Consider the following 144,179-nt stretch of genomic DNA (forward strand, 5'->3'; position numbering starts at 1 on the left):
ATTCTGTGCATCATTTCCTTAGAAGTTGTTACCAGCAGCTCTTCCAGTCTTTAAAGTCCTCGACATTGTCTTCCTCAAATGAAGGAAGTATGCAGATCTATAAGACCTCTCAGTATTCTGCACACCTGCAAATATTTCTCTAAAGTGGTGATTTCCCGCCATCGGGATAGTTCTTTCTTGGAGAGATATTCCAATTGTTCGAATAATATTTTCATTGATTTCGTGCTGCTATCAAATTGTGAATTCTATTGTTGCTGAATCCCTGAAAAACATTGTTCTGCCTCTTGTTCACATGATTTGAATTGTTTCTCCATGTTTTTGGAATGGTTTTGTATTTAGTGATTTTATTTAATTGTTTTTAATATTTACTTCTCTTTGCTTTTTGGAACTCTGCCTCAGTTGTGTTAAAAACGAATATGCAAAGTTTTGTGCAGCCTATTACGACTCTTGGCGAGTATTTATCATCATTATTTTTGTTTAAATAGGACTGGAGCTGCACCGATTATGACTTTTTACATTGAGACTGCCCAATGCTTTAAACATAATGAATTTAAACACCAGTCAATTAGATCATGCGCTCCAATTCAATGTTTTGATTTTTTAATTTTTAATTTCGTTTTTCTTCAATTTTCAACAATTGTTCATCAGTTTTCAATAATCGTTTGTCATCTTCATTGTTTACATACACTTTCTTTCTCATTTACAATCCCCTCCCATTTGTACACGGTTCCTCAGGAGGGTTTCAAATAGTTTTTGTTTGTTTTTCTAGTAAATCAAAACAAGAGACATTTTCATCAGTATTATGCAAAATATGTGGATAGTGTTACTTATTTGCCTTTTATGCATTCCGCATAATTTCAGATATTAAGTGACTGATGTAGTTATCATAACTATTTGTAAATTTGATGTCACCAATTTACTTGTGAAATTTTACTTTCTCAACACATATGGTGCATTTTCTTTAATGCGCTGCCTTTCTCAATTATTTCGAATTTGTCATACTGTTGTTCCAGGTAAATGATATCTGTTTATGGATAAATCAAAATTTGTTTCACTTGACTGACCTGGTCTGATTAATGTATTCCTTTGTATGCATTCGACTTCATAATACGACAATACGACCTGTTCTCACCTTAAAGTTAAATGTGCTCGACTTCAGCAGTTCCTTTCAGTGACATGCTGTGTTTGCCTCGGCGCGATGACTGAAGACAAATCCAATATGCCCGTATTTGTTGGAAAGTCCCGACGTCCGCACGTAGTCATTGTGCGTGTTATGTCATTACGTTCCTCTCTCCATTTTGGATTGGGATTTGTCAACTCGTGGAGATTTTTCGTTATTTCCGTTGTACATTATTTGAATTTCATTTCTAATATTTACAACATAATGTTTCAAATTGGTTCCTGGGATATAAATTGGTTAAATTAAATCATATTGGCTTGAGATAATAAAAATAACCTACTTACTGCGATGTATAATACGCATTTACACATGATAGTATTATGGATACATTACGTCTATAGGCAGTACATTTATAGCAATGTGCATGATTGAGTCCTTTGTGTGTCGAAGCATAGCTGTTCATCAGTTGATTTTTACTGCTCCTTCCAACCTTATGATTGATATAAAATAAAATTGGTAAGATTTGTGTTACATGGGTTATAGGTTCTATTGCAATGATTTCATTTTTATTTATGATTATAAGAAATGACTCATTCCTGTGTCTGAGTTCAATCCCGTGCTGCAACAGTCCATAATCCATATCCAATTTGCCTCTCTTTGGTGCAAATATATTTCTTTATTGCTACCTCTGGCTGGAGTCTCTGTGATCCAATCCAAAGAACTTTATTTTACTGATTTGTGCTTCTGTATGTTCTGCAAGGAAATGTTGTCCCAAAGGGTATCGGTAATCATTGTTTCTTATTGTTCGTATATGTTCTGCAATTCTGACTTTGAACAGACGTATTATTCTGCCAATGTATAATTTTTAACATTGACACTCAATGGTATACACGACTGATTTTGTTTTGCAATTGTTGAAGTCTTTGAACTTATGTTCATGGCCTTTTGGCATCATTATCTTGGTTTTGCCATTGTTGGAATATTGGCACATTGCACAGTTCCTGCATTTGTAATTGCCTGTTAGTTTTGTGGTTTCCCGCAGTCCCATGTTTACTTTTGTTCTTTTGTTTTTCTCAAAATGTGACGGGCACAAGAGTTGTTGAAATGTTTGGCTCTATTTTATGTGATGCATGGAGAGTCTTCCAAATAAGGTGTGAGGTCTGCATCTAGTGTTAAAAGATGCCAATGTCTTTGGAGTATTTGTTTTAATTGGTATGCTTCTGAACTGTATGTTCTGATGAACCTTAATTGTTGATGTCCTTTATTTGTTTCTGGTTTAGGTTTGTTTTGTAACAATTCAGTCCTTCTTCTTTGTCTTTTCTTGCACTTTTTGGAGAAGGTTGTTTGCGTAGCCTCTTTGTTTGAATTTTATTGTAGCTGCTGGCAAATGTTTCTCCAATTCTTCTTCTTGCGTGCAGTTACGTTTGATCCTCAGGAACTCTCTGTATGGTATATTAGTCATTGGGCCTCATTCCGACCCAGGCGGTAACGGGTTTACGGCAGCGTAAACAGCGCCGACCCTTACCGCCTGATTCCGAGGTCCCTTAGCGCCATGGAGGATTTAACACCTGCTTTTAGCAGGTGTTAAAATCCATGGCGCTAAGGGACCTTGTTGTTAATTACGCCACCGTAATTTACGGTGGCGTAATTAACGCCTTGCCCACTCCCATTATGCCCTATGGGGCAAAAATGGGAATGGGGAAGGGTAAATGGGGATTGGGGTCTTACCGCCCCGCCAACCTCGGAATGGGGCGGTAAGTCCGCCAACCACCATGGCGTAAACGTAGTTTACGCCATGGTGGTAAAGGTACGACCCAGGCGGTAATTTACCGCCTGGGTCGGAATGAGGCCCATTATGTGTTGAGGATGGCTACTTTTGGCATGTAGGATGCTATTTCCAGATGTTGTTTTGATGTAGAGAGTGGAATGAATCTGATTGTTTTGTATGTATACCTCCAAATCCAAAAAATGAATTATTGCTTCACTTTCTTCCATAGTTAGTTTTAGATTGAATGTATTGTTTAAATACTCATGATATTCCTTAAGTGATTTCTTGCTGCCCTGCCATATTACTAGAATATCATCAATAAATCCCCCCCAGTAAATCACCTGGTTTGCTTGTGTGGAGGCTATATGTTGCCATGCATGTTGAAGTTCATATGCATTATAAATGAGAAAGAACGTGTATGTAAACAATGAAGATGACAAATGTTTGTTGAAAATTGAAGAACAATTTAAAAATCAAAACATTGAATTGGAGTGCATGATCTAAATAACTGGTGTTTAAATTCATTGGGCCTCATTCCGAGTACGGCGCTAACCAATGGCGCTATTAACGCCTTGGTTGACGCCGTACCCGGACCGGCAGCGCCTTGGTGGATGGCGGAATTACCGCCCCATTCCAAGGTCGGCGGGGCGGTAATTCCCCATTCACCAAGGCTCTTCCCCATTCCCAAATGAGCCCCCATAGGGCTCAATGGGAATGGGGAAGATGCAAATAACGGTGACCGTTCATTACGGTCACCGTTATTGGCTTGGAGGCCCCTTTGCGCCCTCGACTTTAACACCTGCTCAAAGCAGGCGTTAAGGGCGAGGGAGCAAAGGGAACTCGGAGTATGGCGGTAAGGGATTACCGCCACCGGTCTCGTTACCGGTGGCCGCTATCCCTTACCGCCATACTCAGAATGAGGCCCATTATGTTTAAAGCATTGGGCAGGCTCAATGTAAAAAGTCATATTCGGTGCAGCTCCAGTCCTATTTAAACAAAAATAATGATGAAAAATACTCGCCAACATTTTTTATAACCTGCATAAAACTTTGCAGAGAGGTATAAAAGGCCCTCTATGGGGCAGGCAGTGAGACTAAGATGGAGGAAGGAGAAGCAGCTGAAGCAGCAGCAGCAGGATGGCAGTAGTAGCAGTGGATGGAGGAGTTTTTAACTCTCCACAAAGCAGCAGTGGAAGAAATTGTGGAAGAGCCAGGATGTAGGGACCACAGCGGCAAGTTGATGCCGGTTCTGAAAGGGTCGAAGGTGCGCAAGATTTCGGCATAGGTCAAGCAGCAGAAAGCCCACCATTTTTCACTTTTCCCATTGTGAACCATTCATAGGTGGCAGGCAGCACCGGATTGCTGGGAGAGCTTTGAGAGTTCTGAAAGTGAGAGCTGCGGGAAGCTGCACAGGAGTGGTTGCTGTGCCATGAAGTAGAAAAGTTAGAGGCAGCGAGGCAACCAGACATGCATGCAAGACCTGGTGAGTTCACTGTTATCCTGTGACTCCGGAGCGCACCATGACTGCCCCCTGGCCATGCCCAGAGCCCTTTTTGAATACCAAACATCCATAAAAGAAGTTAACAATACCAGACCATAGAACGTTATGCCAATTGGGTCTGTTTTGGCAGGAGAGTATACCCAAACAGTGAACTGCATTTGTGTGCCTTTGCTGGCAGGAGAGGATAGCCGGTCCAAGAACTTTTGTAACAAATAGTTTTGTTCAGGCAAGCAAGTACACCTGAACAGACAATCGTAGTAGTTGTAAACCTGTCATGAGAGTAAACCAGGTGGATGTTGTTGAAAGTACTGTGGTGGGGTAAAGCTTATGAAGAAGTACTTGAAGAATCACTAAAGTGTTTTGATGTAGTAGTACTGAAAATAATAGTGGTGCCATAATATCCAGACAAAGACACTTGAGAAATTAATGAAGCTCAGAAATATTCATTATTGATGAGAAACTGTTTCAAGATCTTAATTTGAAATAGACATTGTTGATGACAAGTAGCTGTCTCAAGACTTTGACTACAAAATAAAAGAAGAAAGCTTTGTTAAACAAGTGTGAATCATCTTTGGAATCCATATTGGAACTTTTTGTTATGAGACAAGATTTCCTCATACTTTTTGAACACTTAAGCAAAATTCTGCTTGAATCTGGGGAAGGGGAGTTCACCCAGGCAATAAGAAGAAGCAGCTACTGTGAAGGGAATTATATTGCTATATCTGTTGTTGACTTGCCATATATTTCCTTATTGATTTGGTGTGCATATAAGTGTGAGGAACAACACATTGTTTCTTTTAGTTTATTTTCGGCAGGGAAATCCATGTCAGGTAGGGATAGTGAGGCATTTATCCAACCTTTTGAGTTAATAAAATGGCATCTTTTGAAAAACCTACACAAAGTTGTCTGCCTCACATTTCTGGCCCCTCACATGAAGCAACTTTTATATTTACACCCTAGAAAAAGAGCCCAAGCTAACTGTTGATTGCAGCCATGAAAGGGCTTGAAGCCATATTAGTCCAGTTATCGGGATGATCCGGGGAGCCAAAAACCATAGTGGCATATGCCAGCATAGCACTGTCCTGAACCGTTACCTGCTACTCCAACCCACAGGGTGGGTTTGTGAGCACTTCCGTTATTATATGATATGCATATGGTTCACAATAGCCACAGACCACCAAGCTCTACTTTCCATCTTCAGCAATCCATTTTCCTGAGGATAGAGAGGTGGGGGATCTGGTCCCAGGAGTAATATTAAAGCCTAGACCACAAATCAGGCTGTGAAGAGAACTCAGTTGTTTCCATGTGATGGCACCCACAAGGAGTGGACGATGACTACCTTGAGGAAATGGCTGAGGAATATGGTAACTACGCTGCCTGATGGGCGATGCTACCGAATAGATCAACCAGAGAAATGCCAAGAGGCATCCAGCATCCAAGATCCTGCTAAGCTTCGGGAAGTAAAAAACCTGAGAGTGCTAGCGACAAGCTCGCCAGGAGTCGTCCAGACAGACCAAGAAGCCCTCAGAGCAGTAAGTAATGAACTTGCTGTGATGCCTCATGGCCTCCTACTTTGAGGAACACGAAGGACGGAGAAAACCCTCTGCAGCCACTTCCTCCATTGTAAACAAGGTGAAAACCCACCCTTAAAATATACTGCGGAAGTGTGACGAAGTGGGTAATTGCGTCTGCAGTTATAACATTGCAAACAAGGAAGTACTTCTCTTTGTGTACGGGAGAAATACAGTCCTTTTTTAGTGTTTATACAGGGAGAGCTGTGTAGTAGGGGCTTTCCTCTAATCTGGACATGTCTCTGTTGTTTTGTTGCTAGGAGACAGGGGTCGAGGCGGGGGAGGTCGAAAATAACGGTTTCAGCTGGGCTTACTGAGAGCCAGAGAGAAGCCCTGACCAGCTGTTGGAATCGCCCGAAGTTGAGTAAAAGTGAACCCTGTTTGTGGGTACCAGTATCCTGTTAGATTAATTGTGAGGTGCTGTTGCGCTCGCAGAAGAGTTGAAGTTGTGATCAGCTGATCGATCACAGAGTAAAGGCGAGACGCTGTTGCGCTCGCAGAAGAGCTGAAGTTGTGATCAGCCGATCGATCACCGAATAAAGGCGAGGCGCCGTTGCGCTCGCAGAAGAGTTGAAGCTGTGATCAGCCGACCGATCGAGGAGCAAAGATGAGGCGCCGTAGCGTTCGTCAAAGGAACAGCTGACGAGGTACGATGTTGCTGTTGCTGATCGGAAGACGGGAAGAAGCCGGACTATGCTATCGGCGAGCCGAACAACGTGAGAGCAGGTATTAGTTGTCGAAGGGGAGAAACTGTCAGTGCCATCGGTGGTGGGTGAAATCCATCCTCTTGCAACAATTGTACAGTCTGCTTTTAAGGCGCAGCAAAACGAACGCAAGAGTGAGGCTAAAGCTGGGAAGGTTCTGATTACAGAAGGTGCTGTATGCCAAGTGATAAAAGAGGAGGAGTAATCCACAACTTGAGCTGCATTATAAACATACTACCTGAGCATACTAGGGGAGAATGGGAGAACTAAAAAGTCTCTCTCGTGAATTGTTGAACTGGTTGTCTGAGAAAGGAAATCAAGGCAACACAAGCTTAGAGTTAGAAGAAGAACAGTGTGAGTAAAGACTGAGAAGGAACTTTTAAGTGCCTGAGACGAGGCTACTGTCACACAAGAGAAAAGAGACATGGTACTAAGCTCTAGTCTAGAACTTAAAACAGAGAAAGGAAAAACACAGCAGGTGCCTAAGAACTGTTGAAGGTGAAAAGATAGAAAGGCTCAAAAGACAAAGAAATATTCTGAAGAAACAAGGTGTTAGAGCCAAATAATTTTTTGAAAGAGGAATAGAACTTACCTGAACATATTGAACTGAATGCTCCTAAGCCGAAGAGGCAAAGAACTCCCTGAAGACGTATCCTTTTTGCAACAAAAACCTATAAAAGAAAATAATTATATGTTAATAAAAGGATTGGATTCTCTTCGTAATCCATGCACCTACTCACTGGCTCTCTCTACTTATTATGCATATGTTAGCTGAACAGTAACAGGAAGAAACTGTTTTCAACCACCGTAAACCTAAAAAGGACTACACACACATGCCAATCTGTGGACCACACAGAGCAGCCACATTGAATCCTAGCTGCAGGGGGACTCTCCAGTGTGAGTCATAGAGGAGCAACTGTAGCCTTACTAGGATCAACCAAACACTGAAAGGAAATCCAAAATGGCAGCTGTCCTTTTTGAAGACTAGCACCAGGGGGGGGCAGAGACCTGCAAAGTCGCCTTGCATGTGACCATGCTCAGACAGATCATATGACTCCTTCAGCTAGTCAGAGTGAGCTATTCAGAAACAATCCTATGCAAGGTCTAGCTCCAAAGACCACAGGGTGGTTGTTTAGAGACAGAGCAGGAGCACATTCAGTGAAGCCTGGAGAGGAGAGCCGAACGAGTTGGAGCAGGATGATGGTGGCTGGAAAGGCAACCACAGGGCAGGTGAGACGGTTAGAGGTGGTGGATAGTAAGGAGGGAGGGTAAAGAACATCAGGAGGAGTGAAGTGGCAGGAGGGAGAGCTACAAGGGAAGAGGAAGGCAGAAATAACACACTCCCTTATCCCCACTGTGCAAATCGCAATCTCATCTGTATTTGTCATGGTCATGAAGTCAGAGGTACAGGCATGCAGGGGTCGCATGCACAGTAGACCTGGGTGGAAACTGTCGTGGCGTGTTTGGCGCCAGGCTCATGAACAAAAGTAAACAAGAACATCCATTTAACACCAAAAAGCTTTTATTATGGACATAGCACTTCAGATGCATTAACCTTCAACATTCCATCCATTAAGCAGGATGCATTAACCTTGAACATTCCATCCATTAAGAAGCCCCAAGTGTATTCTTGGGTGTGGCTGCTAATGGATTGCCTTTGCACGTGCTCACTCTCTAGGAGTGGCAGGGTGTGACTGGTAAGCCGGCCTTAATGGGTGTGCCCACGATCTCAGCTATATAAGGTGCCCCGATCCTCCAGACAGACACTTCGCGTTATTCTGCACTTGCAAGCAGCGTAATGCTCACCATCGCCTGAGGTTGGATTTACCTTTGAAGATCTTGCTTCCTGGACATCCTGCTTCCTGCCAGTATACTTACCAACTGGGGGAAGCTGTTCTTACTTGTATATCTCTTCGGCGAACCAATTATTCATCTTAACACTTTCCCGGAACGCTGAAATCTTCATCTTGGCACCACAGCACGATACGCTCCATCGTCGACAGCAACGCCTGCAAGGAAAAATAGAAGACAAGGTTAGACATCGAAAAAAAACAGTCAGTTTAAGGTTGCGCTTCGCCATACTTTGCGCTTTTCCTTAAACCATCATTTACCTGCTGTCGAACATTCCGGTAGCATCCATCTTCCGGCCGTGTCTTGCGTCTCACAGCTGCATTGAGGCCGCATTTCCATCTAAGGGAAGAAAACAGAAGAGAGACATTATTGCAGGCATAAATAGGAGCAACATATAAAGACATTAAACAGAACGAACAGCATCACAAGAGCTCAAGAAAGACTTACCAATCATAAGGAGAAGCATAGTCGCAGCTGTACTGGACTAATCCTTATCAGGGATCAGTGATGGAACTAGATCCCATTCGATGCGCCCCTGCCAGAAGTAGCAGGACAGGTGAGCTTTATGGGCCGGCGTATGCTCACAGAAACCATACTTTGGAGTGAAGGGTTCGAGAGGTGCAACAATCTCAGATTGGCACACTCACACACTCTTATCTCCACACAGGAGCAGTATGACCACGTACCACCGCTCACAGCTTTTCTACTGAGGGAAAGACCTGAAGGGGGTAAATCAAGCTCAGGGAGGGCTGCAACCGTGCCCCAACGCCTCTGCAGAGACCAGGTGAGCGTAACAGAACGCAAAGCCTCTAATACTCTCTGCCTGGGCGTTATGGAAACTTCAGAAACAGATCAGTTAGCCCCCTTACTAGGGTAATTACGGGCTGAAGTACATGCTTCAAGACAGGAAACCAATGCATTACGGAGGGATCTTATTGTAACTCGAGAAAGAACTGATGACTTGGCAAGATAAATGCTACAAGCACAAGCAGGACAGGTTCCACTGCCTGGAGTGACCCATTCTTCTAATTCTTCCACACCACAACAGTCAACACCGGTTCAGGTGTTTCTTCCAGGAGCAGTGCCTCTAGCCCTTCCCGATCGCTTCATCAGCGACCCAAACAAGTTTGCTGTATTTATGAACCAATGTCGCCTTCATTTCTTGTGCAGGCCAGGAGCCTTTCCTAATGACCAAGCCAAAGTGGCGTTTGTACTCTCGTATTTAGGAGGTAGTGCGGCGGACTGGTCAATACCTTTGGTAAATCAAGATAACCCTTTACTCCGGAACTTTGGGAATTTCCAACATGAGATGGAGAAATTGTTTGCCCGTCATACTCAAGGACAAGCTCTGGACAACGAGTTGTTGTCAATCAGACAAGGGAGTTAAGATCTATTAACCTATATTGCAACCTTCAATCGTCTCATAGCCCAGACCAACTGGCCAGAATAGAAGAGAACTACACTCTTTTACTGATGGTTACGTGAAGAACTTAAGGATTTGTTGGCACAATTGGTGAATCCCCCTGAGAGGTGTGCGGACTACATAGACCTGACGGTGCAACTCGATCATAGGTTGCAGAATCTTAAAAAAGAGAATGGATCGAGCTAGATCAGAGGGACGGTCAGTTTACATACGACCTCGTGAAAATCAGACTAAACCACATGAACAGTCTGAGCAAATGCTGTTGGAGAGGCCTGAAGGGAGTGATTCAAGTTCAGGGCTGCAACTGTGCCCCAACGCCTCCGCAGAGACCAGGTGAGAGTAACGGTATTAGGCAGGAGGGTGGGATATGACTTCAAGGGAGAGGTGGAGTAGTGTGTTAAGGAAGAAGTTGGAGGTGACAGAGGAGGAGAAGATAAAAATGGTGAGCTATATCACTGAGAAGGGGTTGAGAAGGAATCACCAAAGAAAGGGGAATAGATGTGTCCAAGGGTGTGAAGAAGAGAAGAGGAGCATTGGCATTTAAGGAGAGAGATGCCCAGTGGTCGGATGAAGATGAGAGAAATATCAGCGAGCAAAAAGGGAAAAGAGGTGGAGCACACTGAGGAGGAGGTTGGAGTAGTCCTCATACAAATTAAGGATAAGGAGTTACGATGGAGGACGAATGTTGAAGAAGAGGGTGCATTCAGACCTGAGCAGATCGCTGCTATATAGGTGAGCATGAGGAGGGGGGGTACAATAAAGAACATGGTGAATCATCGAAAGTTGAACGTGAAGAGACAGAAAGGGCCCACTTGGGAATGAGTGCATGATGAGATGTTGAGGGGGACAGTGAAGGGAGGCTGCTGGTCACTAGATCCAGGACCATGAGATGAAGAGGTGTTGGGATGCATTGGGGACAGCTTTTGGAATAGTTGGACATAGCTCCAGGGGTATCCTTACAAAATATCCCCACCAATTTTATCGCCGTACATATGGCTGTTTGTCTCGCCATAGGTGATATTTTCGGGGGGGATAATTTGTGGGAGCAGGGGTTGCGGGGGTGTCCCCCGCAAATTTTAAAATAATGCAGGGGTTGCGGGGGTGTCTCCTGCAGGGTCCATGGGTCCATATTGGCGCAAATATTTGGCAATATTTTTGTATCACAATATTTTTGTGGGGATATTAACACATGGAACAGCTCCAGGATGGTTCAAGCTTGTGATCTCAGAGAAACTCTAACTCTACCATGGCCTCCTGTGCCATCCCATCCCTACTTGAGACTGTGACTCCCCATATCAGACAGAGAGCGAGGTAGAAAGACAGAGATCCTTGCAACCAAGCCAACAGCTGAGAAAGGAGAATTTATCCTTTGAAGGGATATCATGGGCATGAGAAATCCAAAATTCAGAGTCTTTTATTGGAGCCATGAGCATGTTTTTGGAACACCAAGCCTTTTATTGGACGTTATTATTTGAACACAATGAGAAACCATACTGTACAATGTTGGGGCGGACACTTAAAAATCCTATCTCTGACAACAAAAAAGGCCACTTAGTGTGTCTGTCACTTTTGCCGTTGTTGCTGTCACCCAATTAAACTTCCCGAATGCTTCCTATATGCCATGCAGCAAAACCTGTTTCCATTCATTTGTGCTAAAATATAAGTGTCTCCTGGAAGTACCCCTCTTTAAAGCTACTTCTTACTGATACTATATGGAAACCGAGAAATTTCATCACTTATTAATGCAACGTCTTAATGCAAGGTCAGTAGTAGCCCATGCCACTGAAATTGGTGACCTGATACAAACTTCTTAGCCATCACCGAATCTTGGCTACATCTGGCAGCATGCCCTGCCTTGATGCTTGCTGTGCCAGCTAATTACACTATCCTTAGAGAAGATAGAGATGACACCCCGGGAGAAGGTTTAGCTATCATAGCCAAATCCAGTGTAGCAATGAGAATAGTAGCACCACTGCACGTCAACTCTTGAAAATCCCTCATACTCAAGCTACCCATCTCAGACTCCCAAACCGTCACTATAGAGCACCAGGCCCCATTAGTACTTCGAGGGGGACCTCTCTATGATCCTCTCGGATAACCTAAAAAATGCATCACAGGCACTCCTTCTAGGAGACATGAACCTGGGCTTCAATGATCCTACAGATACACAAGCAACATCCATTGCCAATGGCCTGTTGGAGCTTGGCTTCTCCCAAAATGTAACACAGCCAATCCATGAGAAGGGTAGAACGCTTGAATGGGTGGCTGACTATAACTGTAATATTACCATTACCGCTGTTAGCCCACAGGTATGGACAGACCAATCACTCATAGCTTTCACCTTTGATGCCAAAATTAACTCGACTCAAAACAACCTCATAGCGCCGCCCATGTTAACTAGGAATAAAAATAATATAACCACTTATAGACTCTTACCGCTGATACTCCCCACCTTAAACTCACTACCAGACACACTAGAGCCATCTACATTAGTCAACAAATTTAATAAAGCTATGACAGAAGCTCTTGACACCATTGCCCCCTTGATAATGAGGAATAGTAAACAGAGAGCACACTTAAATACCTGGTTTACTCCATATCTAAAAACACTAAAAAAAGAAAAACGCAAAAGTGAAACTATCTGGAGGCTAGCACCATCTGAGGTAAACAAAGCTAACCTCATCAACATCTCCACAAAATACAAAACTTAAATACAGCGATCTAAAAAAGAGATGTTTGATAACAGGATACTGCAAGCCAAATCAGGCACCAAGGAACTCTTTGCAATACTGAAAGAACTGGAAAACCCAATCCCTGTACCCGATAACTGTGTTAAAGATAAGACATGCTGCTATGACGTACAGAAGGCACTCACTGACAAAATTGCTGCTCTCCAAGTCAAAATCGCCATGATTAAACATACCGACATCAACCCCACAAACTGACAATCTACCTACTACACCTAAACCAGCACACCGCTTTAAATTCGCTAAAGTCTCTATACTGGAGGTTGAATAAATAATATTCTTGCTTAAACCATCCAACTGCCGAGAAGATACATTTGGGACTTATCACCTTTCATCTCTAAGCTTATCAACGCGTCATTCACCTCAGGCACCATCCCAAGTAACCTTAAGGAATCTTGGGTCCTCCCTCTCCTGAAGAAACAAACTTTGGACCCTGCTATACCTATGATTTATAGGCCAATCACAAGAGTGCCATTCCTCCTAAAGATACTAAATAGGGTGACTTACCCACAGATTCAGCAATTCTTGGAGCAGAAGCAACTCTTCGGCACCCGGCAATCAGGTTTCAGACCTCAGCATGGGACTGAAACTGCGCTCATTGACCTTAAGGCCCAGGTTGACGTGCTCAGAGACCAAGGAAAATGTGCCTTACTACTTCTTCTGGATATGTCAGCAGCGTTTGACCTGGTGGATTATAAGGTACTCTGCAACCAGCTAGAGTCAGCAGCGCATTTCTCGCAACAAGCTATAGCTTGGGTTAAATCTTTTTTAAGTGAAAGAACCATGAGAGTTTTCTCTACCTCAGCAGCAGCTGATCCAATTCCCATCACTTGTGGTGTCCCTTAGGGGTCCTGCGTCTCTCCTACCATGTATAATATATTCACCAAGCACCTCTTTGATGATCTGGACTGTCTCAGTGTCACCTACACTAACTATGGAGATGGCACCCAGATTCTCATCCCACTTACAGGGGATTACAATTAGGATTTGGCCTTGGTGAATAGAATATACCTCATCATCCAGGCATGGATGGCACTCCATGGTCTATGCCTGAATGATGACAAAACGGAACTCATCATTCTGGGGACCTCACCCAACATTAACAAACTTGGCCATAATTATACCTCCTCTGATATTGATGGCAACACGATTAAGGTTGCCAAGGAGGTAAAAACCTTAGGTTTCTACCTCAACTCTATCCTTACCTTGGCGAAACAGGTGAATGCAATGGCATCATCTACAGCTTACACATGTAAGCTGATCAGATCGGCCAAACCCTTCCTCTCAACAAGCAGTTGCACCACACAGGCAAGAGCACTTGTGCTGTCCAGGTTGGACTACTGCAATGCACTATACCTTGGGTCCAATAAACACATCACCAGTAAAATTCAAATACTTCAAAATAACGCCCTGAGAGCAGCATTAGGAATGACCAAAAGAAAACATATCACGACAGCAAGGAGACAGTCGAACTGGATCTCCACTATAGACAAAATTAGACTAAAAACGGCATCACTTACATTCAAGTGCCTTAATAACAAAGCACCTCGCTACTTGACAGAGAGGTTCAATAAAAAGACTTACACTCCGAACTACCAGAGCGGCCTACACCAACTGTCTGACAGTCCCCTCCTTCAAACGGTCAACAATCGGTGGCAATAGCTTCCCTGTCAAAGGGACCCAACTTTGGAATTCCCTCCCATCCATCATTCGGGCAGAACAAACCTACCCTCATTTTAGACTAAATATCATCAACTGGTTTCAAGCTAATGATCTTTAACACTAGACCTGCTAATTCCTTACACTTCTCTCTCCACAGAAACTACCTAGCTCTAATGCACTGTTTAAAGCTATACCTGAGATAACTTGTATTCCACCTGCTGAATCTCCCCCAACCGTGCACTTAGTATCTCACATTCTGTTTCTCATGCTTATGATGACCACTAATGTAACCTACTTTGTACTTCTGTATGGTATCTATGTAACCCTGTAAATCACGCTATATTTTGTATCTTACCTGTAACTATGTAAGCTGAAAATGACCTTGTCCTTCGCACCCTGATACCCTTGGGTCTGGTGCACGTTACAAATAAATAAATAAACAAACAAACATTGAGAGAATGCTTGACAGCTATAACTATACAACTATAAGTGTTGGTTGGATGCAAACCCGCTGCAGATGAAGCCCAATTAAACAGAAGTGTTGAGTATTAACACTATTACCGACCCATGGGGTTCCTTTTTTGGTCTGCCCTATTTTTCGCATATCCAGCTCCATCACATGCTGTGAGAAATCTCTGAATCCATATAGACTCATATCGTAAACTTGAGCCTTAGTTTTCCCAGATGATAACGTCTTGCTTGTTTGCAGTTGGGAATAAAAGCTAAAACATGTACTCCCTTTCTTATCTTGTCCTCATAGGATCATGGCAGTGAACGCCTTTGTTTCATCACATATATACTATGGACTGATGCTCTCCCCCCACTTTATGACCCCTCTACACTCCCTAGGTGGAATTCAATACTACCAGGATAGGAAAACATGGAATTGTCAATCACAACTCTTTTATGGAACATCAAGCTTTTAGCCCAAAAGGTGAATGACCTTGATGGGCTGTGTAGCTGCCTGTCTCTTTAGGGTGTTCAGGACCCAATTGGTCACTTGGAAATACTAAATTCTCTCTTCCTCACATCCCCCAAATTCCTTTTTGAAGTCTTTGAATTATTTTGTTTGCCTCCTTTAAATAGGTCGCTAATACACCAGCCTCTGTTGTGCCTCCACTTTGAAATGTGCTGACTCCCCCTGCGGGGCGAGCTCAGCATTGTTATGTATAGACATGAACTGTGAAGGGAAGGGTTTTTAGATCTAGCTTCAAAGTGACCCCGTCCCATCCTCAAGAACTGACTTAGTTTAATGCGCACCCAGGGCGGCCACGCAACCCGTCAGTCCTTTTGTCCTGTCACTGCCATGCCAGGGCCCTCCAATGTTTCTCTGATTCAACTGTAAACCATTCACAGAGTAATCTTAACTGTGCCACTTGAAAGTATTTTAGAAGGCCGCGGTGACCCAGTACCCCTGGTTAGTCAGGCCATCATCAGCCCAAGGGAAGGGAGTAAATTCCTTCAGCAGCATTCTCTCCTCAGTCGACAAGGACAGTGAAAGGAGCTTGGATTTCACAGGATTGACCTTGAATCCTCCACTCTTTCATATGTTTGCAGTTCTGCAAATAATGGACTAATTGTGGTAAAGGGTTAACTGTATCCCATGTATGGAACTGGCTGCTCTGCGCCGACGGGTTCCATTGTAATAGTGAAAAGAATGGGAGCTAATGGGCAACCCTATATGGTGTCCTGTTTCTCCAACAACTCATTCGTCAGCAACGATTTACCCTTATTCTCGAGGAGGGGTGAGCATACAGGGCTGCTATCCATTGCCTGAAGGTTTCGCCTATTCCTATGGCCTTTAAAGTCTAATCTAGGAAACCCCAGTCCATCATGTCAAACGCTTTATCTGCATCTAAAGCTAATGGATTCACTTGGTACACCCGAACCTACGCCCCTTGTCGCAAAGGTGTATACCCTTCTTACATTGTCAAAGGACTGCTTGTGTTTTATAAAACTGGCCTGGACTGGGGGTATTAAAGTGGGCAAAATATTGTCCAACGTAGCTTCTAGTATCTTTGCAAATACCTTGTAGTCCAGGTTGAGGAAAGCAATGGGTCTATAAGAGCTGCACTTTGCCAGCTCTTTCCCTGGTTTAAGGTTTACAGTAACCATCGCCTGGGATATAGTTTTAGTAATTTCCCCTGATTCTTGAAATAAATTCAACAGTTTCTTTAGGGATTCTAGCAAAATGTCTGAACGTTTTGTAGAACTGGGCAGTGCATCCATCTGACCACAGGTACACATGAGGTTTAAGAGAGGTTGTTGCCTGCAGGATCTCCTATTTTGGGATTGGGCTTTCCAAGAAATCCCTCTCTTCCTCTGTGATAGTTTCCATGTTAGCATCCTCCACATATTTCATTTGGGCATCTCAAAAGTGCTATCCTGCTCTATAAATCTTACTCTAAAACGGCTGGAAAGTCTTTAGTTTCTCATTAATACTATGCACAAGACTCCCTGCATCACCCATAATCTCATGGATATAAGACTTGTTGTTTTTCGTCCTCCGGTAGTGGGCCACCGTTCTATCTTTTTTGTTACTCTTCTCGTAGTACTTCTGCTGCAGGATCAGAAGAATACTTTATTACCAGGAATGGTGTTCAGTTGCCTCCTAACCATCATATAAATGCTCCAAGTTATCCACAATCCCTTTGTTTATGCTGTTCTTCCAACTGAAATAACTCAGAAGGTAATGTTCCCATGTATTAATCCTGTTCAGGACCACTCCTGCTTAGACAAGATTACCTCTCATTACTGCTTTAAACGCGTCCCAATTTGTGCTGATCTTGGTATCTGCCACAGGATTGATACTAAAATACCCTTTTATCTGAGCACTTATTTTGGTGGCCAATGCTTGGTCTACAAGTAGGTATCCTGGCAATGTCCAAATGTTTTAGTCTATTTTCTTGCACATAAACGTGAGGTCAAGCATCACCGGGCTATGGTGTCAGTCTTCATCACCCGTTCAAGGTTAAGAAATAGTCTATTGTGGTGTTTGTCGCATGTACATGCGAATAAAACAAGAAATCTGTCTCCATCTCATACAATGGTCGCCAAGTCCCTGATTGGACCTCAGCTAGCTGTTTGCATGGTGCAGATCCTTACCATTGGTGGGTTTGGACTTACTTCCAAGCAGAATCTTGGATAAGAAGAGGACTCCTGCAGCCATTTCTGCAGATCAGTGTTGGTATCTTGTTTATAAGAACAGCTGAATGAAGATCTGAGAAAGACTCCCGAAGAGGCCAAGCATCCCTTCTTGAGTCTAGCCAAGTGAAGCCTTTATCTAATAAGGTTTGTGGGGATGACAAATCCGTGGATCAGTTGGGCACTGGTTGGATATGTTAGCCCATAGGGTCGCAGTTGTGCGAATTGATTATATTTATGGTTGAGTCAAGTGTTTGTCATTACATGAGTTATTTATTTCTTGGTTAGTTAGCACCAAAGAAAACATCATTGTAGCAATGAATGACAATTTTTGACATGGTAAATCGCAACACAGCAGACGCGCGTTTCAACCTAAGTCTTTTTCAAGGCCAATTGAGTTATGGGGTGGGCTCCGGAGAGCTGTGTACTGGTCCTCCCAGGTATGGGCGCCAGAGGGGCTGGGTAGCCGATCGTCAGGGTTCTCAGGAAGCGTGCAATTGGCCTTGCCCTGGGTGATGCTTCAACCCCATTGCTAGTGGGACCACCCAGTGTTGATGTGTTCTCAAGATTCCAGCTGGCCTGAACCCTTGCAGAAGTGTCCCAAGACCACCAAGTGGGCTACCTCACTAGAATCTTTGCCGTCGGATCTTCGATAGTCACCAGCTTGACATGTAAGTCGCCTTCCTGATGAATTTCAACGTCCCATCTTCAAGGGATCCTGCTCTGTAGGGTCTTCTTCAACCATGACTGGAAGGACACCTGTCGTCGCCTGTGTGCAGTGGCCATCACTGGAACTAGCCTTTCCCCGTCTTGTGAAGTGTCATGACGAGGTGTTTATCATTGTTTTCTGCATTTCTCCATCGCCAATGGTTGCACTCTGCTTCTCGAACTGACCAGAAGAATCCTTGCACCGGCAGATCCTGAGCGCCTCCCACTTTAACTAATGGTGGGAAACCCTACCTCCAGCTGTAAGATGAAATACATTGTGCATAGTGGGGAGCGCGATGGGGGATATAGGCTGCAAACCAGCAGTCATCTGAATATGACCAACACCTGTGGGTGTTTCTGAAATTTCTGTAACAGGGGAGGAACAGAGGTTGGATGTTGATGCCTGAGCCCATCGGATAGTCGCGGCAGAGCGGTCAGCTATGAGCTGTACCCACGCTGCCAGCCACGGAACATAACAGCGGACCGATGCAGACAGAGTTAGGAACAGATCTGGATCTGTAATAAGTCATACCTTATTTTACCCCTGTGAGAATGGGTTCAGGGCTTGTCTAGACAAGTGCCACTTCCTCCTAAAGGAAGTCCAGCAGACTTCATGCTTACTCAATATTCGCCCAATGCATGTAAGTACCTGGATAAATGGCATGAATATACACAGAGTGAATCACCTAGACACTTTCCTCAGGAAGGCACATTTGACTTAGACAGAATAATGAATTTTCGCAAGGTGTAAGAAAAGAAAGTGTCAAGATCCGGAATCCATGGACCATTTGGTCTCCCTGGCGCCTCTCTCCCCGATTGTGGAATTCAATGACTACTTCTAACATGGCAGTGGGATGTGCCATGCAGCGGTCCAGTGGAACCGAAGTCGATGTCACTTCCAATCCTGTTTCCGTTTGCCTAATACTCACTGTGTGGAAGCTGCCATTGTGTCTCAATGCTAGGATTGTCTAGCTCAGCGCTCCGGTAATATTTTCCTGGTTTTCGTTATTCATCTTGTCTCCCTGTTTTTCCCTTGCCTTCCCACCTCCACCCTGTTGTCCTTGCTTACGTTGATCCGGTTCATTAGTGTAGCCCCAGATCTTATCCAGACCTAGCAACACCCCTGCATGCAATTAGGAAACCTTTGTGGGCCTCTGACTAAAGAGGAAAGGAATAGAAGTGTAGAGAAAGGCCTGTGTCTCTATTGTGCCTCTCCAAACTATCTGGTACGCCATTACCCAGTTGCACCTCCCCGAAGGTAGGAAAATATGAGCTCCTGTTCCTTAATGGAGCCAGGGACAGGGAGGAAAGCAGTAGCTCCAGTATTCAGACGACACACGCTCCAAGTAGGACCTCGCTTGTGTTACTCAAGATTTGTATCTTGTTACCCGAGTCAGAACCCATTCAGGTATTGGCACTGGTTGCTTGCGGTGCCATGGGTCTCTTTATGGATGACGAATGGGCTAAGACTCACAACATACCTCAGCAAACAAAATCCTTGGTTCAATCAGTTGAAGGAATTGATGACCGATAACCGAAGAAACTAAACACATCGGGATGCTGATAGACCATCATTCAGAAAATCTGTGGCTCATGTTCAACACATTCCTAGAGAGTATGCAGAATACCAGGATGTGTTTTCTTCATCACTAGAGAAAATCTTGCCTCCACATTGTTCCTAATGTCATCATTCCATATGGAACAATATTCATATTATCTGCTCCCGAGAAAACGGCCCTACATAAATATCTGGACCTCAACTTAAAGAATGGCCTGGTAAGGTTACCAGTACAACAATGTATCCATTTCAAAATGGGATCGCTAAACCGTTCTCTTTATGGAAAAGCCCCAAAGTACCTAAAAAAAATGATCGTACCTTACAGTCCGGTTAGAAATCTACGATCCTCAGATCTGAACCTGCTACAAGGAATCAGAACCAAAAGAACCAGAGGTCTAGGTAGATCACTTCGGGATCAATCATTTTGGTAGTTCATTTTCCCGCCAAATAATACAATAGGGCTTGGATGCCTTGTCCTAGCATTTTGTTTGTCCATTCGAGTCAATCGGAGCGCCCTGATGTCTGCAGGTTTTCGGTGCTATAGAAGTAAAGAAATAAATAAAATAAAAGACCGTCCAAGTCACCTGCTGGGGCATCACTATAAAACCTTACAGTTTTTCACTTTACTACCCCTTACAATTGATTACTGATATTCTAGAAGTTCTTCAAGAAGCTGTTATCTTCACCAAGCTACACCTTCGGGGGACTTACTACTTAATCCGCATCCGGACTTGTGACAAGAGGAAAACGGCATTCCGAACTCCTTTCGGACACTATGAATACATTGTCATGCCCTCTGGATTTATGAACGTCTCAGCGGTGTTCCAAAGATTTATGGACAATGCTTTATTTTATTCATATATTTTATTTCTTGTAATGCGCTGTACGCCCGTGGGACTTAGAGCGCTCCAAGTGAAGATGGATGAGGAATAGGGAAAAAAAGAGCAGAAAGGGTAGCTGGGAACAGATTTCTATTCAGGAGGTTAAAATGTAATGTATTTACATTTCTCTTAAACATTGTCACCGATTGATATGTTTTGATATTCAGGGGCAAAGTGCTCCATTCCCGTGGAGCATTGACTTCGAAGCTGGATTCGCCAAAATTGTTTAGACGCAATCGCAGCTGGTTAAGATGAAGTATGTCAGAGGAGCGTAGCACTCTACTGGATGATTTCCTCGCTAACCTTTTAGTGAGCTAGTAGGGCGCATTTGAGTTCCGGCATTTATAGGTGAGAGATAGAACTTTATGTCTTATTCTTTGCTTCACCAGTAGCCAGTGCAATTCGCTCCTGAAGGCAGTGATATGGTCACATCTGGCTATACCAAATACAGCCCTGAAGACTCCATCCTTGAGTAGTTGGAAGATGATGTAAATTGCCTGGAGATGTGCCGATCAATAGACTGTTACAGTAATCTAATCTTGAGTTTATTAGTGAGGATGCCAAAAGGGATCTGTGTTTTATTGAGAGGTATGGCCTGATCTGGTGGATACATTTAATTACATGTCCACATGATGAGCGAATCTGAGATCCCTGTTATTTCATGGAGAGATTAGCATCCAACATGACTCCCAAAGGTTTCACTGATTTGCTTACCGTGATTGTATTACCTGCAACTTCAAAAGAGCCACATTGAGAGTTAAGTTTCTTTAATCGAGGGTTGGAGGCCATGATAAGCAGCTCGGTTTTCGAGTCATTGAGCGCTAATGAGCTGTGTGCCATCCAGGCCTGGATTTCAAGATAAACATGATTCACAGTTGCAGCATCCTCCTGATAGTTGGCAGATACTCGAATAGGATCCGGGTGTCGTCTGCATAATTTTCAAATTGGACAATCAGATCGTCAAGAAGATTGAGAAATGGTCTGATGTAAATATTAAAAAGCAAGGGAGACAAGAAAGATCCCTGCGGAACACAGCTTGTGATGGATATGGGTTCGGCTTGTTCCCTCTGAGCGGCCACTCTGCAAGTTCTAGGGCCAAGAAAGGACGCAATCCATTTAGCTGCACTTTCTGAGCAGTTGGAAATAATGAACAGTCTATTGTATAATAGACTGTGATCGATGATGTCAAACGCAAGCCGAGAGATCTAACAATAAAAGCAGTGCAGGATGCCTTCTTTCTATATTTCCCACAATGTTTGACTTAAGGTCCAAAAGAGCCGTCTCAGTCCTGTGCTGGGATCTAAAACCAGACTGGTGTGGATTGAGAAGTTTGTTTTCCTCAATTAATTTCTGGAACTGTAAGTAGGCCACTCTGTCCAAGATTTTCAAAAGATATGGGTTGTTGGCAATCGGCCTATAATTCATGAGAGCAGGTGGACAAAGAGTGTCCTTTTTCAAAAGGGGTGTAACCCAAACCTCCTTCAAATCGCCAGGCACTTTGCCCGTCGAGAAGGAGAAATTAATAATTTTAGTAATCCGTGGCATCAACACATCTATGGATCCTTTTAATATGTCAGGGGGAACGAGTCCCCAAGGCAGGATGTGGATTTCATGTCAGTGACAATCACATTGACCTCTTTTTCAGAGCAGATATGAAATAAACATTTCGGGAGAGTAGCCGAAAAGGTCCTATGTTTACACTCACTGTTGTAGTCCTTTTTGGTGTTGAGACTGGCCAGTTGGTTAAGAATAGCTAGACTATGACCTGCAATTTTATTCTTAAATTTGTCCTGAATTAATTGACACCAGACAGAAACTTTGGAAATGGAAGAGAAAGTGGATGTATGATTTTCAAAATCTTTAAGAACTTTAAAATAATTGCTTTGAGTTAGATTTGGTGTTATCATTGCTAGCATTGAATGTTTTCTTTTTAGAATCAATTATGGCGTGAACCGATTTTTTTATATTTTTCAAAAGGTGATCGGGCATGGGTCCTTCCTCCATTCTTGCTCACAACTTCTTTTTTATTTTTCTTGGCTCCATGATCTCATCACTAAGCCAGGTTTTATTAGTGGTCTTGGCGTTCACCATCTTGGTTTTTTCTGGAGCAGAGAATTAATGGTATTGTTGATGGCAGAGGATAGATGACTTACTAGATCGGAGGTGTCTCCAAATGAATCAGTCTGTCATAGTTTGGAGGCTAGCAAAGAGAAAGCAATGTGTGTAACATTTTTAATGTTTCTACGTGTGGTCATGGAACATTGGTATCAAGTCTTAGTGGGGTGGGTCGGAGATGATATGACTAGGACATCCTAGTGCACTAATGGAAGAACTCTGAACATTATGAGTTAGTATCCAGTCCAAGGTATGGCCACCTTTACCAGTTGGGTGTAACCTTTCACTTCCGGGGAAGAAAGCAGAGAGGTGGCAGAAGTGTCTAGGATCTTCTGCGAAAATGTTGAAATCACCCATAAAAATAACTGCCAAATTTGCTTTAGCAATGTCGTTCAATAATCCTACAAGCTGTTCTTCAAAAGATTGGACAGACTGAGGATGTTTATAGAGAATAATTATAGCAAGGGAGACGTTTGGATTAATTTTCATTTTTATCATGAGGTATTCACAGTCATCCAGATGGTAAATATTGGAGTCATGACAGTTAAATTGGACTTTCACAACAAGGGCTACATCCCCACCCCGCCGATCTTTACGATCAGCCCTGAATATTTTATGACCACGGGGCACAGAGTTATTAACAGCCATCTGAGCTGAGTCAGATAGTCATGTTTCTGAAAGGGCTAGGACATCATGTTTTTGTGTACTGATCTAATCAGCAACATCGAAGGCGTGTTAACCAAGGAACGTGTATTTAATAAGGATATAGTCAGCTGATTAGTGGCAGGTGTATTGTAGTCATTAGTAGGTAGGGTACTGGATGCGCAAATGTCCTTGCAAAGAGGCTGCCTCTGGTTTGTAACAGAATGCTGGATGTTTGTCACAGAGTCTATGTCAGTTATAAGAGGAGCCGCATGATAATAAGATACGACCACAATTATTTCCCCTTGCAGCTGGTAGCAAGTTCTTAAAGCCATAGTGCGGTGGTGCAAACAACTGCTGCCTTACCTTAAAATGCAGAAGTTCTCTGAATAAAAGGAATGACATACTCCTAAAGGCTCACCTCACAATCACCTTGCACGAAACATCACTAACCGGCTTAGTCGCGCCCGACGCAGTCGCTCCTGCAAGCAAGATAAAACTATCAGAGAACTACAGAAACTCTGGGAGTTGTAGTTCTTGGTTGGAGTTTTAAGTCGCTCAGCAAAGATAATCAGAAGCTAAAGGTAAACAGAGCACTGAAGCAGACTAAAATAAATGATTTTAGGTTAGATTTAAAATTAATATTTCAATAATTCAAGCAAAAAAAAAAACAATCTTAAAAGCACAAGGACAAACACAACTACAATCAGTAAGGAAATCTTATTCTCTGACATTCTTTTTCAAGTCGTCATTGTCTACCTTGATGACATCTTAGTTTATTCCACTTGCTAAGAAAGGCATTGAGCATATGTCCAAACAGTTCTTTCCAGGCTCTGTCAACATTATCTATTGGCCAAGCCATAGAAGTGCGAATTCAATCCTTCAGAAGTCCAATACTTAGGCTACATAGTAAGTAGATCAGGACTTACCATGGATCCCCGAAAGATAACTGCAATTACTGAGTGGCCACAACCTACTTCCTACAAGCGAATCCAAACCATTCTCGGTATGGCAAATTTCTATGAAAATTCATCCCTGGTTTTTCTCAGTTAATGTTACCCATTACGTACCTCCTTAAAAAGGGGTTTCATTTGTCTGGACAGCAAAGCAGGAGAATGCCTTTCTGTAATTGAAACGCTTGTTCACCGAATCCCCCATCCTGCTGCAGCCTGACTAGTCAAAGCCGTTCATCGTCAAAACCAAAGCCTCTGACGCTGCCTTGGGAGCGGTCTTAATGCAACAGCAGAAAGATGGACAAGAACATCCTTTGGCTTGCCTATCAAAGACTCTCAGCACAGGTGAACATAACTATTCCGTATTAGGGGGGTATGGCTTGGACGGTCATGTAAAGGGACGTGCTCTCGTGGAGCTCCACAGATCCTACAATGATCCTGGAGGAGAAGTGCGTGCACGGGAACCGGCCAGCACTGTAAAATAATGCCCATGCGTGTGAAGATGATGGCTACATTCGCTGAAACTTTGATGCGAGTGGAGGGTGAGGACACTGAGTTATACTCGTCTGCGAGCCGCGGGCCCCGGATCGGCGAGTGGAACAAGATGGCGGCAGAGACAAAGAGGACAACAGGGGTCACGAGATGTAGGTCCTGTAAAGCCCCTGCATCGATCTCCAAGACCAGCGATTAGAAGCAGACCGCGGCACTTGACCGAAATGCGCTGTTGCTTCACATTGGTAACCAACGCTGGGCCCGCGGCGTAACCGGATCGAACACCGGCGGAACCCAGGAGCATTCATTGTACCAATTAGGTGGCCGCGGATCCTGGAGCCGACGCGAACGAGCGGGCGGTGGTGGCTGCGGTTTTCCACAGCGAAACATCGGCGCAGGCCAGTAGTTGAGGCCGACGCGAGACAATTGCTGATCCCCGGCACCTAAAGCGGCCCCTCTGGGCCTGGGCATTGTGGGCCGGATGGCCTTGTGATGGCGGAAGAGGGGGAACAAAGGGAGTGCAGCGAATAGGTGAGCGCCCTCGAGCACTGCCCACAGTAAGAACACGGCAGAGACCGGGTCACGACACCAAGAGGGTACGAGCACAGAGGAGGAGATGGCCCACTCCGGGCGCGAGAGAAGAGACAAGTACATACAAGTACATGCTTGGCCTGCTGAGAGTGGTCCGTGACCACGTGGACCTTTGTGCGGAGGGAGGCACGACAGGCCCTTGCCCTGGTAACATAGCAGCATAGCAGGATGTCCTCTAAAGTGGTTAGACCCAGGATCCGACAGTCCACGATGGAGACCTACGCCAGGTCGCACCCAGAAGCGGAGGGGGGCAAGAGCAAGGGACCCCCACGGCAATGGCGGAAACACCGGGCACGATCCAGGAGGTGCTGGCAGCGATCGCAGACTTAAAGGTGGCCTGGGAGACTAAGCTGGGCCAGGCAATGAAAGAGCTGCAGGAGGGCCTGGACCTCAAGATCGGAGCGGTCCAGGAAGAGGTGAACCTGCTGAGACAGGACGTGCGAACGATTGCGGAGCGCACTGGGGCCTTGGAGAAGGAGATGGCCCCAAACACAGAGGCGTGCGCCGCACATGGAAAGGAGCTCCATGCCCTCGTGCAACGGGTGGGCAATCTGGAGGACAGAGCTGAGCAAGCAGAAGGGTGGGCCAGACGCAATAACATCCGTACAGTTGGCCTGCCGGAAGGTATGGAAGGGTCAAACCCCACAGAATACGTGGAATCCATGCTTTTACAGGAGATAACAGGCGGGGTGCTGACCCAGGGGTTCGCGTTGAAAGGGCGCACAGGGCCTTGACAAGGAGACCGCCCCTTTGAGCCCCCCCGCGGCCGCTGATCGCAAAGATCCTGAACTATTGGGATCGGGAGACGATCCTCAAATTTTTCCAGAGGGGAGGAACGATCGAAAAGGGTTCCGCAAAAATCACGGCCTACCCGGACTATACGCTGCTTGTACAGCGTAGTAGGATGAACTTTGGATCGGTGAAAAGGAGGCTGAGGGAAGCAGGCCATCGCTACATGTTGCTCTACCCAGCCAAGCTGAAAGTGTTTTATAAGAACAGATCCCTTTTTTTCGAGACGCCGACCGAGGCAATGGACTGGCTGGACATGCAGGGCCGACCTCAGGAACCGGATGTCCACATGGGAGCTGCAGGAGATAAGTAGCAGACGGCTGTGGCACCTAGGGTGACATGGCCAAGACATTGGGACTTGATTATAGAGTTGTACTAAGCTGGTAGGGAGTGTGTTGTAGTACCAACTGGCTGGACCCGCTGGACGCACCTATCCTAAAATAGACGACTGGGAGCTCCTGGGAGGCATCCCTTGTACCCAATAGTAACATACTTAGTTAGGTCATTGTTAGATCGGTGACGCCCCGCGGGGTCCTAGTCCTCGGCGACGGGACAGGACCAGACGCGGGTGGGCCTGAGATCCAGGGATGGAGCTGGGCATTTGTTGGGGTAGGGCAGGGTGGGGGGAGGGGCTGGGTTGTGTGCAGTGGATGGGAGTTGGGGAACAGGGAGGGGGGAAACTGTTGAGGGGGGAGGGGGGAGATCCACAAAACAAACCATCAAGGGAAGCATTGAAGGGAGCGGTGGGTTGGGAACAAACCGAGTAGATGGCATCGGGTAACCTCAGAATTGTGACCTGGAATGTACGGGGCCTTCACAGCTATCTGAAACGTAACAAAGTGATGCTGTATCTAAAAAGTATGCACATTGATGTGGCCCTGTTGCAGGAGACTCACCTCACAAGGGAGAAGTTGGAGGTTGTCAGGCGAAAATGGAGGGGACAGGTTGTGGGGGCCACGTATTCTGCGTACGCTAGAGGGGTTATCACTTGGGTGGTGCCGCACGTGCCGCTCCAGGTGCTTAGCTCAATGGTAGACCCAGAGGGCAGAATGGTGGCGGTGACAGGACTGCTGGAGAACAGGGAAGTGCATATCATAAATTTGTACGCCCCCAACCATGATACAGCGGCTTATTTCAGGTCCCTTTACAGCAAAATTAGCCCCGTGCTAGGGGATGCGGTGGTGTGGGGAGGGGACTTTAATTGCACCCTGAATCCCAAAATGGATAGGTCAGTCGACAAAGCGGGGAAGCCGACGCCGGCGGCCAAAGCACTGGGGACATTGTTAAAAGATCTAGACCTAGCAGACGTGTGGAAAAGGTTGCATCCAACGGATAGGCAATACTCGCACTATGCAGCACCACATGACCTGCACACGAGGCTAGATTATGTGTTTGTAACGGCTGAGATAGCGGGAGAAATGGTGGGAGCGGAATACAAGGCTCGGGTACTATCTGACCACTCGCCTTTGGTGGTAGAGTGGCGACACCAACCCCCCAGAGCGCGGATCCCTACATGGAGACTTAGGACTGAGGCATTACAAGATGAGGGGTTCCGGGAGGACTTGAGGGAGGCCATTGAGGAATATTTTGATATAAACATGGGCAGTGTGCGCTCGGTTGGGAGGCGTTCAAGGTGGTGGTGCGTGGAGTAGCCATTTCGAAATTTAAAGGGCTCCAGGGGGGCATTGAAAGGGAACTTCAGGAAACGGAAAGGAGCTGGAGGGCCTCACGAGACATGAGGATACCGCCCGGAAGAATAGCGATAAGATAAAAGACCTACAGTTAACCTGCAGTGGACTCTGGGATAGGTTATGTAGATTAAATTACAAGAAATATACGGCGAGGCTACATGCAGGGGGCGATAAACCGGGCAGATTGCTGGCCTGGCTGTATAAGAGCGAGACCCCCCGCACAGTGATCAGCGAGATAAGGGATGAGGAAGGTTGCATCTGTAATACCCAGGAGGGGGTGAACGAGGAGTTCCTCAAATTTTACAGACACTTATATGAGGACGCAGGGGAGGATAGGAGCCAAGACATACTGGACACGTTAGAGGACATAGAGCTGCCCACCCTGGATGACCTAGAGCGCGCGGATCTGGACGCCCCTATCACCTCGGAAGAACTGGAGGTGGTGATCCAACATTTGCCCACGTGTAATGCACCCGGGACGGACGGGTTGCCTAGCGAGTTTTACAAGACATACAAACAGGAGATGCTTCAGCCACTGCTTGCTATGCTCGACGAGGCCTATGAACAGGGGGAACTGCCATTGTCCCTTCGTGAGGCGATGATCATCCCACTCCTAAAACCAGGCAAGCCGGCCGCGGAGTGTGGGTCTTACAGACCCTTGTCCATGCTGAAGCAGGACAGCAAAATACTTACGGCAGTGCTGGCCAATAGGCGGAAGAGGATGATCGGGAAGCTGGTACCCAACATATTTCCAAATTCTGGACTCCGTTATGTAAAATGTTGGCAATACAAAGAGCAATGTCATCTGGATACCATCCACAAACCAACGGCATAACCGAAAGAACAGATCAAATCCTAGAACAGTACCTTCAATGCCTTCCTGCACAAGTACACAAGTACACATTCTTCTGCCTATAGCAGAATTTGTCTATAACTATAGCCCGGTCCCTTGTATTCCAGTGGGGACAAGGTTTGGCTCTCCTCCAAATACTTACCCAAATATTTATCTGTTACAAAATGGTCACCTCAAGTTTTTGGACTGTTTACCATTCAACTGATAGTCAACCCTGTGGCTTATCGATTATCTCTACCTTCGACTTGGAAGAGGTTTCATCCTCTCTTTCATACCTCCTTGCTAAAACCTTACAGGGTTTCACCTTCTGCTGCTGTATCTGTTCCGCCCCCGGTTGTTTCCCTTGATCAGCACCTGGAATACGAGGTGTCCCGGATTTGTGTCTCCAGATATCGATGGGGTCGACTGCATTACTTGGTTGAATGGAAAGGAGATCCCCCACAATGAAAGAACACGGAAACCCTTAGGGAACATGAATGCCCCAGTACTACTTCATCGATTCCACTGCATTCACCCAGGTAAATCGGGTTAAGCCGCCTATCGGAGGGGACATACTGTCAAGATCTGGAATCCATGGACCATTTGGTCTTCCTGGCGTCTTTCTCCATTCAATGACTACTTCTAACATGGCAGTGGGAAGTGCCATGCCATGCAATGGTCTAGTCTTACCAAAGTCAGTGTTACTTCCAATCTTGATTTCTGTTTCTGTTTGCCTAATACTTGCCATTGGAAGCAGCCGTTGCGTCTCAACACTAGGATTGTCTAGCTCAGCGTTCTGGTAATTTTCCTGGTTTTCGTTGTTTGACTTGTCTGCCTGTTTTTTACCTTGCCTTCCTGCCTCCTCAATGGTCTCCTTGCCTACCTTGCTCCAGTTCTAATCTCTGCCTACTTACCTCTTCTCTGCTGAACGATGACTTATTCGTCTGTTCCTGTGTTGCTGTTCTGCCTTCCTTGATCCATTATTCTTTTTGGATCCTGGATACTACACAGCTCTCCTCAACCAAAGAAAACTCACCAACAACATTTGAACTGCAGGTTTTTTTCTTCTCCTTGGGGGATTCTTCCTGCATTCCCTGACGGTGTCTCCGGGGGGTATTCTGCCGGTATCCTTTTTTGGAAATTGGCAGGGTGGCTTCACTAGAGGCTCATCCATATCTCCAGAACTCTGGGACTCGATGCAATACGCGAAGGACTCCATCTCCAACCAGGGCCGCAGGCCAGACACAACAGGTGAGCCCTTCAACCCAGGAGTCTGACAGAAAGGCACACGTGTACACCAACAACAATGGAACAGTTAACTAGATGGGTATACCAATGCTACTAAGGGCCTCATCAGAAGTTGGGCAGTATCTGTAAGGAACTCATGGTGACAACAGTAAAGCAGACACAAGTGATCACAGTTCAAGGGTGTTTATTACACTGTAAGTGCAAGGTGGAAAAACGCCTAACCTAAACATAAATCTAAGATGGGAGCAAGTGTCGACCATCAAATGAAAAATAAGTCAGTCCTTGTGGCGTCTTGTCAAAGTAAAAAGCCCATACTAAGGAAAACCTATTGCCAATTCCTTACAACAAATTACATAAAGAGTGTGGGATAGGTTATTCAAAATAAAGACGAAGGTTTTCACAAATAATAAGTTAGAATGTGATTGCCTCGCGGTCTCCCTTCCCCACGTTTTTAGCATGGGACAAGGTGGGACTTTGGAGCACAGCACACGCTCGAGCCTTCTCAGCACGAGCTAATAGTTTTGGATCAGCTATCAGGTTTTTTCGATGGTTAAGTCTCTTTGTGATGAAAAGACTCAAGGCCTGATGCTCTCAACAACCAAACACAAAGTTCTGCTCTATGAACACTTTGGGTGATGGCTTCACCCGTGGGACCCCATTGTCTGAGCGCAGACTCCTCAGAAGTCGTATTCAACCAATTAACAGGACAGTTCCTTTCTTAGTGAACTTTGGGGTGATAACTTTCCACCGCTGGCCGTGCTCGGGCCCCAGATGACCCTTGTCTTGCAATGCTTCTAGCTGTCACAAATCATAATGTCTTTTTAAACAGGTTTTCAGCCTTTTGCTCTGGTTGTCGGCTTCCCTCTGCCGGGTTCACTCTCGCCGACTTTTGGTAGTCAGCTTCCCTCTGCCGGGTTCATTCTCGTTGACTTTTGTAACACACTGTTCAAGTACACACCCCTTGGTCGGGTTCACTGCGTTCCACACACTATTTTGGTTTGTCAGCTTCCCTCTGCTGGGTTCCCTCTTGCCAGCCTTTACCAACCATTCCTCATGGGACTTTTTATACTCTGCCCCTTTCATTAGCATTCCTTGGCCGGGTTCACTCTTGCTAATCTTCACGTTCTCAGTTCATGTGATCATTTTTTACCATGCATGATACACTTCCCTTAGCTTTCACAGTTCTCTGTCGGTCAAAGACTTTTGACGGTACAGAGGATTTTATAAGACCCCTGTATGACCAATTTAACCATTCTTTGCCTCTTCTCAAGGCCTTCTGGTTACGGTAGTCTTTACCGTTGGGTAATCGGCCAAAGTTTCCTGTCTGAGCACCCACGTGGTGCCGAACTCCTAAGTATCTGGTTTTCCCCCTCTTTTGTTAATAGTATTCTTTTGATTTTCAAAGTTCAACTTAGCCTTTGGCTAGTTTTCATTCAACACAGTTCGGTTTCTTATCGACACTTCCCTCTACTCACTGGCTGTGATGAACTGCTTGACTTTCTTTCCCCTCAGAGTCAAGGTTGGTACCACAGAGACAAGCGTCTCTCCCCCCGGCTTGGCAAACAGCAGAGGAGGGTCTAGGTTACCGTTGACATCTGGTGCAATACATGCTGGCTATTGGTCAAGGTAGATTTGGAGTTCGGGAATGATATATCAGAGGGACGTGAAGAAGAATGATTGGGAATATCCGGGTAGCAGACAGGATAGAAGGGATCCTGGTAGTTGTGGTTTTTGATGGGTTTACCAGATGCAGAGGGGTTGTTGGATTCTAGTAAGGGAGATTCATTGGGTGGAAGGGAGGTAGATGTAGAACAGCCTATAAAAGCCACAGGGACTTCATCCTCCTCACCTTCTTCCCTGGGATATATTACTGCGTCTCACCTTGGATATTCCCCCAAACATAACCCTCGGATCCGCTACCCAGGTGATCCTCCCTCGCTCGCCTACCCCCAGGGTTAGGATCTGAGAGCGCCAGCACAACCATGGCCACTTGAATAAGGGATTCCTGAGGTCTACTTGGGAGAATACCCTCAGGGTTCTCATATATCCCGGTGGTAAATCTGCTGGAATACCGCCCAATGCAATTACTGTTACCGCAACTTGGCCCAGCGCTGTTAGTGCTGGATCCAAAGTTGCGGTTGTGGTGTAAGTTCCCATTTTATTTTAGTCTATAGGACTCAATGCGGTATATTTGATGCAATTACCATGGCAGTAATTGCTCCACGATAATTGCACTGAAAATAGGTGGAAAGTTGGCGGCACATTCACCTCCAGCTCAATGCTGGAGGTGAATCCTCTGAGTTTACCCCCTAACTTGGGATTTGCTACAGCATTAATGTGGCAGTAAGAGCGTTACCGCTGCATTTTCTCAGGAGGATAGCTGAGGGGCAATGTGCTCGCCTTGGTAGCAAGACGACGCGGCGCAACACAGGTTTGATCTCGGTTCCGCGCTTAGAAACCTCCGGGTATTAAGCGCGTTATAAATAACAAATCATAATCAGTCATAATCACCATCCAACCCCTGATGAGGCCCAAGAGACAGAATGAATCCAAGTCCCCTGTAAAATTAGAGGGGGGAGCTTCAACTCCAATGGGAACTGGAGAGGCAATGTAACCCAAGAGGAATTGTTATAATAGATAAATCAAAGGATAATTGCCATATTAAAATGCAAGGTGGAAATAAATCCAATCATTTAAGTATTCAGGTACATGGCATAATGCAAGAAATGCCCGCTTTGACAAACAATGAATGGTTGTAATACAAGGAACTTGTATATATGTTTTATTCTGCACAGTCAATACTGGACCAAATAGAAACCAAATCATAGACAAAACATGGAAAATAAGATCCAGAACCTAAACCAGTCACTATGAAAAAGGTGCATTTTAAATACATTCAATTATTAAATGTCAGCTCATATTAAATGCAAATTCAATTGTTGAGCAAAAAATGCATATGTAAAGGAAATCACATGATCCATAAAGAAACCTCGGTTATATTCATAAATGTCATGGATCTGAGCAAAAAATGCATATGTCAAGGAAATCACATGATCCATAAAGAAACATCAGTTATATTCATAAAAGTTAAGGGTCAACGCCAAGAAAACAAAATCACAGAGGCGTTTCGGCGGTATGACGAGATGGAGACCACTTTCTTCAGGACCATAGACAATTGTGCACCCTGTGGATAAGACCGTAAACATAAAAACTCAAGTGACAAAATTATGGGTATCCAAATCTTGCTAAGTGGAAATAAACACAAAAAAAGTGAAAAATCCAATCACCAATAGGGAGAGATTCCCACACTGCAAGCACCACTCTACGAGGCCCATGCACCACCAACCACTGGGGACTGCAAATAAATATACTCAGCCCACCTTGGACAAAATGCAACTGTATGCCCAAGGATGTGTGAACGGTAACCGGCCATTATAGACAGGCTTGAAAGCGCAGAGGACATTGTAGCTAAACTGGTGAGAAGAAAGTGGAAGAAAAACATCATGGACAGATCATTGATGAGAATCTCGGAGTAGAGGGGTATGGTGGGTGTGCATGCTTACCCAAAATACACCTTCCTGCTATCCACGTCTGTCAGAAAACTATGCAGGGGTGGAAACAAGGTATATGGCAGACATCAGGAGGGAAGATCAAAAGCGAAACCGTTAGGCACAACTGCTAGTATGGCCGTATGTTTGAATGTGCAGGCAAAGCCGCGTTTTAACCTAAGTGTAAGCTGGTTGGTAGCGTGAATAAATAAGTGAGAAGAAAATTAGAGGCACTAGATGAGAGCCTGAGTAGTCTTACCAAGACGGAATAGTATCGTTGAGACCATGTTCTATTGTGTTGAGCCTAAAGATCCATCTAGCGTCTTTGATGGACAGCAATGCATGCTGATTAGAGGCATTTTTCACCATATCTAGAACCCACCATAAGTTCTCTGGGTCCAAACGGCCATATTCCATATAGTGAACAACCATAGGGTCTGTACCATTGCGGCACCTAATGCGTGACTGATGTTCAGTGATTCTAGTATGGACAGGTCTTGAAGTTTGTCTGACATAGCGTAGGCCGCAGGGGCATTGTATGCAGTATACTGCCCATGCTGTCTTGCAGTTGGTATGCTCACAAAGTTCCCACCTTCAGCCAGCGATGTCAAAAGACTTTGTTTTGTTGCAGAATTTGCAGACCGAGTATGTGCCGCTCAGAAAATGTCCTGTAAGTGGCCTCAGATCCCAACTGGTGATCGTAGACCTATTGCCCTTGGAGTTATAGTGCACTAAATGGCCCCTAAAGTTCTTCTGTCGCTTGAGAGCGAACAATGGGGACGGTTCGTTGGGCAGATTGAGTTGCACCAGAAGCCAAAACGTACAAATATGGTTTTTGACTGAAAAAGTGTCAGTGCTTTAGGTGAGGGCACATACCAGTTTGTCTTGATGGGCATTAGTTCTAGGTTGAAAAAGAGTCTCTCTCGGAGTATATCTTCCTGTTTTCAGTGAGTGGGCGACAAGGTATTTTGGATATGCTCTCGCTCGTGGCCTTGTTGCCAACTGCTCAGCACATAATCTGACAGAAGAGTACAATTGCGGCGAAGCCTCAAAAATTGTCCATAAGGTAAATTCTCCTTTTGACATTGTGGATGGAAACTTTTAAAATGTAATAAGGTGTTCCTGTCTGTCATTTTTTTGTACAGGGAACAGATAAGTTTGTTCTGGTAGAGTTTGATTGTCAAGTCAAGAAAATGTATTTCTTGGTTGCTCGAATCCAAGGCCTGGGCATTGAAAGACACTCAAGAAAAACTCCAGGAGCAAGTTAAATCTCTGAAAACTGACCTAACATGCAGGTATCGGCCCATAAATTGGGTACAAACAATTATATAATCCAAGGGGACCCCCCGTTGAAGGAAAGTCCCAAAGATATTTGTGATGTGTACAATCCTGCCATTTTGAATGTTTCACCCGATCAACACCCAGCTAGCCTATACTCTACCCAACTGCCAACCTATCATCAGTCCACCCCGATAAATCGGTATCAGTAATATTACCCCCACACAAATGGTCACTATACATGTAGTCGCCGGGAAAAGGCAGTGACGCCATTATGTATGGCGACCATTTGTAAGGGGAGGGGAGCTGTCCCACGATTCCCATCGGGGGAAATAAAATTTAAAAACAGGTGTTGTGGGGATGTCCCCCGGGTTCACAGTGATAATGTCGCTGCAAACCACAGCCTTTTTGCAGTGGCTTTTTTTAACACACAGCCTTTTTGCTGGGACATTATCACGTGAACCAATAAATCCGATGGTCAGTCCGTTCACCCTTGAACTACGAGCTCAAACCTCCAACATGGTTTCACCTTCCTCAGCCAAGTTTAAAGGGTTCCTGAATCTGACAGTTAGTACCAGTTCTTGTGCATTTCTGCTTAGGCAACACCGGGATGAAGCGATACTTTAGTTATTGTACATGCTCCCTGGAACGCTACTGATTTGTTTAATATTGTTCCGAGATTTCCAAAAAAATGAGAAAATCCTGTTAAGTTCCATGAAGAGCCTCAGGTCATAATAGATTGCTATCCCCCACCTGCTTAGAGGCTCTTTCCTCGCCAGCATATGCCTGCTGGCGAGGCACTTTTTATGTGTCACACCTAATGGAGGCGGAGCCGATCAGAGCAGCGGAGCCCCCAAAGTTTAGATCGACTGTGAATGTGAGTGTGAGAAACCAAAGAGTGTCTCACCGACTAGTCCCTTGGGATCTGTCATCCAGGTGTCATCCAGGTGCCTGAGGCACGGCCATCGCTATTGGACCAGACCCTGGAGGTGGACCAGTGCAGACGGATCACCTGGATGGGGGCGGGGTCCCTGGGGAGTGGGGCACCCAGAGGAGAGACGTGACATCCGTATGCCCATTTCCCTGTAGAACACCCTCATTCTATATACTATTTAGGAACCTTATACTTGCTCCCCTTTTCTACACACACCCTGATGCACGTCCAAAGCGCTTCAGAGAAAGACATATTCACACACAACCAGTCCGTTTGACATGTCCCAATATCAGGATCAGGCAGAGTCAGGCACTTAACCTTGATGACTCGCACCGGAATCCTGTTCCATTTCCCCACTGGGAAAAAGGGCAGAGCATCAGAGCACCCGGAGAGCAAAGCGAGCGAGGTGAGAGGTGAACAAGGCAATCTGAACCAGCAGAGCAGAAGGGGCTAAGAGGCGAGAGAAGGGCTGTGGTCCGGCCAGCTGCAGAGTAAAGGTTGCACAGACTTTTCAAAGGAATCCTCCCCGCTAATTCACAAGGTGAAGGCGGGTCCTCCTTTGGGTGAACGATGAGTTGGGAGGAGGACGAGCCATGTTGTGCTGATAGCCTTGGCTTCAAGGAAACGCTGGATGAATGGTATTGATCGCTACCGGTGAGTGAACTCTGAGACCAGCTGGCGTTGTCGAGTGAAAGATATCAAAGCATTGGCGGAGTTCGGATCTCCTGCGTGGACTGCTGCCCCTGCCTGCCCTCAAAAGCCACGTTTGAGCGCGAAGCGCGGCGACGAGTTCAGTCTACTGCAGATACTCGGCTTGTTTGCACCCTGAGAGGAGCTGCTGCGACGGATCTCCTGCGTGGACTGCTGCCCCTGCCTGCCTTCAAAAGCCACGTTCAAGCGTGGAGAGCGGCGCGGAATTCGGTGACGAGTTCAGTCTACCGCAGTCCACCGCGCATCCGCTGCCCGCTGCTCACTCGCTGCTCGTCACCCTTTAACAAGATCAGCTGAATTCGAGCTGCTGAAGAAGAGTGCAGCATGGCGACCGCAAGCCCGAAAGTGGGCCCGCAGACTCGGCATAAATCTCTGCTATCTCGTAGGAAGCTACCGCAGAGATTGCTAAAGGAGGTAAGCCAAGTAGACTTGATTGATATTAATGAAACAGAGGCTGATATAGAGGATGTTACATGCACAGAGAAAGGTACAGTGCCTTCGCTTGCCTCCTTATCACTAACATTACTGGGAGCCTCCTCCATGGCTGCGAAAACCAATTTATTCCATGGAATTGATGGTGCAAAAATCCCATCAGGTGCGTGCCTTGACATTTGTGAAGTTGAGCCAGCTGCATTACTTTCCCCGTCTGTGTATGTTGACGCCAGTGATGTCGCACAAGTATCCCCTTTGGAACTAACTGATTCCGACTTGCTGGCAATTAACCTTCCAAGCGTTCTAGGCCAGGAAGAGGCGCTGGTGCGGTCCTCGTCATCAGCAAAGCAAAGCTGCTCACGAAGCATCGGTGAGCAGTGTGCATTGCTTGTCCCAAACACTCCTGCTGCCAAAAAAAACATGTCGGCGTTGGTTCCGCCGACATTGTATGGGACAAAGAAGGTTGGCAACAGTGCAATAACTCAAGAAATAACCAAAGAAAAAACTTTTGGGGAGTAGAGATTAACCGAATCCACTCTTATTCCCATCACACACAGAAATGTTATAGTTCAGGAGATGGCTCTAAACCAAAAGGTTTTCATTGAGGCTGCCTCAGGAAATGACTTGAACACAAAGCAGCTGCATATGTCGACCGACAACACAATGGAAACTCCAAAAAGTAAGCCCCCTCCTGATGTTGCTTCTACTAAATTTTCAGCAAGGGAAGCACGGCTAATAGCAAGATTAAAAGCAGACTTTCTGGCCACATATGAACGCCTAAATGACAGTTTCTTACATAATCAACACTCACCAACAAACAGGTTAGAGAGCGAGGAAAACAGCTCATCAGCCAAATTACCACATAAAAAATCAGAAGCTTTGACCACGGCTTTGCTTAATAACTCACCTTCATCAAGACCTTGCGGAAGTTTGGAGCCTTCAGTCACTAAGGAAGTTGAGAAGAGAGCCGTGATGAGTGACTCAAACTTGTCGGGATTGTTAAACGAGAATACTGCTAGTGACGCTCAGAAAAATGCGGTTTCAGAGGAAGTAAGAAATGAACAACTTTCCAAAAGCTCCTTATCTATGGCAGCAGGCATTCAAATTCACAACAATGTGCTTGCTGCAACATCGATCGCTTTACTGCCCTTTATGAAACTTTACGAATCGCTACAAGACGCTGTTTGTGACCAAATGTCCCTGCTAGCATCGGTTAATTCCAAGATTTCAACTTTGTAATCTTTCTCGCAAATAGTTGCTCAAAGATTCGACAATGAAGCAGAAACATCTTCAAAATGGCAAAGCAGACTATGTGATCATGCGCAACAGGCAAACGGGGACAAAGCGTCTTTTTTTTTTTTTAAATCAAATTTTTATTAAGTTTTATCCATGTAGTACGACAGTACATAGCATGTGTAAGCATGAAATAACAAGAAAAAACAAGCGTAACACCCCACCCCACCCTCCCCTCCATCCCTTCCCCCACCCCCCCTACAGTTCAAGATCTCATTAGTTGCTTGTTGCTTGTTTGACGGACTTTCCTGAGACAGATGTATCGTTACACAATGCACTTGGCGCGCCGAAGTCCTGGGTCCGACTGGGAGAAGTTCACGATCAGGTCAGTGTACAATGGTCCAGTGCCCCTGGGGGAGGACCCCCGGCTCAGGCGCGGAGCGTTAAATTGATCGGCCATATTTGTCAAAAAAGGGGATCCAGATTTCCTCGATGTTGGACTTGGACTCATCGAGTAAGTGTGTGAGAAACTCCATGTCATATATGGCCCGCACCTTGGTCACCCACGTTTTTTCCCCCGGCATTTCCGGGCGTTTCCATTTTTGTGCGAGGCAGCATCTGGCCGCCACCAACATGATTTGGAGCATATGGTCCTGAGTGCCCTCTTGACCCTCCCCAATGTCGATTCCAAACAGGAGGAGCCAAGGGCAGGAAGAGCGCTCAACCCCGTCCACCCCTTTGATCCAGGCAAGTACCTTTTCCCAATAGTTTTGGACCACTGGGCATCCCCACCACATGTGGATGTAGTCCCCCCTCTCGGTCTTACATTTCCAGCAGTGTGGGTCGTACCCTGGTTTTATCCAGGCAATCCTCTGCAGGGGTAATGCCATCGGTGTAGTATTTTGAGGGCTTGATGGCGATACTGGAGGGAGGCCGTGGATCAGTTGGCCCGCCTGCACATCTCCGCCCACCTCTCGCCATCAATCTCCTCTCCTAGGTCCCTAACCCATCGTGTACGCGCCGGTGGAGGATCCCTGGGGACAGAGAACAGGAAGAGTTTGTAAAGGCGAGATATTATCCCCTTAGAGCCCCTTGCAGATAGGAGAAGCTTTTCGAACTCCGTGAGATCCCTCCTGAGGGTGTCGCCCCAGGATGGCTCGGTAAGGACAAAGCTTCTTTAACTGATGCTGTAATTGAATGTACAAAGTGGATGCGTCATAATATATCAACAAAAAAGCGGACGGAAAGTGGAGGTTTTGACGCCTTTCCTATACCAACACCTCCTTTAGAAGCAAAAACAGTAGAGTCTTGCAAGGCCATCAAAAACCCCGAAGGGATCATCGGTGAGTCTGGCAGCAGTGCGGCCCATGGGCATCCTGAATGTACAATAATGGAACCTCAAAAGTCATCTACCGATTCGCATAAAAAAGGCCTGACGACAAGCAAAGTCAGCGAGACTTACAAGCCCCTGGAACACACCAAACTCCCGCCACAGCAGGCAGCCATTGACCTAACCAGAATCGGTGCTGCCTTGCCTGCCACGCCGGAATTGGGGCTGACAAACGGTGATCGGCAGCCCGTACAAGTGGTGGTCGTCGCAGATTTGGGCAATTTAACACAGAAGCTGTCTTTTGGAATTTTTAACAAAACAACAATCCCAGAGCACGTGAGTGAACACCAAAACCAGCAAAAAAATGGTGGCGCAAAAATACACCAGAAACGCTCAAACCAGAAACAAGTGGCTAAATGCGCACGCACCACTGGTGCAAAATAATGCTTAAGGAATCTTTCAACTCCTCCACGTTCATCCATATTTATTCGTACCAAGAAAACAAAGGAGCACATACATAATTCCAAAAACGAACCAGGAAAACAAATCACCACTCAAAAATGCTCCAAAAGAGCCAGAGAAGGTTCTGATTGTGAAGATGATGCAATCTCTGAAGCATCTATTGAGTTATGTGAGTTCTCAACGTACTCGATCGATGACGAGGACGCGGATGGTGGTGTCGCCTCTGTGGTGGAAAGCTCACCCTCTGTTGTTGGTAAAGGCAAGGTAAACACGCCTCAGTTGGGGGACTCAAGTGTGACTGTACCTCAAGTTGACGGCCCGGCAAAAAAGCAAAAAGTGATGATGATCACAATGCTGCTGACGAACAAGGACAATAAAGTCAAGAGTCAACATGTGTGAACAATTGAATGCCCTGTGAGGAAAACTAAATCCGAAGTTAACAAGAGCTCAAACCGAAAAACTCGAGAGAAGTTCAACCGAGTGGTGTAAAAAACAAAACTCAAGTACAGATCATGGATTATGGAAAGTTCAAATCAAAAACATTCTGTCCGAACAAAAATAGGTAAATCTGAACCAACAGAAAATATGAAAACTCGTACATTGTATTCCAACGCTTCGAGCAACAAAATCAGAAGATATAGCGGTGGTCGAATACATGTCCGAGGACCACCTGGATTGGGTCAGATTACATCTTAAATCTAGAACGCTAAGGACAGCTGTAAAGGAAGCCGCTGAGGACTTATTGTTTTTCGGCTTCGAAGTTTATTGTGCGGATGATCAAGATGACGAATGTAAATACTCCCCGTTAGTGGAGCAAACAGAAAATGAAAAAAGAAGGAAAGAACTGTGGGCTCAGATGAGCATCAAGCGCACACCGTGTCTGAAGGCTGCAAATCACAATAACCAATAGCTTAGAGTGGAATCTACTGATTCTAGTCACCAGATAGTGGTGTGGAACACTCGCGGCTTTGCACATTTTTTCAGGAACAATGGCAATTTTCTGATCAAAATTCCATTATATGTATGCAAGAAACTTGGCTACGCGAATGTCCGGTGTGCGATGGTTACACAGTTCTCCTTAATCCTGCTGGAAAGAACCTATTTGGTCGTCCCTTCTCTGGCCTAGTTTCAATGGTAAAAAACAGTAACGACTGCAAGATTTTATCTTCTAAAAACCTCAACATGTTTGTGCAAGTTACAACAATCCAAAATACCCGGTCTTTAAATCTACGAGATCAAGTGACCCTGATAGTTAATCTATACTGGAACTCTGCAATGATTTCACAAATCATTTTCATTGCAGCAGTAATGTCCGCAGTTGATGAGTGCTTATTGTCATTCAATGATCCCATAATTCTAATATGTGTGGACTTCAATTACACATGGCTAAATAGTCCAGTGACAAAGTTTAAAACATCTGGAACAAAGACCGATGCTTCAACATTGGATCGTGGAGATCGATGGTCCAACGAGATTGCTCAGAGAGACTGTTCAATGCTGAATGGATGCACACAAGGCGACATCCCCCCAGGTTTCACCTGGAAGCGAGGTGAGTGTAAGAAGACACTCGATTACATCTGGGTGTCCAGGAACTTCCTAGATCAAGTCATATCTCTCAAAGTCATAAAGACAGAAAAGAGTGATCATGATGCACTGATGTTGTCCTGGCTAAAGGCTCCAAAAATGGCGAACAACAAATACAGAGATAACATCACAATAAATAATAGAGCAAACAGACTACGCCTGAATGCACCCCAGCTGGCCCTTATGACAACGAACTTTACAAATGTCAATTCAATTACTTCGAGGATAAATTACCCCATGTTGTTACACTAATTCAAAGTGAGGAGTAATTTCCATAAGGGCAATGAATTTGCAGTAAAACATCCCTTCAGCTCTTCAATAAGTAGAGCAAAGAAAAAACTACGGGAAGACATAAGACTTCTGAAAAAAAAGCATCCCGGCAGCTATATTGATCAAATAAAAATCCGACGACAGCAATATCGGAACTGGATTATATCTTTTAATATGATACGGGATCAAGATCAAGCCGAACAGATGCTTAAATTAATTTTACAAAGAGACAGCAGACACATTTGGGAGATCATCAACACGGGCAGCGTGAAACATACATATTCAATGTCAAACGGGGTAAATGGGGCAAATTGGGTTGAGCTTTTCTCGAATGTATTTGATGACCATAACTGCATTGATGTCCCATTATTATCCTTAACTACTGCAAGGTGGAATGTGGCCGACTCAGAAGAAGTCATTGAATGGGCAATTCAGAAGCTACAGTCGTCTAGGGCAGCTGGTCCAGATGGCATTTCAAACGTAATGCTGAAAACTCATAGTACCTTGTGGGCCAAGTTGATGACCACCCTTTGTGAAAGAATTGCCTCTGAAAAAGTGCTGCCTGAGTCTTGGTTAAAAGCGGTGGTTGTGCCGATATTCAAAAAGGCCAATCGGGACAATCCTAACAACTACCGCCCGATTGCCCTTTTGGACACAATTGGCAAGGTCTTTGCATCCTTCCTTCAGAAACGACTTGCGCTCTGGGCCGAGGAGGCTGCAGTGGTTGACTCACATCAAACAGGTTTCACGAAGGGAGTGGGCGTAGAGCTTACTGGTTATTTTGAATAGTTTGAAGCTTGACACTCTGAAGCGGAAGAGAAAGTTGTTCATCGCCTTCATAGATTTGAGCCAGGCATTCGACAGCATTAATCGAAATCTTTTATGGAAAAAACGAAATGCTTGCAATTGTCCAAGAGAGCTGCTGTCCCCGTTGATTGCCTTACACTCAAACACGTCCATCAGAGTATGGCTGAACGAGCAAGGCGACTTGTCTGACGAAATTCAAACAAAAAGAGGCATGAAGCAAGGCTATCCCCTTGCTGCACAACTATTCAAACTTTTCATATCACATCTGCCACTGGCCTTAATCGGCCAAAGGGCCTTTCCCCTGTCAGTAAATGGGCAGGAAATAAGTTGGGCCATCTATGCAGATGATATCGTGCTTATGGATTCCACTCCAATTGGACTACAGCGATTGCTCACTGCACTACAAGGCTACTGCTTGCAAAATGATTTACAAATCAACACAAAAAAGTCTAAGATCATTGTGGTTGGCCAAGGCATTTTAAAGAGATCTAACAACTTTGCATGGAGGATAAAAGATAAACTCCTTGAGGTGACAAACAGAATACAGTATTTAGTTGTATTATTTAACACCTCAATACGTGAGTGGGAATGGACGCAAGACCTGTTGGTCCGCATGCAAATGTTTGCGTTACAGGGGGCGAAATTGCACGCAGCCTATGGAAAATTCACTCTCAAACCAATATTAGCATTTTATCTCCAAAAAGTGGTTCCGGCGATAACTTTTGGGAGTGAAACAAGTTAGAATATTCCACAAGATCTGTGGGACAAGCTTGAGGGGAAATTCTGGCACAAGGTGCTAAGATTACCGAATAATTCCTCAATCATTGCAATACGGTACGAGTTATGTATCAATTCTCTTTATGGATCAGTTTTGTGGAAATCAATCTCTACTTACCGGAAAACGCGCTTGGAGTCAGTTGTAAAACCCTATGAAATATTACACTCTGTTTCAGAGCATCCCTCCGACTCACTGCTGAATGAGTGGGGGGAAAAAACTGCTTCATGTATTAGACAATGCCGATGTTTCCTTAGATACTGTGTTGCTACACCCGCAAGAAGCAAAAAAGAAACTGCGGTTAAGAAACTGGATAATAAATGAAGAAAATCGAAAGAAAATTGCAACATCGTTAGATCTTTGTAGCGTTTTGAACAAACTTGATGTGATCCCTAAATATTTGGAGATTTTCCATCACGCTACCACCGGAACATGTTCCTACGTCTACGTCTCAACCTTTACAAAACAAAGGAGATACAAATAATGAGGCTAACCTGTGCTATAATAAATTTCATGGATGCTTTCATAATAATTAACAAGGAGGGGCAATCTCAGAACTAAAGCACGTGGAGCATGCTAGAATGTGATTTGAACGCAGCTCCTTTTCTTCTTTTTCTTTGTGAAGAACTGTAACTTAAAGTTTTGCTTTCTTTTGTATTAAACTAATGTTACAATAAAAATAAATAAATTAAAATAAAAAGCGAGGCTCGCAGGGTTTCGTGAAACCGCAAGCGGGAATACTTTGTAACCAGAAGGATGAATGCAGAAGTTGCATGCGTCATAGACAACCATGAGGGAAGCCTGCAACATTGCATTCCGTGTTTAAGATTGAAATACGTGAAGGGTAACGGAGTGGTCGCGTAATAGAATATTACCTTCTCGAAAATGCTCTGCACCCAAAGTGAAACTGTTAGATTGAAAGTAAGATAATTGGAAAAGACTGCAAATGCCAGAAGGCCTTAAGAGAGGCCAACCAACATAACAGAAAGTCAAAGTGGTCATACGAAGGTGCAGGGAAAGTCCTCGTACAATCGAAAGTCTTTGATAAGTCGAAAACAAAGTGAACAATTGTAAAGTAAAGCTAAGCGAACTGTGTTGAAATGCAAGTGTGAACCCGATGGAGGGATGCCAAGAGAGAGCTAAGGGGAGCGAATCCCATTTTGTGATAAAAGCTGAAAGGCAAGTGGGAACCCGACAGAGGGATGCCAAGAGAAAGCTAAGGGGAGCGAATCCCGTATTGTGATAAAGTTGAAAGGCAAGTGGGAACACGACAGATAGATGACAAGAGAAAGCTAACTGGAGCAAATCCTGTATTGTAATATCGATTATAGGCAAATGTGAACCAGATGGAGGGATGCCACACCAAATATCTGTTTACAAGACATTCAGAGGGCCTGAGTGTTATAAGCTAGTAGAACTGATAAGGATTAACTGAAATGTGGTTTGAAGGCTACAATGAACCCGACGGAGGGATCCAAGTAAAAGCAAGGGAAAGTGAATCCCGCATCTTGTTAAAGTGACTGAACAGTTGTGTAAATACGAAGGTGAACCCAAAAAAGGGGTATCACGAGGAAGCCAGGGAAGAGGGGAATCTTGCATGGTGAGAGCTTGGGGAAAGGTCTTGTTGTGATGCCAAGCAAAAGACGTTGGGCATCATTACAGGTCTGGCGGTAACTCTGCCAGTGATACCGGTGGGTTACCGCCAGATCTGAAAGAAATTACCACCACCCGAAATCCCGGTAACACCAGGGTAGTACAACCCCGGAGCCCGGGAAGTCAGGTTCCGGTAATTCTGTTAATCCCCATTCCCATAGAGTCCCATAGAGTCCCATGGGACTCTATGGGAGTGGGGACCATGGAAGCATGGTGCTTCATTACGGTCTGCCTACCGTGGTTGCGTGCCCTGCAGGGTCAGACCTGCCGGGCACAGCAACTCCGACAGGCAGACTCGTAGCGTGCTGGTCCGGTAACAACGGTGCCGGTAGGTTTACCAGCACCATTGTTACCGGACCGGCACACTTGTAATGACACCCAATAATTTGAGGAATCCTGCGTTTTTGGAATAATCTGCTTCATGATGTCTATACACTCAAGGGGTGCTCACAGTCATGACACTGTTCTGCCTTGTCCCGTGATGTAACGTGAAGAAAGGAGCACACTAGTTCAGCAGTCCTGAAATATCGAAACTCTATTGGACATTTCTGTTTGCACTACACTCTTTTGTTATACATATCATTGTCCCACACTCTTTTGTTATATAAAATAAGGATTTGGCAATAGGTTTATTAGTATAGGCCATTTTGTTTTGACACGACTAGGACAGCGTTTTCTTTACTTTTTTGGTTGTAGCTTGCTGCAATCTTAGATTTAGGTTTAGATTAGACGTTGTAAACACCTTTGGATTATACTCCTTGTGTCTGTCGTGCTTCTGATAACCATGCCTTCCTTACAGAGAGACAGTCACTGGAAAACCAGCATGTACAGGCAGAGAGAGGCTGAGAAAAGGGGAACTCGGGTACTATGGTGGCGTGAAGACAGAGAATTTGTAATGGGCAGGCTGCCCAATCGATGACACAGACACCACCCGGTTAAGAGTGCAGCAACCCATCCAGGTAGGAGAAGGAACACCAGGACATCGAGGGGAACAAGAAAAGAACACCAGTGAGAGCAAGCCAACAAAGTAGTGCAAGGAAAAATATGGTTCAGAGCGAATGCAGGCCCCAGAGATGATCCCCTGTAAGCATAGAGGTAACAGGGAGAACATGGGGACTGGGAGGCCACAGGGGACTCGTTATGAATTACAAGATACGCATCCCAGTGAAATTGACGAAACCCTGAATATAAATTGAGAGAAACTCATCCCATTGAAATTGACAAACCCTGCATATAAAACTGAAGGAAACTCGTCCCAGTAAGATTGATGAAATGCTAAATACAAAATGTATCAACTTGAAATATAATAATCTGAGAAAGAGAACACTAAGCACACCAGGGAACAGGTACATTAAAACTGATGTCACACTACCATGGGAAGAGAGAAAATATCATGAAGTGATGGCAAGTGAAGCCTATGAGATAAAAGGTCCACAGGAGCACCACAGCTGAGAAAGGGGGACCCTTTAATTACCCCGAAAAGATACCCCACCTAAGAATGTATAACTTACAAGAATACCCAAGACCCAATAGCCTGGATCAAAGGACCAAACCAAATTTAAGAAAGGACTTGTGCAGGACAGTCCACAAAGATAGGGGAAAAGCCAAAACCCTTGTGAGTGAGTTAAAAGAGATGGTACAGAATGTGACGAGAGACTATCTGAAAACTGGATATTAAGAGGAACTCTATAAAAAAGGCCAGTACAACATCAGGAGAAGGAAGTGATTTCCCTGACTTTAGTTTGTTAGATTAGTCGTAGGATCAGTTAGGGTTAGAGTTTTGGACATCAGACTTTTTCATTTGGACATGTCTTTACGACTGACTAGAATCTTAGTTATTCCTATTGCTAAGGAACACCCCATAGTGCTAGGGTTAGATAAGCCTTAAACACATATTGGAAATGTCATCCCAGTGTCCACATCGCTCTTCTGGCCTGTCACACCTTATAGAGCCTCAAGCTGGGGTGACTCAGTTTGTAATGGTTTGCAACCAAGTTATCTGAAGGACTGACAACAGTACTGAAAGGATGGGAAGGAAAGGGTTTGTGTACCATGAAGGTTGCGGTGTGTCAGCGTGTTTCAAGTAAAGTAAAATAAAGTAGAGGTTTTACTAGCTGCACAACACTTTCAGGAACAATTTGAGAGACAAAAGAAACTTCTGAAGTCAAACATGTATGGCTCTGCAGATACAGAGTTTATAACGTCTCCTGGGAAGGGGAGGGTTTTGCCCCACTCCAAGTGGGCGAGGACGGGGAAGAGGTAGAGGAGTATCCCAGTCATATGTGCCAGGGCAAACTGTAGAAACATATTGCACACACTCATACAGTGATCAGTGCAATTACTGTAGAGTTTGGACACTGGTAAACCGAGAGTCCACATCGTCCCTAGTAGGACGGTCGAGGCATACAGCCAACTGCAGCAAGCGAAATGACAAGGTCCATGTTTCCACTGCCCCCACTGCCACCACTTTAGACTAATGGTTAGGATTGCCAAGGGTTCTCTGACATTGTTGCACCACTTATATTGATTGATCCTTCTGCCCTGTATGTTTATTGTGTTATTGATGTTATTGATGGTCAAAGGATTTCATGTTTGATTGGCACTGGAGCATTACGCTTCCCACTAAAAGCTTCTGAGTTTTCCTGAACAATGCATTCTGATGAAGTTGACAATGCTATAGGTACAGGGGATGCTCCAATACCTTACCCCGTGTCAGCTCATGGTCACAATAGGTCATATTGTTGACCAACATGCATTATTGATGAGCCCCTGTTTTCCCGTTAATTTGTGTGCATTAGATTTATTGTATAATCTAAAGTGCTCAATTTACTGTTTCCCTGATGGTGTATACCTTGATATTCCTTCTCACAGAGAGCACAAGCTGGTGGCAGTATTAAAACATTAGATACATGCGACAGAAACTTTAGGACTAGGTCCCAGTCAAATTATGGTCAACCCATGCAAATAATACTGGTTATATGGTTAATGTTGAGCCAGTCAAAATTACTCTAAATCCTGCCAAGCTCCTGCCATGTGTACCGCAACATCCTATTTCCCGACAGGCTGGAAAAGATATTCACCCTGTAATAGAATCCATTCTCCAACAAGGTATTATTGAACCAACCCGCATTCCCTGCAATACTCTGGTTTTGCCTACTAAGAAGCCAGTAAAATCAGTTTACTGTTTTATTCAGAATTTGCACACAGTTAATATAGCCGTGTAGCGACTTTTCCGGTTGTACCAAATCTGTGTACTATTTTGTCATGTATTCCATATAGAGCCAAATACTTCACTGCTGTAGATTTGTGGCCAGAATTTTTCTCCTTATCCATTTACCCATAAATCCACTCAGTATACTTTCACTAGGCTTCCAATGGGACCCTACTCTGTTCTCCCAAATTTGAAAAAAAGATCTAGTTTCAATTCAGGTTCCAGGAGTGTCAATGCTTGTGCCGTACATAGATGATCTGCTCCTAGTCTCCCCCTGCTTGGAGGCTTGTGAGGAAGACTCTCTTATTCTGCTTAAAGCCCTTGCTGAAAAGGGTCGGAATGCATCTAAAGACAAATTACAGTTGTGCCTGGCCCGTATGCGATACCTGAGCAATGAGATTTCTGCTGGGGAAAGACATTTGTCACAGGATTGGATTGCAGCGATCCAGAAAGTCCCTAAGCCCCAGAGTAAGAAACAGGTGAATAGGTTCCTCAGGATGATAAATTACTGTAGACAGTGGGTCCTGGGATATGTATCCATAGTGAAGCCCCTTCAGAACCTCAACCATCATATGACCCCCCGAACACCTTGCATAGTCTCAGGACGCAGAGGATGCTTATGTCACCATTAAGCAAACACTCACAATGGCACCAGCTTTAGGTTTGATGGATTACACCAAGCCCTTTGTGCTGTTCTGAGATGAGCGCAATGGGTTCACCAAAGGTTTGTTGACTCATTTGCACGGCGATAGGCACTGGCCTGTATTTTACCACAGTGTAGCTTTAGATCCAGTAGCCATGAGCAATCGCCACTGCTGCCCTGTTAATAGAAAAAACGGACTCCCTGGTGCAGCGGCATCCCGTCACGATTGTGGTTCCCCATGCTTTGTTGTCATTGTTGCTTAAAGGGAAAACACAGCATGTGTTGAATTCCTGTCTCACCCGATATGAAAAGTTGCTTATTTCTGCTGCCAATTATAACTCTGAGCCGCTGTTCAGTTCCTAATCCTGCTTCTTTATTACCAACCTGGAAGATGGGGAGCCACAAGACTGTCGTGGTCGAGACACTCTTCTCACCCTGTGTTGATTTGTCTGATGTACCTCTGTTGAATCCAGACTTGTTTCTTTTTGTCGATGGGTCTTGTATCCGTGTCCCAGAAACTGGGGAATTGGTCTCTGGTTATCTGTTTGTATCCCCATGCTGTTTCGGAAGCATATCGATTACTTATGGCAAAATCAGCACAGGTTGCCGAACTTGTGACACTCACCTGTGCTTGTGCTCTGGCCCGAGATAGATCGGTTACGATCTATACCGATCCCCGGTGCGCCCGCAGGTTGTTCCACGACTTGAGAGTTTTATGGAAGTAGCGTGAATATTTAACTTCCACAGGCACCCCAATATTGAATGGAAAATATGTATCAGCTTTATTTAATACATTGTTACTTCTTGTAGCTGTAGCTATAGTCAAATGGAAGGGACATGATTCCTCACAGCCATTCACAGCACAAGGAAATACATTTGCATATGGTGCAGCTTGCCCAGCAGCTGAAAATGGGTCCCTGGCTCCTAATGAATTTCTTGTTTGGGTTGCAGTTCCATGGTCACCAAAGACTTCCCTTTCCAGTCTGGCAATCCTCAAATATCAAGCCCCGGAAGCTGAAAAGGTGTCCTGGCTCAACAATGCTGTTAGGAGGAGACTCCCTCTGGTGCTCTCCAGATGGCCACCTGGTGGCACCTAGGGTACTCCTCCCCTAACTGGTCCTTGAAGTACAAGGCGTATTCGATTCAGGTAAAAATGCTATGATCACCTTATTACGTCGAGATTGTATGACTCCAGGTTTAGAAAAACAGACGCTGTCACTATGGCTAAAAATCTGTAAGCAGAGGTTATGCCTCAGTTTGAACTGCCCCTCAGTATGGACAGTGACCGAGGCATGCCTTTAACTGCTCAATTTAAAATATTTCATAGACATAAGACAACAAAACAATTTAATATATTAAATATGATCTCAATTTGGCACCACAATTATGTAAAACGAAATATCAAACTTACATTATTACCTCTAAAAAAGTCCATCGATAGATTATTCAGATCAATTGACATATTAATAATACCAATAGCTAAAAAAAAGTCGTTTTCCTAAAAGCTGTCAAAGATTCTCATTCTAAAAGTAAGTGTTTAACTGTTTCCACAGCAACACCAACACAGAGTCTGCAGTCTCGTAAGTGTTTAGGAATTGACATTCGCCCTCCAACTACTTCCCGAGAGGGAACCCAAATGTAATTTAATATGAAGATATTTGGTGAGTATCCATTTGCAAGGATACGAGCCTAAGACCAGCAATATTTCTAGAAAGGTAAATATAAATACTTAGTAGACAAACCCTTGACTCTAAGGTTCACTATGGTTTGCTCCCTGCCATTGCTATAAATAATTGTTTTATGACAAGCTTTTAGTTTATTAGAGGTGTATGCATCATCAGGGCAGGAAAACCGAGTGAAACAAATCACCAATTCAGTAAAATGTTTGCAACTATAAATGGATTGGCATCCAACCAATCCATTCTAACAACGTTGAGCATTCCGTTCTAGTAAAGTGCCTAGCAGAGCTTCATTCAGCTTAATTAAAATATTAAGTTTACTAATCAGAATGTTACCAACAATGGAGTTTAGCGAAAGCTCAAGGTAAATATACTCGCCGGAGTAGTGATTTGTAAGTTGAGTATAGATGTTAAGCACTGTATTCCGTTTTCGGAATGCTTTTTTTTATATGTTCTTCACCCCAGATTTTGATACCATAAACGATAGAAGGGCGCACTTTACTATATCAGTATAGACAAAGTGAAACCAGCATTGGTTTTGGCAAAGTGACGTATGTCTCCAGTGAGTTGGCAAATTTTCACCAAAAGCCCCTGCACAAGCTTATCCCATTTTAAGTGAGGATCCAAGTTGAGGCCCAAGTCATTATAGTTATCAACCTGCTCAATTTTCTGATCTCCACATTTTATTCACCATTTCTTCAATTTTCTAGATGTACTTAGTCAGAATATTATAGACTTGGTTTTCGCTAAATTGATAGAAAGGCCTTTGATGTTCATGTAGTGTTGGAGTAAGTCAAGTGAATGTTGCAATACTGGTGGAGTGCTATCCAACAATACCAGGTCATCAGTGTAGCTTGGCCATGGTATCTTGGAGTCGCCATGGCGAGGAGGATAGGCATTGGCAGTGTTCAGTGCCTCAGACAGATCAGCTACAAATATGTTGAATAAGATCAGGGTCGATATACATCCTTACTTTAGGCCAACCCTGGTGTCAAATGATTTTGTGGTGTGAGTAGAATTGCCCATCCTAATCTTGACCTTAGTTGCAGTGTAGAGAGAGATAATCATTTTCAATAAACCTCTTGGAATGCCCCTAGTGTGCAATTTCCACCATAGTCTTTCCCTACTAAAGTCAATAAATAATGAGTAAGTGTGCACCTGCCTAGTCATCCAAGAGTACTGCATGGAGCTCACCAGAAAATGTATATTTGTTAACATGCCAGCCTCCTTAATAATCCAGTTTGGAGACACAGAATCAAGTTCTGTCTTTCCACCCAATCACTCAATTGGATTCAAATCTTAGCCTGGTCATCGAGCATAGCCAGAAGGTGGTAATTTTGAGGGTCATGCATGGTCACTTTTTTGTAAATGGGCACTATGACACTTTCACACCTAGTAGGTGGCAAACAGCCAGACATACGGATTGAACTAAATATGAAAAATAAGCACCGACTCCACTATACAGGGTTAGATTTAATTAGGCTGTTACTAGTGCCATCAGGGACATCCGCTCGTGACTTTTTTTGTCTTCTGATGATCTTGGACAGGCTGCTTGGTAGAAAAGAGAAACACCAGCTGTCATCAGCTAAATTTAAGTCATACGAATACATCAGAGACCTACCAAGAGTATTCTCTATGTGCAGCAACCTTTTTTCACAAGTGACATCAGAGATAACCGGCCGGGAATTTGTTTGTGTTCTTACAATTTGCCAGAATCATTTTTGATTTCCATTGTGTACAGCCATCAGAAGGAAGGACCTTGTGACCTTTTCCTATGATTCTTATGGTGCTTATGCCACTCAGTGTACTGCCTTTTCCTGAATTTGCCCAAATTAGCAACCACTTGCAATTACCTGAAAAAATACTTCTCAGATCTCTACGTCTTATTTATTTCGCATTTCAAATGGGTTTTTCAAATTTGTGCTTATGTTTATTACAAGAGAGCATAGTTCTATATCCATTAGTTAAAGTTAAAGTGAGAGGTGCAATCAAGTTAGAAATTAAGTTTGGAATTGTTTCAATTACAAACTTAGTATGAGAGATGGTAGAAATGTTAAGGGATACAAGCTCATCAATGGTCAAATAAGTGTTCCAGTACTGTGTGTGAGAGCTAGTGTCACTTACTTGTACCAAATATCACCCGCCATTAAGTATTGGTTGGCTTGAGATATGTTTGCAGGGTTCCAACTAGTTCGATTTGTGTTATGATTTACCTCAACCCAACGGCATCTGTGCAGGGCCCAGTATCCCAGTTTCAAGGATGATTAGTAAAGGGAAGTGGTCACTTTCCTCCTTAGGTAAAACCAACATATCTTAGCCAGATTCAAGAAAGGAAGCAGAGCAAAATATAGTCTATTGTAGTTGCAGAAGACAGAGTGACCTTGGTAAATTCTCCAGGGGTGTCATGCAAGTATCTACTATTGAGAATGCACATGTCTGCCATCCTTAGGGATTTTGCCCATCCAATGCCAATCTGATTAACTGTTTTGTTTGCAATAATACAGTCAGAAACAAATGGTGGGGGGGGGGGCAAAAATTGTTAGGGGGATGTAGGTTTTAAAATCTATGATTAACACAACCTATGCATTGTTACTCCGTTCGACTATGGATTTAGTACTAATCATTTCAGCTCTAGTATGGGAGTGATCACGGGGGTCGTATACATTGATTATTAACAGATTCAAAACAGATCCATCAGTACATTTCCCTCTAAGTGTACAGACAGGGGTATATATTCTGAGTTTGTGTTGCGCTTGGTCATATCAAAGGCTATAGAGCAGCTCAAAAGTAACCCCCCTTTAGGTCGTCACAGAAGACCTTTGGTCACGAGGCTCTGAATCGTGATTCTGCCATCAATTGTAACCTCCTCTAGAAGCCAAGTTTCTTGAAGTGCAATAATACCATAGGGGGAGGAGTTATTGAACAGACCATCTTCTTCAAACAAAAGTTTGGATACCCAAGTGTTCTAACTCAAAATATGGAAACCACAGTTAGGGACGTTTCTGGTAATTGTTTGGTAGGAAACCTGCTAACCAAGATCAGTCCTAATGTTTGTGGGCTCCATGTTGATTGGGGTAATTTAAGAATTTAACTACCCGAGATCTGTCTGTATTGAAGGCAACTCTCAAGGGTAGGTAAAGACTCTGATTAACTATAGTCCTTGAAACACTATTGCTATAAGAGTAACATTTCTCCTATGTGGCCACATACTATCATTAGATGTATTATGGACAGTGTGACTAATCCCTGAGTAGTGTCACTGCTCCCGTTGGGGGAGCCCCTTCCCATGAGTCCAGGGATTTGGGAATGGTACTCAGAGGGTGGATCTCATGGGGGAGGGAAAACCCCTATGTGAGCAGTGACGACTATTATGGGAGAATGTGGTATTCACACCATCCAACCCTGCTCTCTTCATCCTCCTACTGTACCCAACCCTCTATAGTCCCCCACAATTCTATATGCTTTTGTCGAGTAGGAAACCCCATCCACATAAGACATACTGACAAGAGAAGGATTGGGGACTACCCATATGGAAAACCATATGGGCCATGAGGATAGCTCAGGGGCAACACCTTTGTCTTGAAAGCAAGACAACGCATATCAGCACAGGTTCGAATCCCAGCATAAACCCCGGACCTGAGGGAGAGAGAGACCCTGTGGCTGTCCACAGGCACCAAGAAAAGCCAGGGAACAACAAACCAGGTATGCAGGTTACTGAGAAGATGCAAGGGCCTGGGGAAGTCCTAGGAAAGCCCTGAGAGGATAAAGAGAACCACAGGCACAAGTCTTGTACCCATACCATGTAGGGGAAGCCCAGAGAGAACGCAGACAAGGTTCAGGGACCAATACCAAGCCAGGGACCTCCTGAGAAGCACAAAAACCAGGGTCAGGGGCCCATACCAAGTCGGGGAATCCCCGAGAGAGACATAGATAAGGGTCTAGAGGCCACACCAGCCCGGGAATTGAGAGAGACATAGATAAGGGTCTAGAGGCCACACCAGCCCGGGAAGCGAGAAAGACATAGATAAGGGTCTAGAGCCCACACCAGCCCGGGAAGGCCTGGCAAAAGTATGTTAAAGAGGCAAGGGTCCCAGAAAAACCCAGAGAAGCCTGACACATAGAGAAACAGGATTCAGGGCCCACACATGTATATGTGAACTTAAAGTATAAGGTCAGAAAGGTCAAGGACCACTGGTCAAGAGGAATACCATTAAGGACTGTTGTCACTATGAACAAGTCGGGCAGGATAATGAATGAGATTTGTTGTTGCATTGGTGAACCCTAGCCAAGGGAAGGGAGACATTCACCCTGCTATTTGAGAACTGTGATTTCTGTGAAGCAGAATGCCTGAGAAAGGCAAGGGGAGGAAAGACATTGACCTGTTGATTCATTTGTGCCATTTTGAGAAACCTGAGAAGGTTAGGGGGGAGGGAGTCATCCACCTAACCGTGTGAACTGTAAAACAAACTGGAGACTTTCTTTTTCTACATGCTTTGTGAATTGTCTATCCTAGAGAACTCATTGGGAACCTTTTGATGTAACCTCAGGAGAAGAACTATTTTTTTCCATAAACAGGAAGTGAACACTAAGGTGCTGCCCAGAAGGAGGGATGCAGAGTGATTCAGAAAGTAGGTGTTAGGTTGATGGAATAAACTAATTATCATGAGGACTCACATATTGGAAAACGTTGGTCTTATTCGTCATGGAAGAAGAGGAAATAGAATGTTGTGCTAAATTATGGGCACTATGAGCTAAGTCATTAAACTCAACGTGGGTATTACAACAAAGGGCACCATTAGTGTTCTGGGATCCAGCCCGATGTGCCCTACTAGGTCCTCAGGCAAAAGCTGGGCACTTGGCCACTTCCTGGACCTGCACCTTTATGATAGCGCCAAACAGAATTTCAGAGTCTGTTAATTCTTTGTGGCTTAAAAGGCTGCAGGCTTATTACATTTACACAACAATCAGACAAATTCAAATCTACTTCATGATTGTCACCACTGCAAAACACACTTTGGCAAAATTGTTATTCTTGTACCGCGAGCAGCCAACCCAATTGCACATTCCTTGCATCCCCCTTTTTTTCCAATCAACTCCAACTTTATTTATTAGGCCAGAGCTCCCCCAGCTGAAAATGTCCTCGATCCGCCTGCCCTTGCAAAAGATTCTGGGCTGGAGGAATGCTGTTAATGACGGGGGAAGCTGGGCTCTCTCCCTTTCCTTAAGCCCCCTCGCTGCTGGGCCTCAGAGGGAGGCTGGGCCAGGAAGGAGCGAAAATCCTCCTGATTCCTACCAAGCTCACTTTATAGTCTTTACACTACAACTGGGTGCTTGCATAACGCCACACCACAGAGGAGCCTATGACCATCTATGGCTCACCCCTGCTGTGGCACCTCATAATTCCATCAATTTTGTGCTTATGTTCCAGAAAATAAAATCCATGCCGCTCTTTGACAGGTGCATCCCGTCCCCTTCATAATATTCTGGTGACTTCAAATTGATCAGCCTGTGGCGGATCTGCGGGAAACCTATGCCCTTGCAAAACTTTGCAATTGCTCCATTCAACTTCCTTCGAGACTTCTAGATCGCCTGATGCGAGTCAGCCCCTTTCCATTCCTTCCTTGGTGTAATCCCTGACCACATCATTTCTGTGTCTCGCAGACAGGCCCCAAACCTTGCAATATTCCCATTATTTCTCTGAGCCGCATTCCTCTTCCAAGGTTCATTAGATTATAACCTCCCCCAGGTGTACAAGCAAAACCTCAGGTTTGGGGTACCTTGTAATAGCCTCTCACCATGCTCTACAAGTTGTGCCCATCTCATATCTGGAATTCTCCACCATTCGACCTTGAAGAGTCATGTGGTCATTTCTTCCCTTTGTGTAGTCCACCTTGCTTTGGCCTTCGTCACAAACGAATGGCTCACTACCCACACCGTTCTTCTGTCTCTTCTCAGTCCTGTATATTTGGGGAAAAGGAGGGGGAGGACATAACGATATGTACCTCTTAAAACAGTTTTTACTTCCAGCCCCAGATTCTCTTGATGGCTTCCGGAGGCATGCCTGCCCTTGCTGCTGGCGTGGCAGCACCGATCCTAAACGAGTGCGTGCTGAAGAGCCTCTCTGTTACTCCTATGTGTTTCAGTGCCAAATCAATCACCCCTTTAAATTGAAACTTGCTCAATGCTTACCCGTCTGCGTGTATTAGTAGTGAGGCCACCCCACTGCGGTACGACGTCCTTTCATCGCAGATGTATTTTTGCAGGGTTTTTTACCGCAAATCTTTTTTATGAAAATACCCATCGAATATTTTATGAGGGGGTTAGAAAATTATATATATGGGGTGTGGGTGTTTAGGAATATATAATACATTAAAGGGAATAAATGTGTTTGGGGGGGAGCCCCCCAAAAATAATGTAAAATAATTCAATGGGTTTTTTTGTTAAAATAATTGCGGTAAAAAACCCTGCGAAAAAACCTCCCGCAATGAAATGACATGGAACCCCCCCGGCTGCAGGGTCCGGGGGCAACACAGGCTGTCCTTAATTAATGCAGTGCAGCACTATTGCTCTTCCATTTGCCATCTGGTCAGTTTTTGACCTTAGCAGTGGCAGTTGTGCTTTTTCTCCTGAAACATATCCTCCCTCTTCAAGAAACGTATTCCGCCCCCTTCCTTGTTTCATTCTACCAGTTCGCTGATCCTGAGGGGCCTAAAGAATGCCAAGGAAAATGCTGATCCAAACATGGCAGCTTCAAAAATGTCTCTGCCTATCCCCCCAGCGTTTTGAGCATGCCTTGCAGCTTTACAATGTCTATGGAGTGCCTATGGTCTTCTTTCTTTCCTATTTGCCTGGCCCATCCCTTCATTGCCATCCTTACATAATGCTTTTTCGTTGGATCGGTCATGCCCGGTAACTTATAGAAATGAGCAATCGCTGCCAAATGGTATGCAGCCCAGTCACTGGTCTTGTGATTGCACCACACCCACCCGATGAACGATCTCACTGGCACCCTTCCGTGCTCCCCTTGCAGTCCTTCCCTGAAATTAACAAACGTGTCCCAACAAGCCTTGCACCTCTTTGCTGTGTTTGGTGCGAGGGCTTTTTCGACGAGGGAGGTCAAATCTTGCCAATCGCTGACATATTGCCTCGTCCCTCTGAATTTTCCCCACTGTAAACGAGAGAACGTCAGCCGCTATGTTTTTAATCCCAGGGATGTGCCTAGCTCGCACCTCTGTGTTTAATTGGAGTAGGCTTGCTATCATGTCCCTGAGTAAGCGCAGCACCCTACCGCTGCTTGTGCTTCCTTTGTTTATCACCTGAACCACTGCTAGTTTGCCTGACCATAAAATCACCCTTTTATTCCTGAGCTGGTCCTCCCATAATTGAAAGGCTACTAGGATGGGGAACAATTCCAGCAATGTGGTGTCCACTGTGAGGCCCTCCTTATGCCACTTTTACGGCCATGGTTGTGCAGACCACTCAATACCCAACATTGCCCCACAACTGTGCTTTCAAGATGCGTCAGTTAAGAGCCTTATGCTTTCACTGTTTGCCCACTGATCTCTCCACAAAAGTACACCGTTAAATTTGTCCAGAAACATGTCCCACATTTTTGCATCCTCATTTATATCTGTGCCAAGCCGTACGTGCTGTGCTGCATGTTGTAGCCCCACTGTTTTGATAGATATACTCCTTGCAAACACCCTCCCGGCTAGTATAACCTTTCCAGCAAAATTCAGTTTTCTCACTAATGGCTGTAGTTCCCTCAGCATTGCTTTGTTTCTCCCCAGCAATCTACCTATTGCTTCCTTTAAGTCTGTGACCTTCTCCTGTGGTAGTCTGGTCTTGGCCTCGACCGCATCTATTTCTATCCTGTGATAAACCTGAAGATGTCTCACTTACTAGCCCCCGGGGATCTGTCATCCAGGTGGCCGGGACACGGCCATCGCTATTGGATCTAGTTGCTAGAGGTGGACCAGTGCGGGGGGATCACTTGGATGGTGAGTGAGACGTGGTACCCCTTCCTAATACACCTTTTCCCCATCCTACCCCACAAACAGGTTCTCACACCACAAAAAACAACGGACTAACACCAGAGCCGTTTACCTGACATGTCCCAACACAAGGGTCAGACAGAGGCAGGCAATTGCCAATAACTACACACACCTGACGGCCCTTTCCCTTCCCCAAAGGGATAAAAGGCGGAGCACGAGAGCACACTTTGAGCAAGGCTGAACATATGAGAAAGCAACTATTCCGGGACGGCAGTTCAAACGGAGGAGAAAGGCGGAGGAAACCGAATGGATGACAAGGAGAGAAATGCCCTTGCCCTTTTCAACCCAGACTCACAAAACCTTTGATAAAGGAACAGTAAGACCGGGAATCACAGCTGGAAATTGGTGTGACAGATGTCAACGGTACACAGACCACTCCCGCACTGATAGCCATGGCGGAGAAAAGAGCTTGCCGCCGTGGTATCGTCCTTGACTCCAGCGGAAGAAAAGCCAACAAGTACAACACAGACGGTGAGTCAGAGGAAACTGATAATGGACCGAACTGTGCTAAGCTTATGGTTGCAGTGGCAACATTTGCGTAAAGAAAAGAAGATAATAGACAAAGATCTTTTTGTGAACAAACAAGGTATCAAAAGTTAGAGTGGTCCAACGCCACCTGGATGCTATTCGAAAGACTCGAACGAAAGCCCCGCTACTGAACAAGGAGGATATGTTCAATTGAGAAAACTACAAGAAACAAGAGTCCCTAGGGGAGGCCGATGTGAAATGTCAAAGTGGTCATACAAGGGTTAAGCCAAAACCGCTTGTACAGTCGAAGCTTTTTGACGCGTTGTGAATTGAACTGTGTTACCTTGGAAATTGTGCGTCACAGAGTGACCCAGCGAGACATTACTGCCCTTCGGAAGTCTCTGTGTGAATTGGCAAGTGTTGTGGAAGTCAGGTGAAGAAAGGTCTGAGCCCGGAGGAGGGGGACCTAAGTATAGTGGAAAGGGTAACCCGGAGAATTGTTTAAAAAGACATTAAGATTCCTGAATATTTTAAGATAATGATGAACTGAAAAGCTAATTGAACTGCATTGTGATGACAAACGAGAACCCAACTGAGGGATGTCCACAGTGAGTTGTTGGTCTGAGCCCTATTGACGGAGGCTGACGTTGTGAAAGGCATCAGAGCCTGGCTGAAAGGGATCCTCGGGTGAGGAGTAATCACCCGCCGTGAAGAAATAGAAGGAACTTTTGTTTGTTGTTTGTGATACATCAGGCCCTCAGAAGCAAGAAACTTTGCATAAAAGAGACTTGGGCACAGAAGGCCCTGATATTGGAAATAGGATCTGTAAACCTGGGCCGGAGAAACCCAGAAGTGTGCTGTGCTCGAGGGGCCCGCATTGTTCCGTGCTACAAATGTGGGGATAGGTGTTACGCACACCTGGACCCCACAGGGGTGTCGATCGGACCCGGACAGCTGCGGTCTCCTTCAACGTGATGCGTAGTGCAGAGATGACTGTCTGGACTGGCCCGCCTAGTCTTGTCTGCTGGACCCGAAGAAGTATTTTCCTGCAAGTGGAGACCGGGATTAACCACCTGTGGGTTTTAGTGATGGCCTCCCAACTGTTCTCGCTCTCCCCTACTAATCACCTCCGATATCCCCTTAGTAACCTCACCTTATGTTCGTAAAAGATGAGCTCTCCATCCTCCGTGTCTTGCAGGGGCGCGTAGATACTAGTTACTTTACTGGTTTGAAGGCGTTGGGAGAGTTCCGGTAAGTATTGACTCTGAAGTCCCTGGCGGGATTGGTAAGTATCAAGTTCAAAGAGTTCAATGTGGCCGATGTTCACTCTTGTCCCCTTCCTTCTTTAAGTTGCAACTGAGTTCGTGAGAAGAAGGTCTCGTAGCTGCTGCTGGCGTTCAGGTAAGAGTCTGTGTTACCCAACGCTGTCCGGTAACTATTGCATGCGTTAACGTGTTGTTTTTTCCCCCTCTTTACAGATGCGGCATATGAAAATGTGGAGAGTTATGGAATAATACCGCCGGTGGTAAATCAGGTAAGTCTATGGTGGTAAGAGGTTGTATTTGTTGATTCCCTTGGCTCATCTTGTTTTTTCTTGTGTCCCCTAGGTGCCGGATTACGGTCGAAGAAATGATGGAGACAGTGCCGGATCGAAAGATGCTGTGAGAACTGGTGAGTATGGCGCTGTGCTGGAGCTGGCGAAGAGACGCATGCAGGACTGATGTACTTTCCAGGTCCGGAGATGAAATGGTTCCTGAATTAGGTGAGGAATTTGAAATAAGTTTGTTTTCTAACATTGTCCTTTTCTTCTTCTTTATTCTAGGAGCTCCAGATTCGAGGCGGGCGTGGCAGAAGACTGGATGCTGGCTGCAGGCACGCGGGCCAACCAGAAGACTGGATGCTGGCTGCAGGCACGGTGAGCGTCACGCTGTTGGATGCAGAATAACGCGAAGCATGTGCTGCTGTTCGGGTGTGGTTTAAATAGCCTCCAAAGTAGTTCCAGGTAAGAAGTTCCCTAGAGCCACCCCCGAGTAAAAAATAGTCCCTGTAACAAAATAGTCCCATCCAGGCCTCATGTAGGCTTGGACTCTTTTGCAGCATGGTCTGCATCAGGTAAGTAAAGTCTTTGAGCCTGACGCCTATGGCGCCAGGACTGATTTCTATGTTGAGTCTGGCGCCTATGGCGCCAGGACTGAACCCAGACAGCCCGTAGCCGGGGCTGCTGAGGTTTAAACAAATGTCTGGATGCCTGCTCCCGGAGCTGAGGGCCTTGGTCCTGATGCCCGGGGCTAGGCATCATGACAATAGGAGACCTTAGCTATAACATCCTGACTTATCCTTTTGACAGCACTTCTTTCTTTCTGAACATTATCCCACATTATTTTGTATTTAGAGGTAAGGACTGGCAATAGGATTTTCTTATTATAGGCCCTTTTTATTTGACTAGACTCATCTAGGAATGTATTATTATTATTTGATGGACGTAGCTTGCTCCCATCATAGGTTTAGGTTTACGTTTAGATAAGGCGTTTATCTCTCCCGTTTTTACAGTTTGTTAAATACCTTTGAACTGTGATCACTTGTGTCTGTCTTACTTTCCTTTTTTTTTAATACTTTATTTTTGTATTTTCAACATCAACAAACATTATAACATGATGTCTGGTTCTCGCCTCCCCGCCGCTCTCCAACAACCTCCATTCCCCCCAAAAACATCTGTTACAAGCATTACATTTGATATTCAGGGTCGAGTTATTGAGCGTACAATTGTCCGCCTTTGTTGTTTAGCAGTTTTTCAGTTTGTGTCCATCAATGGGTAGTGAACATAAGGACCCCATACCTCTGGGGGGTGTGCATGCAATAGCAGGGACCTGATGGATGCTGTTTCCATGTTGTGGCAGTAAGTCACATCCTGCAGCCATAGCTGAGCGCTAGGCCTCTACCCCATGTCATAGCTACTCTCTGGCGTGCCAGGACCAATAGTAAGCCTTCTAACCGCCGCACTGCGGGTTGCAGGGATTTGTTGCATCCCATTAGCACAGAGAGTGGGCTCAGTTCTACTTGTTCCCCTATGATCAGTGAGGTCTTGGATATCACCTCTGACCATAATTGGCTGACTCTCGGGCATTCCCATGCAAGGTGAAGGAAGTTCTCTGGAGCGTAATAACATCTAGCACCTGCCTCTGAAATGGATTGATGGTGCTTATGTAGCCTGGCTGGAGTGTGGTATACCTGGTGGAGGAAGTTAAAGTGTATGAGCTTGAACCTAGAATTAAGCGAGACCTTTTGCGTTTGTCTCAGTATGTCTCACTATGTAGTGCCAGTCTTCATCAGCAATGGGGTTGCCTTGGGATGTTTCCCACCTTTTCCTCGGGGTCGCCATCTCACCTATCTCGTCCATCAACAGGTCTTTATAGATCTGTGAGATTAACCGACCGTCTCCCTGTATTTGAATTACCTTGTGCAACAGTTGCCATATCGGTGGCTGTGCTGGGAACGAGGGGAAGAGGGACTTAAGCGTGTGATGGAGCCGAAAGTACACAAATATATCGAGGTCTGACTCAGCTCCCCTTGCCCTTGCTTGCTGGATCGTGAGGAACATACCATCTACAAAGAGATCACACAGAGTTTCTATCTGTAATTTGTCTGCCCATTGCAAATATACCTGCTCACCTGTTATGGGTATTCTGGGAATGTATTTTGCTGGTAGGGGGGGCGATTATCAACTGAAAAGGCAGCGTTTTGCTGCCATCCTTTTCCATATTGCATACGTTAACAGGACTATGTTTAGGGTGTGCGGTGGGACTCGGAGCACCCCTACGATCACTGCTCGTAGTAGGTTGGGTGTCATCGGAGCTCGCTCAATTTGCACATGCGGGGGAACTAAATTAGTGGCATACAAGTACCACAGCAATTGTGCATGCGCTGCCCAGTAATAGCGTTCTAAGGGTATCTGGTCAATCCATTGAACACCAAGGCATCTAATAATAAACCATCGAATTACAAGCAAAGAAATTCCATTCCATCGACTAGCTATTTCGTTGGATATAATTCGAAGGATCCATCTAAATTTGTGGGGTTAGGGTTGGGGCTATGTTCAGATTAGGGGTTAGATTAGTGTTAGGTGTTAGGGTTGGGGCTAGGGTGAGTTAGATTAAGGGTTACATTACGGTTAGGGTTAGGGTTGGGGGTTAGGGTTTGGGCTAGGGTTAGATTAAGGGTTACCTTACAGTTAGGGTTGGGGCTAGGGTTACATTAGGGTTACGATTAGGGTTAGGGTTGGGGCTCGGGTTGGGGCTAGGGATAGGGTAAGATTAATGGTTAGGGCTGGGGGGGTGTGGGGTTTGGGTGTGCTGGGGTGGGGAACCCCCCGGGTGGGGAACTCTCCCCCCAATATACAAAAAAAAAATTAAAATGTTACAAGGAGCTTGCCAGTGCCGAAATTTCAGCACTGGACAGCTCCATGTAACGTTTCAAAGTTACAAAAAAACCATTGAAATACTATCTTTTACATGTAAAAGTGCATTTCCATTGAAACCAGTCCATTTATATTTTCGATGGACTGGTTTAGATGGAAAGGCACTTTTACATTTAAAAGATAGACTGTCGATGCTTTGGCATTCAAGGCTTTTTATAAGATGCTTTGGTTTTGTCGTTGCTTTTTTTTCGATGCCTCCCTTCGCCATTCATTGTATAAGCGTGGTGTGGGACACTCTCACTGGTTTCCCAGCCCATAGTAGATCCAAGATTAGACCCCTCAAGCGCTGGCAAAATCCTCCCGACAAGAGCAGAGGTACATTAGCGAACAGATAAAGGAGTTTAGGCAATATAATCATTTTCAGAATGGAGACGCGCCCTAGGTGCGTAAGTGGGAGGTGTTGCCAGTGTGTTATTTTCCCCTGGAGCATTTCCATGGTCTACCCATAATTGTCCCTAAATAATTCTTTGCGATTTCTGGAAAGCAGCAACCCTAGTTACCTGACTCCAGGGTTCTCCCATCTGAGGTCGAACTTGTCTCGAAATGCCCATGTTCCCTTTGTGAGAGGGAACACCACTGACTTGTGGTGGTTGATTTTGAGGACCGAGAACACCCCAAACCTGAGAACCTCTCACATCACTGGGTTTAGATTGATTTCTGGGTCACAAATGAAGAGAGCCACATCGTCGGCATTGAGCGATATAATGAGCTTTTGCGGTCCCAGGATAAGTCCTCTATCAATTTACAGCTCTCTTAGACCCGCAGCAAGCGGTTCCAACGCGAGGGCGAATAATAAGGCTGACAAAGGGCAGCCCTGTCTGGTCCATCTTTTCATTTCAAATTGCGTTGACTGCGCTCTCCCTATCGTGATTTTAGCAGAGGGGTTTGTGAAAAGCAGGGTGACCAGTTTGAGGTAATAGGCCCCGAACCCTAACTTCTGCAGTACCGCGAAAAGATATGGCCACTCGATGGAGCCAAAGGTCTTTTCTGCATCTAAAAGAACCGCAACTGCTCGGGTTGAGGGGTTCATGCCTTCCGTGATCACAAAAGAGCACAGAACAACGTGTTCCATCTGCGTAGGAAGCCCGCCTCTGCTAGCCGGTCTGCTAGTACTAACCCTGGCATTAGTGGAAGCAGCCGTCTAGCTAGAATTTTAGCAAATATTTTATTATCCACGTTTATTAAAGAGATCGGCCTGTAGGAGGCGCAATCTTCAGGGGGTTTCCCAGGCTTGTGCAATAATATCACGTTGGCTTCGCGCATCGTGGGGGGTAATATTCTCTTGTCAATAGCTTCTTCATACACAATGAGAAGGAGATGTGCCAGGGTTGGAGCTAGTGCCTTGTAAAATTCTCCTGTCAAACCGTCAGGGCCAGGCGATTTAGTACTTGGAAGTTCACTGATAAGTTTCCTGTATCAGTTCCACGTCGATGTGGTGTCTCCTAAGGTATTGGGATACTCTCTGAATCTTTGTGGGGTTGTTCCCCCCGACCTATGCTCCAGGTTGCTATTCTGACCCCCATCGGACCCTGCTGAATCTTGGTATGTGTAAAGCCTGCTTGCTTCATTGTGTGTGCCAGTGGATTGGGCTGGCGAGAACCAGACCTCTGACAACCAGAACTTCTTCCAAACTCCCCCCAACTATCTCTTCAGCCCCCACAACCCCACGGGCAACCCCCAACCCACCTATTGGCGTATCCCACCCCCTTACCCTATTTCCCAAGAACATTGCAGAGCTCAGGGTGCAAGAGCCCGACCAAGTCGGCTGGCTCCCCTATTAACTAGAGTTTGTATGTATCTGGGTTATAAGCATTGCATAGTATTGGTGTAGATGATACATTTCGTGTTATGCAAAAGGATTTCCCCCAGAGCTGTGAGGCCAACACCATCAGCCCGGATCTCTCCTGTTATGTTCATCCCTGTGGACCCTAGGAACATTTCGGGGCAGTCGCCCCCTTATCTTGTCTAGGAAGGAGCTCACGGCCTCAGGTGAGGTGAAGAACTGCGTTTTCCCTGTGTGCTGAATCCGGAGTTTCGCTGGAAAACATCATGGAGTAGGGGATATTGTTGTCTCTCATACGCCTCTTCACCCCGGTGAAGGATCGGCGGGATGTTTGTACTGCCACTGAAAGGCCCGGGAACACTTGGATCTTGTTGCCATCGTATTGGAGTTCCCCTTTTTCCCTGGCTAATCGAAGGATTGTGTGCCGATCTCTGTAGTTGAGGAACCGCGCAATGATGGGGCGGGAGGGCGCGCCTGGTATCGGGCAGGTTGCTGGCACACAATGGGCCCTCCACCACAAACTGTGGTGACAGTGCGGTCTCGCCATCTTGGGGAGGAGTTGCCGCTCTCTGATTCCAACCAGCTGAATGTTACTACGGCACGCTCTACCCTCCAGGTCTTTGTTCTTTGCCGATACTGCTTTAACTTGGACCTCGAGTGCTGACACTCTGGCGGCAAGGGAGCTGTTTCCGTCTTCTATCCCTAATACTCTCTGCTCCACCTCATCCAGACGGTCTCCATGTTTATCGATTCAGTGTTGCAGTTGGTCGACCTTGGCAGATAAAGAGTCTAGTTTAGAGTCGAGCCCTCCAATGCCTGCATTAAGATCCACCAGGATCTCCCTGATGTCTGCCTCAGGTACTGAGGCAGAGCTCATTTCTGCCTCAGTGGTTCGGTTGGCACTTCTTGGGGTTGAACTCTGGGTGTCCTGGTGGAGGCTCCGCCTTCGAAGTTAAGTTTTCGTAGCTTCATGTCTGCTTTCCCCATGTTCCACAGATGGTTCCCTTGAGGTTGGAGCTGTCGCCTTAGGGCCAACTGTAAAAAGCCTGGATTGCCCGCTCCCTCCCGTAACACACAGGTAACATTTCAGATATATGAAGGGACCAGGGAAGACAGGTGAGAGCAGGCATATTCATGGGCTATGACCCAGCCGGATGACCTGTGTTTGCTCTTGGCTGGGCCGATTTGTTGTACTGTTTGGTTCGCCTCTGGGCTATGGGCTATGGTGAGCTGGGAGTAGTACATTTTAATGCTTTGTGTTGTAGGAGCGGGGTTACTCGAACTCGGTCGATGCTGGCATGTATGGTCACAAATTCCCCCTGCTGTCTCCTTATACTGGGTGCGCAGGTCCCCACACCCTACCAGGCATCTCAGTAGCACCAACACCTAGTGATAATGCGTTGCTGTCACTGCTTTGCTGACATGTATGTCTAATCTGCAATTTTGAGAGAAGCTGGAGTGTCTGGAGTTCGACCGTTCCTCCATACACGTTTCCATCTCTACCCATAGCCATTACTTTGTCTACTTTTCACGGTACACTATTCACAGTACACAATGCCCAGTACACTTTTTTCAGTTACTTTATTCACAGTGCACATTTCCCAGTACACTTTTCCTTCATTTCTTTATTTCAGTTCCTAATTTCCGTACCTCCATTCATTAATTTCTATTCCCTTGTTCTCCCATCTACCATTCTAATTCTAGAGCTTAGTATTCACTACTTTCCTTCACTTCTATTTTCCATTCCCCTATTCTGTCTAGTACGTTACTATTCTAATTCCCAGTTCATGATTTCCCATCCTACCCGTCTTCGTTGATCTTACATCCGTTATCATTCCAAACCCTATTCTTCTTCCCCCCACACCCAGAACCCTTCCCCACCCGACTGCCATCCCCCCTTCATGCCCAAGTCTCTGCTCTTCCTCCCCCAGTGCTCCCCCCATCAATTTCCTTCCCTTTCCGCCTCCCCTTCCTGCCATATTTAGCTCTATCTATTTCACAATTTGCCCCCCCCCCTTCTGGCCATCATCCCCCAGCAAGTTATTTCCCCAACCACCTAATTCCAGCCAGCCCTGCCAACCTTTACCCCCCCACCCCGAGCCCTTTCAGTCCCCCACTCTTCCCTTTCCCCTGGGTACTTCCCCTTCCCCATTTTCCTTTTGCTATCCACACCTTCCTTACCCCAGCGGCCATGCAAGAGTGTATTAACCTCTCATGGCACACGCACTGTCCGTCCTGTGTGTCTCTCTGCAGCAGTTCTCACAACTGGCAGCAGCCTCCTGAGGAACGCACCGCCCTCAGGTGAAGCCTGCATCGTTTGCTCCTCTCGATCCGGGCTCGCCAAAGAATTTTCCCCAGTCAGGCTTAATCCTATGTCAGAAACACGTTGCCGCGTTGCCGACACCACTTCCTGCTTCTCGTCAGCGTATAACAGTATGCCGGGGCACAGCTGAACAAGCGCCGGCAGCGGCCCTGCGAAGAATGCCCTCATTGGCACACGCAGTGCCCAGGCCCCTCTGCTTGGATTGCCGATGCCCCGCTCCTCGGCTGGTTGGATTCAGCCTATCTGCTCCAGATCTGCTGTTGCTGGTTACTAGGGGCTTTGCAGTAAAATACTGCTCCGATTAAAAAATGCTGCTTTAATGTAACTCTGCTGTGGATCCATCAGCTAGTCAGCAAAGAAGGTTGTCTCATAAGGTGAGCTCCCTTTTATGCCTCCCGAGAGCGCTAGCCCACCGATGGCTGGCCCCACCTCCTTCCAGCTGCCCCCTTATTAGCCCTCACAAGAACAGTAGCCTCATCTCCATCACCCTCCGACCCCCCCACCCTCTCTCACACCCCTACTACACATAAATCCTTGAAAAGTAGAAAAAGAGCCTGGTCCCCCTCCACGACTGTATACTCCTCACCACTTCTACCTCCACTCAGTTGTCATGACCCTTGCCCCTGGCCCTCACTGGCAAGTCAGCCTTCCAGTTAGGGCCAGGTCAAAGGCCTTAAAACCTCATCCAAGACTCTCTTGGAGTCAGTCCTATCATAACCATCATGAAGACCAACATTAGAATGGGACTATTTACTTGGGACTATTTACCTTGGGGGGGGGGGGGGTGGAGGTTCAGCCAACATGGAGGCACACACATAGCTCAGTTACAAGGAACTGAGCTATGCGGTCTAGTCTTTTGGGTGTGGCAGGCCTCGGACTACTTTACCTGGACTACTTTGGGTGTGGCAGGCCTGGGACTATTTTACCTGAACTACTTTATCTGAGACTATTTAAACTGCACCCAAACAGCAGAACATGCTTTGTGTTATTCTGCTGTGGGCAGCGTAGCGCTCACCGTGTCCAGTTCTTTGATGCCAGTTTACCTGAAACCAAGGACCTGCAGAGAGAGAAAGAACACTACGAAACCTACCTGAAACAGTATCCTGTCTTCAATCCATCGCCGACTTCATTTCCACTCACCTGAAGGTATGAACTCCATCATCCGACACCGCATGCATCCTGGAATGCCATAAACTGGAAAGAGGAGAAAGAAAGACAGCATTAGTAAGCGTTTACTCACGTTTCCTCCCGAATGAAGACAGCCACACAATTCTTGCCTGGGTAGTCATCTCCTGGTCAGTATCATTGCTGGAACATTACGGCACTCTGCGAGGAACATCGCAACCTGCAAGGAGAGAAAAGACACAGGTTAGCAATATTAAAGGCGAGACAGCGCTGCGCATCGCGCATTACTCACCGGACAGCATCGTGCACACCGCACTTCCGCCTACCAGCCCATGCTCATCTTCAAACTGCATGACAACACCTAAATACCTTTCCATACCTAAAAGGAAAGAAGCAAGACATTATTATTTGAACTAAGAGGAACATAAGAACTGCATATAAAGACTGTAAAGCAGAGTCGCAGCAGGCCTGGATTCCCACAGTGGGTCTTGCACCAGTGAAGTAACTTGGTCGCTGCTCGCCCCCCACATCTACGCGCCCCTGCCACGAGGAGCAGGATGGAGAATCCACCTTTTACAATATTAAGACCCATCTTTAACCAGAGGCCTTACCAAGGGACCAGGAGAGGCTTCGAGAGTGCAAATCATCCAACCAGGGCTGGGTGGCGTCCCCATGGATACCAGGTGAGCGTAACACTGGTCTCCCAATATCTCCCTCTCCATCCCCATTACACTCCCCCCTGCCCTCACCCTGCTTCCTCCCACTCTCTCTCGACTTCTCTCTCTGCACACAGGACACCACCCACTCTTCAAGACTCACTCGAGACTCTCGCCCCCTTAACCCTCCCTCGCCCACTGACTATCTGTCCACTCACCCGCCCCTCCTCAGCTCTACCCACACCACTCACATATCCTCCTCCGCCCGCCTACTCTTCCCAAGCTCCACTTGCTTGCCCCACCCTTCGTCACCCAGAGCCCACTGACAACCCATATTCCCACCAGCCCTCCTCTCCCTGCCTCATTGCCCAGACCCTCAAGAGGAGGCGGCGTGCCAGTCCTCTTCAAATCTCACTTCTCTGTCTCACTTGTTGATTCTCAGACAGGCACCCATCATGCAAATGCCTTCTTGTTAAACTCTCACTACCTCCAACCGTCTCCCGCAGCTTCCTAATCATTTACAGACCACCTGGTTATGACAGACATTTCACAACCACCCTCTGTGACTCGATAGCCACCATTCAAGTAAATCACCCCTCCCTGACAATCCTAGGAGACTTCAATATCTGGTTGGACATTCTCACCAACCCCTTGACCCATTCACTCATTGACAGTCTTGACATGCTCAACCTTTCCCTTCATATGAACGGTCCAACCCACTCTAAATGGCACACCCTAAAGGCTATCCTCAGCTCCCATGAGCTGATACATCTATCCCCCCCTTACCACTAGTCTGGTACAACCACTTTATCGTCCCTTTTTCCATCCTCTTCCCTGCCCCTCTCCCTGCCTCCCTTCCCAACGCCCCCCACCACCGCAAATGCTGGAACAAAGTAAAGATTGTTCCCCACCTAGGCGAAGCCCTTCTTCTTACACCACCTACACCACTCTCCCCTGACAGATCCTTAACCATCGACTCTTTCGACTTATGGATTAATGATTCACTAATTCCTCTCACCCCCTCGCGCCCCTCATCCTCACGCACCGGACCATTTCCCAAATGGTTTACTCTGGAACTGAGGAATGCCAAAAAACTAAATAAATCTCTGCAACGCAAATGTTGAGCAGAAAAAAAAAGTCTCTGCAGATCCGCTTTTGCCTTGCGCCATCGCAACTACAAAGCGGAAATACGGAAAGTAAAAAAAATCCTACTACAACTATCGGATTTTCAACTGTGGAAACCGCAGCAAAGAACTCCAAAGAATCATATCTGAATTCGTCAAACCCACTTGCACCTCTTCCCAATCTGCCCCATCACAATCGCTCTGCGACTCTTTCTCCCTCCACTTCTACACCACTGCTCTTGACAGGACGTCTTGCCTTCACAACAAACTGTCCCCCCCACAACTACCGACCAATCCAACAAACCCCCCCCTTGCTGTCCCATCCCCCACCTTACCCACCTTTGAGTCCTTCAGACCGATCGCCAGAGAAGAGTTTCTTGACCTTCTATCTGATAACAAACCATCTGGCTCCCCTCAAGAACCCTGCCCTGCCTCAGTCCTCAAAGAAATATTCTTATCCACCTGCGCAGGAGAACATTCAAGAACCATTCTAAATGACTCCCTCAGCTGTGGAATCTCTCCCGATGCCTTTAAAATTGCACATGTCAAGCTTCTTCTTAAAAAAACCTCCCTTAACCCCCTTGACTCCAAAAACTACAGACCCATCTCGAACACCAGATTCCTTGCAAAACTCATCGACTGAACAGCATACTCCCAACTAAACGACTTGTTGAATCCAATAACCTCCTTGACCCCACACAATCAGGGTTCAAACCGCGACATGGAACCAAAACCACTCTGGCCTCAATCTGGGACGATCTTAAAATCACTGCAGACACTGCAGGATGCTCTGCACCAATTCTCCTCGACCTGTCCGCAGCCTTCAACACGATTAACCACTCAATAATCCTTGACCGTCTCCACTCCCTTAGAATCTGTGGAACCGCTCTCAAATGGATCGCCTCCTTTTTCAACAACAGGAAACAAATAACCCTCCGCTCCCCTTTTGTCTCAGCTGCTCGCTCAGTTAATACTGGAGTCCCGCAAGGCGCATGTCTATCTGCTCTGCTATTCAACCTCTATATGTCCGCCCTTCCTGGAACCATCCGCATGCACAATATCTTGTGCTACAACTATGCTGACGATACCCAAATCATCCTTAAAATCCACAACTCAGACTCCAACCCCCAGCCGACATTGATGCCTGCCTCCTAGATATCGACCATTGGATGACTACAAGCCACCTCCTCTTAAACCCCACTAAAACCGAAATCATGGTATGTGGAAACACTAAGCTTCTACCTCATCCTCTTCCTTGGCCCCCTTCCATGGGCCAACCCCCATCACCCTCCGTCACAGTAAAAATCTTGGGTGCACTATGGACTATGGTCTAACCCTCTCCGGACAGGTCAACAAAGTCTCTAAATGCTGTCACTACCTCAAAATGTCTCAGACACATTTTTCCCTACTTCTCCTTCCCAAACAGACTTGCTGCTGTTATGTGAAATGTAATGTTGAGACTGGACTATGCCAACTCCCTATACCTAGGAGTCCCCGCATACCACCTTAATAAACTCCAAAGGGTGCAAAAAGCTGCTGCTAAACTGCTCCACGCCCTGGGTCCAAGAGACCACATCTCTCCAGCTCTCACAAACCTTCACTGGCTCCCAGTCGGATGAAGGGCCACCTTCAAGACCCTGTGCATCACCCATCATGCAGTGCACAAGACCAACCCACTATACCTGCAAGATAAGTTTAAACCTTACCTTTCACCCCACACCCTAAGATCAAGTACTGCCCTCCTTTTAGTGATCCAACCATCAACTCCATCAGGTTTGAGGATCCTTCTTCTCAGCATTGGCCTGACTCTGTGGAACTCGCTTCCACCACACATCCGACACACCCAAGACTATATGACATTCCGCAAATTACTAAAAACATGGCTCTTTCCAGAACGCCAACAACAACCATAAAGGTGCGTCTGAACTCCCAACAACCCAATGACTAAATACACATTGGGACTCCCAACCTTCTCTTCAATGAATACGCCCACTGATTGGGAATAGATGGATATATGTATATGGAACTGGTGGACGGGATGGATGGATGGTATGGATGGTATGGATGGAATGGACGAAATGGATGAAATGGACGAAATAAATAGAATGGATGAAATGGAAAATGGATGAAATTGATGGATGGGATTGATTGGACGGAATGGATGGATTGGACTGACGGAATGGACGGAATGGATGGACGCATGTGGAATGAATAGATGGAATGTATGGCATGGATGCATGTGGAATGAACAGAATGTATGTATATGGAATTGATGGATGGAGTGGATGGAATTGATTGATGGATGGAGTGGATGGAGTGGATGGAATGGATAGAATGGATGGATGGAACGGAAATGATGAAGTGATAGAGGACATCGGACTGATGGGAAGAATGGATGGAATGAATAGATGAAGAAATGGAAGAAACGGGTGGATGCCTAGATGGGAGGGATGGATTGAATGAATAGATGAAGAAATGGTTGGATGGATTAATGGGATTGATGGATGGAATGAATTGAATGAATGGATGAAGACATTGAAGAATTGGATGGATGCATCGATGGGATGGATTGATGGAATGAATGGATAAAGAAATGGACGGATGCATTGATGTAATGGCTGGATGGATTGATGGACTGATGGAATTACCATACCCTCTAGTTTGTGCCCACCGTGCCTCTGTGTACCCTGCTTTCTTGTTCCCATGTGATTGTTGTATATCCCTATGTCCCCCTCCTATCGCTGTAAGCCCAGCCCCTGTCACTGTGTGTGCGTGTGTCGCTATGCGCCCTGCCATCCTGTTCCCGTGATGTTGCTATGTATGCCAATGTATTACCCAACCCTCTCGTCACCATATGTGCCCACCGTGCCCATGTGTCTCTGTGTACCCTGCTTTCTTGTTCCCCATGCTGTTGCTATATATCCGTATGCCCCCTCTTTTCGCCGTAAGCTCTGCCCCTGTCACTGTGTGACTGTGTGTCAATGTGCTCCCTGCCATCCTGTTCATGTGCCTGGTCTTGGGAGCTTTAAGGAAGAGCCAACATATCATTTCACATCACTACGCCTACTCTCTACTATACACCATCAATCAATTAGAACACAGCTATACCCCTGATAAATTTGACCTAGTTGTTCACATACGAATACTACCCCATGAACACCTCATAAGCCTAATAAAAATGCAGCTACCCAATGTCATTCTGGCCTAGTTGCTCACATAAGCGTCCCTCAGGCCTAACGCAGCCAAACCCAGTCTGGATGTCCACCCACCAGACTGTACACATCAAACTGATATCCTCAACACCACACCTAACGCTAGGATGTAGCTACCATCCGGAAATTACATCAGCTGCACAAATACCTGGCGCACCCACGCACCCTATGACACCATCTCTCTACTGACCAGAACTGCGGTTCCCAAGGGCGTTTAACCTACCAGCGCTTTCTGGTCATACCAATGATATCTAGAGCGCTATATAAATGCCAAATAACATAACATAACATAACATAACATGTATGTCCATCTCGAGCAGTGGTTACTCTTCACCTCAAGTGCCTGAAAAGCACCCCACACAGACGAGAGTATAAAGGCCGAGCAGGCCACAGTAGAAAGAAACCTTCAAAGAGCCTGTCATAGGCTGTGAAGCCAAGCAGGGTTCTTTCCAACCGAGTCGGAGCAAAATATATACGTTTGTAGATACAAAGTAACTTCCTGCAAGGTTTGCGCCGGAACGATGCAGCTTCTGTCAGAAGAGTGGTCTCAACATGGCGCAGCTGCGCCTGCGAGTGCTGCTTAAACGAGCCCCTCCCGCTGGGTTCACTCAGAAGGAAATAGAAACAAAGTTTCCTTGCCGTGCCAGAGCGCGCCATAGTCACAGATGAAACCACCAACGAGGCTGGGAAGCCAATAAGGTTTCCCGGGCTCAATTGGGCAAAAACCAACGACCCGTGCTAAATGTAGTACACCCCTCGAAGAAAACCGCATGCAGCGAAACGAAAGCGCTGCAGCAGAGATTTATAAGAATACACTCTCCCACACTGACACACTGCCTCGGTTAACATATTAAACAATAACAGTAAGCCTTAATAACAAATGCTTCTGTAAACAGCATAACGCTCGACAGTAGAAAAGGAAAGAAGAGGATGAAGGATTAGTGTTATGGACCTTTATAGAGAGGAGAGAACCCTGATTGGCTGACACGCCAGGACTGCCTTCTTGGGTTGGGGTCTTGTGCTACTTTTTCTGTTCATGGTAATACTGTTTTAAAAATGTTCTGGTGGTAGGGGGGGGCGCTGTTGCGCGTATCAAGTATGGCCGCCTGAAAGGAGAGCTCCGGCTCATACAAAAATCCTGTCCTAAAATATCCTTCCAATTCCGCTCTACACACGGTAGAAACGAAGATTCCTGTGTCGGAGTGTCTCCTACACATACTCTGAAGAAAGTGGGTGAATCCGTGGCTGGACTGCCGTGCTATCTCACCCGGAAGGCGAGGCGGCTGTGTGAAAGCGGCGTTGCCGCCCTGCGGCTCTGCAGGATATCTACTGGAGGCCAGAGGCGGAACAGGGAAGACCCGGCCACGAGGGGGGCGGGGCACAGCGGTGAGCGCTGTATTGCAGAGCCCCTGGAAGAGGCGGAGTGACCCGGCATCCTTAGGCTGGTGCACAGAGATATCACCGCTGGTGGGGCACACGAGGAGGTGAGCCGGGGCGTGCTGTGAGGGCCTGGTGTGGACATCTGTACGGGCTGTCGGTGGAGCTGGGCATAGCTCTTGCTGGCATGTAACGCGGGAGGCCGGGCCCTGCTCCCCCACGGGGGTGCTCCTACCAGGACACCCAGGAACGCCACAGAGATACGCGGAAAGCGCCCTCCGGCCCCACAAGATGAGCAAGTGGGCGGGGTAGATGGGAACCCCCCCCCGCCGCTGCAACAAAGCCCGAGGCGGGGATGGTTCCCGACACGGACTGGGACACGGAGGTAGCCCCTAACGGTGTGGTGTGAGCAGGACCCACGGCAACGCACGTACGATCATAAGGCGAGCGCAATGGAAGTCACGTTGTGAAGGAATAGCGTGGGGGCCCTCAGTGACTAGTGCGGGGCCGCGCAGGCACTGACAATGGGACGCCGAGGGCTGCAACCCCCAGCAAGAGGTGAAACACTGACGCTTGGTCCACAATAACCCCTGCGGTGATACGGAGAAGCCACTGATACCCTGAGAGGGCACAGTAACATCAGGCCTGGACCAAGGCCCCATCCACTCCCCGGAGTGGGCCAGTGAGATGCATTGGACATACTGATCGGACGGGGGGAGCCCGCCTGGTGGCAATATCCGTTCGGATAGTAGGAACAAGAGAAAGAGAGCAGATACCCGGTCCGAGCAGCGCGTGAGGAAGATATAGAGCGTTCGTACTATTCGATTCCTATCAGCGGCACGATACGTGGGAGAACACAGCCCACTCTAAGGACATACACTAACCTACAGGGGCCGCACTGAGAGGAAGGGTGCAGGAGGGAAAAAGACCGGCCCAATGGACTCCTTCGCCAGCTCCCAACCATGCAGGGCGCCCGATGGGTCGCAACAACCACCAGACAGGCAGGGTGAAGACCCGTTAGAGCGCCTGGCAACACTAGTCCAGAATGGGTTTATGGCAGTCAATGTCAAATTGGATGACATAGTGGCAACGATCGGATCCCTGAAGGCCAGAGTGGAGAAAGAGAGCTCACGTATTACGGAAACAGAGAACAGAATCAGCGCAAACGAAGACACAATCTCGCAACATGGCCGCGACATAGCCCAACTCCAAACAGAACCTCGTAAAACTAAAAGTAAATGCGAGGATTTAGAGTCGAGATCTCGTAGAAATAACATCTGGATTGTTGGAGTTGCGGAGACCTTTGGTAAGGGCGACATGGAGCGACAAGTGGAACACCTTTTGAAGGATATCCTGGGGGCTGAATCTTTCTCGGAACATTTTCTCGTGGAGAAGGCTCACCGCACTCTGGCACCACCGCCGAAACCTGGGGCACCACTTCGCACCATAATAGCACGTATCCTTAACTATAGAGACAGGGATGCTGTCCTCAGACTCTCTAGAGAGAAAGGCATGTTACACTTTGAACACAACAGAATCCATATATACCCGGATTTCTCTGCTGGGGTGCAGGCGCAACGTCGATCCTATGAACTGGTGAAAAGACAACTGCGGATGCGCAATGTACCCTATGCCCTGATCTTTCCTGTGAAGATCAGAATCCAACATGGAGGTAGAGCCCACTTTTTTGAAAACCCCACAGAAGCCAAGACATATGTAGAGGCTTCCATCCCTTTGCCTCCCTTCGCCGGAATCCAGCCGGGAGCGGAGAGACTTGATGCAGCAGACTGAAGGGACTACACCATCTAATCCCCGCCACAGGAAGCCATGAACAATTGCAAAGAACAGCCTGGACACAGATTTAATGTAGCTTCGATCCGTGAGCCCCCGGAAAGGTGGCCGGGTGGCTGCAGCAGGCTACCCTCAGGAAAGTTCCAAAGTTTTTGGGGGAATGCCCATCGGGAAGGCTCTGAGTGTTATTGGGCAACATCGTCATGTAGGCGGAGATGATGTGGGAGGGGGGTCACTTTGTTATTTGAGACTCAATTTTGTTGAGTTATATGGGATTCAAGATGGGGGGAGGTGCTTCAGGAACCCAGTTGGAAGGGTTCTACAAGTTAAAATTGGTGGTCACGTCGCTGCACATGACATTCTCCCGAACAATAACCGGAACAAGGAAAACGATATTAACATACAGTCATGGCATACACCAGAGTGAGGGATAAGGGACTGAAGTTAAAGCTCCTTACGTGGAATGTCTCAGGATTGAACAATCAATCTAAGTCAAGAAAGGTGGGAGCCTACGTCACTAGACATCTTCCGCAGGTGATCATGCTGCAGGAAACCCATGCTCTCCGAAAGGTAAACATAGACTTTTTGAAGAACTGGGGGCAACGTAGATACTATACAGACTACTCCACACAGGCAAGAGGTGTTCTCACCCTTATACACCCCTCTGTTGGCTTTCGATTTGGTAAGAGCAAAGTGGACACTCACGGACGCTGCGTCATAGTGTGGGGTAGCGTGGCGGGGAGGGAGGTGGTGTTGGTAAATACCTATGGCCCGAACTTAGACGACCCTGAGTTCTATATAACTAGTTCTATAAACCCTCAACTAGGAGATGGAGGATGCCACCAGATATCCTCAAGGACCCAGCAGTAGCGGATGCATTACATAGAGAGGTGGAGCATTTCCTTGAAATCAACATAGGTTCAGTGGATAGTCATCACACCCTCTGGAAGGCCTTCAAGGTATGGGTGAGAGGAATACTGATTTCTAAGTCCACAGGCATGTTGAAGGCGGTTAGGGTAGAGCTGGAGGAGGTGGAAAACGCCTGGGAAACCTGGAAGCGAGATACACGGATACACATGATAACAAAACCCTCTCAGACATCAATTGTAGCCTATTGGAATTCAATAAACTATCTACCAGGGAACTGCTTTATATGTCAACCACTCATAGAGCATTCAGATATGGTGAGGGTAACAGAGCAGGGCGTACCTTAGCCAACCTACTAAAAGCCGAAAGGCAGTACATGCCGATCTCTAGCATATTAACAGGGGACGGCACAGTGGTCACTAGTGAAGAAGGGATAAATAGGGAATTCACCCGGTTTTACTCAGACCTTCACTCTAACCATGATTCGAAATCAGCCGGGGACGTGAAAATGTACCTCGACAACATCACTCTCCCGATGCTGCCCATGGAATACAGGCTCGCATTAGACCAACCTCTGACCACTGAGGAAGACGTTGAGGCGATCAAATCATTGGCCAGCGGAAATGCACCGGGCTCGTAGGGACTAGGAGCTGAGTTGTATAAGGAGCTAAACGAGGAACTGACCCCGGTGCTATTGGCGGTGTGGGAGGAAGCTATAGAACTGGGTACCCTGCCACCATCAATGAGAGAGGCCATAATAACAGTATTGTTGAAACCCAGACGACTACCCAACGAGATGTCCTCCTACCGACCCTTGTCCCTAATAAACTGCGACGCTAAAATCTTTGCTAAGATCCTGGCCACGAGACTCCTACCACATATGCCCACATTGGTACATCCAGATCAGTGTGGCTTTATCCCCACCAGATCGACGGCCCTCAATCTCAGGAGACTGTTTGGGATCATGGCCCAGATAAAACCAGAAGCCCAGGCGGTAGCTGTATCTGTCAGAGCCTTCGGTCTTCTTCTTCTTCTGGCGCAGAGGCAGCACAAACACCTCCCTTCCCGTTAGGTCTTGGGGCCTGGAGACTACACCATCGCAGGCTTCCGCGACCCTTCGGGGAAAGAGGGTTAGGGTCCGTGGATTGGATAGGCTGAGGGTTTTAGGATCACCGGAAAGAGGTAGAGGAAGGAGTTGTGGATAGGGAAGGGGGAATTAGGGTAACATGCTCCTTGGCTCCTGCTTCCTTTCAGTGGAGCTGAGACTTGTCACTTCATGCTCTTTTACCTCATCTGGTAAACTCGGGAGCCTTTGTGCTGGAGCTCCAACCAGTTTGGCCACCTGCTCCTGCAGAGCCTGTGTGATTGCCTATGTTATTCACCAACACCTACTAAACATATCCCAGGTTACTGCATGCACAATCCCCACATTACATCATGTAGAAATAGGCGTTTCCCACATCACCTCATGTAGAAATAAGCATTCCCCACATTACTTCATGTGAGGGGCAATTCTGTGCTAAGCCCACTCCGTTATTAAAATTACAAGGAACTTAAACTTGGACTTAGCTTCGTTTCCTGATGATCTGCGGCGACTGCCGTCTTCCCTGTCTCAGCACCGTTCTGCGGAATCGTCTTTCTCTAAAAGCAAACAAGGACAGTCAGAACGGAGGTGCGCGCTTGTTCTACCCTTAATGGGTTAATTGTTCAGAGATCGAGCGGCCCGTGTCTGTTCGTTTTCCCCTTACGGGTCTTAGTAGTCTGGACCATGCAATGCCTCCCACGGTGCATGCGGTAGTTATGCAAGCACTACCCATGCAGGGTTAATGTTTGTGCCCCAAGAGTTAGTTTCGTTTTGCACGCGATTTGGTTTCGTGGTTTTCTTGTTAGTTATTTAAGAAAATCTCTTCCATGCAATTAGCCGCAGCGCGTAGAACCTTGCGCTACTTATCTTAAGTGTGACGCGGGGCCTGGGGTATGCTTTCAGGCGGGCTGGTGCCCCGCAGATGCTTGCCGACCGGAGCTCGTCGGATGCACGTCAACTCAGGTTGCCGGTCAGTATTGCGAGCAGCGCTCGTGGGGCACAGCTCGCGCATGCGCCCTCACGTGGGCGCGGTTCTCATGTGTCCTGCCGCCGGGGCCGCTGGGAAACGTAGTCTCTTGGCTGTTCTCCACCCCTGGCCACACGACCTGCTAAAGGAGTGGAGAACACCTCCTGAGAAGCCCGTTGGGCGCTGCAAAGGCCCCCTCCTCCCTCCATAACCCAACCTAGGGGCTCTTTTCCCTGCCACCACCCCAACACTTGCCAGGGTTCTGACAGTACCTCCCCTCCCTCCGGTGGGCCCAGGTTTAGAAGGATTTCTTCGATGGAATTGGCGGAGGAGCCGAGGAGCATGAATATTAGACGCTGGTTCCCAGGACCTATCCTCAGGGCCATACCCCACCCAATCCACCAGATACTGCAGTGTACCTTGCCTTACACGTGAATCCAGGATAGCCTGAACCTCGAATTCGGGGTACCCTTCGATCAGGACAGGTGGGGGTTTCTTGGGCGGAATGAAAGACAGGGCTGGCTTGAGCAGAGCAACGTGAAATACTGGGTGCACTTTCATATTTGCCGGTAGATCCAGTTTTGCTGCTGCTGGTCCAATCAGGGCGGTGATTTTAAATGGGCCAATGAATCGAGGTTTGAACTTAGGTGACCCCTGTAATCGAAGGTTCCGTGTTGACAGCCAAACCCTGTCCCCAATCTGGTATGGTGGGCTGGGACGCCTTTTCTTGTCTGCCTGTAGTTTGTATGCCTGTTTGGCGTTATCCAAGTTGTCTCGTACCTGTTGCCAGATGACCTCTAGCTGTTCCTTCTTTGTCTCTGCTGCTGGTACCTCTGGGTACTCATATTGAGGCACTGGCTGGAAGCGAGGATGATGCCCATACATACTATAGAAGGGCGAGGTTTTCGTTGATGTATGAAATGCGTTATTATACGCCAGTTCAGCCAGCCATATTACTTTTGCCCAATTGCTCTCTAATCCTTGTGTCAAACAACAAAGGTATTGCTCTAACGACTGGTTCAAGCGTTCGGTTTGGCCGTCTGTCTCCGGGTGATAGCTGGTTGAAAGCCTTATTTCCATTCCCACTGATTTGCAAAAGGCCTGCCAGAACCTTGACGTGAACTGTGGTCCTCGATCCGAGATCACACTATAGGGTACACCATGTAGTCGAATTATGTGTTGTAAAAACAAGTCTGCCACTGTACTAGCCGAAGGGGTTCCTTGGCAGGGGATGAAGTGTGCCATTTTGGTGAGATAGTCCACTACAACCAAGATGGCATTGTAGCCTTGACTTTGTGGTAGCTCCACTATCAGATCCATAGACACGGTATGCCATGGAGTGGGTGGTGTTGGGAGCGGTTGTAAAACTCCCGCCGGTTTCTGATGTTCCGACTTATTTCTCAAGCAGGTTTCACATTTGGCGATGTGTTGTTGAACTTCCTGACTTAACCCTGGCCACCAGAAATGCCGGAGGAGTAATTCTGTAGTCTTTTTCTTCCCTGGATGTCCAACGAAAGGTGAGTCATGGCACCATCGAATGGCCTGTTGACGAAGAGGCACTGTTGGGAGATACAATGCTGATTTAAAGAAAGGTAGTCCGTCTTTCATGGTTTTGTTTTTGTCTCCGGCTGTCCAATGCACTAATTCCTGTGCCGACATGGCTTTTCTGATGTCTTCAAAGATAGTATCCACAGCTATGCTACCTATGACTCGACTTGGGTCCAAAATTGTCTGTGGCACGAGTTCTGATTGACTGGAATCCGGACTAGGTCCTGGATACCGTGACAGTATGTCAGCCTTCCGATTTTCTATACCTGGACGGTATGTCACCACAAAATCATATTCTGAAAATTGCATTGCCCACCGTAGCTGTCTTGGACTCAATGCTTTGGCTGATTTCAAAAATTGCAAGTTCCGGTGGTCTGTGTATATTGTGACAGTGTGTCGAGCTCCCATTAAGTAATGGCGCCATTCGTCAAAGGCTGTCTTGATAGCCAGTAGCTCCTTGTCTGCTATTGCATAGTTTTGTTCAGCTGGCAACAACATCCGGGAGAAAAAGGCAACTGGATGCAACTGACCATCTTCATCTCTTTGCGACAATATTGCCCCAACTGCATAACTGGAAGCGTCGGTTTCCACAATGTACGGCTTGGCTGGATCCGGATGTCGCAGAACTGGCGCCGTGGTAAATGCTGCCTTCAAAGCTTGGAAACCTTCCTCTGCCTTCTCGTTCCACTGGAACGGAACTCCTTTCCGTAGTAGTTGTGTCATCGGTTGCACCTTCTTAGCAAAACCATCGATAAAACGGCGATAGAAGTTGGCAAATCCTAAGACTGTTTGAATGTCTTTCACTGAACCAGGAGAGGGCCAATTTAGAATAGACTGCACCTTCTTTTCGTCCATAGTGACCCCTTGAGGAGACAGAATAAACCCCAAGAATTCTACTGTTGTTTGATGGAATTCACATTTTTCTAGTTTGGCGTACAGAGGATGTTCCCGTAGTCTTTGTAGAACGGCCTTGACATGACTCGGGTGTTCTTTTGGGTCTCGTGAGTAGATTAGTATATCGTCGATGTACACCACTGCAAATACATCGATATAATCATGCAAAACCTCGTCTAGAAAATGTTGAAACGCTGCTGGCGCATTGCAGAGCCCGAAAGGCATCACCTGATATTCATACAGGCCAAACTTCGTGCGGAATGCTGTCTTCCACTCGTCGCCTTGTTTCACCCGTACCAGATGATATGCCCCACGGAGATCTAGCTTGGTGTAAATCGTGGATCCGCGTACCTGATCCAGTAACACTGGTATCAAAGGCAGGGGGTAACGATTTTTTATGGTTATCTTGTTAATTGCCCTGTAGTCAATGCATGTTCTTAGATCCCCTGTTTTCTTTGGCACGAAAAACAGGGGTGAGGAAACCGGAGATTTGGAATGTCTAATAAACTCATTGGCCAAGTTACTCTCGATGTATTCTTTCAGATGTTTTTCTTCTGCTTCCGTAAGCGCATATATTCGACTGCAGGGCAATACTGCTCCTTCCACTAGATCGATTCGGCAGTCAAAAGGCCGGTGTGGGGGTAGGGTCTCGGCCGCGGCTTTGCTAAAGACGTCCCGATATGCTTCATACTCCATAGGCAGGTCGGTTTCAGAACTTCCTCCAACACAATGAGTTACCTCCTCTGATGCTCCACAGTTCGCGTGACAATGAGTGGAATTAAATTCCAGTATCCCGGTACTCCAATCTATGGTTGGGTTGTGCTGCCGCAGCCAAGTCAACCCCAAAATAAACCCGAACTGGGGAGCTGCTATTACGTCAAAGCGGATTGTTTCCTGATGTGTTACTCCACAACTCAAGTGTAAAGGTAGTGTTTGTTGTGTAATTGGTCCTGAGACCAATTGCGAACCATCCACCGATTTGACTTCTTCTGGACGGGATTTATCACACAATGGAATACCCATTTTCAAGGCCAACTGGCGATCCACGAAATTCCCTGTGGCCCCTGAATCCACCATCAATGACACTGGTATCCGCCTTTTTTCCCATCGGAGGTGACCTGCTATCAAAACATGACCTGCCTGGCTATGTTGCACATTCGCTAGAATTTCGGGGGTGTCTTCAACTTTGCTCGTCCTTGCCACCCTCATGGGCGAGCGGTCTCGTTTCCCGAAGGACTTCCCTTAACAGGCTTGTTTGTACATTCCCGCACAAAGTGGCCGGCCTTGCCACAATATAGACATAGTTTCTCTCTTCGCCTCTTCTCTTTCTCCTCTTTAGACAGGGGCCCACGCACAGTTCCGATCTGCATTGGTTCGTCTGCTCCCTTTTCCGATGTCTTTGGGGTCTTTTGTTGATCGAGCCTGACTAGGGGCTTGTTCTCCCACCTGCGCCGGTCTTGTCGCCGCTCCTTTTGTCTTTGGTCCAATCTAAGAGCTAGATCGATCATTGTAGAACAGGTCTCTGGTTGTGGGTCAACCTGTGCTACTAGGTCTTTTAAATCTTCCCTTAGCCCCTGATAGAACAAAGCCATCCTTTTTTCTTGTGGCCAATCGGTTTCCATAGCCAGTCGATTAAAGGCCGTGACATAAGTAACCAGTTCTCTGTTGCCTTGTTTTAGTGTCAATAGTTCACGATCCTTCACTAGCGTTGCTGCCCTACGATTGAAGATTTTGCCAAATTCCTCGAGGAACAAATCCCAATCATAGAGCAATCCGTCGTCCTTTCGGACCAAAGGGGTGGCCCATGAGGCTGCATCGCCCGTAAGGTAGGAAATCACAAATGCGGTGCGCGCTTGGGCTGTCCGAAAAACCGCTGATTTGGTTAAGAAATGCAGTTGACATTGCATTATAAACTGGTTAAAGTTTTGAGGATCTCCATGGTACCTCTCTGGGGCCGCTAGCGGTATTGGCGGTTCTGTGGACACCTGCACCTGTACTGGAATTGGGGATGACACTCTAGGGGTTGGAAGTGGCGTTGCTTGGGCTTGGCTTTGAATCGTTAAAGTATGGACCTGACCCGCCAGATTCTGGTAATCCTGCCTGGTTGCGGACAATTCGGCTTTTAATTCTTGAAGGAGTGTAATCACATCCGCCATGGTTGTGCTGCCTGGGCGCCCGGTTCACACGTGGCTCGCAATTCTGTCAGAGCCTTCGGTCTTCTTCTTCTTCTGGCGCAGAGGCAGCACAAACACCTCCCTTCCCGTTAGGTCTTGGGGCCTGGAGACTACACCATCGCAGGCTTCCGCGACCCTTCGGGGAAAGAGGGTTAGGGTCCGTGGATTGGATAGGCTGAGGGTTTTAGGATCACCGGAAAGAGGTAGAGGAAGGAGTTGTGGATAGGGAAGGGGGAATTAGGGTAACATGCTCCTTGGCTCCTGCTTCCTTTCAGTGGAGCTGAGACTTGTCACTCCATGCTCTTTTACCTCATCTGGTAAACTCGGGAGCCTTTGTGCTGGAGCTCCAACCAGTTTGGCCACCTGCTCCTGCAGAGCCTGTGTGATTGCCTATGTTATTCACCAACACCTACTAAACATATCCCAGGTTACTGCATGCACAATCCCCACATTACATCATGTAGAAATAGGCGTTTCCCACATCACCTCATGTAGAAATAAGCATTCCCCACATTACTTCATGTGAGGGGCAATTCTGTGCTAAGCCCACTCCGTTATTAAAATTACAAGGAACTTAAACTTGGACTTAGCTTCGTTTCCTGATGATCTGCGGCGACTGCCGTCTTCCCTGTCTCAGCACCGTTCTGCGGAATCGTCTTTCTCTAAAAGCAAACAAGGACAGTCAGAACGGAGGTGCGCGCTTGTTCTACCCTTAATGGGTTAATTGTTCAGAGATCGAGCGGCCCGTGTCTGTTCGTTTTCCCCTTACGGGTCTTAGTAGTCTGGACCATGCAATGCCTCCCACGGTGCATGCGGTAGTTATGCAAGCACTACCCATGCAGGGTTAATGTTTGTGCCCCAAGAGTTAGTTTCGTTTTGCACGCGATTTGGTTTTGTGGTTTTCTTGTTAGTTATTTAAGAAAATCTCTTCCATGCAATTAGCCGCAGCGCGTAGAACCTTGCGCTACTTATCTTAAGTGTGACGCGGGGCCTGGGGTATGCTTTCAGGCGGGCTGGTGCCCCGCAGATGCTTGCCGACCGGAGCTCGTCGGATGCACGTCAACTCAGGTTGCCGGTCAGTATTGCGAGCAGCGCTCGTGGGGCACAGCTCGCGCATGCGCCCTCGCGTGGGCGCGGTTCTCATGTGTCCTGCCGCCGGGGCCGCTGGGAAACGTAGTCTCTTGGCTGTTCTCCACCCCTGGCCACACGACCTGCTAAAGGAGTGGAGAACACCTCCTGAGAAGCCCGTTGGGCGCTGCAAAGGCCCCCTCCTCCCTCCATAACCCAACCTAGGGGCTCTTTTCCCTGCCACCACCCCAACACTTGCCAGGGTTCTGACAGTATCACTCGATGCTGAAAAAGCGTGTGATTCAGTATCATTGTTGTACTTTTTTAAAGTGCTTGAGAAATTTGGTATAAGCCCATACTTTCTGAGATACGTCGGTCTGTTGTACTATGACCCCGGAGCCAGGGTGCTGACTAATCACATTCTGTCCGACTGGTTTGGGCTGGGTAGGGGTACGCGACAGGGATGCCCATTTTCCCCCATACTATTCGCCCTCACAATGGAACCAGTGGCGGCAGCAATCAGGGAACACCAGGGGCAGAGGGGCATCACGATGGCCGGCCTAACCCAATCAATATCCCTATACGCAGATGATACATTGCTATATATCTGAGAACCAGATATACATCTGGGCCCTGCGATCGAGACCATACAAGAGTTTGCCGAATACTCGGGCTATAAAGCTAACAGGTCCAAATCTGAGATATTTCCCCTGACCCCCGCCACGCGATGCCTGACCAACACATATGGTCTGCAATGGTCCCCCACCAAAATAAGATATCTGGGAATCATTGTGTCTAGTGAAAAAGCCTCCCTTTATGCTGATAATCATGAACACCAGTTGAGTAGTATATCCACCAAACTTCGCCTGTGGACAAAACTCCCTATCTCACTTATTGGTCGAGTGGCCATATTGAAAATGGTAATTCTTCCGAAACTACTATATATATTTACTAATATACCGTTGTGGCCGGGTGCACAGTTTTCACAGCAATTCGATCCTTGGCGGTGGAGTTTGTATGGGGAGGGGATGCAGCCAGAATGAAGTGGAAAAAAATGGTGGAGCCCTACAACAAAGGGGGCATAGCAGCCCCAGGCTTTGAGCTGTACTACCTGGTGGAACAAGCCCAGTTTATCAGATACTGGTATGATGAACTGAACACTTCACCTCACGTTGGTATTGATAAGCACGCAGTACGCCCAACCGACCTACGCTCCATAATCTTTAACAAGAAACATAAAGATGATTGCCCATTCCATCCGGTTAGCACAACAGTGCATGCATGGTCTAGACTCTTCCGTAGGCTTGACTTAGAGACTCCTTTTTACTCGGAAGCACCCTTCTGGAACTTCCCCGGCATAGCACCATCGTATGACCCAGATGTCCGAACGAATTGGGACCCATAGGGGGAATTCAAACTTAAAGATATCTACCCCAATGGCAAATTCATAACATTAGAGGAATTTAAAGTTGGAATGGGGAGGGATCAACTGAAAACACTACAATATCATCGGATGCGGATGGCTTTTAAAGCCAGGTGGCCTCTATTCCCTCACGAACCACCTCCTAACACATGCCTCGCTGCGTTGTCTACCCAGGCAGGGGTTAGTGTCTTGGGGCTCTACACAGTCCTGCAGGCAATCATGCCTACGACAAATAAGATCAAAATCTCATGGGAGGCTGATCTAGGAACCAACATTTCAGACAAGGCATGGGAAAAATACTGTGATTTAACCAATAGGGTGTCCATTAATGCAGGCCTACGCCAGATCCAATTTAAGGTATTAAACAGGTTGCACTACACACCCGAGAAGGTAGCTAAATTCACACGAGATGGTTTTGCCAGCTGCCAGAAATGTGGGAGCGAACATGCCGATTCATTCCATATGTATTGGAGCTGCCCACCCATTCATAGGTTCTGGGGGGAAGTAGCGTCAATTCTAGTAGGCATTACACAAATCCCAGCAGACCTAACGCCCCAGAAATACCTATTCAGAGATATTGGGAAGACCTCGGAGGTGACCAGATGATTATTTAATGTAGCATGCATAGTGGCTAAAAAATGTGTATTACAACAATGGAAGAGTACAAACGCACCACGCGCAAATCACTTTCTTAAAGGACTGTCTTATGTCAATGAATGTGAGGAACAGTATGTAATGTCACTACCGAGGCCATGCAAGCCTAAAGACATCTGGGCTCCGTTCAGAGTATACTTGTGTGAATCGGGGTCGGCTGGAAGTAGCCCGGCTGGACCTGGAAATGTACTGACTGTGTAGACTCTATGTGTTGTTACTGTGTTTCGATATTTGATAACCGAAATGTTGAATTGTATGGAATGTTATGTTGCGGAGGCGACGTGTACTACCAACAATTAATAAAGTTAAAAAAAAAATATTCTGGTGGTAAAATGTTTAATCTTTGCTGCTAGTTGAAAGTAAAAATGTTATGATGCATGATACTTGCCTCTGTGTCTCTTAATAGAATCTAAACCCCCACTCACGTTAGTGCGGTGGGTTAGCCATTGTTGCACTTTACAGCAATGTCATTTATCATGGCAACAAATGCCAAATATTGAGAACATGATGATGCTGACGAACAGGAGGCTAGTGAATCTTGGATTGAGTGTCATCGGTTTCTGACTCCTCCAAGTAGAATTCATAATAACCAAGTCAGGTGTACCAAGTAAGCTACGGTCCATGCAGTGACCAAGAGACTGATGAATCTCTGCATGCAGCATAAGGGGTTCAGTAACACGAAAGCCAAATTTGCTTCTGTTGTATTTGTGGCAATGTACACAGGTTCGCAAGACAAAGATTCGGACTGCAGCATTTGGGAGCCAGAAAGCACAATTCTCGTCAGTACCAAAAAGAGAATTACACATGTGTTCAACCATTTGTGGTCCAAGACAGCTTATTGATTCAATTAGTTACAAGACTTCTGTGGATGGTACAGCCGACTCGCTCTGTGTACGAGTATGAAAATATGTTGTAGTTTTTTGGAGGTTCATTCTTTTGAGTAGTTGCGGGGGCGTTAATAATTTGTGGCAAACAAGTTCTGGGATGTCTACGGTTATAAGATCTAAAAAAGTCTGCTATCATTAGAAGTGGCCAGAGATCGTACCGTAGGTTCAAGTGGGTGAGACGTGCCAACTTCAGGAGAATCCAAGCAATCTGCACCAGGCTGCATAACAGCAGTAGAGGACGCCAGATAGGAATGCAATATACGTCCAATGGCGAAGCATCATCCAAGCTGTTGGATGATAGCGATGTGCTTTGTGTGCACCACACACGTCGCCGTAGAGCAACTGGTGCGACGCTTCAGCATCAGCAGTGACCTTTATACTCCCAATAGCTCTACAAAGAGCAGAGCGGAGCCCCACAGTCACTACACAGTGGTCTTAGAAGACATAGGGCCTCATTACGACCCAGGCGGTAAGTTACCGCCTGGGTCGTACCTTTACCACCATGGCGTAAACTATGTTTACGCCATGGTGGTTGGCGGATTTACCGCCCCATTCCGAGGTTGGCGGGGTGGTAAGTCCCCATTAACCCATTTACCCTTCCCCATTCCCATTTTTGCCCCATAGGGCATAATGGGAGTGGGGAAGGCGTTAATTACGGCACCGTAAATTACGGTGGTGTAATTAACAACAAGGTCCCTTAGCGCCATGGATTTTAACCCCTGCTAAAAGCAGGTGTTAAATCCTCCATGGCGCTAAGGGACCTCGGAATCAGGCGGTAAGGGTCGGCGCTGATTACGCCGCCGTAAACCCCTTACTGCCTGGGTCCTAATGAGGCCCATAGTCCTTCCAACGCTGTTGCAGTCCAGTAAGTGAGCAGAGATCAGGAATTGCAGCGCTTCAGCACCAGCAGTGACCTTTGTACACTGTGAGGAGCCAGGAATGAGAATTGGACACAAGGGATTCATGATTTTGGTCAAAGACTTTTATTCAAATCAAAGGGAGTGGGAAGATGCCTCTCTGTCCCTGCTCTAGAGGTGTTTCCCTACCTAAAACCAAAACTAAGAGCCTGTCAGTGTCAGAATGTCCAATGCAAACCTGTCCTGTGTTGAAAGTACTATTCTTCCCTCACATTTTAACAAAATAAACTGTAAGGTTAAAGCGGTAATGTCTTTGGCATTGAGTGATTTATAAATGTAAGAAAAGGAAAATGGATAACTATAATTCAAAAGTTCCTGAAGGATAGAGTTGCTTATTCCAGAGGGTGGTTCCCTTACCCTAGATTTCTACCCTCTCTTGTATACTCTTGTTTTCTCCCTTATTTGTTGCATGGTTACACTTAACCTTAACAAATGCACCCATTTAATAATTAAAAAGGGAAAAGAAAATACTAATTTACGCACTTAATACATTTAATTCGATTAACAAAAGGAAAGAATAAAAGAAAGAAAAAGGAGAAAAAAAGAAGAAATAACACAGGAATGCACTGCTGTACAACTTAAAATTAATATGCTATACTCGTTCACATTTAAAAGTTGGAGATAAAATGTCATTTAAAAGTACACAGCTGCCATAACCCAATGATTTATGCCATACGAAAACATGCTAAATTGCCATATCACCTCTTCTGAAAGAAATTCATATTTCTCCAGTAACTTACCAAAGCAAAAATATCTATGTTCTTTCAGTACAAGGCGGTCTAGTAAAATGTGTTTCAGTGATTCCAACTTTTACAAAACCTACAGTTTCTTTGGGCTCTCAGAGTGTTGTGTCCGATTCCTACAATTTCACCCAGCAAGACCAAGTTTAATCTCAATCGCATTATCTGAGAGCACCAAAAAGCACTCAGGATTTAGTGAAATAGGCTGGGAAACCTCTGATAGGTCTCACATCAAGGAATAATCCAGCATACAACCTGTACTCCCTAACTCTCTCAATTGTGTGAATCCAAGATGTTTCCCTGAGCTTTCTTTTGGCATTCAGTGGGGTTTGATGTAGCACATCACTGGAGATTTTATACTCAGAGCCAATTCTCTCACTCGAACAGAAATGGGATTCCTGGGGTGCACCTTCTGACGACCTGGCATCCCAAATCCCGCATCCAATAACACGGGCAAACTTTTTCAAGTCTGCAAGCAACTAGCCGACCCTACCGTAGCTTCCTCCACCATCGCACCCACCCAGGACCTATGCTCGGCCCTGGCTGCACACTTCACCTCAAAAACACAGGACATTCTATCCTCTCTCTCTTCCTCACCATCTCATGCACCAACATCTCTTGTACTGCCCTTGGCCACCCCCACCCCTCCCCTTCTTCTCTCACCCCTGTCACACCTGAGGAGGTCCCTAGACAAGTCCAGTCTATGAAAGCCTCCTCCAAGCAGGTGGACCCTGTTCCTCCAAAACCATCAAGGACAACATTGACTCTCTCGCCCCCATCCTTGGCCGTCCTCTGCAACCTCTTCTTCGTCGCTGGAGTTTTCCCCACTGCTCTTAAGCACTCCCTTCTGCACCCTCTCCTCAAAAAACCTTCTGACCATTCCATTCCAGAAATCTATCGCCTGATCTCTATCACTCCTTTCATGGGCAAGCTCCTGGAGAAGATGGCTATTTCTCTGCTTGCCCTCCACACTGAATCTGTTGGTTGCTTCCATGACTACCAATCTGGCTTTAGAGCATCCAGAGGCACGGAAACTGCTATTTTGAACACCTGTGAAGATCTGCTCTCAAACCGTGATTCTAATTCTCCCTCTGTCCCTCATTCTACTCAACCTCTCCTCTGCCTTTGATACAGTAAACCAAAAACACCCTGATCGCACGTCTGCGGGATACCCTGGGCATCACTGATCAGGCCCTGGCGTGGCTAACCTCCTTTCTCTCCGACCGCCCATCCCAAGTGGAATTGCGGTCCTCCTTCATCCCTATCACTCTCTCTACGTGCAGTGTCCCCCAGGGATCTAACCTATTCTCCTGGCTTTTCAATGGCTACATGGCCCCCTTAGCCCGTAAGATAGCCAACTTCACCTACAACTTTAAGTGTTATGCGGATGACACGCAGCTCTCCTTCAGGCTACCCTCGGCCTCTTCCTCACTCATACCTGACTGTCTGTCTGCAATTCAGTCGTGGTGTGCTGCAAACAACATATGCCTCAATGCCAGTAAGACAGAGATTGTCCTCATCGGGACACCTGCTTCCGCCTTCCCTCTTTCACTCCGACTAGGCTCCCTTGGCCCTGCGCCTCCACCTACCAATCTGGGGGTCATCTTCGACTCCACTCTATCCTCTCCTCTCACATCACGGGCATCTCTAAAACGTCACACTACCAACTGCACCTTCTCAGAGGTAGTCTACCTTTTCTCACCTTCCCTCAGAGGCTCGCCGTCTCCAGAGCATTGGGTTTCTGTAGGCTGGACTATTGCAACAGCCTCTTTCTCAACCTGCCCTCTTCTACCCTTTGTCCTCTTCAACTCATCCAGAACAGAACCGCAAGACTTATCCTTGGCCTCAAGCCCGGGGATCGCATCTCTCTGGCAGTGAAATCCCTTCTACTGGATCCCTTTGCACTGTCCACAAGGCTTTCTGGGGCGTAGGCCCACTCTATCTGCAACGCTCTCTTCCTAAATACTCACCTTCCCAAGCCCTCCGCTCGTCTTCCTCCAACTCTCTGTGGGTGAGCCGCTTCTCCAAGCAGAGACTTGGGGGGAGATCTTTATCCACTTGAGGTGCCTCCCTCTGGAACAGCCTTCCTGCCTCTCTCCGTCTCGAGCCGGATCTCCTTAAGTTCCAGAATCTTCTCAAGACTTTCCTCTTAGCCTCCTCCTTCTCTCCCTCTCCTCCCCTGCTAACCACCTCTTTCTGCTCTCTCGCTCTCGCTCCCCTACTTCTGATCAGCTTCACCGACTGGGTGCCTGGTGCACTTCAGAGCCTCACAGGTCCCAAGCTTCCTCGCCAGTCTCCTGCTATTGCCCCAAGCCTTGTACTTGCCGCAGCACTACTACACAGCACTACTACACTTCGGTTACGACCCATGAGAGTGGTATCTCTCTGCACTTAACCCAGGTTGTGATGGGACTGGGTGCACTTGGTCCCTGCCCCCCCACGCACTTCCTGTTTCTGTTCACCTGAATAATCTGAATGTACCATGCCTAGTAAGATCGTTCGTCTTGTGGTCCCTATGTCTTCCACTCCCATGCATGGTTGCGTTTTGAAACACTTGTGTATAAGCGCATGATAAATAAACAATCAATCAAGAACACTTCTCCAATAGGCTTTTCAGTTCTCTCCAGATTTAACCATCCTCTGTGTATGTGATCTTGTTTAGAAATGAGAGGTTCTTCCAGAGGAACAGATTTAATTGATTGTAATCACAGGTCACATTGGTACAGGTGCTGGAATCCCGTTAAGAAGTTTCAGCACCTTGCGCCATAAGTGACCTTCCAGTGCATAGCAATCCAATTGAAGACAGGGGTTTACCACCCCATTTGTTACGGTTGGTAAGACCTTCATTCTGTAGAATTCCAAGATTGGAGTTCGAGAGAGCTGGTCGAATTTACGATTGACCGTAATGGCTTGTGCTGCAAGAGCAGACATTTGTGCTCTATAGTAAGCATGGAGTAGCACCTGTTTTCTCAGCTCAAACAACCGTATCCCCAGGCAAAATGTTTGGGACATGTTCTAGCTTCTCTGAGCCCAGAAGCCACCGGAAATCCCTGTATTTCTGCTTCATCCGTGGTCTAAGGAAAAGGGCTTTCGATTTTACACCATTTATTACCAGGTTGTTAACCCTGGCAAAAGAATTCAATGCCTCTAATTTACGCTGTTGACCAATCAAGGTGTAGTCGAACAATGCCAAATCATCTGCATCTGGTAAATAATGTAAGTTGGAATTTGCAAGCCGCAGAGCAAAACAGTGCACATTTTCAAAAGCTTCTTTGATGTCTGAAATGAACAGCCTGAACAAAAGCGGGCCAAGACCCAGGCTTTCTTAAGGCCACAATATGTTTGAATCAGTGATGACAACTTTCTCTGGCCATGGTGAAGTCGATAAACGCAATATAAACAGGCTTGGACTTCACCATGGCCCCTGTTTGCAACAGATCCATCCTTCCTGCAGCCTTGGGCCAGGCAGATCAATCCCTCAATAGAAGGGAGACATAGATTTTTGGAATGTCCAGTAACGCTATTTGTCGATAATTGCCTGCTGCTTACCTTGAACCCTTCTTGTGGATGGGAACTATGATCGACTCAGTCCAAGATTCCGGGAGGCACTGAGTTGACAAAACCACTTGAAAGATGTTAACCAACAACCTAGACCAAAGCTCAGGATCTTCCGTCAGGACCACATTAGAGAGTCTGTCCGGGCCCAGGAGCTCTTACTCTGCCTGATTATCAACCCAACGTCCTCCTCATCAACAACCAGGACCCAAGGCTTAGGGGTGGACTCTAGTGCCATATTCACTTTACTGTCCCACCTCGAATAAACAGACCCAAATGCTCAATCCTGATATAGGCTTCACCTGACTATATAACTGTGTGGATGAGGCTTGATTAATCAACCGGCTGGATATCCCGGGTAAAAATCTTTTGCAACATTGTCGTAGAGTCTTTCAACACTAGTTCATAATGATAAAACCTCAACTAGGCTTTATACGCAGATATAAGTGCCCTAACTTCTGATGTCCCTTTGTTGATGATCAGTTGCCCAGTCAGCTCCCTCTTCTTCAGCTGTAGCTGCTTATCATATTCATGGCACCGCACCATACAGCGCTTCAGTTGTTGCACAGGCATAAGTCGATAAATCTCATCCAGGACTGTGTGGTAGGGATCCCTAAGAAGCACTGCCTCATGTTCTTGCTGGGAAAACATACCCCGCATAATACGATAGAATGATTGCATGTTGGATCTATTCCACAAGACACGATTTTTACCCATGTTGACCTCCAAACCACTGGAGTAGGAACCACAGGGACCATCACTTCTCGTCACACACCAGCTCAGCAAAAGAGCCAAATGATCACTCATGTCCAGGGATAAGACAGAAAGGCGAATAAAATCCTGAAAGACTTCTCCAGAGATGAAGAAGTAATCCAGGATACTCTTCGAATCACCGCTCTACCATGTATGCCCTGCTGGGATATCCCCAGGCTCTACACCATTCAAGATGCTAAAACCCCACGCCTCCATTAACGCCAGCCAAGCCTTCCCACAGGCAATAAGCTCTTGATTATTATTGGCATTCAAGCGTTGAGTTTCCAGTTGGAGGCATGCAGCATTAAGGTGCCCACAAATTAATATGGAATTTACTTACCTCTTAATTTGCCATCAGAAGATGAGCTCCTCAATAAGCTCAAAAAAGGTTGATTGCTCCAGTACCTTTGGGTTCCAATACAAGTTTTGGATTAAAGTAAAGTTAATTTCAGTGTACCTACCTCTGTCCCAGCCAGGTTCTACCGCTTGAACAAAGGGGGCCACATGGGCCAAAGCCTTAACCGGTATACCAAGGTCATTCCTTACTCCAAACAACAGCCCCGATGCAGGGCGCCCCTTAGCTCCCTTATAAACTGGGGAGAGCAAGGTCGTATACCCATCCATGGCCAAAGTATCCATAAGCCACGTCTCCTGGAGCCAAAAAATATCCACTCCCAACCTCATTACATCTCTCCCATCAGTAGGGTCCACCACCTGCCTTTTGGTAGAACCTTCTCCCCCACATCTTATCAGTAGGATTACCAAGTGGGGAGAACCCCCATCAGTGACCCTCTGTCCCTCACGGGCTTGCACTGAGGTAAAATGGTTTTCCCTGCCACATCTAGAGCGACTGAAAAACCCAACAACCTCCTGCCGGAGAGGGTGGAGACTCTGGGCTATGTTCTTCTCTCTGACTTTCTTGGGGTTTATCTGTTTGTGTGGGTTGACCTCCTCCGGGGCTGTTCCTTCCTTGTACTTCTTCCCACATCATCGGCGGGACTTTCTGGAAATGTGAGGCGTTCCTCGAGACTGACTCATGCCCTCGCGTGGCTGATACTAGGCCATGCTCTCGTCGGGACACTGTCCACGGTTCTGATTCGTAGGGCATTGACATCTTTCCTTTCCGGTTCCGGGCCCTCACCAGTACTGTGTCGCCGACTTGAATGTCACTGGCCACTGCTCCCCTGGACAGGTCCTCTCTGGCATTGTGTAGCCGCCGTTTTGTCTCTATGTTTTCCCAGTCAGCCGGGGTCGGCTTCCAGGAGTGGTGCATGGGCAAACCCATTTGAATGGGGACCTGGAACATCAGGTCTGCTGGGCAGATGTGTGTCGATGAGTGTGGCGTTAGCCTATATGTGCGTAGGAACCTGTAGAGTTCAGGGAGCCACCTGCGGCCTTTGTTCTTCGCAATTCGAATGGTCTTGTTGATGGACAGCATGAATCGCTCCGCGTCTCCATTTGCTTGTGGCCAGTAGGGCGTGATGTGGTGGTGGCGTATTCATATCTCCTCCGTGAAGCGCCGGAACTCCTTGCTGGTGAATGGCGGGCCGTTGTCGCTGCGGATCGCCGATGGAACGCCATGTGTCGCAAACATTTTTTCTAGGGCCGTGGTGACCGCTTCCGCCTCTGTGGAGTGGACAGGTTCCACTTCGGGGTACCTTGTGTGCTCATCGATCGCCACCAACAGGTAGGTTTCATTGGCGACAGTGCAAAAATCGATGCTGATGGAGGCCCACCTGCGGGTGCTCCGCGGCAAGCATTCCATTGGCTCCGGTGGTCCAGGGAGATGTGACGACCGGCAGGCTTTGCTTTGCTTCTACCAAAGCTAGTACTTTACGCTGCATGTGGGGCAGCCAGATACGTGATTTAAGGTGTGCTAGAGTTTTTACGACCCCCTGGTGTCCTTCGTGCGCCAACTGGATTGCTCTTTCATGCAAAGATACAGGAAGTACCATCCTGTGTCCTTTCAGTATCAGTCCCTCTTCTGAAATGGACAACTCGTGGCGAATCCCGAACACCGCGTGTAACAGTTCTTGGGCTGACTGTGTTCTCCCGGAGACAGCCAACAGAAAGGTTTTCCATTCTCCTGTCAGGATGGCTGTCTTTGCAAGTTGTAGGCATGTGTCGCTCTCTGTCTCCGACTGGATTTCCTCCAGCATCATTGTCCTCGGTCTGGCAAACTCGACGGTGTGGCAAACATGTTCTTCCGCGATCTTTGCCGCCTCTCGCTCCTACGCCATGGCTGGTCGTGGGTGGCGTGACAAGTAGTCTGCGGGGTTGTCGGCTCCTGCACAATACTGCACATGTAGGTCGAACTGTTGTACTTGCAGTAGCCATCTTTCAATCCTTGCGGGTGGGTGTGGTGCTGAGCCACTAAAAATAGGGATGAGGGGTTTGTGGTCTGTGAGTACTTTTATTGGGTGTCCAAGAATATACACATGAAAGTGCCTACACCCCCAGACGATGGCCAACGATGTGAGCATAATTTCTCTCCGCTGACGTGAGCGCTCTGCTTGCGAATACAATAGTGTACACTGTTCCATTTTTGTCTTTCTGTGTCAGCACCGCTCCTAGCCCCACGGGGCTGACGTCCACGAGCAGTTCAGTGGAGCGGTTAATGTCAAAAAATGCCATGGTGGCGTCACCAGAAAGTGAGTCTTTAATCTTCTGGAATGCCTGGTCCTCCCGGATGCCCCACTGCCACATGGCCTTGGCTTTCGTGAGCTCCCGCAGTGGAGCGGCAGTCGTGGCGAGATCAGGGATGAACCGGCCACAGTAGGTCGCCATGCCTAAGAAGCTTCTCACTTCAGAGGCAGTTGTGGGGGCATTAGCATTTTTGACGTCACTAACTTTACTGGGGTCTGGGGAGACGCCTTGTTCATTAAACACATAGCCGAAAAAACTAATCGACTTCTTGGCAAATTCGCATTTTTCCTCATGGAGCGTAAGACCTGATTCTTCCAGGCGTTGCAGTGTCGCCGCCAGCCGGGCCAGGTGTTCTTCCTCTGTTCTTCCATACACCAGGATGCCGTTGCTGATATTTGTGACCCCTGGCAGGTCCTGATGCACTCGGTGGATTTCATTTTGGAAAACTTCCGCTGCTGAGGAGATTCCAAAGTTGAGGCGACGGAATGTGGTAATGTAGCGGGATTCCTTGGCTAGGTGGATCTGGTGGTAACCAGACCGGAGGTCGAGCTTGCTAAACACTGTTGCACCGGTGAGGTCTACAATCAGCTCATCAATCGTCGGTGTGATATGCCTCTCCCGCCCAATAGCTGCATTGGGAAGACGCATATCAATGCAAATGCGTCTGGCATTGGGCTGTTTGGGCTTTGCCGTGACCACCATGGGGGAGACCCACAGGGTGGCTCCTGACGTCTTTTCGATGATCTTCAGGTCCTCTAGTTTCTTGAGTTCTGCCTCCACAGCTGCTCTCATGTGGAAGGGGACCCTCCTGTGTCTCACTGCTCTGGGTTCAACCGTCGGGTCGATGTGGAGCTTCACCGACCAGCCCTTGAGGCATCCAATGCCAGTGAAGATTTTCTTATGCTTTCTGAGGAGCCACTCGATGTTCCCCGGCTGGACTGCCAGGTTGAAGTGTATGACCTTGAGGCGCTCGGCCGTAGTGCAGCTGAGCAGAGTTTCGATGCCGGCATCCACAATGTAGATCGGGGTCTTGCAGCTGATGCCACGATGTGAGAGTGTTGTTTTGAAGTATCCCACCACCGGGAGGGGCTTCTTGCACCCGTAAGCGTAGAGCAGGACTGAACGCCGCCGAAGTGCCGGCCGGGGCTCGAATTTGTTGAACCTGGACACTGGCATGACGTTCACGGTGGCCAGGGTGTCTATCATCATGGTGACCGGGACATCTCCAACGAGTACTGTGCATCGGCGAGACTTGGCTTTGTTGCATTCGTTGTTGCCCCCTGGCTTCACAGCTGAGATCATGTGCACCTTTTCTCCTCTCCGGTGAAGGGACCGTTTGGTGTAGTTTGGAGACATTTCTCTGCTGGACTGACTCTCTTCACTGCTGCTCGCACTGTCTGTTTCCTCGCAACCAATGGCCCGGGCGCGCCCGCTCTTACTATATCGGGCCCTCTCTTTCGGTCTTCTTTGGCGGTGCTGTTGTCTCTCCGGGTGCCGGGTATGGCCCCGGTTTCCTTCATTGTCCCAGTGTCGCACGGTGGTTTCTTTGCGGTTAGCGTCCCTGGGCCGTCTGGAGCTTCACTGGCCGGCGTGAGAGTCTCCGCGAGCCTTGGCTGCCGGGGGAGCATGTTTCCCCCTGCCTTCTTCCTGGCGGGTCCGCGAGATCCCATCCTCATCGCCAGTGTGATGCCCGCGAGGGCTGGAGGGGCTAGGCCTCACTGCGTGGCGCGGCTGCGTGGACAAATGGATGCTGACACTGTTGGCAGTGGTGTCAGAGCGGGAACTGCCTTTCGGCGGGCTCCGCGCTCGTCTTTATTGACGTGTCCACGTGACCGCGGTCAACTGGATATCACACTCACATGAGTTTTTTCAGTCAGATTCGCCTTAACTTGTTTGGATCGCTGTAGAGGGCCATCATCATCACAAAAAGACGTTATTTCCATGCCCGTCATTTCTTTTTGGAATCATGTCTCTGCTTTCTACCAAGAGCATCATAAAAAAAATCGTTTAGAAAAGCATGATCGTAGTGCCGTCAAGCTTTGTTGTTCCACCTGTTACTTCCTTACTCTGAGAAGTAAGGGTAGGCCCCGGAGTAAAAAGTTGGACGCAGTTAGGGCCCTGCACTGCTGATGACGAGTCTTGAAAAGTAAATGAGTGGCTTTGCCTTGAGCCAAATTGAAGAAAGCCCCCCTCTTTTTGACTACACATACCCCTAAGGGAGGCCGACATAGAATGAGTTACCAGCACAGGTTGCAGTTTTGGGGTAGAAGCAGAGGCTTAGCCAGAATTGTCTAACAAGGGGAGCCTGAAGCTAATGTAGTTGGGCCCACCGCAGTGACATTAACATCTGAGCGGGCATTTACAGATTTTGGGTGGGCCTTGCCCACTCTGGCCCGACCCTGTCTACGCCTCTGGGTAGGAGCAAGGTGGAAAGCATAGAAGCGAGCCTGTTTAAGAGCGGGAGAAGCTGTAGGAGCAGAGAGCAAATGACAGAGCGATGCAGCAGACAAAACCTCAGGAGAGCCTGGCCCCCATTGATCAGAACTAGCTGCCAAGGGATTTTGTAAAAAGGATTTTTCACCCTTGCTGGGGCTACTGGCGCCCTTGTGTTTTAATGATTGGTGTGAAGGATTTAGATAAATTGTCAGTGTTAATGTTCTGAAATGGCAGCTAAAATTCAAACTCCAGTTTACGCTCAGGCTGACCAGGGTTAGGAAATAGAAAAAAAGAAAAGAATACTGTGTTGTTTGAATTAGCGCCTTTAATTGTACATTAGGAGTTGATCACATTAAAGTTTCTTTACTTGGATGGAGTGTTTTCCTTTCTGTTGTAATCTTACAGATTTTGTTTCCGTTTTGAGTTTGACGAAAGATATGTGTCCCGTAGTTCTGTACAGTGTTGTTCATTCGCAGAACAGTCACTGAATCACTTCTTGTTCAGTTGGTTTGTGAAATCATGTTCTTAGGTTTATTGTAAATTGTTTTGCAGTAGGTTGTCCTACATCCATTTCATTATTTTTCCAACATTCCTTTGCATTCTAGGCTCCTCGACACGTGTTTCCCCGTCTAAATATTTGGCGGTTCCTCAGGAGGGTTCCTACCTTGAGTATTTCCTTTATTGTTACAGGGGCCTTTGATATCCTTTAAATCAAAACATTAATTTGAGACTTTTATTTGTGTCCGTTTGCTTGAGTTTTAAAAGGTCTGTTGAGAGTCACAGAGTTCCTTTTTAGGCATTCATTTGCAACGTGGTCAATTGCCTCAATCAATTTTTAACTCAAAACTTGAATTTGCCTCAATTCTGAGTTTTTGTTGTTTTCTTATATTTCAAATAGTCTGGTGTGAGTCGCAGGATTCATTATAAAACGTTCTTTCCCAACTTTGGCGGTTACCTTATGATTGATTATTATTCCATATTGTTGTATAATATCCTTGACAAATGACAGGAAGCGTGTTGACTCTTTGATGTCTCTTTATTCAACAGCAGACATCTTCAGGATATATAACTGCACACATAAAGATTAATGGGTGGACAACAGGCCCTTTAACATGTGGCTGGCTGTGCCACGAAGTTCTGTCCTTGATTAGGCTCTGGGGCCTAATAATCTGTGAGGAGCGCTCAGGACGTGTCTCCTCACGTCCCCTCCTCGCTCCGTGTGTCGCGCCGGAGCCGGGGGGCGGGGCTTCCACCCACGGACGAGATCTCGCGAGAGCTTGCGGCTCTCGCGATATCTCTACACACCTCCCCCTGATAATGCAAAGGCAGTTCATTGCAATACATAGTCATTGTATCTCACCGGTCTTCTGTGCTCCCTTCTTGGCCGATCGCCTTCCTCGCTGTGCACATCATGCTGTTCATCTTCTCGCTCTACCGGGGGTGCATCCGCTTCTAGCTCAGTTTCTTCTCCTTCTCTACCCTCGTTCACCGGCTCACGTTCTTCCCCTCTCTCATAGTCCATTTCTCCTTCGGCTTCAGATCTTTCCAGGGTCTTCTCTCTCTCTTGCCTCTTCCCAAACAAGGCTACTCTTTCCATGTTCCATGTGCGTCCATCTTCGGTGCGGACATGGTTGGTTCCTCGGTGAATCACCTTTACGGGTCTGCTGAACCGTGAGCCTGTGATTTGATCCTTGGTCGGTAGTCGTATTTTGATCCAGTCTCCCTCTTTGACATCTGACCCTTGTGTGGTCCTTCTCATTTTGTCACTCCATCTTTTCATTCGTGCCTTGCTGTTTTCTATTCTCCATACCACTTCCGACATGTCCACTTCTTCATCTTCTCTTACTTTGGCCAACCATGGTGGCACTAGCGTGGAGGCTGCTCTCCTCCCTCTCAACATGCGAAACAGGGATATTTGAGTAATCCCGTTGGGAGTCAGCCTGTGAGCCGCTATGGCCTCCTTTGTTGTTTTGAGCGGGTCCATCCCTGAGGCAGTTGCTAATTGGATGGCTCCCTTGATGAACCTGTTGGCTCTCTCGACAAGCCCATTGGCTTGGGGATGATATAGTGCTGCTTTCTTCTGGTGTATGTGGTGTTTCTTCAGGAATAGTTCCATGTCCCTGGAAAACAGTTGTACCCCGTTGTCCGTCACCAACTCATTGGGGAGTCCTTCCCTCTGAAAGATGGCGGTGAGGACCTCTATTACTGTCGCAGTGGTAATGTTGGGAACAAACTCGGCCTCGACCCATTTTGATAAGTAGTCCACTAGCACTATGCCATACCGATGTTCGGGCACCATCGCCTCCAATGGTCCTATAAAATCTAGACCTACTTTTGACCACACCGCTTCTGGGACCTCAGTGGGGATCAGGGGCGCCTGTCTGATCTTTAGGCTCTTGTCACTGTTTAGACACTCATGGCATCTCTCGATCATGGTGCGGATCTCTTGATCCATGGACGGTCACCAGTAGGCTTCTCTCACTCTTCGACGTGTCATGGTGTTTCCCAGGTGGCCCGCATGGGCTCTGCAGAGAATTGTCTTTCTCATACTCATGGGCGGGATTATCTGGTCCGACTTCATTATTATTCCGTCGGTCTCTGAGATCTCATCTGCCACTTTCCAATAAGGTCTCATACCCTCTGGCATTGCTTTCTCATTAGGCCACCCGTTTCTGATCCACTCTCTGATCCTCGCCATGGTCGGATCCTTTCCATCTTCTTCCATCCAGTGTCTCTCACTGAGTTCTAGGTAGTCTGGCGCTTTGAGATCTGTGATGGATGCTACAATGCATTCTTCTTGCAGGAAGGTGGTGGCATTGTCCTTGCCCTCTGGCAATCTTGACATGCAGTCCACCTGCGAATTCTTCCATCCCGAGATGTGTTGCACCTCAAAAGTGTACTCCTGCAGTTTGGCTGCTATGCGTGCTAATCTGGGCGTTAATACCTTTGTGCCTCCTGGGCTGAGCATGTGGATAAGGGGTTTACGGTCCGTCACTAACTTACATTTTGTGCCCCACACATATGTTCTGAAATGTTCTACGGCCCATGCACACGCTAGCATCTCCTTCTCTATGGTGGAGTAGTTTTGTTCGGCTGATGATAAGGCCTTCGAAGCAAAAGCTACCACCTGTTCCGTGTCGCCTTTCTTTTGAGTTAAGACAGCTCCTAGTCCATATGCACTGGCGTCTGTAGTGATGACTGTACTCCACTCGGGGTTGAACGGTTGCAAACACAGTGCTTCTACTATATGCCGTTTTATGCTCTCCACCGCTTTCCTTTGGGGTTCTTGCCACGTGTACTCAGATCCTTTTTTGAGGAGTTCACGGAGCGGGGCTGAGGTTTCTGAGAATTTGGGGATGAATTTGGCATAGTACTCCGCCAACCCAAGGAATGACCTCACTTCATCTTTGCTGGTGGGTTCCGGTGCTTTAATTATGGCCTGCATTAAATTTTGTTTGGGACTTATCCCTTGCTCGGATATCCTGTACCCCAAATACTCAACTTCTTTCACCTTGAATACGCATTTTTCATGCCTTAATCTCACTACCGCATCCTGCAGTTTGGTGAGGACTGTTCTCAATGTGGCATCGTGTGTCTGTTCATCCCCCGCATAGACGAGGATGTCATCCTGAAAATAGGCCACGTTTCTGACGTTCCGTAGTAGGGCATCCATCATGCGTTGAAATGCTGAAGCCGCTGACGATAAGCCAAATGGCATTTTGGTGAACTGGTAGGTTCCAAACGGGGTGATGAAGGCGGTGAGAGGTTTGGACTCTTTGTGCAATTGTATTTGGTGGTACGCATTCCTCATGTCCAGTTTAGAGAATATTTTGGCTTCCTTCATCATGAGGATGAGTTCATTGATGCTCGGCAGTGGGTAGCTGTCTGTGATAACTTCCAGGTTTAGGCTGCGAAGGTCGATGCAAACCCTTAGCTCTTGTGAGTTTGGTTTCTTTATAAGTACAACTGGGCTCAGCCACTCTGAAGCTTCAATTTCTTCGATGACACCATCCATCTTCATTTTGTCCAGTTGACTTCTGAGTGTGTCTCTCGCCGTTGCTGGTACCGGCCTTACTCTATGTTTAACTGGGACAGCGTTGGTTTTGAGCAATATTTTATGGACGAAGCCCTTGATATGTCCCGGCTCCTCCGAAAATAGTTTTGGATAATCACTTTTCTCTACTGGTCCACTCCTCCCGCAGACTGACAGTACTTGATCTTCCGTGCTGGGGTCCAGTCTGATTTTCAGCTTATCCTGGTCGTCCCACCCTAAAACCGCTGGGCCTTCTTGACTGAAGTAGACTTTGGTGATGGTTTCTCTACCTTTGAACTCCACTTTCCCTTTGATGTAGCCCAATAGGTCTACTGACGCCCCGCCAAAAACCGTAGGTTTGTGCCGTGTAGTGAGCACTCTGACTTTTTCTGTCCCCATCATCTCTTTGTACGTGCGCAGGGGTATTATGGTGAGATCGGAACCTGAATCTGCCATAACTCTTGTTTCCAGCCCATTAATCTTGATGGTACAATGGGGTTTTTCTCTTCTGGCCCGTGGACTGTTCACCATGATGACTGTAGGTCTTCCTTCATCTTCGGAGGACGATTCCCTTTCCGTGTTGTGATCAGTGTTTACGCTCGTGATTTTCTTGTTGCGCCACCGACACACAATTGAGAAATGACCAATTCTTTTGCATACCGAGCACTCTTTGTCTCTGGCTGGGCACTCTCTGTCGAACGCCAGGTGTTTCGTGCTTGTGCACCAGTGGCATTTCAGTGGTTCTTTCTTTCCATATTTCCCTTCTTTCAAGTCGGATCCCTGTCTCTCTTTCTTCGGGCGGAACGCCACTGCTTGTATTTCAGCAGAACTGTGGTCTCCTGCGAGTTCTTTCCTTCTCCCGGCCGTTTCCTCGACTGCTCTCGCAATTTCAATTGCTTTATCCAGCACCAGTTCCTTCTCCAAAATGAACTTGTCTTGTACTTTCCTGCTGTTGGTGTGGACCACCAGCATGTCGCAGATGAGGCTCTCTGCATTGTTACCGAAGTTGCACAGTGCCGCCACGCAGCTTAGTAATATAGTCGTCTACGGGTTCTGAGGCTTCCTGCTTGCGGCTATAAAACCGGATTCTGTGTAGGACGGTATTCTCTTTGCTGGCAAACCTTTTCACAATCCTTCTTACGGCCTCCTTCCAAACGTCGTCGTTGTCACCAGCCACCGGAGTGAGACTTTCGAACACCCTCTGTCCTTCCACCCCTAGGGCATTAAGTAACATCGCCCTGCGTCGCGCCGCCGAGTAACCTGCACCGCCCAAGGCCTCTACATACGTCGTGAACAAGGGTTGCCATTGCGGCCACGGAATGGCGGGTCTACCTGGAGTTTGCAGGAAGGGCGGTGGTGGTGTCGCTCCTTGCATGGTTCCACGCGGGTTACAGCGGTAATCCTCGTTGCCAATTATGTTGTATAATACCCTTGACAAATGACAGGAAGCGTGTTGACTCTTTGATGTCTTTTTATTCAACAGCAGACATCTTCAGGATATATAACTGCACACATAAAGATTAATGGGTGGACAACAGGCCCTTTAACATGTGGCTGGCTGTGCCACGAAGTTCTGTCCTTGATTAGGCTCTGGGGCCTAATAATCTGTGAGGAGCGCTCAGGACGCGTCTCCTCACGTCCCCTCCTCGCTCCGTGTCTCGCGCCGGAGCCGGGGGGCGGGGCTTCCGCCCACGGACGAGACCTCGCGAGAGCTTGCGGCTCTCGCGATATCTCTACACATATGTCCTTGTCCTCGCGATGTTTGCCGGTCCGTATTGGTCTTTCCTTTCCGATTCAAGGGAGCCTTGCCAGGGTCCCAAGCTTCAGAGCTATGAACAGTCAGGGTTCCCTGTTCCGGCACCTGTTTCATTCTGATTGGTGATAAGTCAGAACTGCACACCCCTTGAACAGGGTCAGGAGCAAACACTTGCATTTTTAGGTTAGAATTAGCTTTTAGTTTTGGGGATAATCGTGTGGATATAGAGGGTTGAGGCAAGCGTGGGTTCGAGAGGGCTATGAGGTATACAGAAAGTACAACGTCACTTACTCGAACTGGGTTGTTTGAACAGGAGACCACCCCTACTGGACTATTGCCAGACTACTTTCATACCACTTTCCGCTCTGCGCTCCGCGGGTAAAAGTGGTTATAGAGTCTTTCTGCGGGCAAGAAGCAGTTTGATGACACGCCTCCTTTCAGCAGCCACTGAAGAAATCTTCTAAATTATTCTGAGTGCACCACTGCCAGACCACTTTTGCACCACTTTCCGCTCTGCTTTACACAGGCATAAGTGGTTATAAAGTCTTCTTACTGCAGGCAAGAAGCAGGTTGATGACACACCTCCTTTCAGCAACAACTGAAGAAATCTTCCAAAGTCCTCTGAGTACACCACTGCCAGACCTCTTTCACACCACTTTCCGCTCTGCGTTCTGTGGGTATAAATGGTTATAAAGTCTTACTGATGGCAAGAAGCAGGTTGATGGCACACCTCCTTTCAGTAACCACTGAAGAAATCTTCCAAAGTCCTCTGAATACACCACTGCCAGACCACTTTTGCAACACTTTCCACTCCGCGTTCCGTGGGTATAAGTGGTTATAAAGTCTTACTGCAGGCAAGAATCAGGTTGATGACACACCTCCTTTCAGCAACCACTGAAGAAATCTTCCAAAGTCCTCTGAGTACACCACTACCAGACCACCTTTGTACCACTTTCCGCTCTGCATTCCGCAGGCATAAGTGGTTATAAAGTCTTACTACTGGCAAGAAGCAGTTTGTAGGCATGCCTCCTTTCAGCAACCACTGAAGAAATCCTCCACAGACCTCTGAATACACCACTGCCAGACCACTTTTGCAACACTTTCCGCTCTGTGTTCCGTGGGTATAAGTGGTTATAAAGTCTTACTGCAGGCAAGAAGCAGGTTGTAGACACGCCTCCTTTCAGCAACTTACTGAAGAAATCCTCCAAAGTCCTCGAGTACACCACTGCCAGACCACTTTCGCACTACTTTCCGTTGTATAGTCAAAGATGTCAGTTCCTTAAATTTTTATTTATCAGCAAAACAACAGGTCTTTTTCTTGTTACGATACTTTGTGTACTCTCCTGCCAGCTTTTCACTCCTCTACTCTTTGGTTTCACACAGCCTTTTGGCTAGTCCTGATATATCCTTCTCAGTACCACTTTAGGTGGTGTATTTCTTATACACTGTTCAGTTTGTCCTTGTTTGGTGTGTTTCCCTACCAGGGCTTTCTTAAACACACTTGCAACCGCCTGGCATATTCTCCTGCTAGGGCGTTCTTAAATGCACATACTTGCAGCTTTACTTTGCTTGGAGTACTCTCCTTCCAGAGCTTTTCTCATGTGGGCTCTGCGCACACTTCCAAGGGTGATATCTTCTTCCATTTGCATTATCTAGTGGTGTATCTGCCTGGTGCACTATCCTGCCAGGGCTTTTCTTAAAAAGATCCAGGTAGCTATCGCACAATTGCGCTATTAGATGCATCAGAAAAGATATTCTCAATCCTTGTTCTGCGACATCTTGAAGCCCACATGAAACAAAATAAAATCTTATCTTGCTTTCAAGTGGGGTTTCAATGTATGATGGGTACTCCTTTGAATGCCACCATTATATCACATCTCTTAGCGAAGGTAAGAAATGGCGAATGTGGTGCAATTTATATGGTGTCTGTAGACCTCACTAGAGCATTTAACTCATAATTCGTTATCTTTCATGGACAAAACTGGCCGATATAGGTTTTGATTCCACCATGCTATATATGTTGTTTCTGCTACACAAGAATACTACCGTACGAATACGGATAAACAAACAGGGTGCACTAACTGACACAACACCCACCTACATCGAGGTTAGAGAAGGCTGCAACTTGGCAGCAACATTGTTTAGCGCTCATTGTTTGCATTGTATCGCTGCGAGGATTAAGTTCAAAACCCTCTGCATTGTCCACAAGGCCTTCTGGGGCCTGGGGCCACAATACCTTCAACTCTCTCTTCCTAAATATCTGCCTTCACGAGCCCTTCGCTCATCCGTCTCCAACTCTCTCATGGTCAGCCGCTTCTCGAAGCAACGAGCTGGGGGCAGATCTCTCTCCGCAGCAGGGGCCTCCCTCTGGAACAGCCTTCCTGCCTCCGTGAAACTTGAGGAGAACCATCTCCGGTTCCGGAAGCACCTCAAAACCTTCCTCTTCGCTTCTGCCTTCTCTCTCCCTCTCCCCTGCTAAACCTGCTTAACTCCCCTTCGAAGTCTGCACTTAACCTGCATCTGGGCCACTCTGTGACCTCGGCCCAGGGCCCTGCCACTCTCCACTTGCACTGCCTCCCTGGCTCCGCCTGCACTGCGGGACTGTCACTGCATCCCTACAGCCGCCTTCCCAGCACTTGCTCTGCACTTACCTCCCACTTGCCACCAGCTGGCCCTTTTATTTATTATTTATTATTTTATTACGCTACTTACCCTGTATTGCACTTTCCCCCCCACCTCCTCCCCCTGCACTTCTCCTTTTCCCATTACCTCTGCACTTGCGCGATCTGAATGACACCTGGCCTAGTAGGATCGTTTGTCTGTCTTCCCCTTGTTTCCCCCCCTCCCTGCCTCGTCGCGCCTTGAAACACTCGTGTATAGGCGCGTTACAAATACCATATCATATCATATCATATCATATCATATCTGTGTGGTATGGCCTCGATATGGAATGAGAAATTAACATTCCCCGCCAGGCTTGGCAATCTTAAATTAGAATGGTTAGCATTTGCAGATGATATTTTACTTTTTGATCTAACCCCATTCAGATTGCAACATAAATTGGAACTCTTTGCCTCCTATGCTTACCACCATAATTTGCAGGCAAATCCAACAAAATCTAATATAATTATCTTTAATAATTTCAAGAAGAAAATTGTAGCATACAAATGGAATCTTGGGGGAATAAACATAGAACGTATCCATGCAGTAAAATATCTAGGATACAATGTAGTCTAGGATTTATGTAATATCGCGTCCATGCAAATGTGGAAAAATACGATTAAGGATAAAATCAAAGCTTTATGTGCCCAAATGAAAATTATCTATGGTAGATATTGTGAATATTCTATGACTTCAATATTTGAATTGTATACATTAAAAGTCGAGGCAGTGATTCTATATGGGCAAGACATGTGTTTGCAAAGAATCCAACCCTTTTTAAAACAGATGCAAGCACTAATTTGGAAACACACACTCAGGCTTGCAAAAGCACTACCAAATGCTATCTTGCGACACAAACTAGGTATTATATCATTAGCAGCAAAATTTAATTGGAGGAAACTTAATAACTTCTCAAAAATCCTGGACCCTCCTTCGAATTCATTGTATGAAAACTTAGCTGACATGTTAGAGGCTAACACCCCATGCTCCATCAAGAAATATAATATGAAATCAAAACCATTCGAAAATGTCTGGATAAGTACCATCGAGACTATTTCAAAATATAAACAGTACACTGAAGCCGCACGTTTTATCACAAAACGTATTCCTCGACAAAAATATCTAATACACTTTCCGGGCAATATTGCCTATGACTTGTATCTTCGGTTCAAGTTTAATCAGTTTTCCACAAATGAAAAAAGACAATTCTGGCACACAGATAATAACTGTAATAATAATGGAACGTGTCGATTCTGTGGGAATTCTTCACAATTGGAATCACTAAAGCACTTGAGACATCTGTACTGTACATACTTTGAGACATCTCGTATCCAATTTTTTGGTGATAGAAATATCAGCCCCACTGAGTTTGGGAGAGAAATGTTGTGGATCCGTTGTATGTGGGGATCAAATGTTACTTTAATTTTAGGCTTGGTACGTTGAATTCTAAATAAGGAGGGAAACCCCACATAGACACTCTCACCAAAACAAAAGGGGGAGTGTACAAATAACCCTGTCAGTTGGGGAAAGGTAAATACCATAGATAAAGAAACAGGGTCAACAAGACACTAACCAACAGCAGTCCTTAAGTCTCATAAATACTCACAAAACATAAAAAATGTTTTATTCAATCTTCATAAAACATGGTAAAATCACATACAACATACAAAAAATTTAAATGCAGAATCTTCATGTCAAACTGCAGGCTAGAAAATGCTTTCATTTGTATGCTATATGCACTTGCTAGATAGCTAGTGAAATAATATATCACAATGTCGAATGATGTAGTTGAAGTTGAGCTGACTTCTTGTACGAAAACAGTTAGGGGCTAACACTGATCCACCTTTCTGCCAGTTATACTGTTTTGCAGTGCGTGGCTGAAGAGTGGTGAATCTGTCCATCTATCCGAGAGTCTCATTATGAATGGGCTTTGCCCATCGGCAGCTCGGCCAATCCGTATTGTGTAGCTTGTTTTCGTTTCGGCACTTATGATATTGAATATTATTCCACTGAGCGCAATGTCTGTTGGCCGTGTTTTGTTTTGGCTATTTTCCCTGAGTGAAAACTAGTATTCACAGATTTTCTACCGGGAGGAGTCTGATGTTCTCCTATCAGACATACGTATGGAGAACAAATGACCAAATAAGGTGTGTAATACTGAAATTGTGTTGTTGTTATGGAACGAGGGATAATGCCTCTGCGGCTTCCATGCAGGCTTCTGATTCTGTTATGGAACCCCTTAACTGATACTCGTGAGACACCCAACTTCGGCATCCCAATACAGCTGTAGTATAGTATCCCCTACCCGGGATCTCCTGAGCTCACGGAGACCTTTTTCCCTAAACACCACTCTGTCTGTTTGGACCTATAGGCAGATTTGTGGTTAGAGCAAAAGAGCGTATTAAAGTCTTAAGTGCCAAAAGGTTGCGATGATCAGTGTACACCATGATAGTATGCTGTGCCCCCAGCAGATGGTGCCGCCATTCCACAAAGGCGGCTTTAATGGCCAATAGCTCACGCTCCATGATGGTATAGTTCCTCTCAGCAATGGTCAGTTTCTGAGAGTAAAAAGCAACCGGGTGTATCTTGCCAGTCCCAGGACACTTCTGAGAAAGGACTGCACCAACAGCAACACCCGAGGCGTCAGACTCGACCACGAACGGTTGCAGAAAATCTGGATGCTGCAACACCAGAGCAGTCGTAAAAGCAGATTTGAGGGTATCGAAAGCCTGTTGGGCAGCCGGAGTCCAATGAAAGAGTAGCTTGGCGCTAGTGAGGGAGGTCAAAGGAGAAGCAATGGCGGAAAAGTAATGAACAAACCGTCCGTAAAAATTAGCAAAACCCAAAAAAGACTTTCATGATTTGATAGATGTTGGAACAGGCCAGTCTAACACTGCCTTGACCTTAGAGTCATTCATTTTCAGACAATGGTCTGTCAGATCATACCCCAGGAATTCAACCTTGTTAGTATTGAAAACGCACTTCTCTGGTTTGGTGTACAGGTTTCAGTCTATCCATCTCTGAAGGACTGATCGTACGTGACCGACATGTTCATCGTAGGACAGGGAATAAATAAAACTATCGTCCAGATAACTGACGATGAACTGATCCAACATGTCCCAAAATACATTATTCATGAAGAACTGAAATGTAGCAGGAGTGTTACAAAGCCCAAAGGGCATTAACATACATTTGAAGAGAACATAGTGTGTTTTGAATGCCGTCTTCCATTCGTCACCCTCTCGTATACGGACCAGATTGTAAGCCCCCCTAAGGTCAAGTTTGGAAAAAATACCAGAGGCACCCAATTGGTCCAGCAGAACAGAGATGAGCGGCAGTGGGGACTGGTTTTTAATGGTAATGCTGTTGAGGGCTATATAGTCAATACAGGCCCCGTGGTCACCCCCTTTTTTGGGCACAAAAAATAAAAGACTTAGACTTAGATTGCCAAATGGAGCCATAGTCCAAAGATTCCTGGATGTATTCCCTGAGCACCTCGTCCTCCTTACGGGTAAGGGAATACACACGACCAGAAGGGACCTCAGACCCAGGAATCAGATCAATGGGGCAGTTGTACTGATGATGCGGAGGCAACTGTTCAGCCTTCTTTTTATTAAAGACATCGGAGTATTTGAGATACTCAATAGGAATCCTGGTACAAGTACTGGTTGGTACTCCTTCCAACCAGGAGAGGGAATCAAGCATGGATGCGCTGGGAGAGCATGGAGTAAAAGCTGTGACAGTATCTCGAGAACCACAGGACGTCAAAGGAAAAATGATCTCATGCGAGACCCAGTTGATCTGGGGATTATGTGCCTGCAACCAAGGCAGACCCAGAATAACATCATATTGTGGGGTTGTTATAAGGTCAAAAGAGATCTGTTGATGATGACTAGGACAATCCATATGAAGAAGCTTGGTCCGTTCTGTGACCAAGACAGAAACAAGGGTGGTACCATCGACCAAATTAACAACCTCAGGTGTTTTCTTAGGTAGGACGGGGATACCCATATGTTGAGCAAAGCGGGAATCCATATAATAGCCAGTAGCGCTAGCGTCAATAACAGCGAGGGCGGACATAGAGACCTTGCTGCTATCCCTAAAAGTAAAGGGCAAGTAAACCAGCGACAGCGCAGGAACCACCTGAGAGTTTAGCGGGCAACCACTCGGCAGTGGGACTCCATCTACTGCAGAGCTTTGGAGTTTTCCGACTTCCTAACCATTTTTTTGCGACAGTCGCATAATAATTGGTCTGCAGAACCACAATAAATACACATATTTGCCTTGCGGTGGTGTTCTCGCTCGGAACTAGACAACAGACCACACACCAACCCAATCTGCATGGGTTCGGTGTCTGCATGGCTAACCATAGGATCCAATTGTTCACCCGATCTCTCAGCACGTCTGGCATCGATTTGTTGTACCAAATCCAAAAGCTCTGTGAAACCAGTTGGCACAACAGGAACAGTGGAAAGCATATCCTTAAGACCCTCTGACACACCTCTATAAAATAAAGCAGCCTTCTTCTCTTCGGGCCAACCAGTTTCTGCCACTAACTGGTTGAACCTAGCCAAATAAGTAAATAAAGACGTCTTTGCTTGGCTGAGATTGAGAAACTCCAAATTAGTGGCTTGTGTCTAACATCTAGTACCAATGACGTGGTTCATAGCCGTGATGAGGGTGTCACAATCGTATAGCATCTGGTTATTGGTTTCGAACAATGGATCCCTCCGAGATAAGAAAGCACAAATGCAGCTTTCGTGGTGGAATCAGGGAACAAGGCAGGGCAGCAAAGAAAGTGCAATTTGCATTGTTTGATGAATGTCCTATAGGCCAGAGGAAATTGGGTGGACATCAAGATGGGTACAGGGGATTGGCCCGAAGCAGGATAAGAGGAACCAGAGTGGGAGGGGCCTGCATGAGCGCCGTCCTGGATACTAGACCGTGTGACGTCTTGAAGGCCGTCCATACTATAGCGAAGATTGTCATGAGCGGTGATCATGTCGAAGTGTAATTCCACCACCAACTGGGTGACGGCGGATAATGCCTCTGCGGCTTTCATGCAGGCTTCTGATTCTGTTATGGAACCACTTACTGGATACTTGTGAGACACCCAAATTCAGAATTCCAATCAGGCAGTAGTATAGTATAGTAGGGGTTACCCCGGGACTCCTGAGCTCAGGCAGACGTTTTTCCTAAACACCCCACTGTCTGTTTAGACCTATAGACAGATATGTGGTTACAGCAAAAGAGTGTGTTATACCATCATAGTGTGCACCAAGCTGTAAAGAAGAATAAGAAAACTTTAGAATACTAATAGAGGTATAGGCACAGAAGAAATGGAAGGGCAGTAGGGAAACTAACCTGAATATTGGGCAACTGAGCAGGAAACCTATTGTGGTATGAAGGCCCTAATTACACTTGACTCGTAGGTGATGTACCAACAAAGTAATAATCCATAACGTGGAGGAGAAAACGATAAACAGGAAGGTTAGTGGGGACCTACCTGCGTGGCATGAGGAGGCTCTAACGACCATATACAAGGCACCTGAAATACTGCAAAGCGTCTTGCAAATGTGTCTGCCAATAGTTCCAAATCACCAAAAAACAAAACAAGGAAGATCCACAGCAGTCCAAAAGGCGATCTGAGCTCAGTTGAAGAAGTGCGTACAAAAGTTGATCCGAGGGTATCCAAGCAGTCCGTTAGCAAGCCGAGATCGATATGGGGGAAAGGCGTAGAAATGGAGAGTTAAAGTAGCCAGCAACCCGGTGTGCGGTCCGATTTTACAGCTGGTAAGCACGAGCACAGCCCGTAAGCAACCAGGTGTCAAGGGTAGCCAGTAACCCGCTGTGCGGTCCATTGTTACAGATGGTAAGCATGAGCACAGCCCGTAAGCAAGCAGGAGTCAAGGGTAGCCAGCGAACCACTGTGTGATTCAATGCAATAGCTGGAAAGTACAAGCACAGCCCGTAAGCAGACTAGAAGTCGAGGAAAACAGGAAGCCCGTTAGTGAACCGGCATTACGAAGTGAGGGAGAGAGGACAGTGTGGAAGTCGGAAGTCTGCTCACCGTTGTTCGCAAGAATCCAAAGGGAAGGAAGGAGAGGAGGTGAAGAATCCTCTTGAATCAGCAGACAAGTATTCCCAAGAATTTCAGAAATCGAGTAGGGCAGCAAGCAAGTTAACATTACAACTTTGATCAGAAGCACGGGATGCCGGAAGGGGAAAACCTTTATGGAAAAGGACAGAACATCTCCTTCCAACATTCCCTCGTGTCGTGGTAACCATGGCAACCTGACAGATTCCCTGATGAAAACTCAGCCATCTGCCTGCATGGAGCTGTTGCAAGGGCCATGGAAGATGTCAATCTCGTAGCAGCGAGATAAAGCGTTGCAACCCTCGTCCATTCCTCTTCTTTCTACTATGGCGAACCGTAACGGTTCTGTTTCCTTTTTTACAGGTTGAAGTGTTTAATTTAAAGTCATGTATTATAGTTAAAATATTCACATTCACTACTGTGAGGAGTCATAAATGAAAGCCGGACACAAAGTTGGCATTTATTTGGTCAAAGAAATGTATTAAATAAAAATGGGTTGGGAAAATTCCTCTTTGGCCGTATTCTGCAGAGGAACTTCCCTACCTAGAAACCAAAAACTAAGGATCTGTCTTTGTCAGGATGTCAATATCTGAAAAGTTGTCTTTGTGTCCAAAATGTCCTATCCTGACACCGCTCACTACAAACAAAACAACAAAGGGGGCAAGGAAATGTCTTTAACTTGATGTTGGCAAAAAGTGTTCAAAACCAAAAGTATAAGAATGATTCCAATGATAATGTTCTCCAAGGTTAAGACCCTTGGATCCAGGGGATGTTACCCTTCCCCTGGATTGTTAAATAGGATGGCAAAAATGTCTCTTTAGCTAACTGTTTCTTTGGGTCTTCACTGGACTCACAAAGTTATTGTTTAAGTAATAGTTTCTGTAACCGTCTTTCTGTAGGCATGTCTTGTAACTTTGCAGATCGCCAGATATAATGCCCTTTCAGCAATCTTTATACAATTTCAACTGCCTGGTGTACTCGCCTGCCAGGACTTCTTATCACTTTCACAGTTCTTTGATTTTACCACAATTGCATATGCCTATGTCAAGACTTGATTGTCGTGAAGATTAGAGACACCTCCGTCCCCAAGTACCACACAGAGAGAAAGCAAGTCCACTCTCTGTGTAGTCCTTGAGGCCACAGGTGGGAGAAGCTGGAAACCCAGAACCACGGAACACTGGAAACCCCAGGGTCGCTGCAAAGCAAATAGCAATGAGCACTAAACAATCACAGTAATCAAGACAGTAGACAAGAGGGGTATCAGAAAAGGACTTACCTAATAGTGAAAGTAGCGTCACTGCTAATTGCACAAGGCTGGGGGTATGGGTCCGTGGGGGGGGCACGTGAGCAGCACCCTCAGATGAAGGTAAGGGTGAGTTGGGGTGCTCACCAGGGTGTTCGTGCAACACCGAGCTGATCCAGCTGTAGTTCGTGCTTAGGGAGTGGTAATGATGTCCGTGAAACGATCCTGAGTTCAGTCAAAGGTAAACAGTAGTCCAAATGCAAAGCACCAGAACCGGAGGAAAATCCAAAGGAGGTCATGAAACAATGCCGAGGTCAAAAGGTCCAAGAAACAAGAGCAGGTAGTCAGCGCCGAACAGAGTTCCAAAGAAACAGCTGTGAAGCAACGAGCAACGATTAATCCTAATCGCTTCCTTGTCATGTGACGCGCAACAACCTCACGTGACTGATGGCTTGAAACACGTGATCGGAGACAGGCTGTCACGTGACATGGACGCGATCGTCTGTGCTTGCCAGCCCCAAGGCGCCAGGGCAGCCACCACTGAAGAAACGGCGTGGCGCCTGCCGTGCCGTGTCTCGCCGTATTGTCCCTGAAGGACATGAGAATCCAGCCGCTCACGTGACCCCCGTCCTATGTGAGTACTGGATGAGGGAGATGCGGGACGAGGGCGTGCTGTGGGAATTCTAGGGGTTGTAGATGCATTAGTCGGAATAGGGTGCGTGACAGAGGCCCCCCCAAGGCCCACGACCCCGTGGGCACGATGGATGATCCCGGTGGAATCGAGAAACGAGACGTGGAGCAAGCCCGTCCCCAGCAGGGACCCAGTAACGCTCTTCCGGGCCAGACCCCCACCAGGTACTGCAAGTGACCTCTGAAAATACAGGAACCCAGAATGCCAGAGACCTCAAACACATCGGGGGAATCCAGGGAAACCGGGGCAGCAGGGGCACGGAGGCGGGTAGGGCCGGGGCAAAGCTTGAGCAGCGAGGCGTGAAAGACAGGATGGATGCGCCAAGCACTCGGGACCTGGAGCCGATAGGCTGCAGGATTGATCACACAGGAAACCATATAGGGTCCCACGAAACGGGGGAGAAGTCTGCGGCAACCTGTCAAATGGAGGTGCCGAGTGGACAGCCACACCTTGTCACCCACGGAATAGACAGGGGCTGGCAACCGCTTCTTATCCGCCGCAGCCTTTATAGAGGCCTGGGCTTTTAGGAGACGAGCAAGGGTCTGGGAATGGACAGCAGACAGATCCCGGACACAGGCGGCAGCAGCAGGATTTTCAGGAAGGGACAGGTCAGGGAATGGCAGAACTCGAGGATGCTGACCGTAAATGGCATAGAAAGGGGAGACTCCCGTGGAGGCTTGCACAGCATTGTTGTAAGCAAACTCGGTGAGGTGCAGAATGCGAAACCAGGACTGTTGATGTTGCAGCGTTAAACAACGCAGGTACTGCTCCATGGTCGGGTTGACTCGCTCGGTCTGACCATCCGTCTCCGGGTGGTAGGCCGAGGAGTAACAGGCGTCAACACCAAGCAGTATAGTCATAGCCCGCCAGAAGCGGGACGTGAATTGGGACCCCCTATCAGATATCAGCACGGAAGGCAACCCAAATAAGCAAAAAACAGACTTAAAAAACAATCCGGACAAAACAGGAGCGGAAAGGATGCCTGTACATGGGATGAAGCGGGCCATTTTTGTGAAGGAATCTACTACTGCCCATATAGTGTCAAAATCCCTGTACCCAGGGTAGGTCGGTTACGAAATCCATGGTAAGGGTGTGCCATGGTCTCGGGGGTACGGGCAATGGGTTTAGGAGGCCCACCGGACGTCCCCTACAGTGTTTACACTGAGCACAGACAGAGCAGGTGTTGACATAGCAGTCAAAGTCCCGCTTCATGGAAGGCCACCAACACCAGTGCTTCAAAAGGGCCAATGTCCGTCTCTGACCGGGGTGTCTGTTAATGGCAGTGTCTAAGGCAAGGTTGCGGATGTCAGTGGTGGCCAGCACTAATTTATTCTGCACAAAGGGTAACCCATCATGATAAACAGGGTCCCATTCCGATAACTGGTCCAGGTGTTGGACCACCCAAGTACGAATAGATGCCAACATGGGCAGGGGTGGTGTACAAAGGCACACAACGTGTCTCTTGTCTGATAGGGTCTCTGGGTATATGGGCAAGGAAACGCCCCCAGGGGAACGGGACAATGCATCTGCCTTCCCATGAGCTGTACCAGAGTGATGCTTGATCTGAAAGACAAATGCCGCAAAAAACAGGTGCCTCCTAACCTGCCTGCTGTTGACACACTTGAGGGAGGCTAGGTCTTGAAGGTTTTGGTGATCCGTAAACACGATCGTGCGGTGTTTCGCACCCAAAAGATGGTGTCGCCAGACTTGAAAGGCGTCTCTAACCGCTAACAATTCTTTTTCTGTTACCGTATAGTGACTTTCAGCGTGGGTGAATTTGCGGGAATGGAATGCTACGGGATGTACCGAACCTGAGGTGGGCCATGCCTGGGATAGTACTGCCCCTAGGGCAAATGAGGAGGCATCTGCCTCAACAACAAAAGGTAGCTCTGGGTCGGGGTGTTGGAGTACCGGGGCAGTGGTGAAGGCAGTTTTTAATGCGTCAAAGGCTTTCTGGTGCTCCTCCAGCCAGAGGTAAGGTACATGGGGACTGGTCAAAGCAGTGAGAGGCGCCACAATGGAGGAGAACCCGAATATGAAACACCTGTAGAAGTTGACGAAAACCTAAGAACGATTGCAGGGCTTTGAGGGTCAGTGGTGTCGGCCAGTCCAGCACCGCACGGACTTTAGAGAGGTTCATAGCCAGGCCTCCTGGTGTGATATGGAAACCCAGGAACTCAACATTGTCTACGTGAAACTGGCACTTCTCGGGTTTCGCAAAAAGAGATTGCTTCCGTAGTCGGGACAGTACCTCGCGAACATGCACGACATGTTCCTCCATGTTCCGGGAGAATATGAGGATGTCGTCGTGATAGACGACCACGAACACGTCCATTATGTCGCCAAAGACCTCATTCATGAAGAGTTGAAACGTGGCTGGTGCATTGCACAGCCCGAATGGCATGACCGTATATTCGCAAAGCCCATAGCGAGTACAGAACGCGGTTTTCCATTCGTCCCCCTTGCGAACGAGAACCAGATTTTAGGCCCCCCTCTGATCTAGTTTTGTATACACTGAAGCATGTGTTAGGGGATTGAGTAGTGGTGTTATGAGGGGTATCGGGTAGTGATCCTTCTTGGTGATGGCGTTAAGCCGACGATAGTCCACACATGGACGAAGGTCGTCCTCTTTCTTGGGGACGGAAAATATTGGGCTGGCTGCGGGTGATGAGGAAGGACAGATATGTCCCAAATGTAGGGACTTTTGTACATAGTCCTTCAATGCTTGTTCCTCAGAAGGGGAAAGGGAATATATACGGCCAGTAGGTATGGTGGAGTTGGGAAGCAGGTCTATGGGGCAGTCGTAGGGGCGGTGTGGAGGGAGGACCTCAAAGGACCCTTGATCAAAGACCTCAGCGTAATCTTGATAAACTACAGGAATGCTCTTAGCGACCATCCCCACCACATGAGAGCTGGTTGAAGAGACCTTGGCCTCTTCCAAGGAGAGGTGTGCGACAGCACCCAATGCCTGTGATGGTGATTCAACCCCCTCGGAGTCCGGGAGACAAAAGGTCTGACATAGTTCGGATTCAAAATGTACTTGGCCCTACTTCCAATCAATATGCGGGTTATGTTCCATTAACCATGGAATACCTAAAATGAGACCGAACTGGGGCATGGTTATTAAATCAAAACTTATTGTCTCTTTATGGGTGGCCTGGATAATCAGGTGGAGAGGAGCCGTCTGTTGTTTAACGGGACCAGATGCTAGGGCAGTACCATCAACAGTTTGTATGGGCTCTGGTCGTGTTTTGTTCACCAAAGGGAGGTTCAGGGACAAGGCCAATGTGATATCGATATTGTTCCCGGTGGCCCCTGAATCAATGATGATGGCAACGGGGTGTGTGGTTTCTGGAGTAGGCTTCAGGATGGCCTGCACAATGACGGGTCTTATGCGACCAAAAGTGGGTACTTAGTCTGGGGAGAAACAAGGAGTGCTCGACCCAGCCCCCCGGATCTATGGTCGAGCAGTCCGAAAAACCTGTTTTTTTGGTCTTGGGCGACGAGGGCATTCTTTAACAAAATGCCTGTTCAAGCCACAATAGAAACAGGCGTTGTCCAACCTTCTCCATTCCCTTTCCGTTGAAGTAATGGGGCTACAGATCCCTCCCACTTGCATGGGTTCCCCAGAAGCCCCAGAAGGATCAGGGGAGGAAGAGGGTGAGACGGACGAGCTAGAGAAGCCGGCTTTGGCTCTACGTTCGGTTCGACGAGCGTCGACCTGTAAAGCTAAATCCACTAGGTCGGGGAACAATGTTGGCAAGGAGAGGACGACTGAAAGGGCGTCTTTCATAGAGTTGCTCAGACCCTTATAAAACACCACCGCCCTCTTACTTTCTGGCCATGAGGTTTCTGCTGACAGTTGATTGAAACTGGTGATGTAATCTATGAGTGTCCCTCTTCCCTGGTTTAAGTCCAGCAACTCCAAGTCACGTGATTGGACCTTGTGTCTACTGTCAAAGACCTGTGACATCTCTGCCACCAGCAGGTCGAAGTCATGGGGTTTGGTTGAATGTGGTGGAATGAGTGTATGATTAACACAAATTATGGTTTGAGCCTTAACCTTTAGTGCAGAGTGTGGAGAGCTTCCCAAGCCAAAATGGAGACTTCAAAAAGGATCAGTGATTGGTCAGAAGTAAAAGAAAGGCATTGTTAGAACATTCTAAACTGCCTTTCATTGTCAGCAGCCGAGCAGGAAGGTCTTATGTTTGAAGCTTGAAGATTTAGGAACTTTAGCTGGGCCCTTGTGCCTAGGATTTGTTATTTGGATCAGGAAAGTGTTGGAGAATTCAAGAAGAAAGTTAGAAACGTTCCGGTAAAAGAAAGAAGCAAGTTAAGTGACTTTATAATTTTTAACTGAACGTTGTTAAATTCAGGGAGGAGTTATATTTCTATACAATTTATTTAACAGTTCCTGTTTTTTATTTTTTTTGTTTAAAGAGTTAGTTAGTTTTGTTCTTTAAAGACATTATTTTTGGATTTCTTGAACAGTACTCTTATTTAATGAACTGCGCAACATATTTAGCGCGTGGCAAGTTGGTGTGTGGAAGCCAGTTCATTTTTTCAGCGTTGTGTGTTTTTTTGGCCGTATAAAAAGTATTGAGCAGTGTTCCTTCTTACAGTAACAGTGCTTTCTTTTAACGTCGGGTTAGCGCTAGAAATCTTACACTGTCTGCGCAAGTGACAGTGTTATAGATACGCGATCCTGAAACGTTATGTTTTATTTACTAACATTCTAACCTGGCGCGTGTACCTCATTAAGCTGCCTCTTCAAGGATCAGTGTCTGGAGCTCAGTAATTTCCTCTTTCCTACTTGAACAAATTAAATTAAGGGGGGGAAATACTGAACTACTACGCATGCGCCATTTTTTAACTCTATTCTCTGTTCCTATGCGCACACCATTTCAGAAGGAAAAGGAATATCTTCACGCATACACATAACTCCAGTCAAGTGAACGCTTCCTTGAAGAGCGATATTAATACGCAAGCAAAAGATCCAATTAGTGAACACTGCTTTCTTTCCACATGCGCAAACAATTCTAAAAGGAAGAAGCAAGCGTGTCATATTTGGAATTTGTGTTAAAGCTAGAGATTCACACAAAAACCGACCTAGCTTTTTCAGATGGTCGTGTGTGTTTTGGAATTTGAACTGCTTGAAAACGAATTCATGGAACTGAGAGAGTGATTTAAAGATAGCAGTTTTCCAATTCTGAATTGAAGGAGATAGTAATAGCATCAGAGACACTATTTTTTCTTCAGTAAGAAAACAAACACTTCCTCTAAGTTATCAATAGAGGATATTCAGGTATGGTGGCGTGTTTATTTATTCAATTCGATAAAGAGAAGTCAGAGCCTAGGAAAAGAAAGTTTAGTGACTAAAGTTTATTTGTTGTTATTTTATCTACCGGTTAAGAGATATTAAGAGCCTGAGCCAAACCTGAAGTTTATTATTTTGTCCCATTTCCCCCTTTCCCTTGGGGATGCTCTCAGATGAACTGTTTGTTACCAGTTAAGAGGTTAGCATCCAAAGGGGACTGCGGGGGTTCAGCAGCTTCCGCGGACAACATCCTGATTGAAGATAAAGCATGACAGGATTGGCCCAGGCAGCTGCAGTACCTGCTAGGTGGGATAAAGTGAAAGCCGCTTTGGTGGTGGAGTCAGGAAAATCTAACGGCCTACACAGGAAATGCAGTTTACATTGGTTAAGAAAGGTGCAGAACTTTCTAGGGTTGCCGTGGTATCTCTTGGGGGCTGCCAAGGGGAATGGAGTGGGAATCACCACGGGGACAGGGTTTTGTACGTTGGTAGTTGAGAAGGAGGGGGCTGTGCTGCTTCATCCACGAATTCAGGATCTGCTGGAAGGGGATGCTGAACGCTCTGTATGGAATATGGAATCAAGACGTTGATGGATGGCAGTGTTAGGCCCTTAGTACTGTGATTGCCTGAACCATTGCGGCCATGGGGTCCTCCGTGGAGCCCTCCATAATCAACGCGACAAGCGGCTTCACAGTCTGTCAAGACTTGATTGTCGTGAAGATTAGAGAGACCTCCGTCCCCAAGTACCACACAGAGAGAAAGCAAGACCACTCTCTGTGCAGTCCTTGATGCCACAGGTGGGAGAAGCTGGAAACCCGGAACCACGGAACACTGGAAACCATGAGGTTGCTACAAAGCAAATAGCAATTAGCACTAAACAATCACAGTAATCAAGACAGTACACAAGAGGGGTATCAGAAAAGGGCTTACCTAATAGTGACAGTAACGTCACTGCTAACTGCACAAGGCTTGAGGTATGGGTCCGTGGGGGGCACGTGAGCAGCACCCTCAGATGAAGGTAAGGGTGAGTTGGGGTGCTCACCAGGGTGTTCGTGCAACACCGAGCTGATCCAGCTGTAGTTCGTGCTTTGGGAGTGGTAATGATGTCCGTGAAACGATCCAGAGTTCAGCCAAAGGTAAACCGTAGTCCAAATGCAAAGCGCCAGAACCGGAGGGAAATCCAAAGGCGGTCGTGAAACAATGCCGAGGTCAGCCAAAGGTAACAGTCCAAATGCAGGGCGCCAGAACCGGAGGGAAATCCAAAGGAGGTTGTGAACAAATCCGAGGTCAAAAGTCCAAGAAACAAGAGCAGGTAGTCAGCGCCGAACAGAGTTTCAAAGAAACAGCTGTGAGGCAACGAGCAGAGCGCGAATCAGCGCTTTAATCCTAATCGATTCCTTGTCATGTGACGCGCAACAACCTCACGTGACCGATGGCTTGAAACACGGGATCGGGGACAGGCTGTCACATGACACGGACGCAATCGTCTGTGCTTGCCAGCCCCAAGGCGCCAGGGCAGCCGCCACTGAAGAAACGGGTACAGCCGGGAATGGGCTTTGCGCCTGCCGTGCCGTGTCTCGCCGTATTGTCCCTGAAGGACACGAGAATCCAGCCGCTCACGTGATCCCTGTCCTATGTGAGTACTGGAGGAGGGAGATGCGGGACGAGGGCGGGCTCTGGGAACTCTAGGGGTTATAGAGGCATGAGTCGGAATAGGGTGCGTGGCAACCTAGGGTTCCCTGTTATAGGGCTTTTATTTTATTTTTACTTCAGGGGATGTTTTAAAATAAATTCAGAATAAGTGATTTAAGTTGTGGTCCCTTCGAAAAATCGCAGAAAACTGTTTTTCCAGTGTAAAGGCACAAATATACTTTTATTGTTTCATTGCGTGCATAAGTAGGGTAATATCTCTCATGACCGGCAGCAAGAATAACAAATGCCCAGGTTTGAGAGGCTAACCTCGGAATCCAGTGATATTGTTATGTATAAAAGATGGCAGGCTTGGAGAACTCACCATTTTTTAGGCAATGCGCAGTGAGATTACATTGTTTGCTAAGGATCACACACTTTGGATCACTGATGGTGTGCTTCATTATGTCACCCGCAAAGCACTCCTTTGGTCCGCCTACAATGTGCTTAATTGTTTCACTGATTCTGCACTGCATTGAGCCACTGGCAGTGTGTTCTATCATATCACTGCACATTCACACTGTCCTTCACTGATTCACTGACACCGTGCTCCATCAGATCCCTGACACAGTGCCACTGGCTGTGCGTCCCAAACGAGCCACTTACACTGTGCTCTATTGGGTACTTACACTGCACTCTATCGGGCTACTGACACTCAATAGGAAGCTTCCGATGACGCTCTTGGATCAAAACATGATCTTCACTGCGCCCCTTTTTCTTCTGCACATGTTTGTTGGGGGGGTGAGAAATCTGTCTCTGTCGACTTCACCTCCTTTCATTTTCTCTATTGCCTCGAAGCTAATGCAGGTGCTGTTCAAATCCAGGTAGATATGTAATAGTGTATTCCTTTCTTCTTGCTTTGGTTCTCTGGCAAACAGTGTAATGCCATTTCCTCCATCAAGGTACTAATCTAAATGCATGATCAGATCGTAGCCAACAATAACAAAACATGCAGCCGTTTCCAATATCTGGCATGTATTGTTCAGTTTGAAAGGCACTACACCATTATGTTGGTATAGGTTTCAGTGCCTATTTCCTGAATGTATGGCTTAGCTAAGTCACCTCTTGCTGGTGCAATAATTGGACAGCTGCTGAAACTGTTTCATCATTTGTCTTTGGGAACCATGGCAAGGCAAAGCCCAGTGTTTATTTGTACTGATCTACTAGATGTTGGTGTCTTTTTGCAAGGGGTTTTCACAGCAAGTAAACAGACGAGACACGCATTGATAGCCAAAAAATAGGATTGCCTTGGCAAAGGCTATGACTTCTTATTATAATGGTTCTGAATTCGCTCCTATCCGATGATGATCGTTTTGCGTGTGCTCAATGTCGTGATCAGTGCTGGATATCTCTTGGACCGTTGGGGGCTAAACGACACATTTTACCCATCCCCCAAAGCGGATGTTGACATTTCAGTTTTTGTCAGTCCGTTTCATGTCTATGGTAACGCATCTCTCGCTTGATAGAGGGGCTTGCGTTGTGGACTTCACCTCCCATCACCTTTAGCCAGCATAGTTAACAGCGTGCGTTAATGGGAGATGTAGTCCAAAACGTCACCAATTGCTTCCAATGCATCATTTATTCAACGGGGCTGGCCAGATCCCTTTTCCACAAGAGATTGAACAGTGCCATCTAGTGGCTTGTAAAAATAAATAAAAAGGTCAAGCATTCGCATAGGTGGCAATAGAGATTAAAAAAAAACTAGGGCTGCGAGGATAGCTCACTGCAGTGCGTCTGTTTTTGGAGCAAGACAACCCAGAGCAACGCGTTTCCCGCTCCCGCGCTTAGACCTGGCTTGAGAGCCAAATTAATGAATGAAAACGCTGGTGTTTATCAGATGCCTCACCCCCACCTCCCCAAAACAGAAACAAAGCTGGGGGACAATTTAAGGAATGTACAGAAGAAAACCCTACATGTACCGTGAGATGCTTGGTATATCTGTCTATGGTAATATTTGCTCAATCCTTCCCCCCACACTGGCATCTCATGCATCTGTACTTTGGGGTTTACCTTTGTACTTTGCCTTGACTGCATTCAAACAAACTACGAGTATTTTCTGCATTAGCAATCTCGTACCATTCAAACATTTGTTGGTGCACTTGTCGGAATGCCCCAGGGTCCCCAGCTGCTTTGGCAGACTCGCTTATATCTTCCAGCGTCGCGGATCCTGCTTGCGCTTCTGCGATGTGGTTCCTTCACCCGCTTTCCACTTTGGAGTATGATGTTCGTCCACCGTCCTGCGCAGTTCCACGGTCACACGCCGGCTTTCCTTTTCAGCCCGGATTGGAGCACGCTGTCTCTTCCAGTGGCTAACCTCCACGAGGATTCCATGTCATTTCATCGCCTGCTTTTACATCGCCAGGCTTTTAAACGTGCACATTCCATCGAATGTCCTCATCGTTTCTTTTCTTTTTTTTGGGGGTGGTCCCTCCCAAACTCCCCACCCACGCTTATTTTTTTACTATTGCCCACCCGCCCAACCCTTATTTGCCCTTTCTCACCCGCCCCTAAAAAAAACAAGGAGCACATTCGATGGAATGTGCATGTTTAAAAGCCTGACGATGTAAAAGCAGGCGATGAAAGGACGTTGTACCCTCCACGGTCCCCATTGCCCTACTTGCTCGCACACTGTGTTTCTCCTCCTGACCCGGTGCTCTTCTCCGTTCCACCACACCTGTCCATGTGCCTCGCGTTCATGAGCCTCAGCATGGGTTTCAACGTCCTCTCCTGCAGGGCTCCCACCAAGTAAAATGGGCCTCACCCCTGTGAGGCACAGACACACACTGTGCCTGGTTTCCCCCTCTGTGAGGGAGTCTGTAGTTTCTCTTAGGCTCAGGCACTCTGCTAATGCTTAGGGGTCCCCCTTCTTCCTGAAGAGGGTAGACTGGTCTCAGCTTTGCCAGTCCTTCCCAGCTCCCCACAGGCAGTTGGGGTGCAAGGGTTCCACTCTCATCTGGCCCAAACAGCAGTCCACAGTCCCTTCCCTTTTGTCACACGAGTTCTGCAGCCATGTCCTCCAGGAAAGGCCTTTCGCACACTTCCTGAGTCTTTCTACATTTTATATTGGCTTTGGCCAGTAGGATTTGGAGAAGAACTAGACTGCTGATAGTGGGAAGTGATCATCATTACTCCTCTCCTCTTATTCGTCCCAGTGTTGTGGGGATAGTGGGAATGGTCGTCCCTGAGAATATTTTATAATTGTTTGCCATGGCTATTAAACTATGTTTGGAAGAAGAGTATGTGGAGCTGTGAAAAATGTCTTTCATAATTTTACGAGGCTGGTTGGGTGAGAGTTGGCTTTTGCGATGAGACCAATGTTTTCCACTATCCTCTATGGGTGAAAGATATCACAGTGGGCCATTAGATAGTTTACAAATGGCGGATTCACCCTGAAATGGGAAAGGGGGATACTGCGTCTCACCCGATGGACCCAGGGTATCTCCCCAGAGGTTGTCTCCCCCCCCATGTGACCCTGCCTCATACAGCCGCCACCAGGGCCTAGATCAGGTAGAGGTTGCCCAGCCACATGGGAATAGGTCACTGCCAGGTAAACAGTGGTGAGTCCATCTGATTCATCACATACCCTTCCCCTCAAGACCGGGCTTCCCGCACAGGGGCTTTCTATTTTATTGTAATTTGGAGCTTCCCCTGGGAGAATAACTTTCCTTTCCAATGTGGTCTCTGGTTCCAAAATGGGGTATACTGGTGCCTTTAAGTGGGGGAGTCTAGCCTTGTGTGTTCTTATTCTTATGTGAGCCACCTGTGATACCCAGTGGTCAAAATGGGGAACATTAATCCCTATGACTAGTTGGGCTGGTAGATTGGGAATTACTGCCACCACAAGATTTAATTCTCTTCCCAAGATGATGGTGGGTATTTGTGCTTGGGTGTGTCCCTCAGCATGCATGGATACAACCTACCCTCTCTTTTTCGGTCTGCTTCCATCCCTGGGGAAGCAGGTCTGCTATTATGGCACAGCCCTTACTCCCAGTGTCCAATTGCGTCCAAATGGCACAGCAGGGGCTCTATAGGAGGTTTTGGTGCCAGTGAATAGGAAAACCTGGGTCTCACTCCTCTCTGCTAGTATCTCACTGGGTTGTATGATGAATCCTGCGGATCCCTCACTCAATCCCTGCCTAAAGTCTTCTCCCAGGTGGCCACGGAAAGGTAGGTGCTTCCTGATCCTGACCTGGGGGGTGGTGTACTGCGGGACAATCACCTGGGAGAGACACAGTATTTATCTCTAAAAGGGAAGAACCTTTTAAAGGTACCAATACATGTAATGGCTTTTTGCCTTTAAAATGTATCTGAACCACACATGAAGTCAGTTGATGTGGGTAAAGCTGGTGTGACATCTTTAAATATCCCAAGAAAGGAAAGACCGTTTGTGACTTCTAAGGTTAAAAGTCGCCCTTTTTCCCCAGAGGTACAGTGAATGGAAACCTATGAATAATGGCTTAAATTAACTGCCTTATCCTTTTCAAGTACATTTTGTGATTCTTCCTTAAATGCATGTAAGAGAAATAAAACTGCCTTTATAGATAGAAAGCTGACAAGAAACCCTTATTTTGTTTGTAGGGACTACAAAGTTCCATAACTCACTAAGTACTAGGATGAGGAAGAAGGCTCAAGAGAAATGTTTCAGGAGTAGTCAGCTTGTTAAGCATAATGACCCACACGTGAGGTAACCAGAGAGGTTTAAAAGGCCCCCTCAGGTGCAGGTCATTAGATGGAGATGGAGCTGAAATAGTCGCAGTAGTAGCAGCAGCAGAAGGAGAGCACGTTGTTGGCAATCCAAGCAGAGGTTGGTGGAACGAAGGGACGCCGGGACTTTAACCAAGCAGATTTCAGCTGCCTGTCCTGAGAAGGATCTGTTCCCCCTAAATCTGAAGAGCAGAGGTTGCGCAGCGAAAAACATGAAGGAAGGCTGATTTTCCCCATGTAAACCTGATTGCTGGAGACCGTGGCTGAAAGATGATGGTGTACAGCCAAGGGTCCTAGGAGCAAGACGAGCTCCATGACTGCATGGCGGGAACAAAGATACCTTCACCGAGGAAGGGTGTATGTTCATACAAAGCTATAAGCAGTTGTAGTCCTGCAACACACGAAGGGAACCAAGACAGAGGCCCGTGAGTGTTACTGAGCATTCTGATCCCTTGCGCTAACAAAGGCAGGCAACAGTATCCAAGCAGAATAACTTGCATGCGAGTGAAAGCATTATTAAACAGACTGTTGATTGTTGGACAATGGGAAGTTACAAAAGTAGCACTTGCGTATGAGTGAACTTCTTTAATAGTACTCCCATAAGAGTAAAATACTCTGAACCACATTAATTGAATACTGAGACCTCTGTAAATAGATGAAGGACTGTTTGCATTTGCTTAAAAGTGATTCTGAGGTAAAGGTTAACAAGAGTCAATTGTGAAGCAGTTGAAAAGAATGTAACACTGAAGCTAAGTGACTTAACATTGCTAATTGTGAGATCTAGAGAACAAGCATTGCCCAAGCCAAGAGTGAAACAAGCATTTCTCAAAGCCAAGAGTGGTGCAAACATTGCCCAAGCAAGAGCTGTACAAGCTATGTCTAAAGCCAAAAGAGACTGACAACAAGGCTATTCAGAAGAAGAGTGGCTTGGTTTCTTGAAAGTGTTGAGGGGCACTAAAGTGAATCTTGTCTTTTCTGAAACGTTGTTCAAAGTCACAAAGATGCAAACTGCCGAAGCTGTGGTAAATATTGATGTTGCAGAAAGACAGTTGGGAAAGAGACTGCCCTTCTGAAAGGTGAATGCTAAGAGGAAGAGCGCCTTGCCTACATGAAGGTGTTGAGGATCACTAATGTGAATATTGTCTTTTCTGAAAATTGCTAAAAGTCACAAAGTTGCAAATTGGTGAAGCTGTGGTAAAACCTTTGGTTGTCAGTAGATTTAAATCTTCAAAAAGCACAATTGAATGTGGAATACTATCGGCAGGTGAGTGAACCCGCATAGTGAATCCTTGCAGAAGTTAACCTAGTAGGAGAGTTATACAGGGGGAAGCAGTGGTGTTGTGAAGTCATCCTGACAAAGGTACAAACTGTAATTCATGGTGCTATAAAGTTCTAACAAGAAGCTGTGTCTCTTTAAGCTGGCTAGACATTGTGTTTCTTTGAATCTGACAAGGAACTGTATTTTCTCTTTGATATTTATAACTTGTGGCAAAGCCCCATGCCCCGGAACATCACTGATGCTATTTGATGAAGTGGAAATAATTATTCAAGGAAGAAGAGCAATCTTTCTGTTGGTTGAACATTGGTTAACAGAACTTTCTTTTGACAAAGTGAAGGAGCCAAGGACTGAATTGGAACTTTGTTGTAACCCTGGATTTCCTTGTTTCTTTTTTTTTAGTTTTTTTTTTATTTGTATATAATCTGTTTAGATTTTTACAAAAAAAAGTTTTCCAGTTCTTGAAGTGAAAGAAGGACGTTTCCGCGTAATTGGTAATTTCTCAAGGAGGACCAAGAAAGCGAAGGAAGAGCGAAGAGAGAGACTTTTCCGATGGTTTACCTCTGTGTCATTTGCGACGGCTTCTCTAATGCAATGGTTAACAGTTTGGTAGCTGCTATAAACCACCTTGTTTGGGCTCCCGTGATGAGGCGGTTCCACCAAATGTTGTCGTCAACGACGAAAGACAGTTCGTACACAGGACCGACAAAGGCCTTTCTTTCTTGGTCAATTGCAGGACAAACCATCAAGAGGTGTTTGATAGATTCTGTGGATTGAGCATCTCTTCAGAGTCTACAGGATCTTTCTTCAGTTACTGAGCGGATGGCTAAAACTTCTTGTGTCGGAAAAAGATTTAGACGGGCTTTCAACAGTGTTCTCATAAGAAGTTTGCTCGGATATTTCGTACAATATTCCATCATTTTTTTCAGTTTATTGAAGACTGGTAGCAAGTGGACTAGCAGTTTGTTCACTACAGCATTGTCATTTGTTTTTATCCAATCGAGCCAATCCATTTTTGTTTTTATTCTCAGAGGGTTCTGGATAAGTTCTTCTTCTGAGCACGCTATATCTTGCAATATACGTCTTTGTTCTCAGGCCAGTTGTTAAGGAATGAGTTGCTCCCTTTAGATAATTCCTCAGAAATCATCCTATATATTTCCAGGCTTTCTGGGTTCCTGATTTTTCCGTAGAGTTGAATGGTACTCTGAGCGACCACTGCCTCCATGGAAAGCAGCCCAAGTTCACGTCTTATAGGTGCCACAGCTGTCGATTTCGGTAGGCCTAATGTTGCTCTCCAGATAAAACCTTCTAATTTGGTCCATAGGGTCGAAGGAATAGAGGGGCTGGCATCCATGCCATAAGTTGATGCTGGAATTACTTTTGACTTATAGAATTGGATTGCCGGTAGAAGACTGTATTTGCCGTATTTTCTGTCGACTGCTCGTAGTTGGGCCGTTAAGTTTTTGGCTTTTGTCCACAGGGCTGCCTGCATACTTAAACCTCTTTTCGTGCTGTCAATATCGACTCCAAGGTATGTGAATATGGAGACAATTTTGATTTTAGAGTGGTCAAGGTACCACTTCAAGGACTCCTTTTTTCCGGCCCCTGCTTCTGAAGAATCAGGACTTTCGTTTTAGATTTATTGATCTCCAAATTGTTTTCCTTGGTGTGGAGGGCCAAGTTGTCCAGTTGGCGTTGAAGGCCCACCTGAGTATGATCCAGAATGATGAGATCATCGGCGTATAGCAATCTGTTAACCGTTGTATTTCCAATTTTCGGCGGAAAGGATCTAATCAGATCTTGTGAGACTTTGAAATCGCCAAGGAAGGAGATGAAGAGAGCAGGGGCAAGAGGCGATCCCTGTTTTACTCCACGATTAGATGGTATGAGCTTGGAGAGTAGCCCTTGGTGGTTTAGTCTGACTGAAACACTGGTGTTGGTGTGTAAGGCGATGATCGGGTCAAGGATCCGGTTAGGGCAGTTCCACTTCTTCAGTTTGGTCCAGAGTTTCGATCTGTCAACTCTATTGAAGCCCTGGGATGAATCCACGAAGGTGAGGAAGATTCTTGGGGCACCTAGCAAAACTTTTTCTTTCAGGATGTTTAGAATCATTATATTAGCACCTGTACTGATGTTTTTCTGAAATCCCGTTTGGAGAGGGTCCCTGGCCGGAGAGATTCTTGCCCAGTTCTGGAAGTGGGTCAAAAGGCTAGTAGCAAAGACTTTACCGATGACTTCCAATAAAGCTATAGGACGGTAGTTGGAGGGGTCTTCCCTGATGCCTTTTTTGAAGATCGGAATGATGATTGCTTGGTTCCATGAGCTAGGGATTGTCTTTCGTTCTTTGCAGTCTTTGAAAATCATGCTCAGGACCGCTGACCAAGCCTCCGGATGTTGCTTTAAATCAGTATTTGCTAGACCGTCGGGTCCAGGAGCACGCGACAGTTTCAATTTCGAAATGATAGACCGTATATCTTCTATATTGGAGAGATCAACCCAGTTAGATTTTGTAGAAGGTTTTGTCCTCTCGATGGCGGAGGGAGGATGATCAAACAGTTTTGAAAAATGGTTAATCCAACACTCTTCGGAGACTGAGTTTATCATCTGAGAATTAGGATGGGGTTTGGTGTTGTTGACTAATTTCCAAAATTCTTGAGTTTTTTTGTTGGCTATGATCTTCATCATATTTTCGGCATCGGCTTGGTAGAGGGCTGATTTGGTGTTTCTTATCCACTGTTTGTAGAGTCTCAGCTCGCAAAGATAGGATTCCCATAGCGTAGGAGAGCTCGAAGTTATAGCCTCTTTTTTAAATTTTCTTAAGAGACGACGCCTGATCACTAGGCTCCGATTATAAATGTGGTTGTAATTTCCAGCCTGCCTGTCTAGCCCTTTTCGAGGTTTTTTGTAGGTCAGAAGCAGCGGGATATAGCTGGACCTGAAGGTTGTGTTGTCTGCTTTAATGTGAGAGGTTAAGATTTTGTATTCATCTGACAAAGTTTTGATATCGTTTTCAGTCATGTGTAGACGAGAGAGCTGCGTGTTGGTCTCAATTGGAACGTTATAGAATTGCTGGTCCTGACGGCTGGTGCTGCAAGTGAGGTTTAGGAGGTTGTGATCGCTCGCTTCCGTTCTGATTACTTCGAAGAAAGCTATATTCGAGTAGATTTTTTCAGAAACAAAGATATAGTCGAGATTTGCTGTAGATTGATCGCGCTCACATGTGGGAATTGTAATTTGATTAGTAGATTTTGCAGCGTTTCGAAGGTTTTTGGAGTTCATTAGCGTGATCCACATTTTTCCTCTTTCTGCCGTCGGTGTTAACTCTGACAGGTTCAAGCAATTGGCATTGAGATCTCCACAGATAAGGATGTTCGGGGTTTCATGTTTAATCATTATTTCATCGATGATGTTGGCAGCTTCATCGCAAAATTTACCGGGTGACGTTTTTGTGGGTTCCAGTAGGTGTTGATAATCGCCCAGACTTCAGAAGAATTTTCATCGCTCGTTGTTATGAGTACTGCCAAAAAAGCATAGGTAGCTGCTATTGTCTTGTTGATAGTTATGTTCTATCCCGTCCATATAGCGGTCAGTAGGCCAGAGGATGGTCTGCCAAACAGACCTTTTAGGGCAGGCGAGATCTCAATGGTGTAGCCATCTAAAGCGGGTTTGTTCAGTAACCAAGTTTCTTGAAGGCAAAGAATATCGTGGACCCCCAGGTTGTAACTACCAATTTTGGTAAGGTGCGTGTGGCCTCTGGTGCTCCATGAAGCTACGGATATGGTAGAATTTTGAAGCGCTTCGTAGTTTGCTTGGGGCCACCGCGGTAGAGAATTGGCTCCCCTTGTTTGCTGCTATCTTTTAAGGCCAGGTGTAAAGGCATCTCGTACCCAAGACCATGTGCCTTTTGTTGGCTTGGTGTCTGGATGGGGAGTAGTCTGGTCTCTAATTTGTTTTGCACCTACAAGGTGATCTGGTGATACAGGTCTTCGTTCTTTGTGGTACACTTTGTACTTTCTTGGTTCACTTTTTTCTTCAATTCTCTCTTTGGCGTGGTGTTGATTTTTCGAGTAGTCCGATCTATTCGGATATTTCCCTGTATATCTACGTTCGTTGTGGCCAAATTTTTCCCCACAAGACGGTGTTCTTCCCCGTCTTTTAGATCTGTACAGGTCCTCAGTTTGAGATTTGTATCTGTAGTTTTTAGCCGGTGTTTCTTTGGAATTTTCCGCTTGGCTCTTGTTGGTATTTGCTATGTGGATCTCCATCAAAATGAAGCCCGCATGATCCAATTTTGCATAGACTTCTTGGGGAATCTCCCGGAGCGCCAGGCTCTTGATGTGTAAGAATGCCTTTGCTTGCTTGTTTCTGTGGTAGGGCTCTATGAGCGTGAAGTCATCAGACTTTAAGGTGTTAAGTATGTCGACCTGTTTGAGGATCTGGAGGACGGTTCTTCTATTCAGGATCATATAGTGATCTTCAAATGGTTTTTGTTCAATTTTGAACAGGCAGACAGAGTCTGCAGACTTGCTTTTAGGTTTTGAAGATGGTCCGCTTCGGTATTTGATTGAAGACTTTCTGTCTTTAGTAGGTGAATGTCTGGTCGAGGAGTTAAATTTTGTAGATTTTAATTTTTGGTATAGTTGTTCAATGCTCATGTCTTTCGCCTGGCTTGTATTAGATGGCCTCGTGCCCGAGTTAGAGAGTGGAGATTTGCTAGTGTTTTTTTTTGTTAGTGGCTATTCAATTGAAATTTGGTTTCCAGGACTATCTTCCGTTTCTGTGTCGAACTTGCAAATTTCTGCTGAGTCCTCATGCTGTGATAGGTCGATCTTGGTGTAAGTATAGGGTGAGTCGTAGTATTGATAATGTTTTCAAGTTCGTTCAGTTCATGCGAGGTCTCTCTTCTAGTTTTTTTGTGGTTTCCATTTGAACTCGTTGTTGAATCTGGCGTCGGTTCTTTGCTCCTTGCACTCGAGTTGTGTTGAGGGCTTCTGGATAGCTTCAATAAAGGTTGTTTAGCCGTTGAAGCTGTTGCTTTTGTTGAAGTGACACTTTTTAGTGCCAGTTTCGTGGTCACCGTTGGTTGTGGTGAATTTTTGTTTTTTTGAATATCAAAAAGGAGAGCGTTTTTATGGTTTGTGGTTGGCATGAGGTCTGGGTTTCTTTGTCGTCTGAAGTGTTTTTTTCTGACTTGTGTTTTGGAGGAGTCGTAGTTTTTCCTCCAGGACTGACAACTTCAGGTCCCAGGTTTCTCTATGCTTCTTGTTGGTTTGGTCCGGAGCGGTGATAAATCCTTCCACAAAAATCAATTTGGTGTGCATCATTGTTGTAACTGTGATGCTATCTTTTAACGAATCGTTGATACTTTCGTAAAGCTTCCCAAATGGTACTAGAGCTATTGTTATAGCTGACATGATGGTGGCCAAGTCGATTATTTTAGATGGTGAGTCTTTTGGGGTTGTGGAAGCTATTTCGCTAAGTCTCCTATTTCTTGGGGGAGATCGTGTTCGAGGTGTGAATGGCGATGTTGGTGGAGGTAGAGAAATACTTTCCTCTGTCTGAGTAGGTTGATCTAGGTTTTTAGGTTTCAGAATTTGCTGGGCTTGAGGCGGTTGGGTCTTTGGTTGAGTCTCAAGTAGTGATTGGGAATTTGGGACTGGGAGAGGCGACGGTGTAATTCCATCAAAAGGTTTTTCTTTGCGAATGTTTTTTGTGGTTGGTGGCAACAGGGTGCCAGTTGGGTCTTCCTCTTGGGGAGGCAACGAAGTTTTGATGATGTCTGCTGGTTCAGGTTTTCCCAAGCTGTTTAAGTCTAGTGTAAGTGGAGGTGTAGGCTGTGAGGTTGCGGCTGGTGTATTTGGTATGACTTCTTTTGTGTTAGCTTCTGTAATCCCATTTAGTGCCTTTCGTTGCTTGCCTTACCCTTTTCTCTGCGTTGCTTGGGTCTGAATCGCTTTTGTCGGTACTCAGGGGTCTATTAATTGTTTTTGCTTGTGGTGTTGTTTTTCTAGCTTTGGTGGCTGGTGGGAGGTCTTGGATTGCCTCCAGAATTTCCGCATCCGAAAGTTCGTTAGCCTCATCTAACTTTCTTTTACACTTTTTTTTAAAGAAGTCCTTCAGAGCCGAAGATAGCAGAGGGCGAGGGAGGATTTTCTTCCCTATGTCCTTTTTCCTGTATTTTCTTTTTGAGTTTTGTATTTTTTTGGATTGCGCATCTTGTTTGTTATTCGACGCCAGGGTTTGAGGGTCAGTGAATTCGGGAACAGATACCTCTGGCAGTGCTTCAATGACTTCGTGAGATGCTTTAATAGTGCTGGCTTTGATGATTTTTAACGAGGAGGGGTCTTTTGAGCTTAGACGGTTCCCCTCGCTTTGCTCCCTTTGCGGGTTTGCTGGAGCAGTTTGATCCATTGCTGCGTGGATTTGGACCAGAGTTAGAACTGTAGCTGTTGATGGTTTCACTAGCTGACAAGGGGACCCCTGCGGGGCCGCCACAGCGCCGGCTGTTTGGGTTGTTTGAATTGCAGGCGGGAGCTGGTTTTCCGGCGGTGCTCTTGGGGCCATGCTAGGGAGAAGATGGCCACTGTTGAGAGGCAAAGTCTGAGCCGGCAAAACTTGATCCTGTTCCCCCTCGTTTTTGCTTTTGTTTTCTTCAGCGACTGGATAGTCTCCCACGACCTCCGGCGCAGCCCAGGCTGCAAGCACAGGGGCGGATGCTGACCGTCCTCCAACAGTCAAATCGTCCACACCTCTCGCCACCGTGAGGGCTTGGCGGGAAGGCTGAGCAGGCTGAGCGCTGGTGTTAGAAGGAGAGGAGGGAGGAGATTCCAGTGCAATGGGTGATTGCAGCGATGCAGGGACTGCGGCGTTGCGAAGTTCCCGAGAGTCCCGTGGGTCCAGAGAGTCTTCGGTGTTCGTGGTTTGCTGAACAGGTAAGATGGGGAATTCTGAGGGGGGGACGCAGCTGTTAGGGAGAACGTACGAGAAACTTGGTGGGACCGCAGGGGTGAAAAATGTCAATTCCCTGTGGTCATGTTGAGAGAGCTGAGTTCTTGTGTTTGTTGTGTTTGTTATTTTTGTGGCTTTCATAACTTGACTCGATTGACTCGCTTCAACAGCGTTAAGCAAGGGCTCCATAGGTGTCGAGCAGGAAACAAAGAGTGAACGCTGGCTTCCGTCAAAAGGGTTTTCAAAGTCGAATCGGACTGCTGGATCTTTTTCTTGCGGAACGGAAGCTGAAGAAGCCGAAGAAGTATTTCGGTGAGCCTTTGTTTTTTTTGTCGGGGGTTTCAGTGACACTGGGTCCGTAGATTTAAAGTTACTCCTTAACAAGCTCTGCTCTGCTGCATGCTCGGCCAGCGGGTTAGGAGTACTGGTTAGAGTTTCATGCAAAGTTTCACAAGGCTCGCAAGGCTCCATTCAGAGGGCTTTGGACCGCGAACCGCGGGCTGCCGCGGACTGCCAGAGACTATCTCAACCTTGTCTCAAGCTCCGCTCACTGCTCCGTGGTGTATGCTGTAGTTAAGTGGGTCCTCCCACGATAGACAAGGTAGAGAGACTGCTGCTACTGCTGGAGACTGTCTCAACCTCGTCTCAAGCTCCGCTCACCACCTCTGCACAGGTTACGAGCTGGTTTTGCTTGACAGGAAGCCAGAGGCTTTAATCAGTACCTCTGTGACTTCCGCTCTTGGCTCTGAAGCAGTGCATTGATGACTGCCGAGCGCGCGCCCCCTTCCACGTGCGTGTTTTCCCGATGGCCGCCAAGTGCAGGTGCAGGTGCAGTTGTTTCTTTTTGTTAAACATTAGAACTGAATCTAACTTGAAACCCAGGTTACAAAGAAAGACTGTGAATACATTGCAAATGCAATTGTTGATGTTTGTTGCGAATTGCCATATATGTTCTCGTGTATTTTATATTTAAGTGTGAGGGCCAGATATCCTTTGATAGAGTGTTTCCTTTAGTTTTTGATAGGCAGGGAAATCCTCATCAGGGTAGAGATAGTTAGGAGTTTGATGACACTTATAATTTAATAAAATGGTATATTTTGAGAATTCCAAAAGTTGTCCAACTCACATTTCTGACCCCTCACAATCAGGTACAGAGAATACTTGAATAGGATAGTTCAGCTTGACTGGGATCTTTTAACAATGATGTGGTGGGGATATCAATTTTATTCAAGTGGCAGTGCCTCATCGGATGATTACACTCCCCACAAGAGAAACATTCTCTTTGATCTAAGGGAGAAAATGGTGAGAGGATAAATAGTATTTCCTTGGTATCACACCCTTTTCCTCAGATTTCAAAACTTAGTCCACTACCTCTTGGACTATCGGGTGTCTAATCCCTGTAGACCACTGAGTGGTCTCCCTGGGGTGGATGGTATTTGTCCTTCCTGGTCAAAAGAGCATTGCCTTCGAGGGAGTCCACATTCTTCCCATGAGGGATCCAGTCCGTCTCCTATGGAAGATGATGGTCTAATGGTTTTTGGTGTTTTTGGAGTTTCAAGAGTATTACAGCTTCCTGATTTCAAGGGAACACATACTAAAAACCTATGGACATACTCTTGCCCCTGAACTCCCTTGCCCATACACTTCCAACTCCTACCCTAAAAGCCTAAATGAACACCATAGCAGAGTGACATAACCTTTAGCATAATATTTTACACCAAAACAGACATACTAATTGCAAACCATAGTTGGCACATTGAATGATTGCATGAGGTGCTGCAAGTACAGCCATGAGACACAGGTGCTGCAAGTAAGCGCATGAGAAACAAATAAAACACAGTAGACAGTTCACATCACAGAATGCTGCATTACCCCATGCTGGAGCACTTCTGTGGAGCTAACTTCCAGTTCTCTGTTCACGTTCCCTGCTCCTTATGCAGTGAACTCACTTTACCCATACATACATAAATGAAGATTAAGTCTCTGATAAGCTTTCAAAACGTGCATGTATTCCTGTTACTTCACAGGATCAAATATGCTTGTTCGAGTGAATATGCCACAAACACCTAAACTTGCAAAAATATAAGGGATGTTACACTAATTCTTATCTCAGGCCCGGGGCGCCTACCAGCAACCCAGAGCTGATGAACTTGAGCCACAATGCCACTGGTTGTCAAAGCAAGTTCCGTCCTGCGTGAAGAGAAAACTGGCCGTGCAACCTTACCGCTGCCGCCCGGATACCGGCCTGCCTGCCTCCAGAATGCTGGTTGCGCTCTCCGGTAACTCTGGTGCTATCAGAAAAAGATTGCGCTGACCGCACGTAAAGAGAAGACCGGGCCTGCAACCTCACTGCCCCCGCCCAGGTACGAGGCCTTACATACTGTGCACGCTGCCCATGCCCGTCCTGCCCATGCCTCCTCAGGAAAATTACCAGCACTTGACACGGACAGGACTGGCTCCTTTAGCCTCTGGTGTGTGTGCTGCATGCATGCCTGCAACCTCCATGGAGTCCGGGGAACGGTAGTTCCTAAAGGAAAACATGGTCCGGGGACCCAGCACATCACATCTCTGAGGCTTGGCAGCTCCTACTACCCCCACAATCCCAACATTACCCCCCTTCCCAGGGGACCTCTCAAAACCAGGTTTACTCAGCTGAGAGAGATGGTCTGGCTACATGTACCGCTTCAGCTGCTTCCCAAGAACAATCCTCTGGGCCATACCCAACCCAGTCCACCAAATACCATAGACGTCCATTCCACCTCTTTGAATCCAGTATGCGCCGCACCTCAAGCTCTTCCTGTCCGTCTAACATGATAACTAGTGATTTCTTGAACTTGGCCCTGCCAGCTGCAGGTTTAATCAAAGATACATGAAAAACAGAATGAATCTTCATGGTGCGCAATCGTAAAGCTGTTTTGGCGACACATTTTTCAATAACGTAAGGTCCAATAAACCAGAGCAAAAATGTGCGTGATCCCACTAAAGGAATGTGCTGTGTGGATAGCCAAACTCTGTCTCCTACCACACAATGAGGGGACTCTCGTCTTTTCCTATTCGCAGTCCTCTTATACATTTCCTTTGCACTTTCCAGGTTTTGCTATGTCTTCAGACGAATGCCAAGAAGCATCTGTTTCCGTTCCACTACAGCCGGCATGGTATTATGCGTGGGTAACTACTCCGGAATCATATTTTGGTTTTGCCCATACAGACACATGTTAGGAGTCATGCCCAAGGAGACATGCTCAGAGTTGTTATAGATGAACTCTGCCAACCATAGAGCCTTCACCCAAGACTCCATTCCGTCTGCCTATAGACAACATAGATATTGCTCCATAGTTTATTTTACCCGTTCCGTCTGCGCATCGGTTTGTGGGTGATAACTGGTAGAGAGAACACAACTGATTCCAAGCATCTCACAAAAGGCACGCCAAAACCGTGAGGTAACCTGCAACCTTCTACCTGACACGACTGAAGTTGGCAACCCATGGAGTCTGACGACATACTGCAAGAATAAGTCTGGCAGTTTCCCAACACTAGGCACTCCACTGCATGGTATAAAATGGGCCTGTTTGGAGAAATAGTCCACAACTACCACAATTGTGTCATACCCATTGTCTTTGGGCAAATTAGTAACAAAATCCATTGATATGGACTTCCATATTTGGAGTGGGTAAAGGTTGCCTTCTTGGGGTGATCTGATTTTGGCCTCATGCACAACTCATAGTCTTGAATATAAGTGTGAATTGTCTTGTCCATGTTTTGCCACCAGAAATAACGCTGCGGCATGTGCTTGGCCTTACACTCCCCTGGGCCCTGCTAAAGGAGACATGTGACACCAAAGCAGCAGCTTATTTGTTAATGCAGCCGTGACCACAAATATCTTCTCATGATAAGGTAGCTCACCCTGTATGTCCCTCAAAGGATTCCCGCCCACCCATTCTTGTAGTCCTGAGGTCGAGAAAACCCTGCGCACCTCCTCTAATAAGTCCTGAGAGATGACCCCCCACAACCTTTTCCACCCGAATGATACTGTGCTCTTCTTGAACACCCACTTCTAGATTCTGTTGCCTGTTTAAGGCATCTGCCTTGCCATTGTTCTTGCCTGGCCGAGAGGTTACCACAATATCGAATTCTCCAAAATACTGTGACCACCTTAACTGCCTGAGACTCACCGTCTTTTCAGATCTCAGATGTTGCAGATTCTTATGATCAGTAAGCACCACCACCTGCTGACATGCTCCCATTAAATAGTGCCTCCATTCCTGAAAGGCTGCCTTCATTGCCAACAACTCTTTGTCTGTTATGGAATTATTCTCTTCACAACTGGTGAGTTTTTGGAAAAAATAGGCTACCTGATGTAGGGCTCCCTCAGAGTTTTTTTGCAAAAGAAAATCCCCAATAGCAAAGTTGGAGGCATCCGTCTCCACCTGAAAAGCCTTTGTCAAATCTGGATGTCGTAAAATGGGCCCCTCAGTGAATGCCCCTTTAAGTCTTTGGAATACTTTCTCTGTGTCCTCATCCCATGCAAAATGAGAAGCTTAATCGGAGCTATGATCTACAAGAAATTGTGAATAAATCTTCGGTAGAAAATCGCAAATCCTAAAAAGGGTTGTACATCCATTATACATTGAGGTGAGGGCCATTTGGTTACTGCCTACACCTTTTTGTCATCTATGGCTGCTCCCAAAGGAGTCAAAATAAATCCTAGGAATTCCACTCTTGTGGCGTGAAACACACTCTTTTCCTTTAGAGTTGAAAACAACCTATAATCTTGGAGACGCTTCGGTACTGCCTTAACATGGTACACGTGTTGTTCTACTGTCGCTGAGTATATAAGAATGTTATCAATGTATACGATGACAACCTTGACTAAATACTCTCACAGGACCTCCTGCATGACGTGCTAAAGGGCTGCTGGTGGATTACGTAGGCCGAATGGCATCACCAGACATTCAAATAAGTCAAACTTGGTTTGGAACGCCGTCTTCCTCTCGTCCCCTTCCTTGACTCAGATTAAATGTTAGGCTCCCCGTAGATCCAGTTTGGCATAGATTACTGCTGTTTTTACCTGATCCACTAGGACTGAGATTTGTGGAAGTGAGAACCGATTCTTAATAGTCACATTATTCAACGCTCTGTAATCATTACAGGTGCACAAAGTACCTTCTTTCTTAGGCACAAAAAACAAAGGGGAGGAAATAGGAGACTTGGAATTCCTGGGGGAACCCCCATGCCAGCAGGTCGTCAAGGTATTGTCAGCAAATGTTGATTTTCCTGCTTGGACAAAACATACACTCAGCTACAGGGTTGCTTTGTTCAAGGTCAATAACACAATCATTAATATATCCGTAGTGGGGGTAAAACCTCAGCTTTCCCCTCATCAAAAACCTCAGCAAATTCTCTATACGCATCGGAAACTCTGTTTCTACTGTTCCAATACAAGCTTGTGAAGTGGCTCCTTCCACTAAGAAAGCAGTTGGCCCAGTGTTATCTTGTAAATGTGCCTCACATTGTTGGGATCCAAAAGTTAATGTGAGCTCAGCCCAATCGATAATCGGGTTGGGCGTCACTAACCAGGGCATTCCCAGAATCACCCTAAATTGCAGGGCAGCAATCAAATCAAAAGTCAGGACCTCCTCATGTCCCGATAAACACAACATATGTATGGGACCAGTCTGCGTTGTGATGGGACCTGGAATTAAACAGAAACCTTCCACTGAGTGCACTGGTTCAATTACTGTCTTACATTTTGTAGGAACCTCTAACATATGAGCTAATGCAATGTCCAAGAAATTCCCCGTAGCCCCTGAGTCGACCATGGCAGACGTGATCTGAAAAAGATAATGCCATTAATACAAACTGTGAGACAGGCATGGTATAAAGAGAGACACAGACTCAAAAGTAACAGTTTGAAAACCTTTATTATCAAACTTGGTGGCGTTGATGTAATGACTACCTTGCCCTAACTCTAAGGGGAATGTTCCCTTAACTGAAGCTTCTAATGGCCGTCGATGTCCGTACGTCCAAAACCAAAGTGTATTTGTTTCCAAACCTATGTTTGCCTATGTTTGCCCTCACTTTTAACCCTTTAAGTGCCATGGGTTTTTCCCCCCAGTGCCAAGGCCTTTTTTGGTGATTTCTGTATATCACAATTCAATGCCTTGTAACCTTTTTGTTACATGCGATATCTCAGCCAAATTTGGCCCCTTTTTTACCCACATGTAAGCGGTCATAACGCCACCCAGGAATCCTAGATTGCTGTAGGGGGGTGAGAGAAATTAACCAAAAAGGGTAAACATTTTGTGTTTTTTTCATAAAATGCCAATAAAATTATGTACAAAGAAGCCTGTGGTTTTTTCCTTGTAAGAACTAGGAACAAATGGTTTGCTGTGCTGAATTCCCCAATTTCCTGGCTTTCAAGAACAGGTTGAGTGGAAACGAAAAAAACATTATTTTGATGTGGTTATCAACCGTTTTGTGAGAGGTAGGCGATTTTGGCCATTTTTGCCAATTGGACATGCGTGGACGGAATGGAAGAAATGGGTAGGAAAGCCAAATTGGAGGACAGAAAGGCATCCATTTCTGAAAAGTAGACAAAATTCCAAGTTTAGGAAGGGTGAGGGAAAATGCCATAGTTTGGGGGGAAAAGCAGGAAAATGACCGAACAAAAGGTATGTGGTGGATATGGTTGGCTTAGTATGGCAATTGCTTCGTTGAATTGTGAGAAAAACAATGTTCCACTACCTTCCCCCCTACTCTTCCAGCAATGGCTTCTATGAATTGTGAGAAAAACAATGATCCACTACATTCCCCCCTACTCTTCCAGTTAGGAAATCACACAATTTTTGTAGTGTTTCACAAAACAAGCAATACCACAAGCCAAACACTGAGCCATGGTACACAGGAGGTTTATGCTTATGGCCTGAACAGACGTACTTAGCATGTGTAAATCAGGAAAGCCAATGTGGTGAGGAATGGCAAGCATGCATACATTTTTTGAAAGAGCACAGGCAGACCTTTTCAAGGGTAGGTGGCTTGTGCAGGTTAGACAAGTGTATTGGGCCTAAAGCAGCGACTGAATGTAGGGCACATTTTGGAAATGAAAGGGTTGTGTGACCAAGGGCACCAGCAAATGGGCCGAAACGTTATGAAAACCGCACAAACACAACAAATGTCATACCTTCCTGCGTTCCCCCAAGGGGAAAGCCTAAAACACCCCTAACCCCAAGTCTTTTCCAACAGTTGAATTTCACTATTTTCTCAGAGGCGCACACCATACAGATATGGGCCTCGGGTATCCAAGCACCAAGGAAAACAGGGAACCCCATGCATTTCCAAAAAGAGGACACCCGTGGGAATCCACAGAGGTCTGACTTGCGCAAAATTGGCCCCGAATTTATTACCAAGAAACCGAAGTCCAAAATGTGGCAAAATAAAACCAATTTCCACACAATTCACTCGGCTCACCCACTGAAACACGCTGCCAACAACACATAGCCTACCGTCCTGCGTTCCCACAGGTGTCCTGATGAAAACGGTACCTCACATGTGTGGGTGCACCTACCTGGGTGCCAAGGGGAAAGCCTAAAACCCCCCTGACCCCAAGTCTTTTCCGAAAGCTGAATGTCACGATTTTTGCAGACGGGCACACCATACAGATATGGGCCTAGGGTGTCCAAGCCACCAAGAAAAATAGGGAACCCCATGCATTTCCGAAAAGAGGACATCCGTGGGCATCCGCAGAGATCTGACTTGCACAAATCGGACCTGAATGTATTACCCAGAAACCCTGGCAAAATCCGAAATGTGGCAAAACAAACCAATTTCCACACATTTCACTCAGCTCACCAACCGAAACACACCGCCAACAACACATGGCCTACCGTCCTCTGATCCCACAGGTGTTCCGATGAAAACGGTACCTCACATGTGTGGGTGCACCTATCTGGGTCCCAAGGGGAAAGCCTAAAACACCCCTAACAAGCAGCGACTGAATGTAGGGCACATTTGGGAAATGAAAGGGTTGTGTGACCAACCGCACAAACACAACAAATGTCATACCTTCCTGCGTTCCCCCAAGGGGAAAGCCTAAAACACCCCTAACCCCAAGTCTTTTCCCACAGCTGAATTTCGCGATTTTTGCAGATGGGCACACCATACAGATATGGGCCTTGGATGTCCAAGCCACAAAGGAAAACAGGGAACCTCATGCATTTCCAAAAAGA

The sequence above is a fragment of the Ambystoma mexicanum genome, chromosome 1p (genome assembly GCF_040938575.1).
Source record: "Ambystoma mexicanum isolate Mex_15411 chromosome 1p, UKY_AmexF1_1, whole genome shotgun sequence".
NCBI classification, from domain to species: domain Eukaryota; kingdom Metazoa; phylum Chordata; class Amphibia; order Caudata; family Ambystomatidae; genus Ambystoma; species Ambystoma mexicanum.